This window comes from Emys orbicularis, chromosome 8, assembly GCF_028017835.1.
Source record: "Emys orbicularis isolate rEmyOrb1 chromosome 8, rEmyOrb1.hap1, whole genome shotgun sequence".
In the NCBI taxonomy this organism is placed as follows: Eukaryota; Metazoa; Chordata; order Testudines; family Emydidae; genus Emys; species Emys orbicularis.
This window is the reverse complement of record NC_088690.1, coordinates 98,969,527-99,113,705: the sequence shown is the minus strand read 5'-3', so window position 1 is coordinate 99,113,705 and position 144,179 is coordinate 98,969,527. Positions and strand designations below refer to the sequence as shown.

The 144,179-nt window shown below is 43.7% G+C and overlaps 2 protein-coding genes across 3 annotated transcripts; both read left to right on the top strand.

The window, feature by feature from the left end:
• The first annotated feature begins 28,097 nt into the window (after window positions 1–28,097).
• SLC22A4 (solute carrier family 22 member 4) lies at window positions 28,098–86,381 on the top strand. Of its 2 annotated transcripts, XM_065409541.1 has the most exons (11): window positions 28,098–28,490; window positions 30,109–30,174; window positions 44,637–44,740; window positions 53,281–53,435; window positions 65,338–65,509; window positions 72,328–72,454; window positions 75,160–75,260; window positions 76,244–76,458; window positions 77,106–77,288; window positions 83,029–83,164; window positions 86,300–86,381. In XM_065409541.1, exons 1-11 carry the CDS (start codon window positions 28,098–28,100, stop codon window positions 86,379–86,381), a joined length of 1,734 nt encoding a protein of 577 aa, XP_065265613.1. The 2 variants fall into 2 exon arrangements, with proteins under 2 accessions (XP_065265613.1, XP_065265615.1); XM_065409543.1 differs by lacking the exon at window positions 30,109–30,174.
• Window positions 86,382–101,850: 15,469 nt separating this feature from the next.
• Window positions 101,851–139,979, top strand: LOC135882583 (organic cation/carnitine transporter 2-like). The gene is made up of 10 exons (XM_065409534.1): window positions 101,851–102,243; window positions 119,709–119,812; window positions 123,654–123,808; window positions 124,842–125,013; window positions 128,781–128,907; window positions 133,463–133,563; window positions 136,141–136,355; window positions 137,784–137,966; window positions 138,710–138,845; window positions 139,812–139,979. Exons 1-10 carry the CDS (start codon window positions 101,851–101,853, stop codon window positions 139,897–139,899), a joined length of 1,674 nt encoding a protein of 557 aa, XP_065265606.1. The 3' UTR covers window positions 139,900–139,979.
• The last annotated feature ends 4,200 nt before the right edge of the window (window positions 139,980–144,179 follow it).

Sequence of the window (144,179 nt, the reverse complement as noted above, 5' to 3'; positions counted from 1 at the left end):
AGCAATATGATAGTGTGCCTCAGTTTCCCTTTTCCATTCAGCACATTATGTGTGTAATGTCTTTTTTCCTGTGTAGTTTTAAGATTACTTACAGGCACTAACTATGTTAAAAGACCTTGTGATACTAATATTTCACAAAGTGTGCTCTTCTGTATCACTCTTAACATGTTCAAGGGTTTTTCCAAAAGATTAGGCACATTGTACATTTGGTATTAGCAACACATTAGTGACAAGAGTTCACATTAACATTAAACATTAACATTAGATTAATTGTAGGTGTACAATTATAATCATTTTTGTCATGCCATGCCTTTCGCTCAATACCATTTGGGTTTTGGCATTTTAGGCTTAATCTGTGCCTTTTATTAGCATGATAAACTTTTTCCCTTTCTCCCTGTTCCAGAGCGTCAAAATCTGAGCACTTTTGCATAACAGAATCCATTGTCTGGCGGGGTGTGACCTTTTTGCTAACAGCTACAGGCAAGTCTTTCTCCCCCCATCAGTCAGGTAATTTGCATCAACACAGACACTAGCTTGTTTACTAGTTTTCAGATGGTTAATTGTTACCAATTCCAAGGCTGGACTCTGTCTTAAAGGGTATGTCTACACTACAGGATTAATCCGAATTTATATAATTCGAATTTAGGAAACCGATTTTATAAATTCGAATGTATTCGGCCACACTAGGCACCATTAATTCGGTGGTGTGCGTCCAAGCTACTGTAGTAGCATCGATTTCCAGAGCGTTGCATTGTGGGTAGCCAATAACATCTAATTGCCAATAACATCGATTTGCGGCCACACTAACCTTAATTCGGATTAACAATACCGATTTTGACGCTACTCCTCTCGTCGAGGAGGAGTACAGAAATCGAATTAAAGGGCTCTTTAATTCGAATTAAATGGCTTCGTTGTGTGGACGGGTCAAGCGTTAATTCGAATTAAAGCAGCTAAATCCGAATTAAAGTCGTAGTGTAGACCAGGCCAAAGAGATACCATTCATTTTCACTAGCATGTTAGACTCAAGGTTCTTCTGTCCTTCGATTACCAACCTCTGCTTCCACATGGAATGAGACATTAAGTCCACTAAGAGACTACAAGACATATCCAAAGTGTCTAGAGATGAGAGTTTACCTGCCCTCCCCTGTATTCTCGAGAGATTAACTGCACAACTGTCCTCCTGCTCTGCAGATTCAGCTGCCCAGTCTTCCCTCTGAACCTGAGATACAGACTGTTTACTCAAAGAATCAACATGGAGACAGTCCTGTCCCAACAACATTGTCTCCCCAACAAGCTGGTCAAGCTTATAGGGCTGTTTAAACTCCCTAACAATTTTTATTCCATCTGAAATCTTCTCAAACCTATCCACAATGGATTTTTTCAAAGCAAATTCAGTGGATTCATTTTCATTTGAAAGACTTTGTCCACTAGGCACCAACATACTTTCCTCAGAAGAGAGACTGTTTGCTATCAACAATGGCCTATTAAGAGTCAATGGAAACAATTCCTTCTCACAGACTTTCAAGACTTCACCAAGAAATTCCTTTCCTTCTACACTATCCTGCACTGCAACAGATTCTTTCTGAGCTTTATTTATGCCCAGAACCAACTTTGGCACAACAGACAAATCACCAAACTTCTTCTGAGTTTCGCTTACATCCAGAATCACCTCTGGCCTATCAGGAGGGTTTTCACACAACCCCCTTTCAGATAAACTGCTAGACTTCATAGTCAAAAGATTAGAAGCTTTCTCTTCCTTGTTACAAGTTTCCACACTGTCAGTGGGTAACAGTCAAATTACCTTTGTGCTTTTCTTGTGCCCTGGCTATGATATCACCCTGATCGGACAAGGTTGTCATATCTTAACCCAGCAACCCACTAGCAACAGGCAAAATAACAGCACCAGAATTGTCTGGTCTCTGGAGTCTAGGTATGACACTAACTGGATGCAAGCTAGTCACAATGTCATTCTACCTAACAGTCAAAAACTTAGGAACATTCCCTTCCTGGGCTTTAGTTAAATCCAGATCCAACTCTGGGACAACTGATACATTTTTAACCATCATAGGCTGACAGGCTCTTCTGTCTGCTTTACAGACACAAAAGAGCTGGAGAAACATTCCCCTTTAACAGACAAACAGCTTGGGATATCCTTTCCTTTGTCCCAGCACACATGGCTATTCACAGACAATTGCCTGGAGATTGGGGTAGCTCTCCCCATGGACAAGTCATTACCCCTAACAGACACAGGAACATTTCCTTCACTGTCACAATTCTCCACACTGGTAGGGATACTCATGTTCCACTAACCTTGCCAACAATCCATCACTTGCCAAGACTGTACCCTTTCCTACCTCAGTTAGGGCTGATCGCCAACTTTAATCTGCTCTAGTAAAAAAAAGTTCTGACCCATGAGTTCTCTCTGTACTTTATCTAATTCCATATTCAATTCTGAGATACTAGATAGACATTCAGAAACTTCATTCACAGACAAACAGCTATTTTCCACCTTCCCTGGATTAGATACACCCTCTCCCTGGTCATAGCAAAATTGGTTAAACACAGACAACTGTTTAGAGTCAAACAACATACCAACATTGTTTATAAACTGGACTTTTAGAATAATACAGTTTCTGCTGTTCTTCCATTGCTTTTTCGATCTGGAGCTTAAGTCTGACAACCCTCTCCTCAGCAGCCAGCCGTTCCATGTGCCTTGCATGGGCTTCTTTCTCTCTTTCAGCAGCAGCTTTCTTTATTTTAGCCATTTTCTGTTCATGTTCAAAACACAGGCTCTCTCTGCAGTTTCATTGCTTCTGCTGATGCCTTCTGGGTCATGGTCACTAATCTTTAACCTTTCAAACTCTCAATATCAAATTTTAATAGCGTGGGGTTCTGATCCAAAGCTTAATTGACCCGGTTCTGTGGATCCTAGCCAGACTGCGCCACTGTAACCATGCCTTTAATAACTTCACATACAAAAATGATACATCCCATATGGAGTCAACAGGGAGAGGAAGGTTACATTGGGAACTGAGACTGCAGGCAGCAAAGACCTGGTGTGGAGAAGTTACTGTGTCTAAAAGGAGGCTGGCTGTAGATCATTAGGCTTCTAACCTGCTGGGGAGATGTCTCCCAACACTTGGTGGCAGGTTAAGGGAGGGTTTAAGGATGAATGTAGGCAGGGCCTCATTTGATTGACAGAAAGGAGGTGGGTGATACTAGTTGGGTGAATGAGACCCAACACAAAAATTCCTAAAGTCAGTATAAACCTACTTTAAAAGACACACAGTCCAGCCTTCGCTGACCGAAGGAAAGAGAAAAAACTAAATCCTTGTGTTCACTTTATAGTTCTGGGAGGTGCTCAGAGACTATGGGGATGGTCTCTGTATTAGGAGAAGGCAGCAGGTTCACGCGGGTTGTAGTCCCTCATTAAAAAGCACAATGGCTGAATGCACCTTTTCTACATCAGGAGACAAAGAGAGGAACCTCTTGCCATGCCCTTTGGGAACAGCATCCTGAGCCAAAACTCGGAAACACCCTCACAGAAGTAAAAAAATAAGACTCCCAGCAAGAGCCAAAAAGCAATTAAACCCAATTATTTCTATTTGTTCACAAGAAAGGCAAGAGGAAGAAAATAATTGGCTCCAACTGAATGTTAATCTCAGTATTATTTGGCCTTTCGTTTATGAGACGCGCCTTAAAATTTGAAGAGCGGCGCTTCAGGCATTCCTTGGGAGTTGGAGCAATTACCTCATTTTACAATTACAAGGCTCAGTCTTTCCACAATTGTAAAGGAAATATCCAAGTTGAATTCCTCTTGAAAAGCCATGTTTGGTTGCTGTGGATAAGTATTAATATCCCCATTTTACAGATGTGGAAACTGAGGCACGGAGGTTTAGGACTAGAGTTTAAATGGAATGAAGAAATGACATCTGTGGACTTACATATGCAGGAGGAGGAAAATAAGGGCTGTGTTGAGAAATCAAGGGGTAACCCAAGAAAGACAAGTATGTTGGGTTATATAGCCTTTGTCTTCCTAAAATATCTAGGATGAAATACTGGCTCCACTGAAGTCAATGGCAAAACTCGCATTGACTTCAATAGGCCAGGATCACCCCTTATCTTTAATCAAGCAAGAATCACCCAGTATTCCTGATCCAACGTGTCCAACATGGACGTATCCCATAGACCATGGGTGTCCAGCCTTTGGAACACCCAGGATTGCATTCAAACCCAGCCAGGGGCTCGGTTTTGTGGAGAGGGCACTGGAGTGGAAGCCAGAAGGTTGGGTTCTACTCCTGGGTGCACCCACCGACTCACCCGTGACCTTGAGCAGGTCATTTAACCTCTCTGTGCTGCAGTTTCCCCATCAATAAAATGGTGCTAGTACTAACTACCTGCCTTGGCATAGCACCATGAGTTCTGTGGAGGAAAAGTGTTTTAGAACGACTAGGTATTGTAAAAATTTACATAAAAACAAGTGCACGTACACCAACTCCTAGTGCTCTTTGTCTTTCTTGCACTTGTGTTTATCAGGAATGAAAACCTACCATTGATCAGCTTTCACCTCATACCCTGTAGTTACAGGGAGAAGGATATCATGGGGTGCATTTTAGGGCTCTGTGTGTCACATTTGCAGCAGGACAATGGCCTGCCAAATAAATCAGATCACCACCATGTGGCTATTGAGCTTGTCTCCCAAGAGGTATAAGTAGCCATTTTCTAATGCTATGTTGTACAGTGACATTAATATTGTTTTCTAATGGCTTGTGATGTCTCCAGAGCTGCTTGATGGAATTACTGGCTTACACTACAGCACTGATTGTACAGCATTCTGTACGTTACCAAAGTGCACGTTATTCGAAGTAGTGTTGGTGTCTCTAATTTCTGAGAGTTGTTGACTATTCTATTGTATAGCTTATCTGATTAGGGTGATAAAGATGCTTTAACACCACTGAGATCGGTGGACAGAACTCCAAAATAATGGTTCCATTTAAATAAGCCTGTGTGGACGCTTTACGAGCTCCCTTATTCCAAACCTTTTCTGTAAGTTATAAGCAGGGACCATGTCTTTATTTGCTTTGCGAGGTGCCTAGCACATTTCTGAATGCTTGAAAATTAATAATGTCCCCCAAATTGCTTGCCTACCTGCTCCTGGTTACTGGGCATCATTGCTAAGGGGAAAATGGCAACTTGAAGTGTTGGCTCCAACTGCCTTATTGCAATAACAGGGAACGCACCTCACTCAACACTACCACTATCTGAGCAGTCCTGGCCGCTATCTTTCCTGTAAATGAAGACAGAATTTTGTTACCGAATAGATAGCACATGGGACAATCCTGGATACTGATCCATATCAGTAAATGCAGACATGCTGCATCAGACAGTAGAGTAGCTGATGGCTTTCCGCCTCATTCATTTCAGACTTGCTATTGAAGAGTTGCCAAAGACAAACGCATCCAAGATGCAATCAGGCCAGTGGGAGTGGTCCTAATTGCTATGCTCACAGGCTTCCAGCTCCATCAGGGCTGATATAGGAAAGATGGAACTTTTAGAATGAAGAGAGTTAATGGTTTTTGGCAGAGTATGATCATATAATACTTTGAAATGCTGGGGCAAACAATCCAGCAATTGAGACCATATTCCCACTGCAAGCATTATCCAGGGTTGCCAACCTGTTTAAAACAATAGATTTTGCTTTGCTCTGTGATATTTCAAACCCAGGGGCTAGACAAGCTCCCATACAAAGATTGCTTTTGGAATAATGTGGAATAGAAACTATCTGAATATTATACATTCCCTTTATTTCTAATTCTCCAGATGGCTATTGTGAACATGGTAAAGGATAATCCTGCCAAGGTTTAAAATCTCTCTGATCAAAATGCACATAAATTAGATGCACGACTAAAAGCTGCCATGGACTCTAAACATGTAACTTGAATAAAAGATTGAGTGGACAGAAATGTTACTGGAGTGTCAAAATGGGGTAAAGAGATGCAATTTAATGTGGTCCCAGTCCCAGTAATCTGAATGGGATGCATAGAAATTATGTGGCTAAATTCCATGCATCACACTGAAAATTAATAGTATAATGCTCAACAGGATTGAACCAATACACTAATTTAGCTCCTGATCCTGAGGAGATTTTGAGGTGCTGAGTTGTTGCATTGAAATGAAGGGGACTATGCATATGAATGAAGTCACATATGTGCATAACTGCTTGCAGGATCAGGGCCTTATTCAACACTTTACATTAACCTTGATTCATGCTAAATTTGGTCCACGGGAGCTAGAGTCTCTCTAAAAATATTTAAAATACATGCTGCTATAGGTTGTTTAGGCTTCTGCTCTGTACTGCATTTAAACAGCTGCCTTCCAAAGTCTTTCCTTTCTTTAATCAGTGTTGTGTCTGAGTCCCAGTTATAAAATTCAGTTAAAAGTACAATCATCCCCCAAAACAAAGAGTGTAAACACTTACTTTATCCTCCATCTTCAGCAAATCAGCCTCAAACCATGCTTTAGAACCGGGAGACCAATTTCTAAGGGAATCTGACCTGCATGAACAGTCATAGAAACTAAGATTTAAAAAAGTAGATTTTTGCATTGTGACCTAAAAGTATCAAGGCTGATGCTGTGCTGGTGGCTGGGAGTGAGTTCCAGTCCCTGTCACTGGACTCCTGAAAGCTCAGCCTGGGGATATAGACAACTGGACTATCCCTGAAAAATTCTAGCTAAAGAAGGAACAAATACTGTGAATGTGATTCTGAGTTGGCTGTGAGCATGCTCCTGTAATACATCCTTGAGCATGTCACCAAGGAAGTATACATGGGAATGGCACAAATGTGTAGGGACAAAATCAGGAAAGCCAAGGCAAGGAATGAGTTAGAACTGATTAGTGACGATATCATAGACAACAAAAGGGGAAGGGATACAGATAAGGATAAGTAAAGAACACATCAGAGATCTTCTGACTAATTTGAATGAATTCAAGTCAGCAGGGCCTGATGCTATTCATCCCATGGTGCTGAAGGAATTAGCTGAAGAAATCTCAGAGCCACTGGCAATAATAGTTTCAAACTCATGGTGACAGGCAGAGCTGTCCCTAGGGTACAGCAAATCGAGGAGACCGCCCCGGGCCCTGCACTTTGGGGGGCCCTGCGGTAGCCACCCAGAATCGCCGTACCCAAGGGACGTTTCTGTGTGCGTGTCATGCGGGGGGTGGTAGGCCAGCCCGGGAGGGGTGGGGTTAGGGTTCGGGGAGCCAGGCTGGCCCAAGGGGTTAGTGGAGGGCCTGGCGCTGGCAGCGGGGGTTGGGCCCACACTCACCGGCAGGAAGCGGCAGCAGCGACCCGAACCTGCCCTGTCAGCTCCTGGCATCGCTCGGGGGAGGGGGCGGAAGTTGGAAAGAGGTGGGGCAGGGGCAGAGCCTGGGGCAGAGAGGAGGGTTGTCCCAGGCCCCACACCCCACTAGGGACAGTCCTGTGACAGGGATGGTCCTGGAAGACTGGAGAAGGGCTAACGTAGTTCCCATGTTTAAAAAGATGAAAAAAGGAGTTGCTGGGGAACTATAGCCTAGTCAGCCTGACCATGATACCTGGGAAGCTACTCGAGCAATGTATAAAACATTCAGTTTGCAAATACCTGGAGAATGAAAGGGTGACCACTAGCAGCCAGCATGGATTGACTAAGAACAAATCATGCCGGCACAGACTATCCAACAAATTCTTGGACTGCATTGCAGACAACTTTTTATTTCAGAAGGTTGAAAAAGCTACTGAGGGGAAGCTGTTCTAGACTTGATTTTAACAAATAGGGAGGAACTCGTTGAGAATTTGAAAGTAGAAGGCAGCTTGGGTGAAAGTGATCATGAAATCATAGAGTTTGCAATTCTAAGGAAGGGTAGAAGGAAGAACAGCAAAATAGAGACAATGGATTTCAGGAAGGCGGATTTTGGTAAGCTCAGAGAGCTGATAGTTAAGGTCCCATGGGAATCAAGACTGAGGGGAAAAACAACTGAGGAGAGTTGGCAGTTTTTCAAAGGGACACTATTAAGGGCCCAAAAGCAAGCTATTCCGCTGGTTAGGAAAGATAGAAAATGTGGCAAAAGACCACCTTGGCTTAACACGAGATCTTGCATGATCTAAAAAATAAAGAGTCATATAAAAAATGGAAGCTAGGACAGATTACAAAGGATGAATATAGGCAAACAACACAGGAATGCAGGGGCAAGATTAGAAAGGCAAAGGCACAAAATGAGCTCAAACTAGCTACAGGAATAAAGGGAAACAAGAAGACTTTTTATCAATACATTAGAAGCAAGAGGAAGACCAAAGACAGGGTAGGCCCTCTGCTCAGTGAAGAGGGAGAAACAGTAACAGGAAACTTGGAAATGGCAGAGATGCTCAATGACTTCTTTGTTTCGGTCTTCACCGAGAAGTCTGAAGGAATGCCTAACATAGTGAATGCTAATGGGAAGGGGGTAGGTTTAGCAGATAAAATAAAAAAAGAACAAGTTAAAAATCACTTAGAAAAGTTAGATGCCTGCAAGTCACCAGGGCCTGATGAAATGCATCCTAGAATACTCAAGGAGCTAATAGAGGAGGTATCTGACCCTCTAGCTATTATCTTTGGAAAATCATGGGAGACGGGAGAGATTCCAGAAGATTGGAAAAGGGCAAATATAGTGCCCATCTATAAAAAGGGAAATAAAAACAACCCAGGAAACTACAGACCAGTTAGTTTAACTTCTGTGCCAGGGAAGATAATGGAGCAAGTAATTAAGGAAATCATCTGCAAACACTTGGAAGGTGGTAAGGTGATAGGGAATAGCCAGCATGGATTTGTAAAGAACAAATCGTGTCAAACCAATCTGATTGCTTTCTTTGATAGGATAACGAGTCTTGTGGATAAGGGAGAAGCTGTGGATGTGGTATACCTAGACTTTAGTAAGGCATTTGATACGGTCTCGCATGGTATTCTTATCGATAAACTAGGCAAATACAATTTAGATGGGGCTACTATAAAGTAGGTGCATAACTGGCTGGATAACCGTACTCAGAGGGTTGTTATTAATGGTTCCCAATCCTGCTGGAAAGGCATAACAAGTGTGGTTCCGCAGGGGTCTGTTTTGGGACCGGCTCTGTTCAATATCTTCATTAACGACTTAGATATTGGCATAGAAAGTACGCTTATTAAGTTTGCAGATGATACCAAACTGGGAGGGATTGCAACTGCTTTGGAGGACAGGGTCATAATTCAAAATGATCTGGACAAATTGGAGAAATGGTCTGAGTTAAACAGGATGAAGTTTAACAAAGACAAATGCAAAGTGCTCCACTTAGGAAGGAAAGATCAGTTTCACACATACAGAATGGGAAGAGACTGTCTAGGAAGGAGTACGGCAGAAAGGGATCTAGGGGTAATAGTGGACCACAAGCTAAATATGAGTCAACAGTGTGATGCTGTTGCAAAAAAAGCAAACATGATTCTGGGATGTATGAACAGGTGTGTTGTGAGCAAGACACGAGAAGTCATTCTTCCGCTCTACTCTGCGCTGGTTAGGCCTCAGCTGGAGTATTGTGTCCAGTTCTGGGCACCGCATTTCAAGAAAGATGTGGAGAAATTGGAGAGGGTCCAGAGAAGAGCAACAAGAATGATTAAAGGTCTTGAGAACATGACCTATGAAGGAAGGCTGAAAGAATTGGGTTTGTTTAGTTTGGAAAAGAGAAGACTGAGAGGGGACATGATAGCAGTTTTCAGGTATCTAAAAGGGTGTCATAAGGAGGAGGGAGAAAACTTGTTCACCTTAGCCTCTAAGGATAGAACAAGAAGCAATGGGCTTAAACTGCAGCAAGGGAGGTCTAGGTTGGACATTAGGAAAAAGTTCCTAACTGTCAGGGTGGTTAAACACTGGAATAAATTGCCTAGGGAGGTTGTGGAATCTCCATCTCTGGAGATATTTAAGAGTAGGTTAGACAAATGTCTATCAGGGATGGTCTAGACCAGGGGTCTCAAACTCAGATGACCCCGAGGGCCGCAGGAGGACTAGTGCATTGGCCCCAGGGCCGCATCACTGAAACCCACCCCCCCCGCTGCCTCTGGCCCCGCCCCCACTCCACCCCTTCCAATTAGGCCCCGCCCCTGCCCCACCTCTTCCCACCCCTTCCCTGCCCCATTCCAATCCCTTCCCTGAAGTCCCCATCCCAACGCTGCCCCCAGGGGGCTCAGGGCAGGGAGTTGAGGTGTGGGATGTGGCAGGTGGCTCAGGGCAGGGGGTGCAGGAGGGGTGCGGGATGCGGCAGGGGGCTCAGGGCAGGGAGTTGGGGGTGCAGAAGGGGTGCGGGATGTGGCAGGGGGCTCAGGGCAGGGAGTTGGGGGTGCAGGCGGCATGTGGGATGTGGCGGGGGCTCAGGGCAGGGAGTTGGGGGTGCAGGCGGGGTGCGGGATGTGGCAGGGGGCTCAGGGCAGGGAGTTGAGGTGTGGGATGTGGCAGGGGGCTCAGGGCAGGGAGTTGGGGGTGCAGGAGGGGAGTGGGATGTGGCAGGGGACTCAGGGCAGGGAGTTGAGGTGTGGGATGTGGCAGGGGGCTCAGGACAGGGAGTTGGGGGTGCAGGAGGGGTGCAGGATGCGGCAGGGGGCTCAGGGCAGGGAGTTGGGGGTGCAGAAGGGGTGCGGGATGTGGCAGGGGGCTCAGGGCAGGGAGTTGGGGGTGCAGGAGGGGTTCAGGGTGTGAGCTCCAGCCTGGTGCCGCTTACCTAGAGCGGCTCCGGGGTGGCAGCGGCGCTCACTGGGGCCAGGGCAGGCTCCCTGCCTGCCTTGGCCCCGGCTCCATGCTGCTCCATTCCAGGAAGCAGCTGGAACCATGTCCCTGCAGCCCAAGGGGGAGGGGCTCAGGCTTCCCTGCTTGTGCGGCTCTTGCCGCTCTTCTAGGTACCTCCCACGAAGCTCCCTTGGCCGCGGTTCCCTGTTTCCGGCCAATGGGAGCTGTGGGGGGCGGTGCCTGGAAGGAGGCAATGCCAGAGCCCTCTGCCTCCTTCCCCCTCCCCCCGGCCCGAAGGGGCATGCTGCCGGCTGCTTCAGAGAGCAGCGCGGTGTTTGCAGCATCAGGAGGCAATCCCACGGGTAGGCAGAGGGGCGGGGGGGTGCGGGGAGCGGCGGGGGGGGGGGGCGCAGGGAGCTTGGCGGGCCACACACACGAGACAGTATTTGGTCCTGCCATGCGGGCAGGGGACTGGAATCGATGATCTCTCGAGGTCCCTTCCAGTCCTAGAATCTATGAATCTATGCCAATGTCAAACCAGCTCGATTTCCTTCTTTGACAAGGTAACAGGTTTGGTGGATAAGGGGAATGCAGTGGACATAATATACCTGCCCTTTAGCAAGGCTTTTGACACAGTCTCACATGACATTCTCATAAGTAATGTGGGTGCAATGCAGGCTTGGTAGAACTACCATTAAGTGGATACCTATTTGATTAAACAACTATGAACAAAGGGTACTATGAATGGAATGATGTCACATTGGAAGGAGGTCTCAAGTGGGGTTCCACAGGGATTTGTTGTGGGTCCAGTGTTCATTAACATCTTTATTAATCACCTGAATGTAGGACTAGAGAGCATACCAGTAACATTGCAGATGACACAAAGCTGGCGGGGGCGGGTGGCATTTGCAAACACTTTGGAGGATAGAGCTACAATTCAAAAGGATCTTGATAAATGGAGAACTGGGCTATAGGAAACAAAATGAAACTCACCAAGATGAATGTAAGGTGCTACAATTAGGGAAGAAAAACCAAATGCACAAATACCGAATGAGGGATAATTGGCTTGGTATCAGCACTGCTGAGGAGAATATGGGAGTTGTGGTGGAACACAACCTCAACATGAGTCAGCAATGCGATGATGTTGCAAAAAAAAGTAAATGCAATTTTGGGTTACATTAACAGAGGCATAGCATGCAAATCATGGGAGGTGATAGTACAGCTCTAATCAGTGCTGGTTAGGCCTCAGCTGGAGCTCTGTGACCAGTTTTGGTCACCACTGTATAGAAAGGATGTAGAGAAATTGGAAAGGATCCAGAGGTGATCAAAGGGATGGAAGGCAAGCCATATGAGCAAAGGCTGAAGGAACTGGGTATGTTTAGTTTGGAAAAGAGGAAATCAAGGGGGGACCTGATAGCAGTCTTCAAATACTTGAAAGGCTGCCATAAAAAAGATGGAGACAAATTGTTCTCTCTTGCCACAGAGAACAGGACAAGAGGCAATGGGTTCCAACTCCAGCATAGGCGATTAGATTCAATTTTAGGAAAAACCTCCTACCTGTAAGAACAGGAGGACAATGGAACAGACTGCCTTGGGAAGCTGTGGAAGCTCCTTCACTGGAGGTTTTCAAAAGGAGGCTGGAGAGCCATCTGTCTTGGATGGTTTAAACACAACAAACCCTGCATCTTGGCAGTGGATTAGACTAGATGACCCTTGCGGTCTCTTTTAACCCTATGGTTCTATGATCCTCCCAATTTTCATGCAGCTGTGACACATTTTAATGTCTGACTATTAAATATCCAGGCAAGAAAGAAAAACAACTGCTTCTCCAAATACCATATTATCTGCTGGACTTAGTCAGTGGAGTTTCAGAGATTTGGTCCCTGAACTTCTTTTTTGTCTTATGGATCAAATTATAACCAAGGGTTTCTTCCAGGGCAAGCTAATGCATTGTTAGTCTTTGGTCAAACTTCAGTCAAAGCACAGCGCATCCTTCTCTGCATAAGCATCACGTGGGGAGTCATGCAGGGTCAAGTGCCTCCCCAGATTTCTGTTTGGCCTGCTGGGGGTGGGGGTTAGGGAGAGGGGCTCTGTCCTTCTCCTGCTGCACCCTGGCTGCCGGGCCAGGCAGGGAGCAGAGGGGGCAGGTCCAGCCACTTCTCACGGCGGCCTCTTCTCCGCTTCCCCCAGCACATTTCTGGCTCACCTAGCCCCAGTCCCTGGCAGCTGGGCCCAGGCAGGGAGCAGGCCACCGCTGCCACTTCTTCAGCCGGGCTCTCTCTCAGGCAGAGCAGTGACCTGGAGTGGACAGCTGCAGCCAGCGTGAGAAGTGGCTCCCTCCCGCTCTCTGCCTGGGCCCGCCTGCCAGGGACAGGGGCTGAACATGCCAGGGGAGGAGGTGCAGTGAGAGAAGGATACAGCCACCATGCCCTCCCCACAGGTAACTCTGGTGGGGCGGGGAGGGCGCGGTGGCCCCGGGCTAGGTGCAGCGTGGAGGGGGTAGGGGGGTGTTGCTGGGCAGAGAAAACACATGGGGTGGTCACATGTTCTCCCCTTTCGATTGCCTCTCCCCCTCCTCCCCCCCCCCCCCCCGCAGTATTGGGTGGTACGGGTGTTTATGCTCCTCCGTAGTATAATTCATGAACCCAAAGGGATTAGTATTCTAATATCTGGTTGCTACTTGCAGTCTTTCCAGATGAGTGGAGTAGGGAAACCAAGATGACTTGCATAGTTCACAAAGACTGGATGTGTGTCGTCTATTGCTTCCAGAGATCAAACCTCCCCCTTCCAGCAAATAGCAAATTGTGTGTTTGCTCAACCACTTATCCATGGTTGATGGTGTGGAGTCCAGCCAAAGGGTTATTATGCATTTCCTAGCAAAGTCTGCTGATTTGCTTCTTGGGGAAATTTACCAGTATTCGTACATGAATACCCCAAGGGAAGGGATGGGGTGGATCAGTCAGAATTATTTAACAGAATGTTCTCTATTACTTTCGCTCCAATAGCATCTGCTCTGCTTTTACCTTTCATCTTTTCCCTCCCAAGTAGGAGGGGAAAGTAACTGATGGGCTGAATGAAAAGCTGGAAACACCTGGGGTGGTGAGTGGGTGGGGATACAGGAGATGTGGTGCAAGGGGGGAGGTTGCCTTAAGTTTTATGTGTCTCTTTCAATCCACATCTACCCATGCAGGTGTGTTTGTGAGAATAAATGAGTGCATCTGTCTGCAAGGCACTGTACCTCCTCTGACAGCAGATGTTATAGAAGTACCAAGTATTACTACTGATTTGTGCATACAATGGAGTTGCTTGTAATATGGGTGCTCAGGGTCAGGAGGGAAGATGTAAAGGGTCTCTTCCTTCAGATACACCCGCCTAGGGTCAGGCAAAATCCCAGTTCTGGGATCCTGCATTGTTCAGGGACTCTTTCCCTGTCTATTTTCCTGGAGCACAAATTGCCCTGAAGGTGAGGGGGAAGAGGCAACACACTCCTAAGGGATGGTAGACTGTCCCCTGTGCACGGAGGCACATTTCCTCCCTGACTTCCTCTGGGCTGTGAGCCTCTACATCTCCCCCTGCTCTGGGCTGTGGCTAAACGCCATATTCTAGCCCATAGTATCATCCAATAATATATCACTTTTCCCCAGGTCCATAGATTTCCCCTCACCTGGGCTTTGAGAACCTGTGATTTTTAAAGGATCTGCTACAATTTGGGCCCTTTCTAGAACTATCTGTGGCTTTGGGCCATTTACTTTTTTTCAAAATCAGACTGTTAGGACTTGGAGCTTGCCCCAACTTCATCAGCCAAGAGGAAGGGAAGGAAAAAAGAGTCAGGGCAAAGCTCCAGGAGCAAATCAGAGTGCTAGTTTTCTGGACAAATATGATTGGTTGTTGGAGTTACAGACTGACCCAAACACTCAATCAGTGCCTATTATTTTGAGATTGGATTTCTTCACCCTCTGTTATCTGGGTTCTTGGCAACAACTAAGTGGTGACATGCAGTTAAATGTGTGACCTTCATGCCTGCCAAGTAACTACTCTGTAGAAAACTAACTCATGTAAGAGGATCTGAAATCTACTCATTGGAAATGTGGAATCATTCTGGGTCCAAATGTGGATACTTAATACCCAATTCTTGCCATTACAGAGACATGTCTGGGTCACGGAACACATAATGTACATTTCACCTTCCTTCCACAGTTCTACTTTCCTGCAAACTAACCATACTTATTTATAAGCTTTGTAAACTCTTCCACAGCCTACCAAATGTGCTAGTTAAATGAATAAAACAAAAATATGCTCAGAAGAAAGGAATATACACACATCACATGTTTTCATCAGATTGTTCAAGATGGTTGGAAGGAGGAATCAGAACTGGATGATGTTTCCCAGACAGCTGTTCATACATTCGTTGTTGCAATATATGAGCTAAAACAGAATTCTTAATCTTTCCCCCCCTTCCTGATCACTGTAGATAACGCCATCCTGCCTACGAGCTGGGTATCATCTTTGACTCAGAACTCTCTCTATGTCCTTACAACTAGACTGTGTCTAAATCTTGCTGATTCTTTCTGCATGACATCTCTACGATACGGCCTTTCCTATCCAGTCACACAGCTAAACCTCTTGTCCAGGATCTCGTCATCTCGTGCCTTGATTACTCCTCCTTCTCTCTGGCCTTGACAAATGCAGTCTTGCCTCACTCGTACCCATCCTGAATGCTGCTGCAAAGACCATGTTCTTAGCCTGTTGCTTTGACCATGGTGCCTTTTCATTCCTTCACTAGCTCGTCCTCCTCCTACTGCATCACACATAAGCCATTTGTATTCACTTTCAAGGCCCTTTATGGCCTATCCCCTACTTATCATCTCACATTCGCCATTGAGATGTTGACTCCCACATCTGCTTGGTCAGTCATGCCAGCTTCCATCACCGACATGTTAAATTTTCAAACAAGCACCTTCGTGCTTTCTCCCATGCTGCCCCTCATGCTTGGGAGGAGCTCCCTGTAAACCTCTGCAAAACTACCTCATTGTCCACCTTCAAATCCCTTCTCACAACTTCCCTTTCCCATGATTCCTACAAAACACTTGACAATGGTTAGTCTAGTAGGGTGCTAATAAAACTGCCTATCATGCTGACCAATATTGTCTCATTTCCTTGTGCTCCCCCATCTGCTATTCCCAGGTCTCATCTTATACTAAGGCCATGTCTACACTACCCGCCGGATCGGCGGCGGGTAGTTATCGATCTATCAGGGATCGATTTATCGCATCTCATCTAGACGCGATAAATCGATCCCCGAATCGACGCCCATATTCCACCTCAGCAGGAGGAGTAAGCGGAGTCGATGGGGGAGCCACGGCGGTCGACTTGCCACCATAAGGACGGCCAGGTAAGTCGAACTAAGATACTTGGAACTAAGATCAATCCCCCCTACCCCCCCAGTGTAGACCAGCCCTTAGATTGTAACCTCTTTTGGGCAGGGACCATCGTTTTGTGCTGTGTTTGCACAGCGCCTAGCACAATGGGGCCCTGGTCCATGCCTGGGGCTCTGAGATGCTTCAATAACACAACTAATAAATACACTGGAGGAAAATGCTAGTGATAGGCCACCAATGAGCAAACTTGTTTTGTTAATCTAAAATGAATGGAAACGACATTTTCTTAGCGATCCTTTTTCAGCAGTCTTTGGTGAGTTTTGCCTGAGTAAAGAGAACTCAGAATGATGGAAATACTATTTATTTATCCTCTCATAAATACACATTAAAAAAAAAAACAGTATTATGACTGGTTTCAGAGGGGTAGCCATGTTAGTCTGTATCAAAAAGAACGAGGAGTACTTGTGGCACCTTAGAGACTAACAAATTTATTTGAGCATAAGCTTTCATGGGTTAAAGCCCACTTCATCAGATGCATGCAGTGGAAAATACAGTAGGAAGATATATATATATACACACAGAGAACATGAAAAAAATGGGTGTTGCCATATCAACTCTAATGAGACTAATCGATTAAGGTGGGCTATTATCAGCAGGAGAAAAAAAACTTTTGTAGTGATAATCAGGATGGCCCATTTCAAACAGTTGACAAGAAGGTGGAGTAACAGTAGGGGCGAAATTAGCATGGGGAAATAGTTCAGTTTGTGTAATGACTCATCCACTCCCAATCTTTATTCAGGCCTAATTTAATGGTGTCCATTTTGCAAATTAATTTCAGTTCTGCAGTTTCTCGTTGGAGTCTGTTTTTGAAGTTTTTTTGTTGAATAATTACAACTTTGAGGTCTGTAATCGAGTGACCAGGGAGGTTGAAGTGTTCTCCGACTGGTTTTTGAATGTTTTAATTCTTGACGTCTGATTTGTGTCCATTTATTCTTTTGCGTAGAGACTGTCCGGTTTGGCCAATGTAATGACTGAGTGTCATTAGGGCTCTTCTAAGGAGATAAGCATTGCTCAGATCTCGGGGATAGCTGGCGGTTTTGAAACAGTTTCAATCTGTGGACTATCTAAATGATTTATTCTTGGCAAAATTAGAAGGCAAGGCAACTGATTAACGAATAGGAAGTCACAACACAAAAAACCCCTCTTTCTCTTTGGAGGCCAGGGCTGCCAGAGGCTCCTATGGTTCAAGCATTGTTGACTTTTTCACCAAATGAATTGAGAACTGCAGAGGGGAAGCATTTCAACTTGACAGAGGAATGGTGTATTTTGCAGGCAAGAGGACTCTTGAAAACACATTTCCACAAAGAAGTCCTGTTTGTTCATGGTAAATTCTTTCCTTCTCTACTGTGTAGCAGGGCTCAAGCCCATGAGTGTTAATAATTTTGTGGATGTTTGCTCAGGTCTTTCTTTGTTTGCACCCTGCATAGCATTCCTTATCTCTTGTGTCTGAGATTATTACTATTAGTCTTGAGGCTCTGCTGGGCTGTCCCTGCCTTCCTCTGACAGGGACCCAGGAATAGTGATTTGTGTAAATAAAATATGGCTATGAACTAATAGAGGAGATGGAGCAGGCAAACCCAGTTAGTGGTGGCTGCTGGAGTAGGGAGACCATGCCAGAGGCTGATAGAGTGAAAGCCCTAAGGCAATGGCTGTGTTCTCCATCAAGCTTCTTCTAAATTACTTATTAAAATGAGTTTCCTGAGTATTCAGGTCAGTAGGTCAGCATTGCAAAAGGCTGAATTGCCCAAGTGGGGTGTGATGGTCCTCTTGGATAGCTTGGACATTATTGTCCTCCATCTTGCATCATGTGTAGTCATTTACATCAGCTCACAGTAATTGAGCTGTGTGTTAGGAACTCTGGGAGGGCTGGAGTCCTCTTCCTACAAGCTGAAGAGCAGAAGTAGTAGCGCTACTGCATGGCTGTTGCTGCAGACTTAGGGCTACAATGATCCCAATAAATGTTGGTGGAGAACAGTGAGTGCATCAACATAGTGATGGCTCCACCTTACCCTTTCCTCCACCATCCTGCCCTATTCTAATTTGCCTTGCACTCTGCACCCCACACCCCAACTCCCTGGCCCAGCCCTGAGTCCCTCCCGTACCCCAAACCCCTCATCCACAGCCTCACCCCAGATCCTGCACCCCCCAGCTGGAGCCCTCACCCCATTCCACACCCTGACCCCCTCATTTCTGGATCCATCCCAGAGCCTCCACCCCCAGCCCAGAGCCTGTATCCCCTCCCACACCCCAACCCCCGCCTCAGCCCGGAGCTCCCTCCCACACTCCGAACCCCTCGGCCCCACCCCTATGCCCAGCACCCCCCTACCTAGAGACTTTCCCCATGCACCCTCCATAACAACTGCATGGTGCCCTGCATACCACCCCCCCCCCACCCAGTACCCCCCTGCCAACAGATCCCCCCACTGCCCAATGCCCCCCACAGCCCCACCACCACAACTGCACATAGACCTCCCTCACCGCCCCACTGACCAGCACCCCCCCATCCCTGTGCCCAGTGCCCCAAAACACACAAACTTCTCCCACCCCCACTCCCTCACTGCCCAGTGCTTGCCCATACAATCCCCAGAGACCCACTTCCCCACCCCCTGCCCCCCTGCCGCACTCACTGGCCCCGCTGGGAGGTGACTGTCCACTGGGCTAAGCTGGCAGCATGGCTGGGGACAGTCCTGGGGCGGGTATTGCTCTGGCCCCTTGGGAACAGTGCCATCAGCCCGGCAGGAGTGGGAGTGGGGCCTGCCCAAGCCAGGCTCCCTCAGGACCCATTTGCCTGGTGGGGCCCGGCCAAGCTTCCTGTGTTGCCCCTCTCCCCCCACTGGCTGAGACCAGCCCAGCCTCTGCACCAGTCCCAGGGGGCTCGGCCCTGGGGAGGAAGGCGGGGCCCCACAGGTAGTGGGCAGCAGAGACTGCTCGGAGCTATGCTGGGGAGTGGGACAGACCCCTGGGATGCAACCCCCCAAGAGTCCACCCGGCTTGGCTGTATCCCTCCAGCAGCAGTGCCCAGCCTGCATGTTGGAGGCTGGCTGTTGGGCAGCGAGCCCCCTGCAGGTGAGCTGGGAGCACTCACAAGGCCTGGGCGCTGGACTGCCCTGGGTGAGGGGTTGGACCTGGCTATGTGGATGGGTTAGATGGGTCCGTAATGGGCCCCTTCCCAGTGTGGGCCTGGCACCATGGTGCCATTGTAAACCCAATACTGCCCTTTAAAACTTAACAGGTAAACCACAAGGAAAGAACTGAAATAACCGGGTAGGACAAAAATAACTGATGTGAGAATGATCTAATGTCATTAATATGTATGTATATGTCATCAATACGTACAAACATACCAGCCTATGGAGTAAGTGTACCCTGACATTTTGTGGGTGAGGACACCAAGTTTGGACATAAAAGAAGGGCCTGAGTGCTCAAGCTCTATAAGAGGGGTGACCCACCATTCCAAGGAAGCTTCTAAGTTCCAGTTTTCCGAAGCTTCTGAGTTCCAAAGCTACTACGTTTCTAAGCTTTAGGGTTTCTAAGTTTCGAGCTTCAAGTTTCAGGCTTCTTTGTTTATGAGTCTATTAGTCTGTTAGTTCTTAACCTCCCACTCAAGAATTGAAGAACCTGGACCTGACCTCTTTTGGCATTCCAGAAGCGCGGCTGGTCCTTTGTCTCTTATCATCGCGTCATCAAGGACGGGTGTGAGTATATTAATCAAAGCTTTATAGTATATAATATCACATGTATCTAGTCTAGAACAATATTACTGCACTTGTATCTCTAATTATTTTACCATTTGATTATAATTCAATTTATCTCAATAAAAGTCTTTAAGGCTATATTTGTCTTAGTGTGAGCATCCTGTCATACCCCCGAGGGTCCTTTGCAAACTTTTTGTAGTCTGATTCTGGGACAAGAACCTTATTATCTTCTGATTAGATGAATTGGCAAGCCTATAACCCATACTATCCAAATTAATAATATTAGCTTCCTAAAATCAGGCAACAACAGAGGCCTGCGATGGGCCCTACTCTGGGCCTGAAGGGGTTGTTGACTAATATATGCTGACTAACATATAAATATATATCATATTAATAATAGGTATTAGCCTCACAATATGTATATTACTATGCATTAAGAACCAATAACATTAAGCACAAATATTGTAACAGTGATATAGCCTCAACTGGCCTATACCATAATCCTATTCACTTATGCTAAGTATCCCATAACACCTTGCATTTGCTGAAGTGAACATTTGGCATAAGCAGATAGGAAACTTGTCAAAATCAAGATATATTTGTTCTCTGTCTTAGTACAAGCCAGGGAAGTATCTTCACGGGTCAGTACCTGGAATGCTGGTATCCAAAACAAAGATAACCAAGGAACAGAACAACAAATTAGGGAACTGGAACAAACTGATGGACTGGATTTTAGTGCCATGTAATGAGATGTGTAATTTGTAAACTCATATAAATACCAACTGAAATGTGTAACTTGGGGAGCACACCTTCTGTGTAAAGTGCATGTAATATGGCTGCGCAGGACTGCTCTTTGGAGACTGGTATTGTATAGAACTTTTTTTCCTGTACCATAATAATAAACCTGACTGACGTTGGTAATTTGGTCTCTTGAGTATATTTCATAATGGACCAAAGTGTGGTCAAGCAGTTGGCTATACAATTTATCAGCTGTGTTTGTAAGAGCCTGTGGGCTCAATCAGCCTCACCCTGCTACACTTCCAGTGTCAGACCTGGAGGGAGGAGTTAAAAGGGCTGAGCAGTGGCTTAGTTAGGGCCTGATCAGGAAAGAGAGCAGCTCTCTGGCTCAGGGAGTTGCATAGGACTTCTGGCAGACAGAGCTTCTCAGAAGGAAGGTACATCTGCAACGGGGAGCCCAAGGCAGTTGGGAAAGAAAGCATCAGGCAGTGAGTCAGCCCAGGATTCTGTGCTCTGGTGGGTTTTTTAAGGTTTGTATAGCAGTGGTTCTTAACCAGGGGTATACGGATCCCAGGGTACAGGTCTTCCAGGAGGTACATCAACTCATCTAGTACTTGCCTAGTTTTACAACAGGCTACGTAAAAAGCACTAGCGAAGTCAGTATAAACTAAAATTTCATACAGACAATGACTTGTTTATACTGCTCTATATACTATACACTGAAATGTAAGTAGAACATTTATATTCCAATCGATTTATTTTGTAATATATGGTAAAAATGAGAAAGTACGCAATATTTCAGTAATAGTGTGCTGTGACACTTTTGTGTTTCTAGGTCTGATTTTGTAAGCAAGTAGTTTTTAAGTGAGGCAAAACTGGGGGTACGCAAGACAAATCTGTACCTGAAAGGGGTACAGTAGTCTGGAAAGGTTAGAGTCACTGTTGTATGTGGCTAAGGAAGGTTAGTACTACACATTCTAATGGCAAAGTGCTCCTCTCTGATCTGGATATCCAATCTCCTGACTCCCGTTTCACATCCATGCACAGAATGTGCACGGGCAAGAAGAGCTGAACTCTGCTGTGTGCATCTGAGGGTACGTCTATACTTACCTCCGGGTCCGGCGGTAAGCAATCGATCTTCTGGGATCGATTTATCGCGTCTTGTCTAGACGCGATAAATCGATCCCGGATCGATCCCGGAAGTGCTCGCCGTCGACGCCGGTACTCCTGCTCCGCGAGAGGAGTACGCGGAGTCGACAGGGGAGCCTGCCTGCCGCGTCTGGACCCGCGGTAAGTTCGAACTAAGGTACTTCGACTTAACGTAGCTGAAGTTGCGTATCTTAGTTCGAAGTGGGGGGTTAGTGTGGACCAGGCATGAGAGTAGAATTTGGCCCTAAGGATTTTTGTAAATAACTGAGGTTACTTTACTTCTCTCAGACCACTGTCAACTCCAGCTGTTCAGAAAGTGCTGAGAATATATGGTAAAAACAAACACATGGGTGGGAAAAAGGGCACAGGGACTTGGTGCACTCGTATTTAACTGATATACACCCATTTGTGGTCAATCCCACATCTGCCAAGTGTCCTGAGATCTGTGTTGGAGGAAACTGTGCTATCTCTGAGTCTGTCCTTCAGAGGTGTCACTAACAGATTGTACCATTGCAGCTCCACCTTCTTCTGCTTTCTTCCCATTTCGCCAACACTTTCTTGCACTCAGCCAGCTCTGTAGCTGTTTGAGCTCTTCCTTCCAAGTCTTTTTTATTTTTTTTACTGTTTTCAGCTTGTAACCTTTCATCTTCAGGTCTCAGATGCATCTAGAATGTTTTGTCAGTTTATGTGGTGGCTCCTATACAGCATCTCACCTGCTAGTGCAAATGAATCAGTGGGGTATCTGAGGCTTTGAAGGCACCAGGCTGCAAACAGCTACACTATTTTGGAGGAAAATGCAGACAAGTAGGCAGTAAAATGAAGGAAGAAAACCCAAGTGAAGAAGAGGTGTCCAAAGGGGACCTTGTTTTCCTTGAGTGCTCCTTTAGCACCTCAATTATCCAATGGCCCCACTGACTGTTTGGCAGACTTCCTGCTTCTGATGTACTTAAAATTTTTTTGCTATTAGTTTTGCGTCCTCAGCTAGTTGCTCTTCAAATTCTTTTTTGGCCTACCTTATTATATTTTTACACATGACTTGCCAGAGGTTATGCTCCTTTCCCTCACCCCCGCTAACTAGGATTTAACTTCCAATTTTTAAAGGATGCCTTTTTGCTTCTGTGACATATGGCTAGAAAGGGTTAAACATCCTGCAAAATAAATTACCCTCAAAAGACATGTGGGGAGATAATGTTTGTTTTTTTGTGTATTTACACATGTCTGAGTAGGGTCCACAATGTTATCAACAGTCCCTGTCTATGCTGTATTCTGATCATTCAGTGGTCAAAAGAAGATCCTAGCATTTAAATGAATTGTAAACATGGGAAATCTCGGTATTCATCTCTCTTTGAAATGTACTGTACTGTGAATGGTGGAGGAACAAGTGTGACATTCTATACCGGGGTCGGCAACGTTCGGCACGCGGCTTGCCAGGGTAAGCACCCTAGCGGGCTGGGCCAGTTTATTTACCTGCTGATGCGGCAGGTTCGGCTGATCGCGGCCCCCACTGGCCGCGGTTCGCTGTCCCGGGCCAATGGGGGCGGCGGGAAGCCGCGGCCAGCACATCCCTCGGCCCGCGCCACTTCCCGACGCCCCCATTGGACCGGGACGGCGAACCGCGGCGAGTGGGGGCCGCGATCGGCCGAACCTGCCGCGTCAGCAGGTAAATAAACTGGCCCGGCCCGCTAGGGTGCTTACCCTGGCGAGCCACGTGCCGAACGTTGCCAACCCCTGTTCTATACCTTGGGGCAGTGTACTGTAACCCCCATATTCCTCATTTTCATATAATCGTGATCTTACATATAAAGCATGCCTTGTAAGGTATCAGGAGAAAGGTTATGATCTGCTGAAAGTCATTTCTCTATCCATATATGTGTATCATTAATGCATATGAAGTTATGAGAATTGTGTTGTATGTAGGGTGACTAGATGTCCTGATTTTATAGGGACAGTCCTGATTTTTGGATCTTTTTCTTATATAGGCTCCTATTAACCCCCACCCCCGTCCCGATTTTTCACACTTGCTGTCTGGTCACCCTAGTTGTATGGTTGTCACTAAAACATACTGTAAGTTGGGGAGTCAGCCAGATATTAGCTCCCCAAAAGCAACAGCAAGGAAAGTAACCAACGCCTGGCCAGGGTGTCAAACAACCAATCAACAGCCATTGTCCAGCAAGGGAGCTACAGTGCAATGACTCACCTGCATGAGGCCATACCAGGGGAATTGCTCAACCTTGCCTGGAGACACTCAGCAATGCCCCCCAGACATGCCTGGACTTGTGCTCCCCAAGCACATGGACTGAGGGTATAAAACAGACAGAGTGGACACATACTGGGCCCTTCTCCTGCCCCCACCTTTGCTGCAAGCAACTAAGACACTGAAGCCTGGTCTACACTGGGGGTGGTGGTGGGGGAGATCGATCTAATATGTGTATAACGTAGCTGAAGTTGACGTACTTAAACCTACTTACCGCGGTGTCTTCACTGCAGTGAGTCGACTGCTGCCGCTCTCCCGTCGACTCCGCCTGCACCTCTCGTGGCGGTGGAGTACATGAGTCGACGGGAGAGTGCTCGGGGATCGATTTATCGCGTCTAGACTAGACACAATAAATCGACCCCCACTGGATCGATCGCTGACCGCCAATCCGGCGGGTAGTGTAGACATACCCTAAGAAGAAGAGAAGACTCCAACAGAGGAGATTGGCCCAGGTTTAAGGAACAAACCTGTATATTAAGGTCTGCAGTATCCAGGGGGGTGAGAAAAACTGCTTAATCTAGATGTTAATTAGTCTCTAATGTTAGTCTCTAATAGGAGACTGCGTGCTTATATTTTATTTTATTTTGGTAACCACTCTGACTTTTTGCCTATCACTTAAAAATCTACCTTTTATAGTCAATACATTTGTTTAATTGTTTATCTTTACCAGTGAGTTTGTATGAAGTGTGGGACAAATCTGCTCAGGTTGGCAAAGGCTGGTGTATGTCCACTTTCCATGTTGAAGTAGTGAACCAATTAATAAATTTGCACTGCCCATCTTGAGCAGTGCGAGACGGTATATTCCTGGGGTACAGTGCTGGGAACTGGGGGGATTTGGCTGGTGCCTCTCTCTGTGTGTGATTGATGAGTGGCTCTGGGAGCGTTCATGCAATCTAGCTGGGTGTGGGGCTCCACATGCAGTTGTGCTGAGTGATCACAGCTCCTGGAGGGATTGCTGCTGGTCACTAGCAAGGCATGTGAGAGACAGCCCAGGCTGGGGAGAGTTCAGGGGGCACAGTCTCTGGTTGCATCCCGGTCCCAGGCTGCACCCAGGGGGATCCCATCACAAGCAAATTGCCTTATATTAATTCTATAGCTAAGTACAGGTGATGGACCTCCTTCAAAGTCATCCTAATTACCTTTTGAAGTCCAACTTGTCAAAAGACATGAAATTGTATAAAAGATCCTTGGGTTCTGATTCTGTCATCTCAGATCTGCTTAGGCTTCATCAGGGGAAGTTTGAGTCGCAAGACTGAGGGCCCAGTTATGCTGGTCCACCCTGAATATGAGATTTGGACATTGGACTATAACCTATGAACTATTTCTGAAAGAACTCTTTACAACTACAAAGCTCACCATCTCTGCTATGAATCTGAACCTCAATGAATCAAACTCATGTCTGTATATATATTGATCTTTTAACCATACTCTCTCTCGTTTGTTTTTTAATAAAGTTTAGTTTAGTTAATAAGAATTGGCTGAAGCGTGTATTTGTAAGATCTGAAACGTTCATTAACCTGGGAGGTAATGTGTCTGATCCTTTGGGATTGGTAGAACCTTTTCTTTTGTATAACAGAAATTTTCATATTTGACGTGGGTAGCTGGATAGAGGCCTAAGGCTGGATCACTTTAAGGGAACTGTGTTGTTTGGACTTCTGAGTAACAGTAAGGTAATAAAAAAGCTGTTGGCTTGGTAAATCTAAGTATTGGAATATCCACCAGCTTTTTGGGGATTGTCTGCCACAGTCTTTGCAGTTCACCCTAATTGAGTGACCACAGCTGGCTCCCCACTAGGATCCCGGTCACAGCTTCTAACTTTTTTAAAAGTCTCTTTTACTCTGTTTAGCCCTGGTGGCATTTTTCCTCTTAATGTTTTTTTGATTTGATGTATACATTAGTTTGAGCCTCTATTATGGTGTTTTAAATACTCTCCATGCATTTTGCAGGTATTTCACCTTTGTGACTGTTCTTTTTAATTAGCTTCCTCATTTTAGTGCCGTTCCCTTTTGAAGTTAAATGCTATTGTGGTGGGTTTCTTTGGCATTTTTCCCTCAGAAGAATGTTAAATCTAATTACAATATGGTCGCTTGTACTGTGCAGTTTATCTGTCTTCAGCTCTTGGACCAGAGCCTGTGTTCCACTTAGGACTAAATCAGGAATTGCCTCCCCTTATGGGTTTCAGGACAGGCTGCTCCAAGAAGCAGTCATTAATGATGTTTAGAAATTTTATTTCTGCATCCCTTCCTGAGGTGACATGTATCCAGTCAATATGAGGATAGTTGAAATCCCCTATTATTAAAGAATTTTCTGCCTTTGTTTCCTCTGAACCCCAATGGAGCAAGCTCAAGGAACTCAGCCAGAGGTCAGAGTTCCCATTCTATGGACAGAGAGGCTAACCACCCCAACCTGGATGATGAGATTCTGCCCTTCAGAGAGTATATTACCCCATCTATCCCATAGAGGTGCTGCAGAGGGGCTAGGTCCTTGACAAGGGCAGAAAGGATCTCCTTCTGGTTAAGGCAAAGGAGCAGGAGATGCAACTGGGCTGAGTTTGTGGCATCTGTAAAGTAGGGATGAGGATAAGGGGATGTAGAGGTGGTTGCAAAGCTAAATTAAAGGGATGTTTGCAGAGAGAGCTGAGATCAGAGGCCCAGGGCTATGTAAGTGAAAAGCTCTATAAATAAAAACAGCCTCTGACCTTATAAAAATTCAGCACAGATTTTTTTAATCTATTTAAGGGGAAATGAAATCTAAGCTCCCTCTCAAAGCTCTCACAGAACTCCAGTACTGTTTGCACTGTCTGTGGCTATTGCTACTGCCTGCCAGACCAGCACTTCCAGCTTCACTTTCTCTTCCTGGCCTTATGGGAGGCAGAAAGAGTCTCCTATACACCTTTGATATCTTGCTGTGACAATCTGAACGATTTGAGTTTTCATAAACAATTCCAAGGGAGCTTTTAAAGATGTCACTGGATGACACATGGCAAATCCCCCTACAATGGAGAGGCTTTAGAAACAGCCTTAAAGTGAATCCAAATGGAGGGACCCTGCCTTGTTCTCCAGGAGGCAGCCTTGTGAAACCAGGACAATTTGTGCAGGGGCATCAGCATCGTCTGCAGCTGCAGGAGGGGGTTCAGCCTACTTCTGGCCGAGCTGTAAGGATGCTCCCACTAAAGTCCTGCCTCCCAAAGTACCTCAGAGGAGCAGTTTTGTTGCCTTTGCAATGCAGCAGCTGGAAGACAGCATCAACCCCATGTCCTGGGGGAAGTGGAAGTACAGATACCATGGGATCCCCTTACTACCCACGGCCCACCCCTTCCCCTACCCTAGTGGTGTCTCCACTTCGCTGCAGCTCCCCCTCAGCCTGCCCTAGAGGACTCCCTTCACTCCCACCCCCTGCAGCTCCCACCCTGCCTGCCCTAGAGGCAGTGTTTAATTTCTAATGAAAAAAGTGTGGCAGCTCAAGCAACTTTTTTACTGTCCCCATAACCGATGCAGCAAGCCCAGAGGTGCTGGGGCTTAGCCCGGGCACAAATTAAGCGCTGCCTAAAGGGCTCCCCCGCTGCCTGCCTTAGAGGGGTCCCCACCTAGGGTGACCAGTCAGCAAGTGTGAAAAATCGGGACGGGGATGGGGGGTAATAGGAGCTTATATAAGAAAAAGACCCAACAATCAGGACTGTCCCTATAAAATCAGGACATCTGGTCACCCTACCCCCCCACCCCGGCTGCCTCTCCGGCATCTCCAGCGCCCCTTGCTTGGCTTCCCCCCTGTCCCTGCCCCGGGGCCGGGCAGGACGACGCCCACGTGGAGGGGCCCAGCCTTGCTGCGCGGGGGTCGGGAGAGGCAGCGGGAGGGCGATGGCTCCGGGCAGAGGGTTATCTAAGCCGAGGCGGTGCCCAAGCCGCGGCCGTACGGGAGAGGAGGAGCCAGCCGGGGAGACCCCACCTCCGCAGAGGTGACAGGCGAGGCCGGGTGCGGAGGGCGCCGCGCCTCATGTCCAGACGGTGCCGTGCGTGCAGTGAGCGGAGCTGCCGGGGGACGCTCTGCCCGCGCCCGCTGCCGGCATGCGGGATTACGACGAGCTGATCTCCTTCCTGGGCGAGTGGGGCCCCTTCCAGCGCCTCATCTTCTTCCTGCTCAGCGCCAGCATCGTCCCCAATGGCTTCAACGGCATGTCCGCCGTCTTCCTGGCCGGCACCCCCGAGCACCGCTGCCGGGTGCCCCCCAGCGCCAACCTGAGCCGCGAGTGGCTCAACGCCAGCATCCCCCGCGAGGTGCAGGGCGGCCGGGAGGGGCCCAGCAGGTGCCGCCGCTACCGCCTGGAGTCGCTGGCCAATTTCTCCGCGCTGGGGCTGCAGCCCGGCAGGGATGTGGATCTGAGTCAGCTGGAGCTGGAGAAGTGTCTGGACGGCTGGGAGTACAGCCGGGAGCTCTACCTCGACACCATCGTCACCGAGGTGCGCCCGGCCGGGGGGCAGAGGGGGGCTGGCCAGGCGGGGATGTGGGTGCTGGAGCAGGGGACGTGCGCGGGCGGCCCTGTGCCCACCCATGTTGTGTAACGCGCTTTCCTAAGGCAGCTGATGTGCCGCTCTGCATCCGCTCTCCTGCCCCGCAGCCCCGCCTGCCTTTCCGGCCGGGTCTCTCCCAGGCTGGCTTGGCCGGTGTGCGATCTCATCCCTGCGCCTTAGCTCTGCCGCCGGCGGTAAAAGGGGTTTCAGCATCCATGGGGTTGCGCCTCGCAGCGCCATTGTTTTCAGCGGTGAGTTTAAAATCTGGTGCAAGCGATCTCCTGCCCTTCCACGCGGCCTTGGACACGTGCAGACTGTGGGAGTGGGAGGGAGAACAACACACGCGCTCACACACACACACACACACACACGGCAGCACTACAAAGCACCAGCAGTCACGCCAGGGAAGTTGCTAGGGGGCGGCACAGAGATCCGCAGCGTGCAAACTGCTGCCAACTTCCTTCCTTCCCCATCCCCAGGCCGGCACTGTGCTGATTTGTGGTCTGTAGTCAATGATCATTGTTGATTGACATTTTAATGCCTTTTATTTCAATTAAAATGCACGCCCTAGAGTTTTGGTCTACAACAGAAGGAGCGTGAGCCGTGTTGTGTAGCATCCTAGCGTTGCAATAGTTAAAGGTGTCAAGTATCAGAGGGGTAGCCCTGTTAGTCTGGATCTGTAAAAAGTGACAAGGAGTCCTGTGGCACCTTATAGACTAATAGACGTATTGGAGCGTAAGCTTTCGTGGGTGAATACCCACTTCGTCAGACGTCTGTTAGTCTATAAGGTGCCACAGGACTCCTTGTCGATAGTTAAAGGTGTCATTCAAGGGGTGTTTTTATTTAAAAAAAAAAGTTTTCTTCTTCCTCCCCAGGATTTTATAACTTGGTCCCAAAATATTAGTTTGGAGCTAAAATTGGGTTTTATGAGATTACAGTCTAGAGTAAAGCCAGACAGTCTTCAGTTACCCAAACACAGACTGTTTTGAAGATCCCATCAGGACTTGGTTTGGAATAAAACATAATATAATAATCTCGACGCCACAAGCAATTGTTTCTTGGAACAGGCGATTCTGGAGGCTTCTTTTGATTATTCAGTCCTATTATTAGTCCAGAGTGAAATGCTGTGAAAGCATTTTAATTGTCCTCTTTCCCTTCCTCCAGCCACTTTACTCTGGAAGCCTAGCAAGTGTTTTAATTTCTTGATATTATTGGTTGTGTTGTTATTCAGATCACCCCTTTCGCTGCCTTAAACTTCAGAAGATAAAACAGAAATCTAGGGTGAAATCCTGTTCCCGCTGAAGTCAATGATACTTTTGCTAATGGCTTCAGTAGGGCCAGGATTTCATTTCATTGTTTACTGAACACTATGACTCATAAACAAGTCTTATGACATTGGTTCTTGAGAAACCTTATGAAACCCACAGACCAAATGGATGTTTTTCCTATGGATTGTCATAAATAGTTTTTTCGTGGAAAACAAAAAGCAGCTAGGAATGGAATATTCAGAGCTTCTAGTGTAGATGAAAGAAGCTTATGTTGGCTCTCATGTTTTAACCCACTTTAGCAGACTATACTTTGGAGCTACCATGATATGAGGATGACACAGAGTGGGCTATGGAGAGTCATGCTAGTAGGTGTTGTAGGTTCTTAAAGAAACCCTGTCAACTTGAAAATCACACTTGCCTCAAAAATTTGTACCCATTATGTTTATGAATAAGACCCAGTCTTTGATTTCTATATGGCTTTACATCGGGGCGGGCAAAGTTTTTGGCCTGAGGGCCACGTCGGGTTTCCGAAATTGAAATTGTATGGAGGGCCGGTTAGGGGAAGTTGTCCCTCCCCAAACAGCCAGGTGTGGCCCTGCCCCCATCCGTCCCCCCCGCTTCTCGCCCCCTGACCGCCCCCGGATCCCCCGCCCCTGACTGTCCCCCACTGCCCCATCCAACCCCTCCTCTCATTCCTGATTTCCCCCCCCGGGACCCCTGCCCCATCCAACCACCCCTTCTCCCTGACCGCCCCAGAACCCCTGCCCCTGACTGCCCCCCTCCACCCCATCCAACCCCCCCTCTCCTTCCTGACTGCCCCCATGGCATCCCTGAATGGGTATTCAACCCCCCTGTTCCCTGCCCTCTCACCGCCCCGATCCCTATCCACACTCCTGACCACCACCCCGAAATCTCCTGCCCTCTATCCAACCCCCCCTGCTCCCTGCCCCCTTACTGCGCTGCCTGGAGCACCAGTGGCTGGCGGCGCTACAGCCGTGCCGCCCGGCTGGAGCCAGCCATGCCACTGTGCAGCACAGAGCACCGGATCAGGCTGCATCTCTGCAGCTGCGCTGCCCGGCAAGAACTCACAGCCCCGCCGCCCAGAGCATTGCGCCCGCGGCGCAGTGAGCTGAGGCTGCGGGGCAGGGGGAACAGCAGGGGAGGGGCCGGGGGCTAGCCTCCCGGGCCAGGAGCTCAGGGGCCGGGCAGGAGGGTCCCGCGGGCTGTAGTTTGCCCACCTCTGCTTTACGTGGACACAGAGGATTGCCCATGCACAGTCAGTTGCAGGGTAGAAAATTATTTATTTTCCCCCAATCTGATTACTTGCGCATCTGATAGCACTTTAGCTGGTGTAAATCTGGCTGTGTATAGTCAATGTTGCTGTTTTCCCTCTATATCACATCAGCTTCTGCCTTGCTGTAAAGACTATGAATATCAGCGGGGTAGCAGAAAATCTTTTTTTTTTAAAGGATTTTACAAAACAAAAACAAAAAACCACAACACCCAAAACCAAGATATACTACTGAAAGAGAACTTTATTAGAAATTGTTTTTTGTGGGGGGAGAATATGATGTCCCTTTAAAGTTGTAGCATCTGGTGTTGCTAAGTTGGCTAGGTGTTGCTAGGCTCTGTGTTGCCTTAGTTTACTTGTCATCTGCCCCTGGCTTCATCCACATATCCATGTTGACATGCTCTCTTGAGGTTCAAAAGGTTTGGCACTGATATAGGAAGGCTTTAAAGAAACTTCTTTATTTGGCATTGGTTTACAGCAATTGCCCGGAAGCCTTTGGCTTTCCTGACCTGATTTGATGGCCAGTTCTGAGTCTAGCTGACTCGAAGTCAAAATCTTTATTCGGGCACTATATAATGTTACAGTTCATTTCAAAATATTTCTGTTATGGGAAACAGACAGCAGAGTATTTTTAAATTGGATCTGCCCCTCCCTTTTGCCTCTTTAAAATGTAAAAAGAGGAACTGAAATTATTTTTTGAAGACTTTTTCTGATTATCTTTTGTGTTTAGAAAGTACAAGAATTTGAAGTTTGGTCCTCATTGCCTTTGCTGGAGGAGGTTTTGGGGGTCTCTGCTGTGATTGTGAGCTCACATGTCTTAGGTGAGAAGGCTCTGTGCCAAATATGTGGCAAAAACTCTTTCTCCATAATGTCTATTAGACTAAATAGGTGTTAACAGATACACTACAGCTAATGGCTTACTGGTTTTACAATAGCACCCAGAAGACCAAAACAGATTGGGCTCCTACTTGGATTGGCACTGTACCAATGCATAAGTGAACAAGCTGACTAAAACCCCTTCCTCTGTTAAACGCTCAGCTTTCGTTCTCTTGGTTGTTGTGATGTTGTAATTTCACTAGTCATCTGGGCTGAGATCATCAGGTATTTAAGCACCTAGCTAGCTCCTATTGAAATCAACCTTTTGAGCTCGGCCCTAATTGCAATAATCCTTCAGGCTAGATGAGACCTGCATTTCCAGTGTGTGGGTTGTTTTTTAAAGCAAAACGTTTTTATTTTGGGGGGGAAGGGGAAAAAAAGGACACAAGTCTAATTCTTTTCCTTTGCAGGTCAGCTATGAAAGGGCACTTTCCATCTTGGTAGACCTTCAGACTGACTTAAGTCAATCATTAATTCCCATTCTCAAGTATACAGTATGTGTAGTTATCTTTAAACGTTGTTTATGTAAAAGCTTAGTGCCTGAATGAGCCAAGCAGACTTTGGTTGTTCTGGTGTGAGCACTGCCAACTTCTGGAAGGAGAGCCACTTGGTCAGTCCCCCATCCTGCATCATGGGTTAGTCAGTACCGCATAAATCTATCATCTGTCACTTTGTAATGAAAACCTTTTCTTTTTGTGGTCACTGGCTTAACACTTCCTGCAAGTATCATGTAGTATGGTTTACCAGGAAAATCACTTGAAGTGCTGGCAATGCTGAAGCTGTCTTCCTCTTATTTAGGGCAGGAGAAGGAGCACTGTAATGAGAGCCAGTCTCCTTGCAGTGCCAGGCAGCTATCCACTTCCCTCAACTTGTTAGTTTTCAACACGCATGTCAGCATTGGGTTAGGAAGAACACTGTGAAATATGATGACAGGAAATCTGGCATCAAAGCGTTCTCAGTTCTGTCAGTGTCATTACAAAAAAGGTTATTTGTTTATCATCTAGTGGGAGTGCTGCTAGTGTCACATAGGCATTTATTTAGGTTTTCCAGGTGTCATGAGACAATGGTAAAGGACAGTCACTCTCTCTAACACTGATCAAGGAACTTTATTAAATGGTAAGGAAACAGATTTCTCCCTAAAGCTACTTTGCGTGTCTCTCAGGTTTTCTCAGCCTCTTTCTTATTAGCTTCCTGTTACCAAGTTAAAGAAACAGTATGCATATCTTCATACCTGCCAGTGGTGGTGGTAATGTTGGAGTCTTGCTACTCCAAAATGTGATTGATTTCAGCATCAGCAACGGTCCTTTCTGCTAATTGGAGGGATGGAGAGTATTACACTTGCTAATTTGAGCCAATATGCTTTTTCTGTTCAGACTAGTATTAGACGGGGAAAAAACCTCCACCCTTAGAATTTACACTGCAAGATTTGCCCAGTTGATCCTACACTTAGACTTGCTTTGACAAATCAGAGTAGAGTGGGTGCAAGAAAGGTTTTACAAGTTTTCTTTACAAGTTTTTTTGACAGTTCAATTTATTTGTGAAAGCCTATTTGTTCCTTTGGCTGCCTTTTAATATTGAAAAGCTTCAGACTTGGTTTACCGTGATCCAGTTTCTCAACTAATGGCAGTTCCAAATCTGCTATTGGAAGTGGAGAACTACAATGCTAGAGTTTGTCTACACTGGCAATTTACAACGCTGCAACTTTCTGGCTCAGGGGTGTGAAAAAACACCCCGCTGAGCGCAGCAAGTTTCAGTGCTGTAAAGCGCCAGTGTAGACAGTACACCAGCTCTGGGAGCTACGCCCCTTGTGGAGGTGGTTTTTTTAGAGCACTGGGAGAGCTCTCTTCTGCGCTGCGCCGCGACCACACAAGGCACGTTAAAGCGCTGCCAGTGTAGACTAGCCCTTAGTCTAGCAGGAGAGAAGTTTCAGTACTATCCCTACGCTAAGAAGTTGCCAGATGACAGTACCATAGGGTCTAATGCAGCATAGTGATTCAGATGATATAGTCCAGGGGTCGGCAACGTTTGGCACGCGGCTCGCCAGGGTAAGCACCCTAGCGGGCTGGGCCAGTTTATTTACTTGCTGACGCGACAGGTTCGGCCGACTGCGGCCCCCACTTGCTGCGGTTCGCCGTCCCGGGCCAATGGGGGCGGCGGGAAGCGGCACGGGCGAGGGATGTGCTGGCCGTGGCTTCCCGCCGCCCCCATTGGCCCGGGACGGCGAACCGCGGCCAGTGGGGTCCGCGATCGGCCGAACCTGCCGCGTCAGCAGGTAAATAAACTGGCCTGGCTCACTAGGGTGCTTACCCTGGCGAGCTGCGTGCCAAACGTTGCCGACCCCTGATATAGTCGTATAGCAATTTAGGGGAGAGGGAGGAGGGGGTGCTACAGGGATATAGAAACACAAAAGCAATTCTGTGTGAGATATGGTAAGTATGCTTCTGAGCTGTATATATTGTACAGTGAAAAATCAATTCCATGAATGTAATAAGAAACACAACATTAATTCAGATAAATAGAGCTGCTGTTAGGCAATGAAATCTAAGCTCCTGTACGTTAATAATAAACACCAGTTCAGTGAGGTTCAGTTAACTGAAGTCACTTTGTAATTTAATTATATAATATGGATGCTATTAAATTGTTTGGCGTTCAGTTATACATTTTTTTCATGTTAAAAAAAAAAAAAAGGCTCACTAAACCCTGGATATCAGACTAGCCATAACTGAAATTTTAAACTAAAATCTTAATTAATTTTCTTTCCCTGCTAAATCCTCCTTGAAAAGAGAACATCCCACAGATTTCCTGAATCTGCCCAGATCTTTGAGTGACAGCAGATTTCACATGAGATTGTCTGCTTATCATTCACCTTCTTATGTTGCATGTCTGGCAGGGGAAGAATGCTGAGGATCTGTTCTGCTTATGTACATGGTCAGTGTTCAGCCACTGGCTAATCCAGTATTTGGGATATTCTTATGCATATGATCTTGTTTCTAGGCATTGTGCTTCATATGACTAATCCTAATTGATTGATTGATTCCTTGGCTTTTCCTTCTGGCTACTCAGAGCAAGTCTACAGTACAAAATTAAGTCTATTTAAGTTACGTCAACATACAGCCACTGCAGTAATTGAATCGGTTTTACAGGCGTGCACATCCTCACCTGGAGCACTTGCACCGATTTAACTGCCAGTGTAGGGCATTGTGGGATTGATTCTGAAAGGCAGCAACAGTCAATGTAAGCAATGCAGTGTTTATACTGACACTGTGTCGACCTAATTACATCAACTTAAGTGCTATGCTGCACCATTTGTGGAGGTGGAGTTATTAAGTCAGTGTAGTGGCCGAGTTACATAGGTGGGAGCTACATTTTAGTGTAGTGCTTTACAACATAACTCTGTAGTGTAGACCAGGCCTCAATCTCCTCCCTGTTTTCTGTACTTTACACAGACTATTCTCCTACCTAGCACTCCATAAAACTGTGCAGTAGAATCTTTATGTGTAGGGGCACTACCTAGTTATGGATGAATAAGTTAACTTCAGCTCAGATTCCTACCTTCCCTTGCACCAGTGCAATGGAGAAGGCCTATATATTGGCTGCTTGGGAGAGTAGAAAGGAGAATACTGTTGCCCCTTTGGCTGCGGTTAGCCAATATTTGGGATCTTGCAGGATAGTTTCTGTTAGGAGAATTGCACGATATGGGTCAGGTATATTCTTTGTCGCAATCCTGTTTATTTACAAAGAAGATACAGAGTCTTGTTTTCCTGAACACAGTAGTAATAAACAGCAAGCAATTTCCTTACTCAAAAATCTCCAACACTGCCTTCCCAGTGTGTTCTGTGCCCAAGGAGCTCTGTCTCCTTCCCCCCTCTTAGGGTCATTCTCACAACTGTTTCTCTTCCTGTCTGCTGGCTTTTGGTGTTCTCTCTCTCTCTCTCTCACGCCCCCCACCCCTACCTTGCAGGGAATTCCCCAGCCCACTGGCTTAGCTTCTGATCTGGCCTTGCCATGCAGCCTGGGCCATTGCCTTGCGTAGTGGCTTCTTTGTTGTTTTCAGCTATCTCACTACATAAAGGGGATTAATTGCTCCTTCCCTTGAACCTGAAAAAAGGGTGCTTAGCAAACCAGCTTGCAGGCCTCTGTTCTGTAGATCACAGATCCACTTGATGACTGCTATTTACACCTTCCAGCAAAACAACCCCCCTCCCCAGCTCTGCCCATCCTGCCAATGAATTTTAAAATGGTGAAACTCCAAATGAATTGTCCCAGACAGAAATACAGTAATTTAACAAATTAATATTTACACAAAGCTTAATTGTTTACATTGTGTCTTTCTGTCAGGATATATCCTATCACCAACCCAAATCAGTTTTTCTCCCATCCAAATCTACATGGAGTTTTCTTCTTCCTGTCTGAGCTCTTTTAGCCAGATGCGAAGGGCCACTTTCAGTGGGCTTGTGAGGAGTGTCCAACAGCAACTTTGGTATGGTGTTGCAGTGTGGCTGCTCATACCTGGGTTAGGCTAACCCAGGTGCTCAGACTTGGGTGCCAATCATCCAAGTTAACTCTACAGTGAAGACATTCCCATAGTCTTTGGAGATCAATGCCACCACTTTGAATTGATTCTGGGAACAAATAGGAAGTCAGTATATGTTTTGGAGAGCTGTTATAATAGGTGTATCCTAGCTAACATTACTGAACAGGTAGCGTTAGGCTTGTCAATGCTAGGGTTTTTGGGGCAAGAATTCCCCATTATTGCTAATGCTGATGCAGCTAAAAACGTTAGTGCCCCTTACTGTAAAACACTTTAGTTCTCGGACTGTGCTGAGGAGAGCACTGCTTCTTTGAAATTAGTTATCAACTTGCTTTTTAATATTGACTTCACTATGATGTGCATAATTCCCAGCTGTGCATCATTGAAATGAGAACTTTTGCTCAGCATAAAATAATTACACCAATCTAATGTGCAGCAGTGGCCAGAGTTGAAAATCCTCCGAATAAAAAGCTGAATACAAACCACTACAGTTCTAATGTACCTGCAGAGACTACCCGCTCAGCTGACTTTTCTCAGTGATGCTTTTGAAATAGATTTCATGAGATCTACCCAATGCTGGCAGCTGGCAGTATGGCTAAGAGTACAATATCTAATGCTGTCAGCTTTGTGGTTTAGATGGGATAATCTCACTAGTATATTTAGTACATTTGGTGCAATACATGTGAAATTTATGAACTACAGACTTTATACAGTCATGAGAACCAGTGACTATTTTTGAGTTTCCCTGGAGCTGCTTGCTATTGATCTCCATTCTTATTCTTGGATATGAGATTCGCATTCCTGAGATTTATAGGCTCAGCCTTTTAAACAAGGTTTCAAACATCATTTATTTGTTATGAACTAGGTGGATTTCAAGTCACTTTTAGTGTAGTTTCCTGCTAAGTATTATGGTCTCTGTACTATGTGATGCTAGGTAGAGCCCTGTAGCACAATGGAACGCTGAAGAAAATTAATCAGTAATTTCGGATAGAGTACCAGAATAAAGTGTTGTGTGTGGGAAAGCCGGTTGGATAATCTCTTAAAAGGGCACTGTCACTTTCAGCAATGAAACTGATCTCTGCTATTATTTTGGAGAAGTAATTGGTTTGCAAATCTGTGAATCCTAAGTTGTCACCTATTACCAGCAGCAGACAAAATTCACTATTCTGCATGCCCTTGCTAGCTTGTAGTAATCAAGTTGAGGTATTTGGCTATCGTGGATGTAGTCTCTTGCCTAAATAGTTTTTGCTGCTGAAAGTAAAAACACCTTCCTTCCAAGTTTACCAAGACTTTGCCCCTGGATGTGTTTGGTCAGGAATTCTGCAGAATGACTTGTTTGTTGGTTAATGAATAATTTATTCAGTTAAGATATTTCAGAAGGTGTGTTTATAGTTAATCTACAAAAGGGCTAAACTATAATTTAATTACTGCAATCCATTTTGTGTGGCTGATAGTAAATTGACTTTATTTGCAATAATCAAGTCGTCTTCATGTTTAAAAGTTGCAGGATTGGGCCCAATAGAGGAGTAAAAGGATCTGGTTTATCCATGGAAACCTTGGATGATGCTGGGGAGAAAAGGAAAAATAATTGGCTAGTTTAAAAACTTTAAAATCAAGAGTTTGGTTTAGAAAATGTAGTACAAACCTCACATTTTTGTTGCCTCTCCTTTTTTCCATGATTGGTGACGAGACTCCGTAAGATGCGCCAGTTGGACAGATACTAATATCTCAAAACAACTACTGTCACATTTTAGTAAATGAAGTTCTGTTGACAGTTAATAATAGTATAATTATTATACTCCATAGAGAAAAGTAGGATTAACACTTACAACCCTCTCCTAGATTCTAGAATGTAGGCGTTCAATAGACAAGAAAAGTACTATAGATTAATATACTGGGTGCCAATAAGAGAGAGAATTTAAATCTCCATTGAATGACAGTAGATAGCTAATTGTATGAGTGTGAAAAGAGTCAGGTTTCACACACTTAAAAATAGAATCCTTCCACTCACTGACAGTTCAATCCCCTTTGCCATCTCTGCTTAAACTGACAATGTGAGTCAGAAATGGTGATAGTCTTCATGTTGAGGATACCTGTCCATTAAGAATTGTACTGAATTCAATTGACAAAGACCATTAAGCAGCCAGCCAATCAGAATAAATTTTGGTTATATCAGCTGGACCAAATCTGATCTATTGCTCTAGATGTGAAATATCGCATTGCCTATTTCTTGAGCCATCCAATATGACTTGCATAAGGACTTAGCTATGTGTCTCCCATAACATTAACAGGAATACTTTGGCTAACTCAACATGTTTGGGTTGACTCTACTACAGTGGTACGCAAACTTTTCCACTTGCCTCCCCCTCTACCATTCCTGGAATTTGTTGTGCCCCTCCTCCAGTTGTGCCCCATTGCCACCCTTACTTCTCCGCTGCTGCTGGCGGCAGCGTTGCCTTCAGAGCTGGGCAGCCGGAGAGCGGCGGCTGCTGGACGGGCATTCATATTGTTTGTGGCATGGGAGGACTATATATTTTTTTTTAATCCTGCTCCCATCCCACGCTGAAAAACCCACTCCCATCCATTGTGTGTTAAACTTTTATACCGCTACTGCAATTATGACAGTGGGTTCTGTGGAACCTGTGGGATCCTGCAAGACCCTCTGCCGTAATAGTAGGCGCAGGATAAAAATTCAGAGTGGGTATTATGGGATAAAAATAGAGTGAGTATTGCGGGGTATTCTGTATGAAAATAAATGTTGTGGATTTTTTCCCCCTCTAAATCATTTGAAAATTAGGCTAACGGTCTGAACAATCCACCATTGAGATTTCAGCTGAAGCTATCCTCTAACTACAGTACATCTGAATAGATTTTATTTACTTTTTCAAACATTGCCTCTGCATTATATTTCATGCTCTACCTGCTGCATTATCGAAGAACAAGTTCCTGTAAAGGGATGGATTTAAACGTGATTTATATTATGTTGTACAAGATAATATTGCTTTGATCTGATGCTTAATCAGCCTAGATTTATGGCGAAATGATCTAATCTGAAATCAATATTTGTGAACTCTGGACTCACAAGCAGTTCTGGTAAACACATCTGATCAAGTTTGTTTATTTCAACATATGCTGTGACAAAAACATACTCAATTGTCACTTGGCTGGGATGAGATTCATTATGAATGTTCTAAAAAAAAACCTTGCGCTATCGGGTTGATATAGGCTTAAACTGAAGATCAATAGAAATGTTTCCACGGTGGCTCAGTTTAAAAGTCCAATCAAAACAAATTCCAGAATAAATAGTGAACATTAAACTAGCTCTGTAGCTTATTAAATCAGAAGGCATTTTAAAGTGTTTTTAATGTGTGAAATGAGTTGACTTTTTTTTTAACTTGACAGCATTTTTTAGATACAGAAATGCAACAAGCCTTGCAGTAGAGCAATGCAGGTACAATGAAAACTTTCACAAATGTGGGACCATGCTGCCCGCAAGCCTGTGACCTGCCTCCCCACCCTGTTTTAAACCAGGAACCTCATCTCAAATGTAAATGACTCTTTTCTTGTTGAGCTCTTGTGGTGAGAGTCTGTATGCCAAAGAACTGGTGTAGGGCCCAGAAAACTCTCTGTTCCTGCCACTTCTTTCAGGTGTGTGTGTGTGTGTGTGTGTGTGTGTGTGTGTGTGTGTGTGTGTGTGTGTGTGTGTGTGTGTGTGTGTGTGTGTGTGTGTGTGTGTGTGTGTGTGTGTGTGTGGTGGTGGAGGGGGATTGCGCTCTTTCAGAGCTTCTGTTCCTCCTCCCCTCTCCCCCCCATATGTGTATATCCAGGGCACCGTGATAGCATTGTTTTTGCAGTAGCTATACTGGCCACTGCTCCTGGATCTCCATTCAGAAGAGCAAGATAAGGTTGCATTTCTCAGCATTTATTGTACTAACTTGCACTGCTCTACAGCCAAAATGCTTCTGAAATAAATGTAGTCAAACTTTACTAATTCTGGGTCACTGAGAACGAAAATGATGCTTAAAATTGTTGATTGGCTCTAGTTTTCAAGATATGCTATTGGGTCAGTATATACGACCCTTGACTTGGGAATGGCGGAGGATAAGTGAGTTATAAAGGGAAGGGATCTCAATTTAAACCAGAAATGACTAAAATACATCTTTGACTGGATCTATGAATAAATCTATGACTGGGTTTGGACAGTACTTGCTTTTTAGGCAAAACAATGAATGATGCAATCTGAAGCTGGTATTGCGTCATACATGATATGAATTGCATCCTGTTATTCCTAGAAGTCATGGATGATGCAATCATAACGAAGCTTACATCACTCTGCTGAACAAATTGCCCTATATCAGCTCTAGAAATCATACAGTGTCGTGCTCTCTTATTTTTCAGTGTTTGATTTTGCAAAGGGACACATTTCTGTTTAGCCAAAGTGAGCAGAGATGCCTCGTACTTGTGTGAAAAGTGCAGATAACTTCTGCTATGTTTGTGGTGAAGTGACTTTTGCATCACAAAAGCGCAGTATAACCACTATGGTTAAGAAAGCCTATCACCTTTATTTTGGCTGCAACATTGGAGATCAGGACAAGAGGTGGGTCCCACACATATGCTGCAACACTTGTGCAAGAAATCTTCGCCAGTGGTTGAACAGGAAAAGGAAATCTATGCCTTTTGCAGTGCCAATGATTTGGAGAGAGCCAACAGATCATACCAGCAATTGTTACTTCTGCATGGTGCCTCCAGTTGGGAAAGGTGTGTCAAAGAAGAAAAAGTGGACTGTGCATTATCCAAACATTCCATCAGCTATATGCCCAGTACCCCACGGAGAAGGACTGCCGGTTCCTGATGCACCAGAATCATTCTCACTTGAGTCAGACGAGGAAGAGGAAGAGGATGAAACTTCTGGTCCTGAACCATCAATGTCACAGGACCCACATTTTCTCCCATCCTCCTCCTCTGAACCACACCTCATAACACAAGGTGAACCGAATGACCTTGTCAGGGATTTGGAACTACCCAAGAGTAAGGCAGAGCTGTTGGGCTCCAGACTACAGCAGTGGAATCTCCTGGCAGGTGATGTTAGGGTTTCCATGTTCCGTGTCCGTCAAAAGGATCTTGTCCCATTCTTCTTCATGGAAGGTGATCTTGTAGCCTGCAACAGCATCGATGGTGTGATGGCAGCCCTCAACATTGTTCACGATCCAGATGAGTGGAGACTGTTCATTGATTCATCGAAGACGCGTCTTAAAGCTGTTTTACTGCATAATGGCAATGTTTTGCCATCAATTCCAGTTGGTCATGCAGTCCATATGAAGGAAACCTATGACAACATGAAACAACTTTTGAGGTGCATAAACTATGACCAACATCAGTGGCAGCTTTGTGGCGATTTGAAGGTTGTTGCTCTCTTGCTTGGTCTGCAGACTGGATACACAAAGTACTGCTGTTTTCTCTGCGAATGGGATAGTCGTGCAAGAGATTCCCACTACATCAAGAAAGATTGACCACTCCGACAGTCATTGGAGCCTGGGAGGAAAAGTGTTCAGCATCCACCACTTGTTGATTCAAGGAAGATTTTGTTACCACCCTTACACATCAAGCTGGGTCTGATGAAGAACTTTGTCAAGGCCATTGACAAAACACAAGCAGCTTTCAAGTACCTCCGTGGAAAATTTCCAAGGTTAAGTGAAGCTAAGATAAAGGAAGGTGTCTTTGTTGGTCCTCAGATTCGTGAACTTCTTTGAGATGATGCATTTGACCATGCACTGCGTGGCAAGGAAAGGACGGCATGGAAAGCCTTCCAGTTAGTGGCAATACATTTTCTCGGAAACAACAAGGCAGACAACTACAGGTTGTTGGTGGAAAACCTCCTCAAGGCATACAAAAGCCTTAGTTGCTACATGTCACTAAAGATACATTTTTTGCACTCTCATCTAGATTTTTTTCCACCGAACTGCGGAGCAATGAGCGACGAGCACGGCGAGCCATTTCACCAGGACATTGCAACAATGGAGAAACGCTATCAGGGCAAATGGAGCCCATCAATGCTTGCAGACTATTGCTGGACAGTGACAAGAGATGCTCCATTTAATGAATACAAGAGACAAGCCAAGAAGCGCCGAGTAGACACTGAATAGGACTAAACTATGTACAGAATAGTTTTTTGCCTTTTGTTTCATAATAAATTTTATTTATATAACCCTTTTGCTGATTTTTAAAGTGTTACATAAACAGGACAGGTGAAATATTATCATGTAAAGCAACCATACACACATGAAAAGACCTAGGTTTACAATTTATGATTAAAACTCTACTATCTACACAATATACATAGACATAAAATGTAAAAACTTAAATATCTTAGAAACAGTAGCCAATCCGTTGTTTTAATTGTCATATTTGAATTCAGCACATCAAAATACATAATAAATAGCACATTTTATCTCTGAAGCAGACGACTTCTCAAAAATTGTAGACCAGTGTTTCCACCCAGCTTTGTGGGGAAGGAAGCTATGATGCCTCTGATATCAACTGTGCCAGCCACCCCACCCTCTTTGGCACATGTAGAGCCCAACCCCCTAGAAAGCCCTGGTGGAGGAACTTCTGCAGGGTTCTGTGAAGGAGATAATGCTGTGGAGCTCTTGCTCTCTACCTCCCCTTCCACATCCGTTACACCACGCCCTGTTTGTGGAATCAGTGGGGGACTATCGGGCCCTGGAAAATAACCTGATGTCTGAAACTAGAAATATTTACAGTTCTTGTTGTAGTAGTGCGTGGCTCTCTCAATGCCGTCGCTGCAATCATCACTTGAACAAACCTGTAACAAAGCTCCATAGCTAATGTTCTGACTAAATGCTTTCCCCCCAGTGAAAATTAAGCTGCTGTAAATCCCATTAATTTAGAAAAAAAGTCAGAAAGGTTTTGTGAAGGGGAGGGGGGGGGAAGAGGGAGAGACTAGTAGTAAATATTTTATATTATGATAGCGTCTAAGGGCCTCAGTCCAGGTCTGGGCCGCATTGTGCTGGGCGCCATGCAGACATAGCAAAGACAGTCCCTGCCCAAGTTGGCTTCAAATCTAAAACCCCTGACTGATGAAGAGGTAGGTTATGGGGATCCAATGATACAAACATATAGTCGGGAAACATTTGAGTGCTTGTCAGCCTCTTTGAATCTTTCCTGTCTTCCTCACAGCTCTCTGGCCTGCTCTGACCCTGTAAATGTGTCTCAATCTCCATTGTTTCTGTGTGGTCACAATAGCCAAAAATGACTAGGGGTCTTTGGGTGCCCAACTTAGGCTCCCCCTCTGGTTGTCTTGATTTGCATTGGTGGGTGATCAGCCCTTTCTGAAAATTAGGCCCCTTTAAGGTATCTCATGTTGGGTGTCCAAAAGTATCCCCCACCTCCCAGGGGTGTCTGCGTCAACCATTGTGCTGCACCCAGCTGTCATCAAACTCCGACTTGTCTGCTCTGTGGTCACATGTCTCAGAGTGCATTGTAGGTCTGATAGAACCGGGGGGGGGGGGGGGGGAGAGAGGGAAGAGGAGAGGATTAAATTGGGGCCAAATAGGGAGGCAGCTAGAGGCCTTACAGAAACCATATTGAAGGGATAGCAAGGTTCCTTATCCTGACTTCTATGAAGTCAGTTGTAATTTTGCCCGTCCCTAGAAGAGAGGAGGTGATTCCATTTTTTTCTTTTTTGCTGTCTGTAAACTATGCTTCTGGGTAGCGAGCCGTCGCTGTCTAATTAATATACTATGCCTAGAAGTGCCCTATCCAGGCCAGGCAGAAAAACAAGTGTGGGCGAATTAGACCAAAGAATTTGAAATCACTGCATTTTCAAAATGAACTTGTTACTAAACAGCTAATTTAAATAATCTTTTGATCTGAATGATTGTGAAATGTAAGGAGCCATCACTGTCTAATACAGTATGCCTAGAAGTGCCCGATATTCAGACCCAGGCAGAAAAACAAGTGCGGGAGAATACACCAAAGAATGTTGAAATCCAATCACTTTCAAAATGAACTTGTTACTAATCAGCTAATTTAAGTCATCTTTTGATCTGAATGATTGTGAAATGATATTAAGTAATAAGGAATGTTACATGTTGCTCTTTCTTTTGCAGTGGAATCTGGTATGTGATGATGACTGGAAAACCCCCCTGACTACCTCCTTGTTTTTTGTGGGGGTGCTTATTGGATCCTTTATATCAGGACAGCTCTCAGACAGGTAAAGTACATGCAGAAGGTTAGCCTTGTTGCTTCTAGAATTGTACAGCTTGACCTTACCCATTAAAAAGAGAAGCGTAAGCTTTCCTTTCTGAGCATGTTTCAAGACTGATCTGTGCTCAACCAAAATGAGGGTGCTAAGTCATATACAGTGAGATTTTAAAAGGGGCCTAAGGGAGTTAGGTGCCCAATTCCCATGACTTTCATTGGGAACTGGGCACCTACTCCATTAGCTTCTTTGAAATTCCCAGCTCTGTTCTTCTATTTGTTCAGTAGGCACCTTTAGAATTAAAATCAATGATGCACTTCAAACTAGGAACTAATCTCTGCAAAGTGCACATGTATTTGCCTTGTACTCAGATGTGGTATTTGACCATTCGACAAAGGGTCAGTTGATGTTTCTTTATCCATGCTCTTCAAGTAGTTTCATCAAGAATAAAACATCTAACATCATAATGGAAGACCCAGTCTAGGAGCAGTGAGATGGCTTGAACTCAATTCACCATTTTTGTCAGTGTACTGAAGAGGGTTTGATGGAGACAAACTGAGCAGATCCAAAATGAAGGATGGAGCCAACCCTAAATTACTGTAAATCATAACATGATTCATCAGGAGCAGATATATTTTTCATAGATCCATTCTTCAGATTAAAGACTAGAAGGGACCATTAGATAATCTGGCCTGACCTCCTGTATATCACAGGCCATTGAAAACCACCCATTTAATCCTGTATTAAACCTAAAAGCTTGTTTGGTTAATGTCTTTCTTCCAGAAAGGCATCCAGTCTTGATTTGAAGACATCAAGAAGATATGGAGAATCCACCACTTTCTTTGTTAGTTTGCTCCAGTGGTTAATCAGCCTCACTGTTAAAAAAATATGTGCCTAATTTCTAATTTGAATTGGTCTGGCTTCAGCTTCCAGCTGTCAGTTCTTGTTATGCCTTTTTCTGCTAAAGAGCCCTTTAGGACCTTTCTCACCATGAAGGTACGTAGACACTATAATCACGTCACTCCTCTCAACTCTCCTCCCAAAGAGCTGCCATGGTGCCTTTGAGGATGAGCTCTCCCTACCTAGAAAATGCCGCATGCAAGCTGGCATAAATCTAGCCTCTGACAGACAAACTCCTATCATATGTCTTCTTGTTGCAAAGGCGTGCTTAATTGAAAGTATGGGTGTGAAAGGTGGGTGTCTAGTACCTACTAACGAGATTGTTCTGGACACATGGGGCTTGTTAGCTGTGGTTGGCAGTCCACCTAGGAGAAGGGACTCCAATTTCAAACGAAGAACTTCTCGCCTGGACAGCTGGTTTGTAAAATTTGTGCCAATCACACATGCTCTATGGCAGGGGTTCTCAAACTGGGGGTCAGGACTCCTCAGGGGGTCGCAAGATTATTACATGGGGGGGGTCGCGAGCTGTCAGCATCCACCCCAAACCCTGCTTTGCCTCCAGCATTTATAATGGTGTTAAATATATTAAGAAGTGTATTTAATTTTTAAGGGGGGTCGCACTCAGAGGCTTGCTGTGTGAAAGGGGTCACCAGTACAAAAGTTTGAGAACCACTGCTCTATGGGTCTTTGTCCTCGGGGAGTATATCAGTACAATGCTAGGGCATCCCCTGGAAGCAACATGTGACCGCTTCTCCTGAAGGCTGTGGAAAATGGGAAAAGGCTACCACATTCTGGGTGCATGTGGCTAAAGAAGTGAGCCCAAGACCTGTGTTTGGCTTTCTTGAATGTGGGAGCAATGACTGGGAAATCAAGAGAAGTAGCCAAGATGCTGAAGAAAAGGGGAATGCACATTATCTGCATACAAGAGTAAAAATGGAAGGGGTTGAAATCCACTGATATTGGGGTGGGTTACAAGATAATGTATTATGACTCTGTAGCAAGGGGGAATGGAATAGGTATGATTATAGCAGTAATATTAAAGGATAGGGTATTGGACATCCAAAGTAAGAGTGACTGGCTGATGAAAGAATAGCACTGAGCAGAGAACAAATATTGAATTTTATATGCAGATATGCGCCACAGGTTGGTTGCATGATGGAGGAGGAGGAGTTCCAGATAGTGCTGGGCCAAGTGATAAGTGAAGTACCACAAGTTGAGAACACATGGGAGAATACAGTGAGGGCCACAGTGATTGTCACGGAGAATGAGGTTTTGGAACTAGAAATGAAGCTGGTGAAGATACCTTAGTGTTAGCCAGAGCCCACAGCTGGTTGTTGCCAGTACTTACTTTATAAAGAGGAAACATCACTTAATGACATACAAGTTCTTTGCCAACAGGTCCCAGATAGATTACTTCCTGAGAAGAGGAAGAGACTAGAAAGTGATTCCAGGAGAGCAGATTGCAGAGCAACATACATTACGTGTAGTTGATTTCTGTGGGGGCAGGCTAGTGGGGGACAAAAGATGAATTACAGAACAAAGGATCAAGTGGTGGAAGCTCACAGATAGAGAAGTTAGTCTGAGATTTAAGGATGAGGTTCCGTAGAGATTGGACAACAACCAAACCAACACAACGACACCAATGAGGTTTGGGGAGAAAAATATCCAAACATATTAACACAAACTGCCTCTGGCCAAATGAAAGGATGGAAATTTTATGGCAAGGAGATGTGGTGATCTAGCGATGTGCCAGAGGTAGTAAAGGAGGAGGACCGGTTTAAGCAATGGCAGAAAGTAAGAACTGTGGAAAGTTGAGGAATATAAACTGATGAACTAATGGTGAAAAGAGAAGTTGTGGAAGCTAAGGGTCAGTCATTTAAAGCCTTATGAACAGAACTACTAATGAAGGAAAGGGAAAAGGGAATATATAGTTTAGGCAAAGAAGCACAGAGGACTTGGGAGCTGTGAAGTGTGTAAAAGATGGAAGACTGCGAAATTATTAGGAGGTGTCAGCAGTTTTATGAGAAACTATTCAGTGAAGAGAATGCAGAGAAATCATTGAGCAACAACCTCTTAAGACAACATTAAAGATGACGAAACATGGCCAGGCAGTGGGACCAGACAGTGTAACAATTGAGGCATTTGAAGCATTAAGCCAGGAGGGGGTAGTGATGATGAGAAATTTTTTCAGCTCGTCCATAGTGGGAAAAATGTCTGAACAAGTGAATTAAGAGTACATTGGTCCCTATCTTCAAGGGTAAAGGTGATGTGCAAGAATGTAGTAAGTAACGACCCATCAAGTTAATGAGTCACACAATTAAATGGCTGGAAAGAATTATTGAGAAAAGTCTTTAGGAGGAGCTGGAGTATCAAGTAAGTGACAGCCAGTGCCAGGAAGGTCAACAATGGATAAAGTGTTTGCAACCCGAATGTTGCAGAAGAACAGGGAAAAACACAAGGAATTGCACTTTTGTGTTTTGTGGATTTGGAGAAGGCTAATGACAGCTCCTAGAGAATTGATATGGGGGTGACTGTGATCAATCAATCTGCTGAAGACATACGTTTTGGTCTGTCATGGACACATATGAGTATAGCGTGACCGTAGTGAGAAGCAGCTGCAGTGAGTCATTCACTGTGAAGGGAGGTCTATATCAAGGATCAGCCTTAAGCCCGTTCCTATTTGTGACTGTAATGGACACCTTGACGCAGGAGATTGGGCGACAGGGTCCATGGAGCATGTTTTTTGCCAGTGAAATTATGTTGTGCTGTGAAGATAAATATGAACTGGAAAGCGACCTAGAACTAATGGAGGGCTGCATTAGAAGAAAATGGCTTACAAGTCAGCCAACAAAAAACAGAATACATGTGATGCTTTGTCAAGAGGGACAATGAGAAGCCAGTAAAACTAGATGATGTGGTTAGATGTTTGGCTGCGTGTGTGTGTTCTCCCAGCTCTGTGCAGACAGCTGGCAAAGCAGACCTCAAGCGAACTGCCCAATGACCACAAGATCCGTTAAGGTAAGAAGGCGTCAGGCCATGTTTATTGTCGATAAAGCACGGTAATAGCACCTGGCAGACTCTACGAGGATACTAAGACGTATATACCCGTGACAATGGGGACGCAGCTCAGTGAATGGTGGGACTTTCCATTCCCCCCTTGGCTGGACAAAGATACTCCCTCTGAGATACATCTTTATACCCTGATACAAACAAGTTCCGTACAGCCTCTGACATAGTTAGTTACTGCCCCCTGATGTGGCTAGTTATTACCCATCACCTTGTACATGTTGGTTCGATTAAAACATTTCTATTACGTACTGTCATCCTGACCTTATCTTTTAGGAGGGGTCAGCATGTTCCTGTTATCCTTGGGGAATGTTTTTGTACCATCTTTGATATCAGGATGTTCTGGTACCACTTGATATTGGGATGTGTTTGCGTGAGTACTCTGTGACTAGCACTTCTTAGGAATGTGTATTTCTACAATATCAGCCCTGTTCTTGCCAGATTCTGTGAGCAGGTCCTGCCTCATACCAGGCCTCTGATACAAGGGCTTATGTTTCAGGCTCTCTTCCTACTACAGATGGTATAGAGTTTAAAGTCTGTGCGGCAATTTAAATACCCCCATTCAGTGTTGAGCATTGGTGGGAATGTTAGGGGCTGCATGAAAAGCAGTTGGTGTAAATGGAAGGAAGTGATGGGAATTCTCTGAGATAAGAATATGCCAAAGAAACTAAAAAGCAAAGTGTATACGGTCATGATTGGGCTAGCCATGACGTATGGCCGGTGAGGAAGAGGGAACTACTACTTCATACTGCTCAGGTGGGTCGCTGTGTAGGATGAGAGCTGATAGGTTATGCAATGAAATGGTATGAGCCATGATTCAGGTAGTCCCCATCACAGAAAAGCTGAGGGAGTATTGACTGAGATGGCTGGGTCATGTGAGACAATGAGATATGGGATATGTTGGCCAGAGAGTACAAGAACTAGTAGTCACGGGGCAAATTACCCAAGAAAGATCTAAAAAGGGTGGTTCGAAACACTGAAGGAAGACATGAAAAACGTTGGTGTCAGCTTGGAAGATGCTTGCCAATAATGCTTGGGGAAGAAGAACAGGAGACACTGGCCCTGCTTGATGGAACAAAGTGAAAGTGAAGAAGAAGAAACAGATTGAGCTCTAAGTCTCTCACTGCATGGCATTTTCTCCAGCCCTCGAATAATTCTTGTGGCTCTTTTCTGTACCCTCACCAATTTTGCAACATTTTTCAAAATGTGGACCCCAGAATTGGACGCAGTTGTCTCAGTTCAGGGTTAGCTGCACCTCTGACTCCTCCTCCTGTGGTCTCTCTGGACTTTATGCCTCGAGTCTTCCATCTCTTTGGGGTGGAATCCTGCGATTCACCCACTCTTAGACCAGGATACTAGGCTACTGCCTGTGTACCATTTGTGATTGCTCAGCAGGCCTGACTGGGTTCAAGCTCTGTGAGTCTTCTCTTCAGAAGCTGTGACCAGTGGGTCAAAACAGCCTTTTCAAAATAAAGTATTGCGTAATCCAGACAGTAGGAACAAAGCATGACAAGTGCAAAGGTGGGTAACACAATAGTCTATATGCATAAATGACATACCTAAAGCCTACCTAGGCCTACCTTATCCAGACACCCCCAACTTTGGGAGCGAGGGGACAGTCTACATCCCTGGAGTCTGTCTCCCTCTCCCCTGTTCCTCAGAGTTTGCCCTGTTATCCACCCCAAAGTTCTTTATCTTTCCCTGTGCCTTGAACCTGGTTAAATTGGCTTATGCAGCCCACCAGGGGGGTCAGGGATAGACTTCAAAGCAGCACTGTCCTTTAATTATCAGCAAATGCGGGGCCGGGGGGGGGGGCGCATTTGGAAGTGTTTGTCCCCCATCCAGGCTACATGTAGCTTAAGCCATGCCTAACTTCACCCCTTATAATCATATAGCAAACAACACAATAAAAGTCAACCAGAAGAACATAAAATATTATGGACATCTTCCACATTCTTCATAGCACTATTCCAGTATTGGTGTCACCAGTGTCATACACAGTGGTAAAATCATCTCCTTACTCCTACTCACTATGCCCCTGTTTATGTATCCAAGCACCGTATTAGCCCTTTTTGCCACAGCATTGCATTGGGAGCTCATGTTGAGTTGCTTGTCCACTATGACCCCTTTTATGGAGCATCCTCAAGGATTTTATGTATCTGCTCAACTCTTGTACAAGGAATCACCTTCTTGGAATGACTAATGTGGGTTTGTAAAACTTGATGGAAGTTTTAATCCTAAAACCTCAAGTACTAAATTGCATTTAATCCCAAAGTAATCCGCTGACTCTTGCCCGAAGAGCAGAACTCGGTTAATTTAATATTTTAAAAAGGAGACATGATAATCACTAAAGCTTTCTGGCACCATTTTTGGAGTGGGAAACCTCTTTAAAAAAAAAAATCTTCAGCATGTAAATTTGCTTTCAGATACATTCAGTTCTGCCTTGCTGCTGTCAGGGTCCTGATAGGACTTTTTAGCAAAATTTTTGACAATAAAGAGTTGTATGTTCTGAGTTTCACCTGTGCTGTTGCAGAAACCACTCTCCACGTGAGAGAATATTGTAGCCACCCTTTATAATAAAAGCCCCTTAAACTCCACATACAAATCAATGTGTCCTTATGGATGAGGCAGGTATTCTGTGGAAAAATAGTACAGTCTTTAATTACATGAGTCTATATCATCATCCATATGCACATCAGGGCCGAATTAAGGTTGGAGAGGCAATCTTAATTCTGTCCTTTCCTGACTTTTGAGTGCTTGGCTTTGCAACCTTAACACAGCATGTGGAGGGGTTATGTGTCTTTAAATCCAGAGGTTAGCTTGCAGTTATATTTCCATAAGAAAAAGGAAAAGAAACGTAATATAGACAAGAAGTGGAGAAGAAGGAGGATGAAAGATGGAGAGAGGATTATATAGTTAAATCATTGCTAGATTTCTACTACCTCGGTTTTATTGTCCCAGCAGAGTAAGCTGCTATGAGACTCGCTCTCCTGCATGTTGATTCTGCATCCGCTGAAGTCACGGGCAAAGCTCCCATTGACTTTAATGCAATGCAAGATTAGGCCTCTGATTAATTGTATATTTATCACACTTATTGGCACTCTGACTACCTTAGATAGATAAATGTCTTGCGTAACTGCAGCTGTTGTATTGCTGTTTCCAAATTGTGCACTCTTCTATACTTTTGGGAGCTGAACTATTTCTGCCAGTATGTGAAAATCAGAAGTGTTCTTCAAGAAGGACAATATATTAAGCCTTCTTTATACTACCTATTATTAAAGTTGTCCAACACATCCCATTTTAAGAAACCCTTTTTTCTGTTGCCTATAGTGTGACCAAACATATTGAGGGTTTGGGTTGAAATTTTCTGTGCCAGGTGTCTGCCTCAGGCTGACTTTTCTTTATTAAAAAAACAAAACAAACAAAAACTTCAGACAGAATAGTTCAGTTGTTTCCAAGAATGAGATTAGATCAAGGAGCTGGGAGGTGAAAGTGGGAGTGGCATGGAGACTAGGGTCAAGGAGCTGGGGTGGGAGGAGATTGGAACTTGGACAGTGAGCCTGGAGGGGGAGTGTGGGACTAGGCTGAGAAGTCTAAGGAGTGGAGAGTGGGTCTGGGTAGACAATAGGATGGCCAAGTGTCCGGTTTTTGACCTGAAAGTCTGGTCGAAAAGGGGACCTGATGGTGTCCGGTTGGATCTACTGACTGGACACCCAAAGTTCAGTTACTGTGGGTGGGGGAGGCGCCGAGTCATCACCTGTGCCAGCCGCTACTCAGCTGGGGCCACCTCTTATCTGCATTGGGTGGCTGCAACTCCCCGTGCTGGCTCCGCAGACGAGTCCCTCCCAACCCACGCAGGAGATTGGGAGCGGGGGGGACAGAGGGGGAAAGAGGAGTGAACAGGGGTGGGGCCTTGGGAAGAGGTGGGGAAGGGGAGGTTCTGGCACTCCTGCTGGAGTGTTTGTTTTTTAAATATTACAAAGTTGGCAGCCCTCTCGTCGACAGGGAGAGTGGAATTGGGGCAAGGAGCCAAGGGTGGGGTAGAGGCAGATTGGCACAGGGACAGGTTGGAAATGATGTAATGTTTGTGAAGCACTCAGATACGATAGGGAGGAAATTAATAAATTTGTCTTCATACAGTAGTTGCCTTTGAACAAGGCCTAGAGCTGCATACTGAACAGTGAGGAGAAAATAAAATATTGAATAGCTTCTCATTAAGTGAGCAGTATCCGTTCTGTGTGCTGAATGAGGAATGGGATCTGGAAAAAATAGTATGTGATGATGTAATTAAAGGCTATCATAATGTATATGTATAGAATTGTATCTATGTCACAGAGATACTAACAACTCTTTAGGATGTCTGCTCTTCTGAATTATTTTTGTTAATGTCTTGAGTTCCAAAGAACCTCCATTTTTAATGCTCCTAAAAATGATGGACTAATAGAGCACTGCCAGTGTTGATAAGCTATGTGGCTTTGAGTGGGATGTATGTGCTAGGTCTGTATTGCCTAGCCATGCACCTTGAAATTATTTTTATTCTGTATTTTTTTTTTAATATAACTTTCCTCTCTTTGTTTTTGCAAAAGGTTTGGCAGGAAGAGTATTCTCTTTGCAACCATGGCAGTGCAGACTGGCTTCAGTTTTGTGCAGATCTTCTCTACCAGCTGGGAGATGTTCACAGTGCTGTTTCTTATAGTTGGCATGGGACAGATCTCGAACTACGTGGTGGCCTTCATTCTGGGTATGAACATGTCTGTTACATTAAATGCTTGCTGAGTGTGCTGGTGAATGACTTAGGTTTTAATTCCAAGCAGATCATTTGATAAGAGACTGTCACATTCTCCACTATGCATAATCCTCAATCTACTCTACTAGGATATTTTCTTGAAAAAATTAAGGAATCTCTGTAAACAAGCATGAACTATATGCTGAATGTACATTTTACTGTCTTAGACGAAAAGAGTATTTTAGAAGACTTTCAAATAATAATGAAAAACGTTTCTTTATGTCAAACCGTAAGCTGCAGTGCCCAGTATGTTTATAAATTGAGGTGGAAAAGAAGAAATTCCCATTCCCCCTTTTTTTTTTAAAGTACCTGCATTAGGACCCAATTCAGCAACTCACTTAGATGTATGCCTAAGTCCCATTGATTTCAGTGAGACTTCAGCATATGCTTAAAGTGAAACATATGATTAACTGCTTAGCTAAGTCAGGGCCTTAACAAACTTCCATATTCGGAGAGCTACTCAAATGGTGAATTCAGAGAAGTAGCCAATAATTCAGGCGCAATAATGTTCTGCAGATAAAGGAATTTAAAAGTTTATTATACTTAAGTACCTTTCACTAGTTTTGTCAACTTCTCTCGATCTAGTTTGCGTGGAGTGCTGTGAACACAGTAGTTCATGTTTTGCTCATGGAAAAACGTACTCTGGCACAATCAGGTCTGAAACCCTCGCCCTGAATTTTCCTCTCTCTCTAGGGAAAGAAACAGAGCTATGGAAATAGTTCAAGGCCTGTTATCCAAAGGAACAGCTCTCAGAAAAGCCGCGTCAACTCCCTCCCCACTCCACCCACCCACTTGCAGCAAACTTCTTTACTGCCTGTATTTCAGTCCCATGCCAAAGTTGTACCTGGTGTAAATCCATTGGCTTCAGTGAAATTGCACCTTCTTATGCCAGTGCTGGATTCCATTGATCATATTGCTTTAATAACTACAGGGTTGCAAATTAAAATGACCCTTCCATATGGCAAAACAAGGTAAAGTCTGACTAAGTGACCTTTCGCCAAAGGTTAAGTTACTGAAAGGACTGTAGATTTGCATGTATTCTTGACAGTGAGATCACATTAAATGTGTATAGTTCACTCACTGTGCCACCACTGGTTTTGGTTTTAAGCAGATGTTGATCAGACAGTTAAAACATTTTAATAAATTTTCATTTTTAATCTCATTTGGTTTACAAACTTATTTTTCCTAAAACCAGAAGCATTGTAACCATATTATAGGTCTGTAACATGCCAGATTTTTCTTTTTCAATTAAAAATAGTTTACACCCAGGTTGTAATCCCCTGCAAACTGGATGGAAGCTGGAAAGGAAAATGCTGATACATCATGACCACGAATATTTCAAAAGAATGGACTTTTTTCACAGTGCATTTACTACAAAGTATGATTTCCAAATGAGATGATTTTCATAATATTCATTCCAATGGTAGTCAATTAATTAATTTCATCATCCATTTATCATTGTTTTATTTAGTGTTATGGTCAACTCATATGCTATTGCATATATAATCAGTGCATGTTAAATAGAAGTATAAGAGTTAATAAAAGGCCACGCTATAAATAATCCTTAAACACCCAAGAAAGCATGAATTTTTCTTTCAGCATATAGCTAATATGTCTTTGATAACAGGGTTACATCTGAATAATTACTTTAGTTATACTGTGGCTTTAAATACATACCACCTCATAGGAAAATAGCATCTGTAACGGGCAGTCCCTCAATAGGATACTAAGGTTGGGAGTATCTTGTAAAATGCTGATAACACAGGAAAAAAGTACCCATTTCTATTCACCTGAGTCTGTGCTACTAGAACACCTGCCATCCCTCCAAGCGAATCTTAGTGGAGAGATTAAGGGTGGATTTATTTTGTAGAACTGCTTCCGGATGTGAAGGCTCACACTCAAGGGTTCAATCCACTAGAGAACAGTGTGATAGATACTTCAGACTTGCATGGCGTCCTCTCTAAGGGCTTGTTCCATAGCCGGCCAAAGTCAGTGGGCCCGAATTTAACTGACTGTGGAAAGTTATCTCCTAGGGACACTTTATTGAATATTCTCAAGCAAGCTCACTTGACTTAACCGAAAACTTAGTGGTTAAGGGACACGTGGACGTAAAATATCTTGGTACTGTGCTATCAACATTTTCATAATCAAGAGGGGAGGAGACAAATGAACTGTGTCCCATAGCAGAGCCTTCCCCTCGCCATGTGGCTAGCTAGCAAGTGATTTGTTCCAGAGGCCAGTTACTTTTTTTTTTTTTTTTACAAAATCTCATTCACCTCTGTTGGGCACTTTCTCTCAACAACACAATGTGGCCTTAGACAAACCTATTTTGTGTCTCAAGTATCCATTTCTAAGGCATCTGTGTAGCACTGCTAGTAAAAGACGACCTTAAGTTGTGAGATTGACCTCCTAGTAGAGGTGCAGTATGATGCTTCCTGAAGGTACCCGGGGTTGTGAGGCAGCTCGCTGCCACCTGCCCTTAGCATGAGGAAGCCTTGTCTGTGCCTGCCATGGGTCAGCTCCCCAACTCCAGCGGCCATGGGCAACATAAGCACTCTCCTCTGGCCTGGCAGGCCCCATGTTACTCTGCAGGTTAGCAATAGGCCCTCCGAGTATCTCCCTGGCATATCCAGCCCCTGGTCCACTCGGTATTGAGAGATTTGCTGCATCCAAAGAAATAGTGCAACCCAGTTTAGCAGTTCCCCCTCAGATCGCTGCTCTTTTTTACATACACCTCTTAGATATGTTTATAGTGAAATCAAGTACAAGTTTGTTTAACAAAGATTAGAGATTCAAAAAGTAGGAAATAGAAGTATTGGAAAGAAATGGTTACATATAAAAGAAAATTGTAACACACATTCTAGAGCCTAGACTCAATTAACAAAATACTCTCAAGTCTGGTAGAATATTGCTCACCCAAAATCCTTGCAGTGCTTTACAGCCAGGCTTGGCTGTGACCCTCCTTTCAGCTTGCCTCCCAGGTGAAGGATTTATGTTTCTTGCCCCAAGATATACTCGTCCCATCCTTTTGCCTTTATTTATAAACAGGACACCCACTGCTGTGTGTTTCATCTTATAGATTTCCTTTCTTGTAGATTTTGCAATCTCTCATTTTACAACTGGCGAAGTATGCCTCATGCTGTATGCCTATTTGCATACAATACACCATACCCGTATAGTTAAAAATAGGTGTCTCTTACCTCCTGCCTGAAAGGAACATTCCAAGGTATGTCACCTTTTGGTGACCTGTCTTAAATCAAAGACCTTAAGAACATAATTTTCAGTATGGATACATGCCTCCTTAAATACTATCCGTACATATATTTCACAATGATTATGTCAGCTATAGCTCTCGGCAGAGACCTTACGTGCCACTCTTCAGAGAACTGTTATGTGTATGTCCGACTCGGGGATCCCTATAAAACCCATGCCTGCCCCTTCTGCCCTCTGACGATTTGCACCAAGAGGTCCCTGGGTCACACAGGGAAAAATAAGTTGTGGAGAAGATCTAATTTCCTCTGCCTCATCTCCCTTCTTGGATCTACCTTCAACTCCTCCTCAGAAGAAGAATTCTTCAATACTTGCTAATAAGTATAAGTGGATTGTCCAGCTTTTCCTGAATCCAATGAGGAAATAAATCAGCTGAAAGAGAAAAAAAATTACAGGCTCTCATTCTTATAATTTGACTTTAACGGTATGTTTTTTTGGGAGGAATGCTGTTGAGTGAAGGTTTCTGCCTCTCTCAAGGAAAGTTTGCCTGATGGGAGGCTTGAATGGGTTTTCCATTGTTTGGAAAAGAACAAAGTACAATATTTGAGAAATCCAAACTGAAGGCCAAATTTTGGTCCAATTGTTGCTGTTAGCAGAATTTCCATTCTTAAATGAGATCAGGATTTGGTTCTACACGCTTAACTTAGTACACAGTTTGATCAAATAAATTAACCTAACGATTTGACAAAAACTTAGGCGAGGTTTTAGTGTTGTGCATTAACAAAGCAAATAGGTCAATCAGATGAGTTATTGTACTTCTAGCAGAGTATCAGGATAAGTTAAGTATTTAGGATGAATGGGCAGTTAAATCATGGATTTTTGAAAGCACTGGGCAGTGTTTTTACGCCACATTGTATTAGGCTACATTGTTAGAGCATGTAACTGGCAATCATTTGGATTCCCTCTGCTTTATCACATGTAGGTTAGAGCAATGTGCTGTACTGGTATGTAAGAATGTGCTGTCTCATTAATGATAAGAGAAAGGGAAAAATTTAAGAGAAATACACACCAGCTAGAAAGGAGGAAGATGTAACAAGCAAGAGTCAGCTGTCATATAACTATTCTAGGGCTGCAAGCCATCTAGCAGAAAAATATGGTGAGGAAAATGTTATAAAAGGGTGATCATAGAATATCAGGGTTGGAAGGGACCAGGAGGTCATCTAGTCCAACCCAGTGCTCAAAGCAGGACCAATCCCCAGGCAGATTTTTGCCCCAGATCCCTAAATGGCCCCCTCAGTGATTGAAATCACAACCCTTTAGCAGGCCAATGCTCAAACCACAGAGCTATCCCTCCCCCTACCCAATGATCCAACAGTGAAAAGTTTTAGTCATGACCAGGCAGTTGTAACCAGGGTGCTTTTAGGAACCCTTATTTTGGGGGAATGTACCTGGTTGAAAAACAAACTGGGCCTTCTTGGTCAAAGCCTGGTGTTTGAAATAGGGATGTCTTTTAAAAAAACGTTTCTATGTTAAACTGAGGTGCCATTTTGACACTAGCATCTTGATAATTTCAGTTAAAACCACATACTAACAGCTAATCCTATTCTTTTCCACCCCTGTGAAACACTAACGGGGAAACATTACTTTTAAATGTTCCAAAACACAATGTAAAATCAGTACTATGCAAGGGGGCATGGCAGTGTCTCAGCATGGCTAATGGGTGTCACAACCATCAGCAGCATGGTGCTGATAAGTAAGTCAGGCCATCAGCAGAGATACAGTTTATCCCCATCCAAGCCCTGGTTGTTATCAGTCTCTTTCAGATGAGGTTGTTTGAAGTTGGAGGGGCTGTGCCAGGCCTTTGATCTAAGTTCATGGATCATTACTGAGCTGTACAGCACTGACAGGTTTCTGAGCTAGTAAAGTTGCTATTAAAAAGATTGTCTTTTGCTCAGTGGGCTAAGTCAATGCCACTTGCTGAACTGAAAATCCTTTTAGAAAAATGTGTTGGGTCTCTTTTTAACCTACAACACTGTGGATTAATTTGGAGACATGGTGATTAACGGGAGCTGTATTTGTTCTCTAGTGATAACTATTCCTACATAAATCCCATCTACTAGGCTTTGTGAGTTTGGTGCTTATTAGATAACCTTAAATGGTTATTAACTATATAACCTCTCAGCATGTAAACTGGGTAATTGGCTTCCAAACTCACAATGTACCTGTTTGTGTTCTCCTCAGTATTTCATGAAGGTTAACCAGTACAAGACAGCAACCTAGTTCTGGGAAGATAATTAGAATGTTATGTCTGGTCTTACTGTTTAATCCATCCTGTTTCTAAACTCTCTCTGTGCATGTGCATTTGTGTTTGAAGTTAGCATCTGTTGTTAGGAGACAGGGTTGTGTCTCCTAAAATAGTTTTAGATCAATGTTCTTTTAGCTGTACATAGTTTTTTGCTGCTTAAAAATTATCTATTTTACTGTCTCTACTGAATCCTGGTTGGATTCACTTCCACCACGACAGATGATGATCAGTGTGTGAGAAGTGATTTAAGTGACTTGGGTGATGGAAGTGTACTAGGTGTCCATGTGAGCCATGGGAATGTTGCTACGTTTCTTATAGCATGTTGAAGGTTTCTTTTAATACTGTAAAGGTGACCTGCCTCTGTTGCAAGGCAGATTCACTAGCTTCAAGAAGCAACTATATTAAATGACTGTGATGTTGAGTTGGAGCCTCATTAAATATTATGCATTTTCCAGCTCCTTAAGAAATCACTAGTTTCTCAAGAAAATCTGATTATGAAAAATTAATATGGACTTCTGTATTAGGATTTGTTTACAGGCTTGCTGCCTCTGAAGCTTTCATCCCAGGATGATTGGCAGGGGTGAGGGAGGGGCTGCCTCAGATAGGACTATAGAGCAAAAGGTTTCCTCTTGTTTTGTGTTCATTAGAGACCTTGCTAGAAGTTGAGCTCCTAGAGAGGAAGAGTGACCCACAGATGTGTAAGGCAGCCATTTGAAGCTCAGTACTCTACAACCTAGCCACAGTGACTAAATAGTCATATTGTTTTGTAAAGTGTGCACCTTTCCAAGAATCTCTCCTTTCATTTGCCATCTAAAATCAAATTGTATGACTAGAAATCAACCATTAAATATTAACTTTCCTGCTCATAACTTAGACACTATCCAAGAACGGCCTGAAAAAACAGCTGGTTCATCCAATGTGTTCCTTTGCATTTCGCAGGACTACTCTTTGCATTAGTGCAGTGGTTCCCAAACTTGTTCCGCCGCTTGTGCAGGGAAAGCCCCTGGTGGGCCCGGCCGGTTTGTTTACCTGCCGCGTCCGCAGGTTTGGACGATCGCGGCTCCCAGTGGCCGCGGTTTGCTGCTCCAGGCCAATGGGAGCTGCTGGAAGCGGCGCGGGCCGAGGGGCTTTCCCTGCACAGGCGGCGGAACAAGTTTGGGAACCACTGCATTAGTGGGAATAATTTCTTTTTGAACTTTGTTTCATTTCTGCAGTTCTGTCCTTCAGCCGTCTACCTGGAAAGTCTTTTCTACAAGAACTTTTTCTTTCCTTCCTTAGCTTCAGGCATCTATTACTTTCCATGGTTACCAGATTTTTTGTGGTCAAGTTATGTGACTATAAAAATACACTACATTTGTACAGTATCAGAAGGGTAGCCGTGTTAGTCTGGGTCTGTAAAAGCAGCAAAGAGTCCTGTGGCACCTTATAGACTAACAGACGTATAGGAGCATGAGCTTTCGTGGGTGAATACTCACTTCGTCGGATGCATGTGAGGGGTTAATATTTAATGGTTGATTTCTAGTCATACAATTTCTAGTCATCCGACGAAGTGGGTATTCATCCACGAAAGCTCATGCTCCTATACGTCTGTTAGTCTATAAGGTGCTTTTGCTGCTTTTACATTTGTACAGGCACTTTGGTAATGTCCTGAAATTGCTCTCTTTTGGCGGGAAAGGAATATAAATGTACTCGAGAGACTTAATCTTATGTTAGATCTTATTTTTGAATTGTCGCAAATCCTAAAGTTCTAGGCATTTTTAACAAAATGTTTAAACCCCATAATTCATTGTTTTTTGTTTTTAAATACTGAACTTCTCATAAAGACACAAAAAAAACAACAACAACCACCAGGGGAGAATATTATAACTTTGCTCTTTTTAAAAAACAAAAACATGAAAGGTGGGGGTGGAGGAGATCCTTTTTGAAATTGCTTAATGGGGAATTATTCATGAGCCGCTTGCTCAGGTTAGTCAGTCTCATAAATAAATGCAGCTCATAAATAGACCTTGTGCATTTCTACCACAATAGCTTTTAGGCAATATTACAATGCACTTTTATGAACTATATAACTCATATGTACCCCCCTAAACTCCCTTACACCTTTGTATCTGTCTGCTTGATGTCGTTAATTGAGTCCACATCATATTCAGTGAGTAAAGGAGTCTAATGCCCCTAATGGATAGGAAATTTCTGTAGTCCGGTAACTGAGGACCATGTGAGAGATGGGATAGAATTGTTATGCACAGACTTTCTTAAGAGAAGGCTAGGCATTTTATTGGAAAAAGAACAGGTAACTGAAGGCTTACACTGTTCCTCTCTCTAAAGGACTAAGTATCACATTGGCACAACGTGTGTGCTGAATGAGCCAGCTGTCAAAAATTTGCTTTGATTTAGGGATGCATGGTTATTTGAACTGTAACTCTATTACAAGATATTATCCTTATTATTGATGTCCTTCAATTTATGATCATGTTATTGTCTTCATATTGCAGTCCTTCTCTTTCAAAGCGAAATTATAGATTGATCCAACCTCAGTACAAACTTGCAGTCCTTTACCTGGGAGAATCTATGTCAGTTTGTCCATTAATTTAAATCCACAGACCTGCTTCTCTTCAGGATCTTTCAAAGCTGGATTATATGATAACTCTTAAATTGGAAGATCATTAAACAGGGAAACAGATTCACTCCTAGTAGGACGCTCAGTGAAGGTTCCCGAAAGCTGGTTTTTGTTATAAGTGATCTATTTTAAGCTCTAAAGCAGACACAATCTATCCTAGACAAGGCATTGTGAAAAATGAATAAAAACAACAAAATTCTGCCCAGATTCCTGGCTAAAGTTAATTTTATTTTTTGCTACTTATTATATTAATTGTATAGGCCCTTAACAGTACTGCTAATCACTGAACTAGTCTGAACTGCGAGAGTATTTCTCCACTCTTTTCCTTATGCAATATCTCAGTTGTATTTTATCTTGGATAACCACTTCCATCATCTTGTGGAGTGCCTCAAAATGATGATAGTATGACATTCCAGCACTGCATCTTCATGACTCACCAGTGTTATTGATGCAATGTGTCAGCACAGCCCTGGTGCAATGATGGGGTGTTGCAACACATCCCCCTTTCCGACCCTATAAAAAATTTGCCTTTGGAGCTGCTGGGAAGAGGTGGGGTTTTCTTCTTCTGCCATTTCCTTCTTTCCATTGCATTTTCCAGCACTTTACAAGGACAGAGAGAGGCACGCTCTATTTGAGTTTATTTGCTCAGTTCTCACCGAGTTGCTCCATGTGGCCAGACATAAATGCTTTTACTCTACATTGAAAGTCACTGCTGAAGTTGCTAGAGGGATGTCACACGATCACAGATTAGCGGGAAAGCAATCTGCATATTGGCAATAGGAGATGATGTGTCCACATGACAATCTGTTTATTGAAACGTGGTCCATGGTATAAGAAAGTTGAGACTCTCCAGTCTTGAGAAAGGATGCAAAGAATATGAATAAGTGGGAAATGATTAATAATAAAGTGTCCCAGGAATTGGAACTAAATCTAGTGTTGTTTTAACATTATTAAAGAAACAATGTCAGGTTAAGTATCAGGGGGTAGCTGTGTTAGTCTGTATCCACAAAAACAACAAGGAGGCCGGTGGCACCTTAAAGACTAACAGATTTATTTGGGTAAATCTGTTAATGTCAGGTTAAAAACTTCCAGGGTATTTTACTAATAGCACATTAGGTATTAAAACTGAAAATGTTGTAAACATTTTTAATTTTTCATCATTTTATGCTGTCTATTCTTTCTGAACATCAGTGGGCATGGGGGATGAAAACACTGGGTAGTTTGTTTAAATTTCAGGTTCTTATGCACTAACATAATATTTTTGTCTGGGCTGCAAAAGCATCCAGGGAATATTTAAATCTAAAAAATGCTGTTTTCTGAGTTGTTTGTTTTAATTTCATGGAAACAACTTCTTGCAAACCATAAATTACCTTAGGCCTGGTCCACACTAACCCCCCACTTCGAACTAAGATACGCAACGTACCTTAGTTCGAACTTACCGCGGGTCCAGACACGGCAGGCAGGCTCCCCCGTCGACTCCGCGTACTCCTCTCGTGGAGCAGGAGTACCGGCGTCGACGGCGAGCACTTCCAGGATCGATCCCAGAAGATCGATTGCTTACCGCCGGACCCCGGAGGTAAGTATAGACGTACCCTTAGTCTGGGCCAGTCCAGTGGCTCTGAGGAGGTGGCTTTGCTTTGTGTAGCTGGACCATTGCAGCCTTTAAACTAGCCAAAGTGACAAGCTGGGGATTCCCCTGTAGAATCCCTGGGTGCCATGCAGCCAGTGTAGGGGATGTGCTGGGGTTGGAGTGAGTGTGGCTGAAACGCGCTGTGCTCAGGCGATCCTCAGATGCTACAAATCCTCCTGAGGCTGTTCAGGCTATTGTAATTTAGATCAGCCCTGAGGCTGCTCTGATTTGTGCTGAGGGTGCCCTGGAGATAAGGGAGAGAGAATAAAGGTGGCATAAAGTCATCTTCATTCCCCTTTTGGGTCCTACGCCAAATGTAGCTCAGCCAGACTTGAGAGCTAGGATCTGTGTGTGTCCCCTTATAACTGCTTAGAGGGGCTGGACAGTGAGGTAACTAAATTTACTAGCATAATATTTAGGTAAGTCAAAATCAGTGAGGATTGTAAGCAACTCCAGAGGATCCAACAATATGTAGTAACCGGGCAACACCATGGAAGACTGATTTCAGTGCAAGCAAGTGCAAAGTGTTCAGCCCAGTATGTGGTAACCTAAGCCATATGTACCTGCGCTCGGGTTCCAGATTAGTTATAGCTTCTGTAGGGAACACTGAGACACCTCAAACTGAACAGGTTAAAGGATCTTTCTCCATCATGATATCAACAAAGCGAATCTACCATTGTGGTGTTTCAGAGAAAAATACTGATACCATGCCATTATATGTAGGTGGTGTATCCTCCTCAAGAACAGTGCATTCAATCTAATTAGTGTAATTTTAAGGACCTAGAAAAACTCAAAGTTTGAGAAGGGTCATGGAAATGATTGGAGGCTTATAGGGACTTCCAAACAAGGCAAGATTGAAAGACTAGGAATACTTATTTTGGAGAAGTATGGTAGGAAATATAGGCAAAGACTTTCAGAGATGAGTGTCTGAAGTTAGGGTCCCAAGCACTTATTTAGACACCCAAAGAAGTGGCATTCAGCAAATTCCATTGAAGTTAATGTGAACTATTAGGTGTTTGGCATTTTAAAAACCGGGCCAGTGAAGGCCTCAAATGTCCCTGTTTATCCTTTCTGGGGACACGAGGGCACTCAAAATTTATTGTAATAGAAGACTGCTTTATGCAGTTGGTGAACCTGTGGAACGTGCCACTGCAGGGAAGAACTGAAGCAAAGGGTTTAGCAAGATTTTCAAAAATCTGTTGTATGTTCGTGTGAATAACAGCATCTGCGGTTTTGTGTCTGAAATGTAAATTCTTGGAGTGAGCGAGAGATTCACTGCCCTCGTCTTCAGGTGCTATTGTAGAGGACTAGGGGCAGCGGCTCTATGCCTTCCTCTGAAGCATCTGCCATTGACCACTGTTGGAAACAGGGCACTGGACATGTGGCCCCATCAACTAATATGACAGTTTTTTAATCCTGATCTATTTGGAGTGAGCCATGTTTCAGTATAAACTTCCTTTATGTTCTGTTCCCAAATTACTTAAAAACTGCTGGGAGAGATGAACAAGAAGGCTTGATTAAAAGGACACTGTCAGCTGTTTTTTTCTCTCTTAACTCCCCAGTCTTTGCAACGGCAGAAACGTAAGTCTCCTCCTACTTTTGCCCTGTCCGTTGAGCAAGTATTGATGCTAGCAATGCAGAAATTCAGAGGGGTGCTGAAACAAAGCTCTAAAAAAGGGGCCCATTTATTTTGTTGTCTTTGCGACATCATAGAAGTTATGAGGAAGATGTCTAGTGTTGAAAATAGCTGTGTATTACTTGAAATCTGCTTTTGCAGAACCAGCAGGGGGCACTGAAAGAGGTGGTTCCCACACAGATGGTGGCTGGCCTTGCAATTACTCATTAATGGCTTGGCAACTTTGAAATCTCTTATACGATTAAAATCTGGAAGACTGTCCCACCAGATTATCTTCATGTTAAGGTTGGTCTTATTTTGGGCCAGAACTCCTTGACAGTGTCCCTTTAAGTATTACAAGGGAAATGACTCCATTTTAAAGATTGTTTTAGCTGATTTTTGTAAATGCGATAAAATATTTAGACGTGGTTTTTACAAAAAGAGTTAAAATGCTAATACAAACTCCCTTGTTTTGAACAGGCACAGAAATTCTTGGCAAATCAGTTCGTATTATATTCTCTACATTAGGAGTTTGCATATTTTTTGCAATTGGCTACATGTTGCTGCCACTATTTGCTTACTTCATCAGAGACTGGCGGATGCTGCTTCTGGCTCTTACTGTACCTGGGGTGCTCTGCGTTCCACTGTGGTGGTGAGTTTAATTGTCTTGCAAGGTGTTCGGCTTCAGAAAGTCCCATCTGTAGCTGGTAACCTCCAGTTTAAATTGTGAAACAACCAGTTGGATTATAATTGCTGTGGATTTTTTTCCCCTTCACGTTTTGGTATTGTGCGTGCCAAGTGAAGGGATTTGCCTTGAAGACGAAACATTTTCAGACAGTTTTAAGATAACTTATCTGTGTGCTGAACCCTGCTGACACTGCTAGAGTCCATCTTATGCTGGCTTTCCAGTGCTGTTTGGAAATTCTTTCCAGACTATCGGACTCTTAACCTCAAACTCTCTTTATAACCTTTTTGTTATCTCCTTTATTATTGCTGGATGAGTTGTACTATACAAACTTTCCCTTCCAACTTTTCTTCCTTCCCTTTTTTTAGAAGCCTATTTTCTATGTGGATGCAACTGTTGGAATGCAACAAAAATCTTCCTTATTGAAATGCTACCCAGAAACTGTGTGCTTTGCTACACACAATATTTGTGTCTGAGAGGGCTGGATAAGGGTAAGAGACTGGAGCAGGGAGGATGTTTAAAACTTGTCTATGACATTGTGACTGTGATGAACATCTCGTACTCCTGCTCGGCCTTCTGGCTCAGATCATATGTCGTTTAGCTTAATACATCTTCCTTTGGGGGGATTCTACCCTGCCCTTAAAAGAGGAGAAACTCTATGGTCTAATAAATCTCCTTGATCTTTAATTACTCTGATCTTTTTCATAACTCACTTTTAGTCTCACCACTTCTGGGCACAGTGTTGAGTCATTAAAAACAAAGAAAGTGTGGTGGAGTAGGGAAGCCAGCAACTAACTGTTTGGCCCAGCAGGCTCGCTGGAATCCAGGGTTCTAGCTTCGCGCCAGATCCTGCAACTTGTACCATATGCCTGGACGCTGCCGTCAGTAGGCCTCTGTAGAGTGCACCTCTGTTAAGCAGCTTGCAAGATTGGGGCCTAAACACAAGTAATTTACTTTAATATGATCATTTTAGTGACTTATGTCATGTCTTGGGTGCAGTGCCTCTCGTACATCAGATTCCCCACTAGAGGGAGATGCTAGTGGCATATGGGGGTGAGTTGAGGAAAAAAAGTCTCAGCCCTAACATTTTGGTGCTCAGTTTTCTTCTCTCCTCCCCCGCTTCCCCCTCCCCCTCCGGGTAAAGTTTGGTCACAGTTTGGGGGGTTTCACAGAGCAAGGTATTTGTTCCTCTAATGTGGCCTTGGAAAAGAAGTCAAAATCCAAAAAATTAATGATGGATTAACCCAATAGACCATAACAGATCCTCTGTCAGCAGTTCTGAAAGCTAAGCTTATTTGCTGTCTGGATGGTATCTGCGCCAAATGCCATATAACTCTTCCAAGAGTGGCTGTGCGGATTGATTGGCTGTAACAGTTCACAGCTCCTTTGTCATCATAGTTATGTTACTTTTGGAATGTGAGGTCAGCCATACAGCAGGAAACCACCCTGATAAACCAGGCATCTCATGTGCATCTTTGCTAATCCATGCAGCATTAACAAATTCAGAGCAATCCAAGGTTAGTTTATCCTAAAAACAACATATCAGAATCCCTTTATCTGTCTGTGATGCCTTTTCTTTGCAAAGATCTACTTCACTACTGAAGTAAAACCATAGCATGCCGCTGCTAGGATGAAATATGGTTTTGTGTATTTTAAAATTATTTGGGGAAACCAGTCCTGTACAGTAAATAACTTTCCAACCATAACTCCCATTAAAAACAAACAAAATGTTTACGTGCCTAGGTTAAGGGATGAGGTTGAATTTTAGTCTAAAGGAAATGGAAAAATGTGCCGTTATAAAGATGTGTCGCTACCGCCTTCTCCTAACCCCCCATGCCAGCTGAGTGAAGGGAGTTCTGACGGGCTTACCCAGGTCCTTGCATATGTGGGTTACAGTGCCACGGTCACCAAAACAAAATTCTGTGCCACGATCAGGTGCATGATAATTTACCATGCGTTGTGGAAGCTGCACTGAAGAGAGCACACTAAACAACAAAGTGTATACAAACACAGCCCCAGGGACAGCTCGCTGGGTCAGTATTGGTCAGTAGCTTGTCCAGGGAGGGATTTACATGAGCACCATGACCTCTTGCGGGTTCATTTGGCTGGTTGAGCAGAACTCGATGGCTTCTTTGGCTCCACCCTGTTTTTTTTTCTCAGCCAATTGGATGCCTCATCCTGTAAGGGGCTATGCCAGCCTATCTGGCCTTTAGAGACTGGGGATGCCATCTTGAAGCTGACCTGACTTCTTGGGACTTGGAGATCTATGGCTCTGAGTGCCTTATACCTTTCAAAATATTTGTACAAATTTAAAGTGGGGGAGAATCTTACAATCCTTTGGAAAAGGTTTCCACTTAGATCAATGGGAACCATCATATGCATTTCTCAGCTGTTGCCACTGTGGGTCCTTCCCTCTTTCCTCCCCACTTTTCTTCTCCCTGCTCCTTTCTCCTTTCCCTTGCTGCTAACACCATGCACCAGCCTCTTTCCCATTAAACCCTGGCTGGCTGAGCACACAGCCAAGTTGGAGCTGGCATGTGTCGGATTTCTGGATCTCCCAGCAAGGGAGTGAGCATCTGTGAAGACCTAAAACAGCCTCTGTAGCAGGGCCTGCTTTAAAGGTAAGTTTTCTTTTCTTGGTTGTGGCAGTCAGGTGAGCTGTTTGTCCAGTAACGTGACTGACGGGCTAGGAATCTGACTGGCTGCCCCAGGTTTGCATGTGTGGAGCTCTGTATTGAGCAGGGGTGGATGTAGCCTTTCGAGCACTATACTAAACTCTTCTTAGGGTTGGTTTTGGGTTGTAGCCAAGGGGTGCAGCAACCACCTGCTGCAGCACCCTCTGCCTCAGCACCGCAACCCTAGTCCTGGCATGGCATGGAGGCCACAGGGGTGGAGCTAAAGAGAAAACCTGCCCTCCTGTCCCGCAGGGCTGGGCCCGGCTCCCTGCTCTGGGCGTTGCGACGTGACGCATAGCATCACAGCACCAGTCAGGTTTGGCGCCCTCGGTTTCGTTATATTTGTGGTGCAGTTGAATCCATGGACTCGCGCTAAAGCCTCTCCTGGTATTGGATCACAGGGGGTGAGGAGCATCTGGTCCCTATGTGACAGGCAGCTCCATCACAAATACCTACTTAACAGGGCTTTGATGGAAATGCAGACAAGCCACTAGCTGTCTCTAGGTCTAGCACGCTTACCCAGACCCTTACTTTTTTTACTTTTCCCTGTTTTTCCAGTTGGGAGGATGTCCGCAATAGGCTTTGACAGTGACAGTTTACCAGACATAAAGAGATTCTCCTTGCTTTTTGTTTCTCTTTGCATGCAGTTGTCATGCTGGATTTTGAAAACATCACCCTAATGGATTTCATGTGGCTAACCTTAACCCTGACCATTCCAGGCTCTGCTCCTTGGTTTTTTGTTTCGTTTTTTGGTCTCTCCTGTGCACTCATCTCCCCTGCCCCCCCAATTCCTTTTTAAACTGACCCCAATTTAAACAAACTTTGCCTCACTCACCCATGGATGGTTATGCACTCCCAGTGTGAAAAGAAAACAATACAGAGACAAGACGGGAAAGCCTGATGTTTTTGATTGGCCCTGTAGGCAGATTAGAGGAGGGATGCTATGCTTGCCCTTTCTCTGCATCTGTGGAGTGAGTGCACTCATTTCCTGATAGAGGTGAGAAATGTGAGGTGTCTCCCTCTCCCTCCAAAACGTACATGTTCTCTTCAAAAAGTTACATGAAATTGTTCCTTCTTTTCACGCTGGTCTTAACCAGGAAGCTCCTCTCTTGTTGTTCTGAAGCAGCCTCATTTATGATACATAAAGACCTCAAAAAGAACAATGTCTTTATCACACTGTTAAGTAAAGCAAATAGACTTGTATCCTACACCGTGCGAAATACCATTCAGCTCCATCTTTCTGCTCTTTGAATTTGGCTGAAAACATGAAATAAAACCCTTTTAAAAACGTTTTTCAGTGCCTGCTTGCTATCACCAGACTAGAGAGTTGGTCAGAAATTTGATTCCTCTCCAGAGTGACATTTTAAATAATGCTTCTATTTAATTTGAAATGCTTTAGAATCCTTGGCTTCAATACGGCGTTGCTTGCTTTTCCTCTGCGACACGCAGCTTCATTTTGTTAGTGGGAGTAATGGAGGAAAAGTAGGTATTTGAACATAGAAGTCCAATTGGAAAAGCTGACTGTCGCTAGAGCATAAATCCTATGAGAGCTATGGTGGCTCACTGAGCTGTTTCACTGGCCTCTTGCTGCTGGAGACCTAGTTTCAAAGCCCTGCCTTGGGGTACCAGTGAAGTTGTGTTTGGCGGCTGTTCTTCCTAGTTTTTGTTTGTCTGCATTGCAAAACATCCATATGGATTGCCCTGACTCTCATCCTCCACTTCAGGGTCTGGGACTGGAGAGGCAAAGAGATGGTAGGTGGGGATTGAGGTGCATTGGCAGAGGTATGTAAGGGAAGTTTGCACAGTGCCTGCCAGTGGCTCTTATGAACCAATGTATTTACTTAATAACTTTTATACAGTGAAATAAGAACTATCCTGTCAAAAGCTTAGTAAGATAAATACTCCAAAGGGGTTCCGAGTATCCCTTGCTTCTGCAATCTGCATTCATATTCATTAACTGACCTGTAAAGAAATGCAGTGGGGGAGACAGTAGTAGAAAAATGTTAATCAACCCTTTGAGAAGAGGTCTAGCAGCTGCCGTTGCAGATCATGAGGGTATCTTGGCAGTCTCTGACCTATTGTTCCAGAGAGAGGGAAAATTACCATTGACTAAGGAGAGCAAGACAGCAGCAGTTAGGATTGAAGGATTTAGAGTTTTTAAAACAGGGAAGGAGAGGCTTTGTGTTTGTTATTAATGGACATAATCATGTTTGGATTTTACCTGTCGGATACAATCAGGTCCACAAGGTGGCACTGCTACCATTCTCTTAGCCTGATCAGTTTTGTGATATGAAGATGAAGAAGGTTGGGTATAAACTCTCTATGGCAAGTAGCCTTTAAATAGATCTGCACTTTCCTTTAAATATCTCCACCACAACTCTACACTGTTTGTGTGCTGTATACAACTTTTGTAAGGATAACTTGTTTATATGATTGATTTTTATGCTACCTAACTTAATGTTTTTGCTATTTACCAAGAAACTTCTGACTCTCTGATGGAATTTAATTATCCCCTTTTCAGAGTAGCAGCCGTGTTAGTCTGTATCTGCAAAAAGAACAGGAGTACTTGTGGCACCTTAGAGACAAATTTATTTGAGCATAAGCTATTGTGGGCTACATCCCACTTCTTCGGATGCATAGAATGGAACATCTATTGAGGAGATATATATACACACACATACAGAGAGCATGAACAGGTGGGAGTTGTCTTACCAACTCTGAGAGGCCAATTAAGTAAGAGAGAAAAAAAAACACTTTTGAAGTGATAATCAAGATAGCCCAGTACAGACAGGTTAATAAGAAGTGTGAGAATATTTACATGGGGAGATAGATTCAATGTTTGTAATGTTTGTATCCCCTTAACGTACATGAATACAACTAATTTCAGAAACCAATTATAGGAAGAGGGCCCTCTCCTGCAAGTACTTGACCATGCGAGTAGTTACCCATGTGCTTGAGCAGTACCATTGAGCTCAGTTGTACAGTAACGCCTCACTTAAAGTCGTCCCGGTTAACGCTGTTTTGTTGTTACGTTGCTGATCAATTAGGGAACATGCTTGTTTAAAGTTGTGCAATGCTGCCTTCTAACGTCGTTTGGCAGCCGCGTGCTTTGTCTACTGCTTGCAGGAAGAGCAGCCCGTTGGAGCTAGCTGGTGGGGGCTTGGAACCAGGGTGGACCGGCAGCCCCTATCAGCTCCCCTCTGACTGCTCCCCTAAATTCCCTGTGCGGCAGCTGCCTGCAGTTCAGCTGTGTCCCGCCCCCCACTGCCATGTGCTGCTCCTGCCCTCTGCCTTGGAGCTGCTCCCCGAGACTCCTGCTTGCTGTGTGGAGGGCGGGAAGGAAGAGGGGGGCTAATGTCAGGGTGTCCCCCTCCCTCCTGCACCCCACTTACCCCATCTTCCATAGAGCAGGACTCAGGACGGAGGGAGCTTGCAGCAGCTGCCCATTCAGCAAGCTGATCTAATTAACAAGGCAGTGTACTTAAGGGAAATGCGCATATCTCCCTCCATTCCTGCTGCCTTGTGTAGAGAGAGAGTTAACCCTTGAGGGCTCAGCCAATTGCTAGATCATCATTTAGCAGTAAGGGAAATATCCCACCCTCTGACTCCTCCACCTCAACCAAGCTTCACAATCATCATCACTGTGTACCAGTATTAAATTGTTTGTTTAAAACTTATACTGTGTGTGTAAAATATATATATTTTCACCAGACAAAAGACTATATATATATATATATATATATATATATATATATATATATATATATATATATATAGTCTTTTGTCTGGTGAAAATTTTTTTCTTGGAACCTAACCCCCTCATTTACATTAATTCTTATGAGGAAATTGGATTCGCTTAACATCGTTTCGCTTAAAGTCGCATTTTTCAGGAACATAACTACAATGTTAAGTGAGGAGTTACTGTACTACTCATTATGGGTAAAGTGACCCACATGTTTATCTGTTGGGAGGCTTGGACCCTACCACAGGAAGTGATCTATTACTGAGATGGCAAAATCCATCCCCAGAGTGTGTTTTATAAAGATGATTAAGTCAGCAGTTGTGATCATTGTGGAAATGTTGATTCAGTCCTTCTGAAATTTGTTGCAGGGTCATTCCTGAATCTCCCCGGTGGCTGATCTCTCAGGGAAGATTTAAAGAGGCAGAAATCATCATCCGAAAGGCTGCAAAAACAAATGGCATTGTAGCCCCAGCTATGCTGTTTGACTCCACAGAGGTACGTTTTCATATGTCCTGCCTCAACTGGGTGGGGTGGGGGGAGAGAGGGACTATATGACCTCTTGAGGTCTCTTTCAGTTCTCGGATTCTAATCTGCTACTTGGCAGCCTTTGCTATTTTCCTGTTCAGGCAATTCATTTCCATATTATTCTGATGAGCCAGAACACCAAACAGTTCAAAGCACAGCTCTGTCACAAGTTGTTTAGTAAATTGTCCAGGTTCAATACTTGCTGTGACATGAGGCAATTGGTGGTGCCTCATTTGCGTCAGTAAATCAAAAACATTCAGCTGGAGTTGCTGTTTATTTTTGCAGTAAGATCTCTACTCTTCAGCAATGATTTTCTCTGGCTTTCAGTCAGGACTGGCTTGTCTCATAGGTGTAACGAAATGTCTATCATTAGGGCACCACTGCCTCACTCAGAAAAATGAGAAATTAAAATACATTTATCTTCATCTCGGTTGGATGCACTATTGACAGCTGATCATTTAATTTAAACGTAGCTCTTCCAGATGGAAGGATCTGTGTGGAGCAGCTGTTCTGGTATCCAGTTTTTATAATGCATATGTGCACCTGCTAGTAGGAGGCACCAAAGGAGAAGGCAGGGCTTCACTGAAGAGCCTGTCAGTCCCAGCACAGCACTAAAGGGCACCCTCAAAAGCGCCCTTAATAAATAAACATGTATAGTGTGTAGGCAGTTCCATTGCCCCACTGCTAAGTAGTCCTTTTTCGCTGGCTTAGTACACTGTTGGCTCTGTGTGTGTGCATGGGGGGTTATTATTTATTTTCTGGGTTTTTAATAATGATCTGGTGGTAAAAGGGCTCCATTTTAATTAAGAACATTTAGTCCTTTCATAGGAATGATACCTCTTGGCTAATCTTCTTAGTTACAAAGAAAAAAGCCTAGCACAGAAAGCTTATTAGCATTTAAAGGTTGACTGCAACACAAGTACACACATAATACAGTGACTGAGCATTTGTGATCTTGTCTCCCTCTAGCGGCTAGCTCCGTGAGCATAATAGCCGGCTAGTTACTCTGCTTAATTAGATGGTAGGGGCTCATACTCTCTGGTGATTACGATCCTCGGTTTCAGTCCCATGTGTCCGTGTTCAATACATGTGCACATGTCTTTTACATGAGACTTTACGTATTGTTGTCATATAAATAGCCACTTTTTAAGCTCCATATAATACATGGCACAGTACAAAACCACGTGTTGTTATGACTTTTCTACAAGAAAAATGTGTTCTTTGATGAACTTGCTGCTTGGCAGCATAAACTACTTAAATATTGTTTAGTTTTTGGTTATGCCACTTAAAATCTGTTCTCGAAAAGCAAGTGTGTTTTGGGGGTGGGAATTTTATCCTATGACAGCTGTGAGAAAGAAAAGCACTTCCTTTCTGTCTCAGCCGTAGATCAGCTGTATGTTTAATACTTTAAAAGACTTTTTCAGGCTCCAGTAGAAAAGTCTGCTTTTCATCACTGCCTCATGCCTTTCAGATTAAGTGGCAATACAGCCACTCTTTCCCCCCCACACCAACCGTACAAGTCTGATCCTGATGTCAGCCTTTACATTTGCCAGTGGATGATGCCTGCACAATGTATGTTCTGTTAAAATAACCTTAGAGCTTGTGAGCAATGCCAGACGGACATTCCTAGAAAGTGAAAACTTCTAGCTAGCCAAACAGGAACAGCCAAGGAAGCAGCATTTCAGCTTCCCCCAGGCAGGCCAGGAATGTGACACAGCCTTGTCGCCTGGGACTAAGAGATTAGCTCTGTTTTATGCCCCTTCAGTCCTGGGCTGGCCCCTCACCTGAGACTAACTTGGTATACATTGTGGCAGTGGCCTTTGTAGTAATGGCCCCAGCCTACTAAGCCCTGGACCGAGATCACCAGCTCCTTTCTTCATCCTAGGCTGCTAAATGGTAATAGTTTTTGGCCACTGCTGGCCCAGGGAGGGTGTAATTCTTAGGTGGGAACCCTACGTCCAGACTTTGAATCAGTTGGACCCAGCAAAGAAGACTCTGCACATGCCAGATTGGCTGGAGATTGTCTGTTTCCAGTACCAAATGGTCTCTCAGCCTCTGCTAACATGGGGAGCAGTGGTGGCAAATATAATCACAGTAAGTAATTGAGTTCAGGACTGAGCTCCAGTTTCCCGTGTGTTGTTGCAACCAACCATGCTAAATAGGCAGCAGAGCCTGAGGATTCTTTGTTTTACACTGATCTGTGTATTCTAAATAAAGACAGATCTCAATAGGCAGTGTGCGGGAAACTGCCCTTGTCAGTGAGGCCAGTGCTGGGAGTGCCTTTGTATGGCATGAAGGAGGAGAAGTTAGTGCAAGTTTTTCCCTGTTCGATTTTCTAGTCTTTGACTTGTTAACTGATTTCTAGATCAAATTGGTATTGGTGTGTCAGTGCTGCCCTATGTCACAAGTAACTTAAAGTTACTTTTGAAGTACCGCTGAGGTAGAGAATAATCAAGATTCCTATGAAACCCCTTTGCTGATGCAGAATTGGTTGTGTGGCAGTCGATTTGTGTATTTTCTGCCCTTTCACTTTACTTGGAAGAGTTAATGTGGGGGTATCTTTTCATAACCTCCATCCTCCCAAATTTGTGTGTTAAGATTTTTTCCCCACGGATTAGATTGATCTCTTCCTTGGGTATAGGGATATTTTGGGTTTGTTTTCCTTTTCCCCTCAGATGCAGGATATGAAGCTTCAGCAGCAGCAGAAGGCATACATTTTGGACTTGTTCAGAACCCGAAACATTGCAGTTATCACTGTTATGTCATTGTTGTTGTGGTAAGTGAATGTGTGATCCTAAAGGACATGGACAACAAACCATCTGTTTGTGATGCCTGTTGTAGTTTTTTATAATAACCAGTCTCATAAACTGGGATCTATTTCAAATGTGGGAATCTGCAGAGGGTGTCTAAATACCTGCATTAAGGTGCTTGCATCCGTGTTTAGGCAGGTAGAGATTTGTGCTCCTGTGAGCATGCAAATTTATGATGACCGTATTGATGATGAGCATTTATATAGCACATTGTGTACTCAACATGCTGCTGTAAAAAAACAACAACAACCCACAATCTTATCCACACCACATCCGTGTGAAGTACATATTACTGTCTTGGGGGTATAGCAAAAGAGGTCATGTGGTTTGCTCAAGGCTACATAGCAGTTCAGTAGCAGAACAAGAATTAGAACCGAATACATGACTCTCAATCTGTGATCCAGGCCTTTGGACTCCACTGCCTCCCATCTAGAGGAATGGCTAATTCCTTCCAGATGTCAAATTGAGGTGTCCCAAGATTTGAAATATGATCTTCCAGCTCTGTTATGCAGAACCATAGCATTCAGATGCTGTAATGGAGCTTTTTACGAGTACCCCAAGAATTTTAATAGAATTTGCTCTAGGGAGAGGTTCACTAAAAATGGGATTGTAGATGGCACACTGTAATGAACTGAAACGTTTCGGGACTTCCTACTTCACTATATTGTTAATGGATCTGTCACAGTGAAACACCATTATGAATAACTTCCAGTGAGCCTTTCATTTACCGTATTGTATATGGGAGGGAGAGTTAAGTTAGGGTTCTGTGGAGAGGATTGTGTTCATACATTTTTAGTACAAAAAGAAGCGGCAGGGACTTAGAAACTGTGCTGTAGCTATTGAAAATTCTGAAAACCATCCCATCACTGCTGATGTTTGGTACAGTGCTGTTTCTGAAACAGAATCTTGGGTAATACTGTAGAGACTTTACTTGTTACGCATCTTTCAGGATGTTAACATCAATTGGTTATTTTGGACTGTCACTCAACACTCCCAACTTGCATGGAAATGCCTACGTCAATTGCTTCCTCTCAGCCATTATTGAAGTTCCGGCTTATGTGATTGCCTGGCTGCTCCTCCGAACCTTACCTCGGCGGTATTCCATATCTGGCACCTTGTTCTTAGGAGGAGGGGTTATTCTCTTCATTCAGCTGGTGCCTACAGGTATGAGCTTCAACTCATGACATAAAAATAAAATATATCCTACAGTGCCATCTAACTGCTCCAGTAAAGGGTTTGAAACCAGAAAGTTCCTGGGGAAATTTGCACCAAACCTCAATCATTTGTGGCTTGATTTGATTTTGGGTTTGTTTGTTTTTTCTTCGTACATACTGAGCACCTGCAGCTCTCATTGAGTTTACTGGGCGCTGTGTTGCTCAGCACATCTGAATATCAAACTATTGATCTGTTTATGCTTCAGATGAAATTGGATAAATTACAGAACACAGCTGCATCTGAACTGGAGTCACTGCTTACAAAAATCAGAAGTTCTCCAAATTTCACCGTAGACTTCAGTAGAACCTAAATGCACTGCTGATTAGATATGAATTATGTGGTTTGCTGAATCAGAGCTGTAATGCATTTCAAGTGCACTCTCAGATTGGGAATGAACCAAAGTCCTGGTAGTACAAAATAAGCTGCCTGCTCAAGTTATGAATTGGATAATCTAGGTCTGGGGGGTGGTTATGATAAGAGAAGACTACAATTATAGAGGGGGGGAAAACGGAAGTCTTTGGGAGGTAAAAGCAATGGCGGTAACAAGTGTGGGAACTTGATGCAGCTTTATTGATCTTATTTAATTTTATTTTCAGACTTTCACATCCTGTCTGTCTTCCTGGTGATGCTGGGGAAGTTTGGGATCACATCTGCATTCTCAATGCTTTATGTCTACACTTCTGAGCTCTACCCAACAATAGTAAGAAACATGGCAGTTGGAGCTACTTCCATGTCTTCCAGGGTGGGCAGCATCATCGCTCCTTACTTTGTTTACCTTGGTGAGATGTCTTCTGTCATTTGGCTTGAATTTAAACACATGAGAGCAAACTGCACAGAAAAATTATCCCAAAGAATGGGTGCAAGCTAGGAAGTCCTGGTGCTCCCGAGATTTTTAAACCAACTTTTTAGATATTGTAATTTCAGTCCCTTTCCTCCATTTTGGGCCATTTTGTTTTACACCAAGGGAAATAAATGGCGTTACTCCAGTTTTATACAGGTGCAACAGTGGTGTATCAGGCCCTTTTATTCTCTTTGATTGAGGCAGGTGCTTTCCAAACAGAAGAGGCCTTACCCCCTGCTCACAATCCAAAGACAAAGGGGGAAAGCAAATGGGTGAAACGTACAAGTAGAGTGGCTGAGATGATACTTTGCCACATCTTGATAGTGCACACTTGAAAACTAATCTCACTCACTCCTGAAACTTGCCATTTTCAGTCAGCTAATTTCCCAAGGGCATGATGGCCCAAATGGGCCTTCGGGAGAGACTTAAATATAGAAAGCAGAGTGGTGGCCTAATAGATTAGCACACGTAGAACATTCATTGCATAGCGGTCAGCGTAGAAGAGAGCACAGAGACTCGTGAGATGCTGAAAAACAGGCAGATGCAGGTCAAATATTCTCTTGGAATCTATACTTTTTTGAAAATGGTACTTAGAAAATATGCAGTATAAAGTGTACATAGTGGTGTGTACATATAATATATCGAATTACACACAAAACACTATGTTAAAAGAAATTTTAAGGTTGCAAAGTCAAACACTCAAAAGTAAAAGGAAATTCAGCCCCTTTGTGCGTATGCGTTACGGCCGTCGTTAATTAGATGTTCACATCTATTTTATGGATTGGAGTATTTTATAGATGGAGAGCTGAGGCACCGAGAGATTAAAGTCAAAAGTATCCACTCATTTTGGGTGCTCAGTTTGCGATGGGTAGGTCCTGATTTTTTTTCAGAGTATTTAACCTATGTAGAGCCACATGATGCTATAAGCACAGCTTTGATTGACTTCTATTGCCGCTGTGAGTGCTCAGCACTCCTATATATCAGACCCCAGGGTCTTAAGTGAAGTGATGAGGGACCACCTCTGAGAAGTTTGGTCTAAGTGATTTAACTAGCCTTAAATAGAGAAACTGAGTCAGAGGCAAGGATAGAATCCACTTCTTCAGAGCAGCATTCAGTTGCCTTAGATACGAGACGACATGCTGTCTCTTCCTACAGTCTGCTGCCACATTCACTACACCCCTTCCAAGTTCTGCAACAAATGAAGCAGGGGTCCTAACAGATAAGCCTCCTTCACTACAGAACCCTCATTCATCTCTAGAACAGGCCCATCCTGAATGAGATGGGTCCTGCAGAAAAAATGGTATGTGATCAAGTAATGACTGTATCCTAATGCTTATGTACAAAAGGGTTGAGTTGCACAGACTTTAATTCTGGCACTTTTGAGTGCTTGATTTTGCAACCCTGGTGTTTTTAATGTAACTTTCTGTGTGCGACTTCTTCGGTTTTTAAAAAAGCACATTGAAATAATAGAAATTCCATCAAGTGGCATCATACTGACACCCCCGGGTTCATCAGCAGGTAGGAACTTTTAGATCTAACAGAGTAACTGATAGCTATAGTAGCTTGTGATTCACTATGTGGACCAGCAGTAGTAGGGGATGAGACACACACAGTGGATTGCCAGTGGATTTCACAGGTAGCAGAGAAATGGTGAGACTCAGGAATCTTGGTTTCCATTCCAGGTTCTGGACAGAAATGAAATAGATATGGACCCTTGTGCACATTTTCCCCCAAGCTTGACCCCCCTCCTGCTCTATCTCTTCCAACCTGTCCCAGTTGGTCTCTTCACTACTCCTAGCTTCATGTCCCAGTCCCATTCTTTATCCCCACCCAGTCGCTGTCCCTACTCCTCAGGCGTCTCACATCATCCCAGTTTCCTTGCCCACCCAGTCATAGTCTCCCCGTCCAGGCCAGCCTCTCACCCCCGCCCCTCCCAGCCAGTTGTAGTCTCCTTGCTCAGTCAGTCCCAGTTCCCCTGTGAGGCTTCTCGGGGCATGCAGGGCTGTGAGTCACCTTGTTGCCAGCTTTCTCCAGTGCCTGTGCCAGTCAGGTGTTCGCTCCCTAACACAACCAGCCTGTCAGGCACACGAGCGCTCTCCTCTGGGCTACACCTGCAGATTGACAGTAGATGCACCGCAGCCCTCAAGTTCCTTCGAAGGGTCCCCTTGTGGAGTCCAGCCCCTAATCACTGGATATCCACAGAAATTCCAGATCATCTGAAACTGTGTCCCAGTTTTCACCTAGCCCACGGCTCCTGTATCGCACACAGCACTTGTTCAATGGTAGTAAAACAAAAGATAATTTATTTGAATCTCCATTTTTTTTTCTTAAACAGAAACAAGTGGAGTGATGGAAACAAATGGTTACATACGAAACAAAATCAGAAAACGTGAAGTAGGGCCTACCCTTATTCATAGTTACCTGTCCTAGCTAATAAAGTAGATTCTCACTCCAAAGTTCAGTCTTTTGCAGTGCTGGCTAGCCCCAAGGAGCTAGGACCCAGTCTTTCACAAAGCACCTCCACTCATCCAGGTACCCCCTCAGTGGACGGATGTAGAATGTCTTTCTCCACCCTGTGATATACTGAATCAGTCTTTATTCACAGACAGGGCGCCCCCCTCACTCGCCTGTCCTTCCTTGTCGCTTCCAAGTGGTTTTGATGTTTAATTTTTCTGGGTTGGTGCAAAGGTAAACAACTGAGCAAAACATTATGTAATCAGCTAGCCAGAGAGAGGTGAGAGCTCCCTCCCGCTTGAATGGGCCAGCACCATTCCCTGGTGACTCACTTTCACTTCAAGACCATAAGGGTATAATTTTAAGTATAGTTAAGGAATAATGTTACTATTACCCATATACGCATCGCACAATGATTATGAGTATTGATAAGTTACAAGCTTTCAGTAGAGACCTCACATGCTACCCTTTATGGATAACTATCATGAAACCAGTGTGTTAGGTGTAGTGAGTTTGTCACGTCTGAGACAAGAGTTGCTGGTAAGGAACAGTGACCCCTTTGCCAGTTGGTTGTGTGACATCCCCCTTCCAATCTGTCTCTCCCCTCCCACCCCACTGACTCCCAGTCTCCCTCCCTGGACTCCTCATCCAATCTCTGCCTCCCCCCACCTTCCCAGCTCCTTGTTCCAGTCCCACTCTTCCCCCCAGCTCTCATCCAGTCTGTGTCCCCCTCCCCTGTTTTCCTCACTGGCTCCCAGTATTACCCCCTCCTACCCCCGCAGTTCTCACTCCAAGTCTCCTTGCCCAACCAGTGCCAGTTTCCCTTCTCCAGTTCCAGTCTCCTTGCCCAGACAGACCCAATCTCAGCAGATGCCTTGTCCGAGTCTACTCCTTTCCCTTCTCCTCTATCCTGCTTTTGTCCCCTGTGCATTCAGATCAGACAGCTTCCTCCGCCACACTGTCTTGAGTGCCAGCAGGGGAGTTCTTGAGAGCTCCCTGCTCTCAGTTCCAATACCTGGCCCCACCCTAACTGGGAGCAGCCATTACAGGACAAATCCTTTTCAGCAACTGTAGCCCTGGGTTGGAATGTGTCCAGCTGCTCTGTGGGGATGGACCACATGCAATCTGTCACAGGTGGGAACTGAGAGAGACTCAAGCATACTCAGGGAGGACAGAATCTTCAGAGGTTTAGCTGCTTCTTCTAGCAAGACTCCACTGAGCATATGTAACCTGCAGCTCTTTTCCAGAGGCTTATAACTAGGCCAAATTTGGGTGGTTATTTGCTGGGATGGCAAAAGGCATGTTCTGGACATGAGGATGGCACCGCCATCTTCCCCCGGAGAGGGTAAAGGTTCCAACAAAACAATTGCAGTAACCTTTTTAACATGGGCAAAACAACTTATGTTTGTTTCCCTAATCTTCTCTGAAATAGCTGAATCATTTTTGCTGAAACTTTAAAATAATAATAATGAATAATTCAGCCTGAGCAGACACCTGGTATGGAAAACTTCAGCCTGAAAGGTTCCGTTTTGGCAAAGCTATAAACAACGAAAAACAGGATCTTGCAATGGGAATTGTCAGAGGACCAAGCTGCTCCTATAATAAATTTCCTGTTACTCTACGTTCTCACATGATTAGATATTTGTATAAACATTATGGGCAAGAACTTTAGCTGGTATTAAGTGAGTATAGCTCTACTGATGTTAGTGAAGCTATATGTCCATTATATGCCCAGCTGCTCAGCTCATATATAAGGACTGATTCTCCTCTCCTGTCTCTCAAGTGGCTTTTAAACCAATGTAACTCCATTTACTTCAAGGGAATTAATCCTGATTTATGATGATAGAGAAAGTGAGAGGAGAATTTCACACATACTGTCTCACCCATGTGTTTGAACATGGCAAAATGTTCAAATCATTTAACACCATGTGAGTCTCTCATCTAATGTTTTAGCAACTATTACAGTCACAAAACTACCAGCTTGTGGCCAGGATTTCTGTTTATTCTTTGTAATAAAAAAAAAGTTCCCTCTGTTTCAATCTCTTTGTGTTTGTTCAGCACATAAGGCAATGTGGCCCTGATCCTGCTTGGGATCCTTGAATGTTAATGCAATGCAAATAATCATTAATAATAATGCAGAGGTTATTCATATAGTAAGGAAAAATGTGCTTTTTCTCATATTTTGGATTCATATGTCCCATGGGCCTGCCTTCAGGACCATGGCACACTGCTAGAGGAAGTCACACATATTTAAAATAGGAAAAGATACGTTTTAGGAGAAGGCTGTGAGCTGTTGATATTTGCTTCAGCTAAATTAGGACCATATAGTTTAGCCAGTTATTGAATGAAGATGGAGATCAAAGCACAAACTTTGGCTTCCTCTGATATACCAGAGATCTTTGGTGGTTAATCCTAGCTTTGTTCTCTACATTATAAAGTCTACAGGTATAATTTCAATCAGAAATAATATTGTCATGTCTAGAGTACATGTATTCTATACAAGATACTCTCTGGTTCCGTGGTTTGCACCTTTTATGAAAGATCCCTAATGTTCTGTGCTATTGTGGTTTGCAGATTTTGCATCCTGACCATACACTTGTGCACAAATGTAAGGCTTCTGGCAATAGTAGTTACTTTCCAATCCCAAACCTGATTTTGACTAGACCAAGGTCACTGTCTGTCACAGGAGGCCTGATGCTTTCCCCACTTCTAATCAAGTTTTTTAAATGTGCTGTTAGCGGAGGAAGTTTAATTTTTATTTAATGAAGTTTTATTGTAAGGCTAAGATTTGAGTCCAAATATAAACAGACTATTGAAGGCTCACTTCCTCCAGCAGTGGTACTAGCACAATTGTGTTTATCTTGTCAAGACATTTGTTATCCTACATTGAAGAAGCAGCATGTAGGAGTTGTTAAATGGTACACAATTAGTGCCAGAGTAGTAACTGGCAACACAGATGAGATACTGCTGGTGATATTATGTGATCATCCCATATTGTAGTTTGGCATATTTTTAATTGAAAAACCCTTTGGATAGGATTGGCAGGTACATAAGTAACTCCAGTTTGGGATTCACTTGTGCTGATTTCTAGGTGGAAATATTGGCTAGCAAATTATGCGAAGTGAATTATACAATATAGTGGTGTCCTGAATATTTATTCCATCTATGAGCTTGTTGTGATGGTTCGTGTATAACTCATGTTGTCATGTCCTGTGTTCTGCCAGGTGCCTATGACAGATTCCTGCCTTACATTCTCATGGGAAGCCTGACTGTGCTGATAGGGATCCTTACCCTGTTTCTCCCAGAAAGCTATGGAAATCCTCTCCCTGAGACCTTTGATCAGATGCTAAGAGTAAAAGGGTAAGTGGATTTCATTCACTCCATAGATCTGAAACGTACAGCCACAACCAGTTCAATATCATCTCCTCATTACACTAAACAAATGAGTATTTTACAGGTCTGTTCCAATAGACCAGGGGTTCTCAAACTTCATTGTACTGCAACCCCCTTCTGACAACAAAACTTACTACATGACCCCAGGAGGGAGGACCGAAGCCTCACTGCCCAAGGCCGAGGGGTGTGGAAGCTGAATCCCAAGGGCTTCAGCCCCAGGCAGGGGGCCTGTAACCTGAGCTCTCAGGCTTCAGCTTTGGCCCCGGGGCGGTGGGGCTCGGGCTTTGGCCTCGGGCCCCAGCAAGTCTAAGTCAGCCCCGGTGACCCCATTAAAATGGGGTTGCGACCCACTTTGGGGTCCCGACCCACAGTTTGAGAATCGCTGCAATAGACCAAACCTTTCAGAAGTGGCCTCTGATTTTTAGTGCCTGGCTTGATACACACTGGGACTGATCTTTCAGAATTGCTGAGCACCCGTGACTCCCAACTGAAGTCCAGGTGGGTGCTCAGACTTTTTGGAAACAAGACCAACAGTGTTTTGAGATAAGCACTCAGAAATCAGAGTCCTCTCTTGAAATGTTATGCTGAATGGCTCCAGTACTCACATTGGAGGTCTTCACTGTTGTTAGTGGGCTTAGTACACAGAGTGTTTAACAGACCAGAATTTCTCTTGTATGTTGGGGGCAGCACGGCCCAGTGGATTGAACTCAAAGCCAGGAATGCCTGAGCTGTGGTGTTAGTATTTATTATAGAAGCAGAACCAGTGTGTCAGGCGCTATACAACAGCGGTTCTCAACCAGGGGTCCGGGGCGCACTGGGGGGCTGCGAGCAGGTTTTAGGGAGTCTGCCAAAATAAACCAGAGAGTAGGGCCGGTGTTAGACTCACTGGGGCCTGGGGCTGAAGCTGAAGCTCGAACAACTTAGCTTTGCGGGCCTGCCGTGGCGTGGGGCCCCGGGCAATTGCCCTGCTTGCTACCCCCTAATGCCAGCCCTGGCTTTTAATCTACTGGAAATGCAGAAAGAGTTGTTGTGGAACAGGCGGGCTGTGGAGTTTATATAGCATGTTCTGGGGGGCCTCCTGATGTACAAGACACAGGGGTAAACGTGGTCCCGCGCTGGGGTACTTTCATCTTAAATAGATGAACAACCCAGAATGTCCCAGGAGGACAGTTTTGTCTTAGATCGTTTTTTTAAGATAGGTGGATACCAGCTTTTTTTTTTAATTGAAGAAGTCTGTTTTGAGGCAGGATTTGGAATAAGAGGTTGGGAGTGGGATACATTGGATCAGGAGGGAGCCTCAGGCATGTTCCAACTGCTACCACTGAATTGCTTTGCATCATCTAGGGCAAGTCACCACACCTCTCTGGGTGCCTTGCCCTGCATCTTTAAAATAGGGATAATATTTTCATCCCTCACAAGGATGTTGTATTAATTAGACCATGTGTATATTAGAGAGACAAGGTGGGTGAGGTAGCACACAATCATGTGTAGAGAACATTGCAAAGTTTCTGTATTTTCCCTTCTATATAGTATATAGAAAGGCTATTCATTTAATAGGATTGTTCTTGTTTCATTTAAATAGCGCTTTGTTCTTTGAATAGAAGGGGATTGGACTCTACTATGAAAACAGGATTTCAGCGTTTATAGTTCTTTTCTTTTGGTGGATAAAGAGCTGCAGGTATAATCTGAGACAGATTACCCCCCATTCCCGCCCCCTGAAGCTCCTTCCTGTAGCTGTAAAGAACACGCAATGCTCTCTTGCTACACTGGATGCTGCTGTTTGGGTCACCCTGTACAAACATGTCCACTGAAATCTTATGCATGCACGCACATGCATAGAGATGCCATGTGCCAAATCTCCAGTTGGTTCTAACGTTTGTCATAACTGTTTTACAGGGATGGTTTGTGATTAAAATAAATTAGTTACAGAATGCTATTCTATAACTGTTTTCCCATCAGACCATTAAGTACTACCCTAACCTACTGCCCATGTGATTGTAATGCATCTGCAGAGCAGCCCATGTACTGGGCAGTCTGTTCTCAGAACTCCTAGCATTCCAATGAGACACTGATACTTAATATAGTGCTCTGCAGCGGCAGGTGCCAATGGGGATGTGGAGAAGGGGCTGTGTGGTGAGGCAACCTACCTATCCCTGAAGAGAGATGTAGTATTGTACTTTGTGTATTGTGGCTTGTGCTTTAGGTGACTGTACCTGTGCATATTGCAGTTGTAACACTGTAAGAGGCAAATCCTGTCTTCCTTCCCCAATGGGTGAAGAGAGCCCTGGATGCATGTAATTCTGCTGTGTGGGGTGAAGGAGGGGAAAATTGATGAGCCTAGACAGATATAAACCTCTTGTGCTCCACTGAGGGTTTTCCAATATGCTGCAGCTGAGGGGACATCTGAGGTGAGCCCAACTATGCTTATGTGCCGGCCATTTTCTTTCTACCTTCTTCCATCACCAGGGAAAGAGTGGGCACTTGCTTTTGGGGATTGTGGTAGCCACAGTGCAACTCCCCTACCACACAGCCAGGTTATTCTGGCTTAGCACTGTGGGCAGATTTGCGCTTAAGAGCAATAACTATTTGGAGAAGGCTGGAACTGCCTATAAAAGGCTATCCATGATGTACATAAGGGTCTGTAATTCTCAGGGTCAGAGGCGCTCCTGAGGAAATGCCTGTGCTCCTTGTCACTGTTAGGGGTTTCCTAGGTGTTTGATCAATGGTTTGTAAGTTCTTAAATTGATAAAACCTTAACTGCAAATACTGGGCACAGCTGAAAATTTGCCACGAGCCTTATGCACACACTTCCTAAACACATGCTCTTTGAGTGGGTGGATGAAATGATCTCCATTGGACCAGCGAGTATTGACACGCAGTCTCGCAAACATTGTTCATTTTATCATCTCTTCAAGAAGAGGGTCCCTTCTAGAGCATCACATCACAATGTAATGGGCTTTTCTGCAGTTTTATATTGGAAGATGTTTTCAGTGATGCAGCTCGGTTATTTTAGCGGTTTTGCGCTAAATGTCTGGGAGCGGAATGTCTCATGTCTGGTTCCTATAAAGTGTTCTGTAGCCCTCAAATCTTATTCATTTTCAGATTCAGAAACAGACAACGCACCAACCATGTAAGGAGTTCAAAGGCGATTGAAGACTCCAAGACTCAGATAACAACGCTATGATAAGGCTCTGCATCTCCTGATGGGCTGGAAAAAGAACAAGTATTGCTCAATGCATTTCCTACCAGAAAAAAACCTGGGGTCAAAACTACTGGTGCCGCATAGTTATGAACCTACAGTCTACAGAACTATTGTACTAAATATAGTGCTGTGAAGATGCCATCTACTTCCATAGGATTCCCCATAATTTATCCTCAGTGACCTGATTTTCAGAGGTTTTGATCAGCTGTAGCTTCTGTTTAAGTAGGAAGCTATGGGTGCTCAGCACCCTTTGAAAATCAGGTTATAAGAGAGCATTAGGAGCAGTCACAGCACTGACTCAATGGAATCTTGCACTCAGAAGCTGCTTAAACGTGAATTGAAATACCAAAGTCAAAAATTAGTTCAAGATTCTAACACCGGTATTTTCAAATGAGAACTATTTCAAAGTCTTAATGCTTAAGTGAACATTAAAAAAAAAGTTAGAACAATATTAGATGAAGAGTCAAATGACAGCGCTGCTTACAGTGCAATACACTTTATACTTATGCTGTTAGTTCCTGCACTACAGGCTTTTGAACAAATACTGTGCTAGAAGAAAACAGTGTTATAATGCTTTCTTAGCAAAAAAGATATTTTAGTTGCATATCTACTTTCTGGCCAAATGAAATCTGTCTAGCCTGCCGGATTGATGATGGCTAATCATTATTCAGAAGGTGACATTCCCCTACTGTGCAGAGGACCAGCAAAAGGAGTATGTACCATTTAAGCCTCAGTCCGAAAGCTTAAGGGGGATTTGAGTGCTGTGTTTGTCTTGTGCTGGCCCTCGGCACAGGAGTGAATTTCACCTTAGTAAGCTTAAACAAAGAGAGAAACTTCATAACCTCTCACCTACTTAAATTGTGTAACTGGCATGCACTACCATCTGGGCTTCATGAATCTTTTTTTGCTTTCATGTTGAAGCCAGTTGTGGCTGAGACACAAGTAATGGTAGAACGACATTATGAAACTGAATCTATCAGACAAAGGTATTCAAACGGAAATTAAATTGAAGTGCAACAGACTATTTGTTTCAGGCTTAAAGACTCTGGCTTTGAAAATCAAACCTTTCTTTTGCATAAATGGTTTTGCCATATTGATAATGTAGCGCAAGGCAGCCATTGTCCTGGGCCAAGGTTCTGTTCCGTTGCTGCTATCTCATCTCTTTTCAAACAGAGTTTTCTTCATAAGGCATTTGCAATATTTAAAGATTTGATATAGCTGATTTTTTTTTTTTTTTGTAATATAGAGGAAATTCCCTTTGGTCTAACATGTAGAATAACTGTTTAGATTACTTCAGTTACCATTCTCATCAAACCCTTGATATTAGCATGGAATAGAGCTGTTTACATGGGATGCGGGGATTGGGCTTGGTATATCGTGGCCATATTTTTATGAAGATACTTTCTATAAAAAAGGCGATACTTATTCTCTTTTATGTGATCAGAGACTTGGATATTTCTGAAACCAATTGAAATATTTTTATACTCTTGTAACTTTTTAGGATCACAGAAAACTTAATTTTGCATGTTTTTAATTAAAATAAAAAACAAGTTTGTCTATGTTTTTGACAGCTTGTTTTTATCAGTCCATTTCCCAGGCCTGTAGCACTGATACATCTCATATAGTTTAAGTATTAGCAGCTTTATTTTTAATGAGAATGTTTTTGACATTAGGGGACTGTACTCAGAAGATTGTGAAACTGTTATAACAAGGACTTTAAATTGTGTCTAAACCTAGCAAAAAAGGAGTTACTTCACCTGATGGAGCATTTGCAAGGAGGCTTTCTGTCTTCTGATAAATCTTGCCCAGGTTTGAACAGTGATGCCTGAAGAAATCCATAGAGTGTGACTCTATGGAGGGATCAAGAGGGGCAAAAAGTCCAGTTTCTGGCACTATTATTATTTTATTTATTTTTTCTTAAATTGTAAAGCCTTCCTAAGAGAATTGCATAGGCTTAAAATGCTGCTGGACAAGTTTTAACATACACTTGGTTTCGCCTAGCACTGCAGTCTTCATGATAAGTTGTCTGCCTGTCAAATACAGCTTTGATTATAACATTTTTCAAATGAGTTATAAGTTGGGGCTCGATATGGGAGCTGTATATTTATGAGCAGTCAGGCTACCACTTGTAAAGCAGTGCTTTGGGGTTGGGGAAGGAGAGGATTATTCCCATTGATTTTGCTGGGAGTTGTATTATTCCTCGTGTGCCCTGATAATCACATATACCCTGCTGTGTCTGTATAATCTATCCTCAGCAAGATCTGAAGCTGGCTTATTGGAGCTGCTGAAGTATAGACGAAAATATGGCAGTTGCCATTAGCTTGTTTTTCTTTATTATAATAAAAATGTGCACTGACCTATTATATAACCTATTTTCTCTGTGGACTATAACTGAAAAGAGTGAAGTCTCCTATGTGTTTAAAACTTTGTGAAAGGAAGTCTCTTTCTTTAAGACATTGACTAAATTATGTTTTAGTAACTGGCTATCAAGGTTATGAATCTGTTTGAATAGGCTCATAAGGTGTGTGTGTGGTGGGGAAATGCAAGTGAAATCTAATCTGCAAGCGGATGGGAAAAGTTTGCTAAAGCTAGAAGTTCATTTCACGTTCTTCTTGCACCAAGTTGGGCTTGGTGAATGTACTGTAACAATAGAGCCCCAAGAGAGAGCCACTGCTACAGCCGTAGGAGGATTGTTCTTGGTCTTAAAAGCCTGTGGTATTTGCAGACTTCTTTAAAAGTTTGCAGAACTCTAGTGACTGATGTCTGAGCCTAGAACTCCTCATTGCAAATTGTTAAATGCTCTCCAAGTCTTAAAAGGACGCTGTCTAGACCAGGGGTTCTCAACCTTTTTCTTTCTGAGGCCTCCCCAACATGCTATAAAAACTCCACAGCCCGCTTGTTCTACAACATCTCTTTCTGCATTTCCAGTAGATTAAAAGCCAGGGCTGGTATTAGGGGGTAGCAAGCAGGGCAATTGCCTGGGGCCTCACGCCAGAGGGACCCGCAAAGCTAAGTTGTTCGGGCTTCGGCTTCAGCCCCAGGTCCCAGTGAGCCTAACACCGGCCCTACTCTCTGGTTTATTTTGGTAGACCCCCTAAAACCTGCTCGCAGTCCCGCAGTGGGCCCTGGACCCCTGGTTGAGAAGCATTGGTCTATCTAGACAAAGCCCTTTTTGGAAGGGTGACTGGAGAGTGGCTTTACTTTGTCTTATTCTTCAGACTGCAGTGAGGAGCGGCTTCCTTTTTGCTACTGATGGATGCTTAATCGGAATGTTATTAGAGTTTAAGCAGATATGTTTAACTCACTTGGGGCCCAACATTTAAACTTTGTAAGACAGTTTTACCCAAAACTGTCTTACAAAGACAGTACCTGAGACCAATAGATACACTGTATGAAAACAGTTTAGTTTTTTAAACATATGCCCTCTTCAGTGTTTGCAATTCAAACATTAAAACACAGAACCTGAAAATGAAACGGACTAAAGAAAAATGTTGCGGTCTGCTCTGACATCCATTATCCAAAGTGAGATGAATGTAGGAAGTAAACAAACAACATAAATAGCGGAAAGTAAAATTAGATTTGTTTTTAAATCGGAAGAGTTTTAAAATCCAGAATGGTAAATAAATATAAGGAAATATATTTAAAATATAACTTAAGCGGACAGTAACCCTATATATGTGTGACATTCCTTGGAAATGGGGGATGTACCCCAGCTTATTATTAGACAGGTCGAGAAGTCATTTAACATTTAGTTAGCATGGAATAAGTGTTGGGGGGAGGGGAGGGGAGGGGAGAGAATGGGAAGTGGGATCACTACGGTAAGCTCTTCCAGAATGGAGAACTATCAAGGTAGGGCAGTCTTTTGGCCTAATAACACTGATCGTGTTCTTTTAAGGTAACTGACTCTTAAGGCCCCAATCCTGCAAGCTAATTGGTGTAGGTGCACTCCTGCGCTAACACAACACCCCTTTGAAGTCAATGGGGCTCTGCTTGGGTGCAAAGCCTCTGCCTACATGGATCCATTTGTAGGGTCAGGTACATCCTTCCATGAAATTTTAAAATACACATTCTGAAACACTAAGTTCCCATGTCTATTTAATTTCCTTTATGGTAATTAAGTGTAAATAGATGTTCCCCAAGCTGAGAATGTTCTAAAGGGAAAGTTTAATATTCAATGTAATTGTTTGGTACTGATCGGTTTTCATTTTCTTTTTGGGGACGGGGAAGGAGGGGGTCTTCTAATTATTAGTTGCCTATGGTGCTTGATGAGACACACGTAAGTTGTTTCTAATGTTTGTGGGACTATAGTTTGTTTATATGTGGCGTTTTTTGGGTCTCCTAATGCTTTGTATCTGTCATAAAGTCTGGAAAATAAAATCTTATTGGCAACAAGCATCAGTGAATGTGGTTTTTACTATGAATGAACTTCTGCTAGGGCCAAATACAAGCATCTGGTTACTCCAGATTTTTTTAAAAAACTGAACAAATATTCCGAAGTCATTATTAAAGAATCACTATTGCCTGCAAGCCTTTTCCAGGTTCTCTGAGCAGAAGGCACTCACTGAAACTGTGAACCTGATTAGGGAATATGGGCAGAAGAGCCAGGGCCCGGGGGCCTCGAAATGAAATGAAAACAAAAAATGAAACAATAAAGAAAATAGGGAGAGTAGATGGCTCTAGTGTGAAATTCAAATTATTATGTAGGCTTCAGAATTGTGACCTTATTCTGAGGGCAGGTTTGTTTTGGTTTTTTTTGCTGGCATACGTGATATATATTCACTTTCCATGGAAACAGATCTTGAGGGAAAGCACCTCCAAAAAGGACTATCAATCTTTATCATTTTCCTGTGCCAACAAGACCTGGTGCCTTCAAGGAGATGCTGACAAACTGCAGATTTAACCCCGTCCAGGCTGTTGAGTTGTTCCCTTATGCATTTCTACACTATTTACTATCCCACGTAGCTTTTTCTGAGGATAATTCACCCTCTCTGTGCCCAAATTGATTAATCGATGCCATGAAGATTAACCCTTCATGGCGGAGGAGAAAAGGGCAGCACAATTCAGATTCCATATCAGAAGGAGGCTCCCTCCTCACGCTACTGAAAAGTCCTCATGCCCCAGCTGCTTATGTTTTCATACCTTACTGATCTAACTGCCTGTACACAAGTGTTAAATTGCACCCCCACCCCCATGGATATGGAAGCTTGGCACTTGGTACTTGATGGAATATTTAAATCTTGATAGCTAAATTGTCTAGCTGGAAGGCAATTTGTGCTCTGATAGATGAATGATTTTAATGGAAAACAGCCAAAACAAAGTGGTTTACTACACAATATTAATTTTTACATTCTATCAAATATAAGCAATTCACTGCTCAATTATTTGACTTCGTGGGGTATTTCCCATTGAAGGAAGCATAGATTAGTGCTTGAAACAAAAGACTGGGAACTAGGCAATTTGGTTTTAGTCCTATATGTGACATGGCTTGCTGCGTGACTTTGAGCACATTAGCTAATCTCTCTGCCTCATTTCCCCATCTAAAGTGTGACTACATACTTCACTATTGAATAGGCTTTGTGGCTTAATTTATTTTGAATAATGTTTTTAAACTGCATAGATGTCCTAGGATAGAAGTGCAAAGTCTTACTATTATTGCTCCCAAAGAGGAAGGCTTTTCAATTTTTAGTGGATAGGAGTTTTCTATAGTTAGGTTTTATAATGGTACTGACCAAAGTTCAGAACTCTTATTGCAACAAGCTTAATCATTGTGACGTAAATACTGTTGTGAAAAAAGTTGCTGTTGCTTTGAGTGTGCGTCAGTGTGGATCCCACTGTCATCGCACATATGCCTCATGCACATGACCAGAAATCTTGGAGTAGCAGTGCCCATCAGGACCATGCACACACTCTGGCCTCCTGGGGCTTCTGTACAAGGGCATAAAGGGCGGTGTGGCTGCGACTCTCCCTCAGTTCCCTCTTATCTGCCCTTGGCAGTGAGATGGACCCTGACGAGTGTCCGACCGCTAGCTCTTAGCTTCAGCTAAACCTTACCACAAACCTTCTGAATTCTTCAGAACTCCTTGGCTACCTTTATCTTTGACCACTATACTGGGGGATGAAGGGGTGTGTGGTCTAGCCATCTTGACCAAATGAGGATGGCTAGACCCAGCCTCTTCTCTCTCTACACATCCTGGAAAGACCTCCTGTACAGGGCTCCTTAGCATGGTAAGCTCAAGCTTCAAGCTCTGCCCATCCTGTGATTGACTAATACTCTTATAAGAGAGACACAGAAGATGCCTTTCTACCTAGGGGAATTGCACATACCTAGCAGATGCTCAGTGTGTCTGTCAATTTCTGTTAGGACATGTAAGTCACAAGACACAAGGCTCAAACACCACTTTTTGGCACAATCTATGAATGTCTCATCAGACCCTAAGGAGACAAGCTCTCAAATCCTGCTAGTGGAAAGCCAGTGTTATCCAGAAGACAGACAACACCCAAGACTGGTTCAGAAATGATGGTGCCAAGAAAGGAACTAGTACTGACATCAACGCCAGCACTGTGCCTGACACCTACATCATCTGAGATCATAAGTGTCTGCTTTAAAACACAGTCTGGCATCAACAGCACAGAGGCTCCAGGCAGAGCTCAGTATCTTCTCATGAACAGACAACGCCTCTGGAGATAACTCCACCATTTGTGTCAGACTTGATCTTCTCACATCCCACAGTATTGAAAGTCTTTAAAAGACTTCTTCATACTTACCCTCTGTTTGGAGACCCAGCTCCCTTTTGGGACCTCACTGTCATTCACTTGAAGCTCATGTAGCCTCCCTCAGAACCACTGCCTGAATGTTCTGTGTACCACCTTACCATTAAAATGGTCTTTCTGGGGGTCACCACCTCAGCTCGGAGACACAGTCAACTCCAAGTTCTCGTGGCTGCAGCACCTTATACAATCTTTCATAGAGACAGGTGGTGCTGAGACCACTCCCCAAGTTCACCCTTAAGGTGGTCTCAGACTTTCACCTAAATCAATTGACTGTAAAGGTAATCTTCTTCTCAAAGCTGCTCTCTGAGAAGAAACTGCACACCCTGGATGAATCTAAAGCGTTACTGTATTACCTTACTGGGCCCAAGTCCTTTTGGCTTTCTAGCTGCCTCTTTGTGTCTGTATCTGGCCTGTCCAAACACCAAGCCGTCTTGCCACAGAGAATTTCCGAATGGATCACACACTGCATTTGTACTTGCCATCAGCTGCCAGGTGAGCCTTTCTCTTTGAACATCAAGGCACACACACCAGAGCACAGGCTGCATCTATCGCCTGCTTCAGAAATGCTCCAGTCTTGGACATCTGCAATGAGGAGTAACCCAGTGACTTTCCTGAAACATTATGCACTTGACATGGGTGCCAGGGCAGATACCAAGTTTGGGACAGCAGTACTCCAATCACTATTTGATACAGCTAGAATGCCTCACTCCCACCATCCGAGGAGGTTACTGCTCGCCTGTCACCAACAGCGGGATCCACACTGACACATACTCGAAGAAAGAGCGGTTACTTAATGTGGAATAACTGTGGTTCTTCACAGTGTACTTTGGCATGGATCCACAACCTACTTTCCATTCCTGCTTTTCAGCTACCTGAGTCCTCAGCTATGACAGGGTTTGAACTGCAAGGGAACTGCATCAGGGTTGCAGCTGCTGTGCCTTTTATACCCTCGCACATGAGGTGGCACATGCGGGGCCCCAACAGATGCTGCCACTCAAAAATGTCCCATCTCACAGGCATGAGGCATTTGCACTCTAACATTGGGATCCACACTGACTATAACATATCAAAGAACCACCGTTACTGTAGAGTAAGTAACTGTTCTGGTCTGGACCTTTTAGTCTGGAATTTTAAAAAATATGGTTCAGTTTAGTAGTAGAACGCCATACCCATAATTATACTTTATTAATGTCTGGCACTCTGTCCCAGAAAACAGTATGGGAATCAGACCTCAATCCTACAGAAGCAAAAGTAAAATTCTAATTGAATAGACTTTTAAACTAAGACCACTGAAAGAGTTAAGCAAATTTGCAGCATCAACCTGACATTAAAGTCCAAACCAGAACCCAATATACCAGGGAAGCCATGGCAGACTTGCTTTTTGATGCTATTTGCAATGGGAGTGTGAAATTAATGAACCTCAAAGTATGGAGTAGGGGTTATATCACTAAAAACTAGTATTTCCTGTTTGAAAGCCTGATGAAATTGTCAGCAGTTGGCAGGAAATGGGCTGAGGAGCAGAGGGACAACTCGAGCAATTTTTTAAACAACTTCCTTGCATGATGTGAGCTTTGTACTATTTCTTCAAAAGTCTGTGAAGCTGACTTATTTGAGTTCCTGGGACTCACTGCTTCTTGTTCTAAAATTTGCAGTCTATAAGGCTCTTTAAAAACAGAAAAGGACTGTTTATTTTTAAGGTAACCTGCACATTGAGAGATGTACAGTAACGTTTAAGTTACATGCTGGATGTCATCAAACAGGTGAAGTCATTTTGCACCTGCCCTCATTTTAAAATGTTGTCTTCCATTCCAAGTCCTCAATGTGCAGTTTTTGTGTGGTTGCTGTTTGGTGTAATACACTCATATGGACTCTACCAGGACCCAATTTCCCAAGCCTTTACATGTAAGCATTTGCAGGATCAGGCTCCTGGTGGTGTCTTACTACCCTTGGAGATCACTGGAACATACAGGCTGTCTGTGAATGATTTAGGTACATTCATATGTTCTCCACACTTTGAGTTTTCTACGACTATTCCACAGACTTTACAAATGAGAAAAGTGAAGCACAGTACATTGGGAAAATGTATGCAAAGTTACCTGAAAATTTCATTTGTGTGATAAGATCTGCTACAATAGGTGATTTCAGCCTGCTTGCATCTTGGGGGCAGAATAAGACCTGTCAGCTATGGGCAGCAGGGAAATGCGCCACCCCTGAAGTTCCCTTCAGTAGAGATTACTGCCACAGCTGGGCTAATTCTATCTGGCTTTCCTAAATGAGACTCGATTTGTTTTTCTGCAAGTATAGTTAACACAACGTTTCTCCAACAGCGTGCGCATGGGTGTAGTTTCCCCTAATGACATAAACCTGAAGCTTTGGATGTCAATTTTCATCACTGTCCTGACTTGGAATGATTCCTCCATTTTTAAGGTGGGCCGGATTTATGGAATCTACCACTTAGTCGTTTTTCAGGTAAAGTCTCATAAATTTTCCATTCTTCATTGTGCTAAGACTTACAGATCAGTTACAATGTGATTTTTACAGCTACCTGTCTCCAGTGTGGGAAGCAAGATCATCTTTTTAAATATAAACAGATGTAATACAATGAGATGCAGGAGAGGAAATAACTGGATAAGTTGCAGGAGGGGGAAATAACTGGATAAGTTTCATATGAACTTTGGTCTACTCAGTGCCTCAGTTTCCCCATCTGTAAAACTGGGATAATGATACTGACCTTCTTTATAAAGTGCTTTGAGATCTAAGTGCTATTATTTTTTAAGTACATTGTTGCATGAGACAAGTGTTTCCAAGAGGCTCCAATACAGATTGGATTTTTGTTTCTGTAACTGCACTTGTTTTCCTTTTTGGCTGTTTTCATCTTCTGTTAACATTCCTCTGAGATGAGATCTTCTGCCTGATACTCTGGGACTGACTTCCCTGGCACGACATGTCTATTCATTGTGTCTACTCTGAAACCAAGATAATCCAGAAGCTGTGTCAGTCTATTTGTTTCTGCTTTCTCTTTGTACAGAACTTCCCAGGAAGAGATGAAGGGGAATTTCCTTCTTCCTTACAGCTAATATTAATACTCCTATGATCCTAGAAGCATTTGTCTGATAAAATAGTAATGACTGAAGTTGAGAAAATGGGAAAGTAAAGATAAGCCTCCTTTAAGACCTTTTTCAGATGTTTCAGATAGAGCTATATTCTGTTTTATCCCTGATTCTCTGAGACTAAGAATAGGGGAGGGTACAGCCCTTTCTGGGGAATGGGTTGTTTCCCTGCTATCTGAAGTAGATGGCTGGTTTCCTCGATATATCAGCATTTCTGTGGGTTGATGAGTACTGGGAATGGGACAAAACAGTGCCTGTGATTCTTGCACAGCTCCATTAAATACATCCTGGGAATAATGTCCAGTAAATTCATTTTGACCCCAGCTGTGGGTAATTGTTTGGTCTCAGAATGAAAGAGCCTGGCACCAGTCTGGGGGTCCAACCCCACATAGGGCTGAGTGACAGTCCTGCAAATTGCTGCAAGGCTGCTGAGGGCAGCTCCTGACCTTGCCTCAGCACCAGCTAGCACTCGCGAAGTGATATTCTCTCCTGATCTACTTCAGGGACTGCTTCAACTTGCCATCTGATGGTATTCCTTTCTGTGGAGTTGGGCGGGGCCAGGCAGGGTTAAATCTCTACTTCTCTGATTAGCCTCCACTTTCGGAAATGTTCCCCACTGGAGTACTAAGAGCCAGGAACTGAGTTGCCTGGGGCACCTATTCTCAGGGACCACAACTCCATCTACCTGCATGAAACAGATTTGTGTACCACTATCTTTTTCAGAGAGAGAAGCCCTTTAAACAGAGGGATTTTAAGTTGAGAGGGACCATGCCTGCAAAATAATCCACCCATGAAAGCACTGCTTGTGCAAAGTCTACAGGGGCTTTTAAGGTCTCAGACATCATCTCTTTCCTCATTATGCTAAGGGCCACAACTCCACTACAATGAGTACTTCAGCCTGGGGAAATTCCAACCTTTTATTCAAAATGTCAGACTAAAATTCAGCTCAATGATTTGTCTAATTCCCAGCCGTGTCCCGGGGCTGCACTTCTCTTTTGAGGAGATTCTCCCCTCAGCTCCACTTCCTGCTCTGAGGCACTTGCAGCAGATGTTGCAGGCTTCAGGGAGAGAGCCAGACTGAGAGAGCCAAAGACAAAAGGAAAGGCCTGTGTCTCCTGCTTCCCCCCCTTGTTGAATAATGTCTCATTGGGGGGCTGGGGGCAGAATGCATTTTACCCTTCAGAGGGCAAGACTGCAGGAAAAGAGCCTGGCAGGAGTGGAAAGATTTAGCTCCACGAGCAAGGTTCAGACACTATCTCAGAAACCTATTGTGGGTGGGAGTGCCCTGCCCTTCGAAAGAAAAGGGGGCAGGCAGGATTGGAAAAGCTGACACAAGGAATTAAAAGGCCCAGGCCTGCTTCAAACCCTGCAGATTCCAAGAGCGGTGCTGCCATGCCTCCCCCTGTAGAACCCTCCCTCTCCCCTTCCCTCCCCAGGTCAGGGTTTGGATGAACCAACAGAGCCAGCAGAGAAGCTCAGCAAAACTTAGAAAGATTGTGCCTAGATCCTGTGCTGGGTGTGCAGCTCAGCCACCTCCTCCGTCTCCACCCCCTATTCAGGTTGTAGTTGGAGGGTTTTGGAGAGTGTGCTACAGGGTTGCTGGACTCAGCCCCCTGCTTCCACCTCAGTAACAGCTAGGGTGACCAGACAGCAAGTGTGAAAAATCGGGACGGGGGTGGGGGGTAATAGGAGCTTATATAAGAAAAAGACCCAAAAATCGGGACTGTCCCTATAAAATCGGGACATCTGGTCACCCTAGTAACAGGCTCACAGAGATTCACTACTAATATCTTAGGCTTCACCTTCCAGGGGAAATGCAAACCTATTTTGGTCATAGAGGCCCTACGCCGTAGAGATGACAAGCCTTGTCCTCTTTTTTTGACAGCAGGGAGAGTCCTCATCCCCTGCAATATTTTTGGAGCAATCCCTGAGCCAAATTTCACTCCTCCTCTTAAAGCAGAATCATAGGGATAAGTTCCCAAATGGGAAATAAAATTAAAAATAAGCAAATAAAATCTGCATCTGGAACAGGTGCTCACCTTCACAGAGAGCAGCATTGTGGCTAAACTCAGGAAAGACCAAGCCACAGACCTGTGCTGATTTATTTTTTTTCTTGAGCCCTGAGTAGAATAGAATCCCTGTGCTTGAAACCGTAGGTGGTGTTTTCTTCCATGTTTTAAGTAATTATTTTAAAAGATTTACAGGCACCTTTTTCTAAATACAGTACTACCATAAAAAGGTCATGCCCAGGGTCTGATTTATACTCATAAGCAAAGCAACTCAGCTAAGAGTATGAGCCTATTCTTAGCCCACTCTGTTGAGCATTACATATTGTATGAGATTTAGAATGCTGAGGCCAAATTCTGCCCTAACCAACAAAGTGGGGGACAAGCCGATCTAATAAGGGTAGATTCCACAAGGAAAGCCGAGGCTACCACATGGTGCAGTATGCTCTGTCGCTCCTTTTAAAAAAGTAGGAATGTCCCGGAACTTGGGCTGTTTAGTGCTACTGAACGCAGCCAGCTGTGGAGCGATGGCTGTACAAACTGCTGGCTGGAAAAACCACACCCTATGGGGCCAATGTGTTTGGGGAAGTTCAGCAGCCTGTCTCTTTTCTTAGCATTTTCTGGAGCCCTAGGGAGAAATTCTGACTCTCTTGGTGCTTTTGGGGGACAGTGGCTGAATGAAAAATACCGTTTTACCTTTAACACACCAGCACAGCAGAGGGGCAGGGGTAGGCCAGGCCTATACTCAAAAGTTAAGTCAACCCAGCTACATCGCTCAGGGCTGTGAAAAAAACACACACACACACACACAACTGAGCAACATAGTTATGCCAACCTATCCCCCGGTGTAGACATCAGTAGGTTGTCTTCTATCAAGAGTTCTTCTATCAACATAGCTACCGTCTTTCAGTGAGGTGGATTAACTATGCCATTGGGAGAACCCCTCCTGTGGCTGTATTGATTCTTCACTGAAGCGCTACAGCCTCGGCTTTCCTTGTGGAATCTACCCTTATTAGATCTGCTTGCATAGACCCCCTCTGAATCATATCTAGTGAGGTGATAAGTCTGCCTCTTAGTTCTCCTTTCCTTTGACTTTGTGACCTTGTATGTAAATTTTAACTCTATGTAAATACAGATTCTTAAAGTTTAGTTGTTTTATTACCTGGTAAAAGTTAAACTTTCATCAAAGAGATGTATTAATGCTGTCTGAGATAAAATATTGTTATGCTGAGAAGTAGTGACTGCTTACATCACAAACCTCTTTGAGTGTAACACACTCATCAATTAACATAACTGCCAGGATAAATTAATCACAAGCCTCCCACCTAAAACAGAAGGTGGGTTGTGAACCAACCTGCCCAGAAATTTTTGGACTAAGAAGGTAGAGGGGTTTTGCTGAGTATTGTTTTGGATATGTGCATGCATGAGCAGAGACAGCCTAGCCACAAGGAGCAGCTGAAAGCCGGGTCTGACCCTGGAAGAAACCTAGGGAGAGATTTCTTGGGTCAGAGGTTCAGGCTGAAAAGCGTGGTCTTGGGTCTCTGAGCAAAAAAACCTGTTTCCTGCTATTTGATACTTTCTGCATTCAGAGTCACAAAGGTTTTTTTACATTCTTTGTAAATAAACAAAACTTTATCAAAGCAATATCTAACCATCACTGATTTCTACTCCCAAATGGAACATTGCCAGGGCCCCAAACTTTGATTAGCCACTTGGGCAACAATGTTTCACTGCTAAGTGAGGCTGCTTTACCTTTGACTCAGATACTGTAAATGAGAAATGTGAATACGATTGCAAATAGTTGTGCAACACTTCAAGGTTTATTTGGTTTTGCTCCATGGCAGCTTCTCTCAGTTGCCTTGAATGGCTTTTCAAGGAACTACATCGTTGGAAACTAGGCCTGCAGCAGCACAGGAAAGGTCTTGTGCAACGCTCTATAAACATCTCTATACGCAACACAGCCCAACCAAGTTACTAATGCCCTGTTGAATTACATGTGTGGTCCATGGAATGTGCCATTCATTTCAGGGGAGGGCAGATGCACTAAATCACCCATATGGCACCCAGGGTACTGCTCCTGCATCTATCTTCCACCTCATCTGCCCCTGAACCCCTGGGGGCTGCCCACTCTTCCTACCCCAGGCTACTGATCCATTGAGTCCTATGCCCCGATCCTGTCTGACCCTGGGGTTCTACCACCCCATCCCATAGGCCCCCTTCTAGCATCCTACCCCACCCCATCTGCCTTGTGGTCTGCTCCTTGCCCCATATTCCTAGCCTCCCCACCCATCTGTCCCTAGTCCCCCCCACTCCATTTGTCCCCCACTGTGTCCTGAACCGCACCCCATCTTTCCCATGTACTCATCTCCCTCTGAGTCCTGGCCTGCACTCCATCTGTGTCCAGGTTTCAGTCCCCGGCCAATGTTGTCCCGCCTTGTTCCACCCATGTATTACATGCCCCCCTCTCCCTCCAGCCTCATATCAGGGACCCCCCTTCTGGCCTGGTGCTGCTCCCCCTGTATCCTAGGGTGCCCTTCAGATTGACACCCAGATGGGTTCGCTCGGAGGGGAGGGCAGATGGAGTCTCCTTTCAGAGAGGACTAGATCAAAGCCCATTAATGAACTGCTAATGTGGGTTAGCATGGTGCACGTAGACAGTGTATGGCAGGCTGGGCCGTGGCAGATGTATCGTGAATGTTGTAGGCACTTTATGGTAAATTCATCTCCTGTTAAAGCTATGCCTATGGCACTTCTGGGGGGGTGGGGGGTGGGATAGTACATTGTCTTGAGCTGTCTCTGCTCTCCTCATCTTTCCTCCATTATTCTCCCATTGTTACACTTTGTCTTAAACTAGACTGTAAACACTTCAGGGGAGAAGTGGCCCTAGACTGGCTGAACCTGCACAGTGGACCTAGATTGGGACCTTACTTTGCACGGGGGGCAAATGGCCACACAAGGAGGAAGGAGACTCAGGCCCAGGCCTTCCAACTGGGGGCAGGTAGGGGAAAGATAACAGATCTTTTACAAACCAGGGGCTGTAGCTTGTCTCCTACCCAGGGCCAAGCTCTGTGGCTGCAGGGCCCGGCTGCTCCCCTTCGGCACTGCGAAGACGGGCAGTGTCACCGCCCCCGGCTGTGCCTGAAGCCCCTGCCTGGCTCCCACCAGCTTTCGCGCCCATTTGCGGAGCCGGGGCTCTGGAAGCCGGACGTCTCCACGGCGCGGCGTGTTCGGGGCTGCCGCAGGGAGAGAGCCCAGGAGCTGAGCTGGGCTCAGCAGCGCCCCCCGGATGGGCAGCGCCAGACCTCGGGGGGCGGGACGCCCTAAGCCAGCGCCTGCCTTGCCCAGCCCGGGCAGCAGGGAGAGGGCGGGGGCTACGCCACCTGTCCCGCGTGGGCCCTGGTGGGCAAGCCCCACCCCCTTCCCCCGCCGGGCCCGGCCCCGGGAGCGCTCCGGCGGCCGCTCCCTCTCCGCGCCAGAAGGGGCCGCGCGTAGCCGCCGCCGCCTCCGCTCCTCAGCGCCGGGCCCAAGCGCTGCGCGGCCGCTGCTCGCCGGCTGCGCCCCGCCATGCAGGACTACGAGGGGGTCACCGCCTTCCTGGGCGAGTGGGGCCCCTTCCAGCGCCTCATCTTCTTCCTGCTCAGCGCCAGCATCGTCCCCAATGGCTTCACCGGGCTCTCCATCGTCTTCCTGGCCGGCGCCCCCGAGCACCGCTGCCGGGTGCCCCCCAGCGCCAACCTGAGCCGCGAGTGGCTCAACGCCAGCATCCCCCGCCAGGTGCAGGGCGGCCGGGAGGGGCCCAGCAGGTGCCGCCGCTACCGCCTGGAGTCGCTGGCCAATTTCTCCGCGCTGGGGCTGCAGCCCGGCAGGGATGTGGATCTGAGTCAGCTGGAGCAGGAGAAGTGTCTGGACGGCTGGGAGTACAGCCGGGAGCTCTACCTCGACACCATCGTCACCGAGGTGCGCCCTGGCGGGGGCCGCCGCCGTGGGGGAGCCCTGGGGGCCAGGGACGAGAGGGGTGGGGAGTGAAGGGGTCTTGGGGTGATGTGGAGAAGGATGGGGGGTGGGGCCAAGGAGTGGGATGCGGCTGGGACGGGTGTTGGGGGGCACAGGGAGTGGGGTGCTCAGGGTGGGAGGTGCTGGGGATGGGGGCCAAGAAGGGGAGTGCTAACAATGTGGGGCCAGTGTGGGAGTTAGGGGGACTGGGTAAGGGGTCTGAGTGTATCGGTAACCACTGGAGGCACAGAGGTACAGAAATAATTGTTGATAACCTGCTGATTTGGTACATAAATGATCAATAATACAGAGAGAGACTCTGCTTTACTTCCTAGTCCCCGACCCATGACAGGGGACAGAATTCTACACGTCAGTACCTCTGTCACAGGATGTTGGAGCTAGTGTTTACTGACTCCAGTGGCTACTGTTTCAGTTGAGATGTGCTGCGGATGGGAGCCCTGAAGCTTGGTGGAAGGGGAAAAGTGGGCCCATAGTTACCTAGTGTGTAACAATAGGTATGCTTGCAGGAGAGGAGGCTGCAGGGCCATGAATACACCTGTCCTCTATGTTGAAGCCCACTACCTTCACACTTTTGGGACTGCATACTGGACGCTTTACTCTAGGGACCTGTTCATCTTGAGTTGCTTACTGTAGCTACATCAACCCTACACTTTCTCCTCTTGACATGAAACAGACTTTTCTCTGACTGTTCAGGTCACTGACTATATTGCCTCTTTCTTTCGAAAGTTTTAACAGGTTAACTAATCATTGCTATGTAAATATCAGAGACAAAACTAAAATAATTACATCAGTGAGCTTTTGTTTAGAGAAACATTATACAGTAATATAGGCATCAGCTCTCTCCTTAACAGGGTGCTATCAAATTACAGAGACTGTTTACAAAACCCAGTACATATTGTTTTTGCTGATCTTATTAAATTAAGTGAAACTTCTGATTACACATTTATTGAATCAGACATGTCTATCAAACGTTAATATTAAAAAAAATTGGACATTCCCTAGTGAAGCAAACCACTTTGCACAGAGAGGGTTGTCCTGCGCTTTGCTGATGTGTCTCTTTCTTAACAGAAGATCTAGGTGTTTGCAAAGGAACCTATATTTGGTCCCTGCAGCCTGCCTGTCTTTATATTGTGTCATAAATGTACATGCTGTTTTAAAAATCATTTGGAATGCCAAAGTGTGTGTGCTGGAGGGCGTACAGTTTAATTTAGATTATTAAAATATACAGAACAAGAATTCAGATGCATGAAGAAGAGAAGGATTAGCTAGACAGGAGATTAGCGTAGGAAGCTATTGCTGAAGGAGAGACTGGGTGGGGGGGGAGTTATGTCATCTCTATTTAAGCTGCTGGAAGTGTGTCTATGAGGCAGAAACAGTGATAGTCTGAAAGTTTCTGTCTTCTTTCCCACACATCATATGTAAATTTGTCTGTCAAGCTCTTGTGATATTTTTCCCCAGCTGAAAGCTTCTACAAGAAACGGAAACCTTTTAAAAATAAATAGCAGAATAACATGCACCATTGTGCTTCTCTGCAGCAGTGCCTAGGAGATTGCTGTAACAAAGAAAGTGTAAGCCTCTTTTGATGTAACCTGCATACTTCAGTGGCTTAGAATTTTGCTGTCCCAGTACTAAATTTGGCAAATCAGATTTTTTTTTTTAAATGGAAGGCCCCTGATAATTTTTCACACCACTGTACCATCCAGTGTAGACAGGGCAAAACTTTAATTGGTTGTTGACAACTGTTATTGAGCTTAGGTAGTGACTGAGGCTTGAACGATTTTCACAGCTGATTTTAGTGAAGTTTTGCCATCTCCACACCAGCTTTCACCTTTCAGCACTGATGCATCACCTAAATTGCTTTTTAAGATCTGCTTTAGACACTTAACTGTTCTGAACTTCTTTCAAGAGAACTGTATCTGGACACCACCGAAAAGCACTATTGCAAAGGCCTAAACTATTATTACAGAGAAGATTAAAAATGGAGCTTTTTTAAAATTATTCCAGTTCACATGACATTGTGTTGTTTTTGTTTTGAATGCTTCAAAGCTCAATGGCTTGGTGGTTTAGACATGGTTTCATCCTATAATTTGTCTCCTCGCTGACAAAACTGTGTACTGAGTTTCAGCCCATTGCAAATTAAACTGGCTGAACTTTAAACTTCAGAAAGATGGAGAGTCTGGTAACAAACTGTAAGAATAGAGGAAGCTGATACAGTGCGTGACACTAGAATTTCAAGAAAACACACTGTCTGTACAGTTTGGCTGATATTTTGTTTGCCTGATCCCTGTGCTTGCAGGAGTTAACTGTACTTGGCAGTCCCAGACTTCATGCATCATGACTTCTTTTACGAATGTTTATGCTTCTGGGTCAGTTTTGCAAGAGCTGTGGCCTTTCACCTACTTAGAGGTTTTCAATGTTAAACTTGTTTAACTCTCTAATCTGTTGACTCATTCCTGCCCTTTTATGATTCATTAATCTCATGTTTAGCTGCATATCTCTCTCTGACTTGTCAAGATGGCCATGAGGACCTTTGTCCCAGATCTGGTTTTAACTGAAATCTAGAAAAAAAAAATGTTGCCTGAAGCATCTTCTGTCTCATGTCGCATGGCCACAGTAAAGGCCCTCACTTATGTGACAGTCTTTAAGGAGCAGAAGCAGCTTAAAATGCCTTTCCCTTCTTCCTTATCTAAAAGCAAACCCCTCTTTCTCATGTCAATCTTCCCAGTGTAAATTTAACAGAAGGTTGCAGTTAGAGATGCAGGTATATTTGATCATTTTATACATACTGTAACTGCTTTTTGTATTTGTGACTCATTTTAAACACTATAAGTGGAGAGGTGAATAAAACTTCTTGCCCTCAAGAAAACCACCATTTATGCAATTCCTATTTCTTTTCTATGTAAGTCAGTGGCAGAATGAAATGGTAATAAAAAGTGATATATGGCACTTAAAACACTTAGGGCAGGTCCACACTGGGGCGGGGGATCGATCTAGGAAACGCAACTTCAGCTACGAGAATAGCATAGCTGAAGTCGACGTTTCCTAGATCAAACTAAGTTTTACTTACTGCGGGTCCATGCGGCGCAGGCAGGCTCCCCCGTCGACAGCGCTTCCTCCTCTCGGTGAGCAGGAGTTCCGCAGTCGACGGGGGAGCGCTTCTGGGATCGATCTATCGCGTCCAGATGAGACGCGATAAATCGATCCCAGAAGATCGATCTCTACCCGCCGAATTGGGCGGGTAGTGTGGACCTACCCTTAGAGGTGTGATAATTAAATGAAGGGCTAAATTCCTCTTCCAGTTATAACTGTTACACCTGCTCAATGCCACTGAAGATAGCAGGGTTTAAGTGGGAGCAGAATTTGACACTGAAATTATCGAGTGAAATAGAATGAGACAAAGGGACTGTAGAGGAGGAACAAAGAGGAAGCAGCCTTCTCTTGGATAATGGAATGGTCTTATATATTTTGGCCAATTTTAAATGTGCTCAACTTCTAGTCTGCTATTCTGAAAACCTCTGTTCAGCCACTTTCTAAGTGTTATGATGGTAGGAGTAATTGCCGCATGCCACGTGGTATATGACATAAAATCATTATACTTGTGTGTTCATCCTTACATTTTGCAATTTTTTTTTTTTTTTTTAGAATATCTCGTTACAAAATTTACACTAGTGGGAATTTGAAATCAAGTGGTTAAGGGCAAGTTTTACATTTTTGTTCGTTTAACAAAATGCATTATTTGACTTTAAAAAAAGAAACTTAATTGTAAGCCTACCTCTCTCTCATCGTCTTGTCGTTATTGGAATTACAGTAGTGCCTCAAGGCCTTAGTCAGTATTGGTACCCTATTGTGCTGGGCACTGTACAAACCTATCGTAAGAGACAGTCCCTGCCCCCCAAAATTCACAATGTAGGGCCCTGATCATGTAATTAGCTCTATGCAGGCAGACCCCTGCACCTTTGTAGAGCTCATATGAAGCGAATTAACAGAGGGGGTATGGGAAAGTGGAGACAATGGTACCAACAGTTGGAATTGCCCTCGGAAGCATAGACTAGTAATGTGCATAATTTCCAGGTATTCAAGTTTACTTTTTTTAAAGAGTAAACAGGAGAGATTAATGAAACTGCACTGGCCTTGTTTATATAACAATGGAACCAGTGGCTGAAGTTCAAATCAAAGCTTTCTCTACCAAGTTAAACATTTACTGACCTCTTCATGCATATTCTAGTGGTGGCTTAGCATAGCAAAAGTCATGTCAGGATTCTCATTAGATTTCCTCCTCTTCACATGTTACCAGCTTTCTTAATACATCTGCTCTTTGTGTGTAATTAAGCTAAACAGAATTAAGGGTAGAATGAGGGTGTCCACATGGGTTTAATGCCGTTTAACTAACCCACCTTTCGCTAATTTGGATTAATTTTCCTGAGTGTCCCTGTGTAGACAAGACTTTAGTTAAACTTTCTTTCATAGCTAGGCTACTTCTGCAGGGCAATCAGAAGTGAAAAGCAATCCGCACTTGTTTCAGAAAAATGAGTGGATATGATACTGTCTATACACAGAGAACAGATGTATTGATTGGGAAAGCTACTAACATATGAAGATGAGGAAGTCTAATGAAAGTCCTGATTTCAGAATCTTTGTTACGGGTCATGTCAGAGCAAGAAAAATATTTATCTTGGCTTTCAAATCACAGGCTGAACATGCCCACAATTTGAAAAGACATCCTGTTTACTTATATATTAGAAACTGATTTGATCTTAAAGTCCTGAAGAGGTCCACAATATCATTGTTAAATAAGCACTTTTTAAAAAGAGAATTGCACTTGAAGGAGCTCTTTGATTCTACAATATCAGATCGTAAAAATGTAGGGCTAGAAGGGATCGCAAGAGGTCATCTAGCCCAGCCTCCTGCCCTGAGGCAGGACCAAGTAAACTTCCACCATCTGTGCCAGGTGTTTGTCCAACCTCTTTGTTGTTTTAAGAACGGGTTAGACTTCCAGTGATGGGGATTCCACAACCTCCCTTAGAAGCCTATTCCAGTGCTTAACTGTCCTTATAATTAGGAAGATTTCTGAATATTTAACCTAAATCTTCCTTGCTGGTCTTGCTCTACATTCAGTCAACACGATGAATGCATGATCACTGTGTTCTTTATAACAGCCCTTAACATATCTGAAAGCTTATCAGTTCGCCCCATAGTCTTCTTTTCTCAAGACTAAACATGCCCAGTTTTTTTTAAACTGTTTCTCATAGGTCAGGTTTTCTAAACCTTATCATTTTTGTTGCTGTCCTCTGGACTGTCTCCAATTTGTCCACATTTTTCTTAAGTGCGGCATCCAGAACTGGATCCAGTTCTTCAGCTGAGGCCTCACCAATGCCAATTAGAGCAGGATAGTTGCTTCCTTTGTTTTACACATGACACTTCTGTTAATTCACCCCAGAATATTAGCCTTTTTCACAACTTTATCACATTGTTGACTCATTCAATTTGTGATCTATTCTAATCTCCAGATCCTTTTCAGCAGTATTACTGCCTAGCCAGTTATTCCCCATTTTTGTTGTTCATTTAATTTTTTCCTTCTTAAATGAAATTCTTTGCACTTGTTTTTATTGCATTTCATCTTGTTGATTTCATACCAGTTCTCCAATTTGTCAAGATTATTTTGAATACTCATGCTGTCCTCCAAAGTGCAACTTTGTGTTATCTGCCAATTTTATAAGCATAATTTCCACTCCATTAGCCAAGTCATTAATGAAAAGATTGACTAGTACTGAAACCATGGCTGACCCTCTGTGGGACCTCACTAGATGCATCTGCTCATTTTGACAGCCAGCCAGCCATTGATAACTATTCGTTGGGTATGGTCTTTCAACCACTTATGCATCTAATTTGTAGCAATTTAACTTGTACTTAATTTCCCTAGTTTGCTTATGAGAAAGTCATGTGGGATTGCATCAGAAACCTTACTAAAATCAAGATGCGTCGCATCTACTGCTTTTCCCCTATCCGCTAGGCTAGTAACCCTGTCAAAGAAGGAAATTAGGTGGGTTTGTTCTTGACAAATACATGCTGGCTATTCTTCATAATCCTATTGTCCTCTAGATGCTTACAGATCGAATGTTTAATAATTTGTTCTGGTATTTTTCCAGGTATTGAGGTTAGGGTGTCTACTATATAATTCTCTGGATCGTTTGTTCCCCTTTTTAAAGATAGGTACTATGTTTGTCCTTCTCCAGTCCTCTGGGACCTCACCTGTCATCCATGATTTCTCAAAGATAATTACTAATGGTTCCAAGATTGCTTTAGCTAGTTCATTAAGTAACCTAGGATGAATTTCATTAGGCCCTGCCGACTTGACTGCATCTAATTTTAGATAAATATTCTTTAACCTCCTCTTTCCCTGTCCCTGTTTGTGTTCCTTCCCCCTTATTGTTAATATTACTTGTGTTAAGTATCTGGTTAGAATTTACCCTCTTAGTGAAGACTGAAGCCAAATAGGCATTAAACACCACAGCCTTCTTGATGTCATCTGTTCTTAGCTTTCCTTCCCAGCTAAGTAGTGGACCTACACTTTCCTTCATCTTTCTCTTGCTCCAAATGTATTTCTAAAACCACCTATTACCTTTTATGTCCCTTGCTAGGTGTAACTCATTTTGTGCCTTAGCCTTTCTGATTTTGTTTCTACATGCATGTGCTATTCTTTTGTACTCATCCATAGCAATTCGTTTCATGTTTTTGCAGGATTGCTTTTTGATTTTCAGGTCATTAAAGAGCTCCTGATGGAGCCTTTTACAATTTTTCTTCTCTTTCCTTTGCATCAGGATAGTTTGCTGTTGTACTTTTAATATTGTCTCTTTGAGAAACTGCCAGCTCTCCTGGCAAGTTCCCAGCACAGAAAAGTGCTCCTTTTTTGCCTCTCAAAGTTAATCAATAGCAATAAGACAGAAGTGCCCCAGGGATACTTACCTGAAGTAGCCCATATTTGTCTAGCACGGTAGGCTAGCATTTCAGTGTTATTGCAGTGAAAATTAAGACACCACCACCTTAGACATAATGCAGACAATGTATTTATAGAGCTAATGTTTCCATGACTCTTTAAAACTAATTTTAGCATTTAAAAAAAAAGTTGCTGGCTAGTTCACTGTTAGATCATGGTCCGTGTTCCTTTCTCCACCACTCCTCCCAAATTCATCATCATCAGCATTGTTTTGGGTTTATTTTATTGTATTAGATTGATTTATAAAGTAATGAAAAAGCTTGAAATTTCCCCTAACTTTCTGTACAGATGAGACTATTGCAAAGGCTTAACACAACTTCAGGAGAAGGAATTCAAGAAATACACTGTATCCTTTTGTAGATGTGGATCTGGTTTCCATTTTTGGATAGTTTATATCAGGGGTCGGCAACCTACGGCACGTGTGCCAAACACGGCACGCGAGCCGATTCTGAGTGGCACGCTGCTGCCCACTGAGAGGAGGAGGAGGAGGGGTGGAGGGGCCGGCATGCACCACGCTGTGGGAAGAAACGGGGGAGGGGGAAGCTTGGCTGCCGCAGGATCAAGCTTTTGCCTCTTGCCCCTGCAGGGGAGAGCGGTGGGGGGGGGGTCCTGGCCCCCCGCCCCACTCAGCCCCCCCGCCCACCGCTCTCCCCTGCGGGGGCACGAGGCAGAAGCTTGGACCTGCGGCAGCCAAGCTTCCCTCCTCCCCCGCTTCTTCGCACAACGTGGTGCATTCCGGCCCCTCCTCCTCCTGCCCCCAGAGGAGCAGAGCCGAGCGGCAGCGTGCTCGCTGCTTCCTAGAGCAGGCAGAGAGAGGTAGGGACGGGCCTGAGGGAAGGGGGTAGAACAGGTCATATCCCTCCCAGCCCGCAGGGGGCTGGGAGCACCCCCACGAGCTGAGCACCCCAGCCTTCTGCCCTGCACCTCCCCACCCCAACACACACCCATCCCTCTGCCCTGCACCCCCACAGCCCCAGCCCTCTGCCCTGACCTCGAGTTGCCCCCAACACCCAGCCTTCTGCCCTGCATCTCCACACACACCCCAGCCCTCTGCCCTGAACCCCCCCAACACCCAGGCTTTTGCCCTGCACCTCCACACCCCCCAGCCCTCTGCCCTGACCTCGAGTCCCCCCCCCAACACCCAGCCTTCTGCCCTGCACGTCCACACACCCCAGCCCTCTGCCCTGACCTCGAGTCCCCCCCAACACCTAGCCCTCTGCCCTGAACCCCCCACCCAGCGGGCTGAGCAGGCTGGCGGCGTAAGATCAGCATTTTAATTTAATTTTAAATGAAGCTTCTTAAACATTTTGAAAACCTTGTTTACTTTACATACAACAATAGTTTAGTTATATAATATACACTTAGAGAGAGACCCCTTCTAAAAAAACGTTAAAATGTATTACCGGCACGCGAAACCTTAAATTAAAGTGAATAAATGAAGACTCGGCACACCACTTCTGAAAGGTTGCCCACCCCTGGTTTATATAGTGAAATAGCGCACCTTGGGCGTTGGGCACTTGATAAATGTAAATAACACAAACTTGTGATAATTCTTCACTTATGCCCATGTTACCCCATTAAGTGTAGTGGTTTGCATGGGTGTAGCTAAGGGCAGAATTTGGTTCAAAGTTCATAAGTAGTGAATGGTGAGAATGACAGATCACTTGAAGGTCCTGCCTTCATTTACAGGGTAGCAGGTGGGAGGGAAGAGCTGGGTCGACCAAAACAAAACCGTTACTATCAGCTCAATTTTTAAAAGGAGATTTTAGCTTGTAGAATACTTCCAATTTCTTGTTGTTTTTTTATCTTTTATGTTTGCCTGTGCTGGGATCAGAAAACAATAAACAGCATAGACTGCAACTGCAGGTTTCAGAAAAGTCTTCCTTATATAACAGGGGTGAAATTGAGCAAGCCTTTAGAGGAAGTATTTGATATTTGTAATGGTCTATCTATGTTTGGTGCCTGTAGTAACACTCTTAAGGAAATGAAACCTTCATTAATATTAGAGTAGTGCTTCTGTAGTGGAACAGTTCTTTGTAACCTCATAGACGTTAAGGCCAGAAGGGACCATTATGATCCTCTAGTCTGACCTCCTGGACATTGCAGGCCACAGAACTTCACCCACCCTCTCCTGTAATAGACCATAATCTCTGGCTGAGTTATTGAAGTCCTCAAATCGTGATTTAAAGACTACAGAGCATTCTGTACATTTACACTAGTTTAAACCTGCAAGTGACTCGTGCTGCAGAGGAAGGCAAAAAACTCCCAGGGTCTCTGCCAGTCTGACCTGGGAGGGAAATTACTTCCTGACCCCAAATATGGTAATCAGTTAGACCTGAGCATGTTGGCAAGACCCAGCAACCAGACACCTGAGAGAGAATTCTCTGTAATAACTCAGAGCCTTTCCTATCTAGTGTCCCATCACAGGCCATTGGAAATATTTGCTGCTAGCAGTCGCAGATCAGTTACATGCCACTGTAGGCAGTTCCATCATACCATCCTTTCCATAAACTTATCAAGCTCAGTCTTGAAGCCAGTTAGGTTTTTTGCCCCCACTACTCCCCTTGGAAGGCTGTTCCAGATTAATCTGAGAAACATGCTTACTTTGTGGGGAGTAATAAATTACAAACCACTGGCTTGGCAGTTACTTCTGTAACTTTCCAGGCATATACAATAATGGTGAAGCTTACTTTATGCATAATGGTACTATATAGTAAGATGTTCTCAACCTCCATGGAAAAAACTCCCCTATAATAGAATTGCAATTTACATGTTGTAATGCATGAAAAATTTGTAGTGAAATCAGATTGGAAGTTTGTTGTAAGAAGGTTCTCCTATCACTGTAGGTTGATTGATTGGATTTTTTTTAATGGGATGCTATCATATTATCTTGTGAGGTATGGAACGGCTGCCGTAAGAGGAGAGATTAATAAGACTGGGACTTTTCAGCTTGGAAAATAGATGACTAAGGGGAGATACGATTGAGGTCTATAAAATCATGACTGGTGTGGAGAAAGTAAATAAGGAAGTGTTATTTACTCCTTCTTATAACACAAGAACTAGGGGTCACCAAATGAAATTAATAGGTAGCAGGTTTAAAACAAACAAAAGGAAGTATTTCTTCACACAACGCACAGTCAACCTGTGGAACTCTTTGCCAGAGGATGTTGTGAAGGCCAAGGGTTCAAAAAAGAATTAGATAAATTCATGGAGGATAGGTCCATGAATGGCTATTAGCCAGGATGGGCAGGGATGGTGTCCCTTGCTTCTGTTTGCCAGAAGCTGGGAATGAGTGACAGGGAAAGGTTCACTTGATGATTCCCTGTTCTGTTCATTCCCTCTGGGGCACCTGGCATTTGCCATTGTCAGAAGACAGGATACTGGGCTAGATGGACCTTTGTTCTGACCCAGTATGTCCGTTCTTATGTTTGTATGTTATGGTCTTATGAGGGCTGACAGAATCACAGCACAAGCTGAGCAGGGTCAAGCCAGGTCACTGTCTGGTTGGGAGTCTTAAGATTTGTCTACATGGTGCATTAGTCTGCACTAAAGGGGTTTAAATTGTAGTGTGCACCAGCGTGTTGCACACTAACAGGCTTGCATGGATCCTACTGGCGCATACTAAAAGTTTCCTGGTGCACACTAATGAAGTCTTGTTTTGTGACTACATTAACAGTATAATTTACATCCCACTGGTGCAGACTAATGCACCATGTAGACAAGCCCTTAGACACTGCAGGATTTGGTCGTGTTAATTTACAAAGTGCCATTCTTCCATCTGAGTTAGGTAGGACTTTACGGGTGTAGTGGATGCATCTAAAATGTGATTTTGACCAGTTGAGGCTACTGAAGGTCTCACAGCACTTTTCATAAGAGTTATTGTGTTAACTGAAAATTTGGCCAGGACACTGAGGTTAAGGTAATTATAGTACATTCTGTCTACCTAAACTCCCACTGCAGTTCTGATTTGGTATGATAGTCTTCTTCACTTCTTGTCTTGAATGTTACTGTATAGCTCGGCTGTGCTTGTTTAAATAATTGTAGTGTTTCATCAGAGAGTTGTTTTCATTCCATTTGTGATTGAAGCGGTATTTGAAAAGAGTTTTCAAAGTTCATTCCTTTTAAATAAAAGGTACTATTTAAAATTTCAGATCATTATTTGATTACAGGGCATATGATGAAAGAATAAAGGAAATGCCAGTTTAACAGGTTGAATTCTCTTAATACTGCTGTGACTGTAATCCTATTTAAGTGTAAAATTCAATTTTTTAAATACTTTCCATTGTTGAATTAAAGGTAGAAATTCATAATGACTAAATTAATTAAAAATGCGTTAAGTTTTGGAACTGAGTTCCCTATAATGCTAGGAATTTGGGTTTACTTTGGTTCCAAATGCCCAATATTAAACAAAACAGGTTGTACAGAATTTTAGAAATATTCTCCAGAGAAAAGCATTAATTACTACTACAAAGTTAGGGCTTTGTATAGAGGACAAATAAAACATCTGATAGTGTGAGGGATATTAAGTTCTTCCCACACCCATTTTATTATCTGGCATATAAACAGCAACGGTGGGTTCTGGACTAACAAATGAAGAGACTGGAAGTCAGATTACTGTCCCACAGACTTCTGTGACCTTTGTCAAGTCACATAACTTGCTTGTGCCTCTTCACCTATCATTAATGAAGTTTGACACTCACTTGCCAAGTGTGTTTGGAACAGATCAAATGTGTAAATTACTATTGTTTCACTTACTCTTTTGTTATGACCTTTGCTTTCCCAATACATTCTGTGTGACCCACCTGACTGATATCTTGAAGCTATTTCTGACTCTGCAGTCAATAGGGCTGACAATCAACTTCAAATAACACAACGTTAAGAGTGCCTGGGAGCTGAAGGCTTGTAAAATGGTAAGGTTTAAACCTTACCATACGAAATATGTTTGCCAACAGCTTTAAAACACGATACAGCAAGAGTACTCTGTGCCAGTCGTTTTGAATGGTAGGATTCATCATGTTCCTAAATATTGGTATCTAACATGTTAGAAAGCAGCATTTCTAGCACTTGTTTCACTCACTGCAGCCTCTTAAAATCCTCAGGAGATTTGATTACGCTGTTGCTAGCATTTGCATGGAAACGACTGCTGGATTTGAAGACAAAGACCAGGCCGCTTTAAAGAGTTATACAAAGTGAGGGGCGGGAGGGGGGGGGGGAAGAGAAGGAAGGGAGGCTTCTTTTATGAACTTGTTTTGCTTTTGATGTAACTGGGCCCATTCTCCTCTGCTACATGGAGTGGCTCTGAGCTGAGAAAAAAAAATAGGCAGCTGCTGCACAGTATATGCTTGGAACCATCGAGAAGGCCTTTTGGGAGCCTGGGATGACTCTGTCATCCCAAGCTGTCATGTCAAGGGGAGAGAGTAGAACCTCTAAAATAGACTTTTGAATGTTATGGGGACAGAGGAACTGAACAGCAAGAGAAGGTGGGAGCATGGAAACAAGAATGCCTGTAACCTCTTCACTCCAGTTCTGACACTTGCTATGCCTGATACATCATTGTAGGCAAATTCCATGAACTCTAGTAACCTCATTGAGAGGATATTGGGGAATGAAAATTACTCCTTTCTCTGGTCTCAGATATTCTATATTCAGTCCTGGACCAGTGCCAAACAGCACTTCTAGTGGAAAGTGACAACCCAAGTGACCTTCAAGTATAGTGGTGCAGGCCTTGAATTAGTTACACCTCAGAGCTTTAGTCCTTCAAGATTTCTGGACTGGCTACACCCAGCAGGAAACATGATTCCTAAAGACTGGCAATACTTCATTATTGTGAAAGCGGTGGCTTTGTAGACCACAGTTTATGAACCATTTCCATATGTCACTAGAAAACTGAAGACTCCAGCATTCATTTATTGTGCTCATTCATGACCAAACAAGTCATGAGATATTGGACCTTAAGATTTCAACATTCTGATTGCTATCTGGCCCACGCTTTTATTGTCCTACTTAAAATGACTTTTTGTTTTTAAACCACTGATATTCCACAAACAGAGCCTTGGAAAGCTCTGATTTCATGTTGCTCACATTGGTTTCTGCTTCTAGCAATTCTCAGCATTACAGCTCTTAAACCGCTCTATTAGAGTGGAAGAAAAGCCAAGATGGTAATTGGAGTGGCATTTTAAGATTGGATATCTCTCCATCTGCTAGTGTAAGTAACCAGTTGGCAGAGCAGTATGAAACTTTCAGTACCCATGAGTGTTTCCAAGAAGTGGCCCTGGGCCAGTGACCAGAAGAAAATTTTAGCCCCTGGACACACACACTGATTGGACAGCATGTTATGTGTACACAATGGAAGATCCATAAAAGCAGGTAGCTAAACATTACTTCATATAGCTAAATCACAAGTACAATATGACAAGTTGAGAATAATCACTGGACTGCTTTTGCCAGTTACTCTATAAATGTCACGGCACAATCTTTGGCCAATTGGATCTTTGCCCCATGTTAGAAGTAATGTATTTAAATAGATGCCCATTTCCATTGGCTGCTGTAGGGGGTGGGATGGGTGAAGGGGAGGGTCTTTACTAATCTAGGATTCAGGATTAGCATTTACTATGCAGTGGGTGGTGCTTTATTGGTATATTTAATAATAGTCAATTATTGTAGGTGATTTGATGGATTCAGTTTGTTTGGCAATGGCCACTTGCTGCATATTTTCAAGGTGTTAAATGTGCGTTGCTAAGATTTCCTAGTCAGTTTAGGCTCTCTAGTTTTGTTCAGTGACAGGAACATAATATTTTTTTTTTTTTATTGTTTGCAGTGTATGTGTGATAGACTCTGAACTAAGGAAGAATTCAGAGATTAGCAGTGTGCTGTTTCCTTGGCAAGATAGAATGGCCATTTTTTCCCCTGTGACTTCTGCGTTGTATTATGTATTATTCTTGCATCCGAAGAAGTGGGTATTCACCCAGGAAAGCTCATGCTCCTATACGTCTGTTAGTCTATAAGGTGCCACAGGACTCCTTGCTGCTTTTACAGATCCACACTAACACGGCTACCCCTTTGATACCAGAATAAACCAGTTAGTCTAACATTAATCCAAGGCATAATCATGGGTCAGCTGATATGGGAGGCAAACAGAAAAGAACTGAAGAATTGTTCTTTCAATAGTTGCAGAATTGAAAAAGTTCAGCAAAAAGCTACAAGAACAATCCATGGTCTGGTAACTTGCCGTATGGTAAGAGATAAGCTGAATCTATTTAGCTTATCAAAAGGAAGGTTAAGTGGTGACTTGATCACACTCTGTGGGTACATCCACACAGGGATAAAAAATCTGCAGCTGGCCCAGGTCAGCTGACTCGGGCTTGCAGGGCTCGGATTCTGGGCTGAAGAATTGCTATGTAGATGTTCGGGCTTAAGTGGGAACTTGAGCTCTGGGGTCCTATATGGGTGTAGGGTCCCAGAGCTCAAGTGCCAGACCAAGCCTGAATGTCTACACAGCAGTTTTTAGCCCCACAAACCAGAGTAGGCTGATCTGGGCCAGCCTGGCCATGCCGCAGGTCTTTTATCTCTGTGTAGACATACCCTATAGGTACCTATGTAGGGAGAGGATTTCTTTTACTAAAGGGCTCTGTAATATGGTGGACAAAGACATGAAATAATCTCATGCTGGGAAGCTTTCCAAATTTAGACTAGAAATAAGTTATAGATGAGGTAATTATTGGAACAGCTCACTTGGGGATATTGTGAATTTTCTGTCACTCAGAGTTTTAAAATCAAATTGGATATTGTTTAAAAACATGCTTTGGCTCAACCAGAAGTTTATAGATTTGCAGATTTTTAAGGCTGGAAGGGACCATTGTGATCATCTAGTCTGACCTGGATTGCTGGTACCAGAGGCTCAGTGGTGTGGGGATCTTGAGGAGCCACAAGGTGCCGGAAGGAAGATACTGGACCCCTGAGATTTAGACACACCCCAGAAACAACTTCATTTATGGTCTGAGCCTTTTTCCCTTTTCCCCTCTTTGCCTTCAGACTATTTACATGTCAGGAGGCAGCGCTTCGTCAGCCCTTAAGGCTCTAGCTTAATAGCAGGTGCAGATGGATCGAGGCTGGATTTTCCCCGGGGGTTCTGGGCCCACTGGCAATCCAGTGCTGGGAAGGAGGGAAGCTATCTCCATTTTGAGCTAGGACTCTAGAGTGGAGCAAATGCTGAGGCCCTAAATTCCTACTATTCCCTGGTTCCTGCTGACCATCCCTATTCCCTGCAAGGAGCCAGTAGTGGGAGAGTAGGCTGCACAGAGAGTAGAGGCAGGGATGAGCTAGCCTGAAGCTCATAGCAGCTCTGTACAGGGTTGTGGGACCAACAGATGAAAAGAGTTGGCCAGGCAGTGTAAGGCTGTTGGCTGGATGGGTGTTGGGTGAGTTTCTGCTGATCTACACTGAGGACAGTTCTTACTTCTTTCTGGAAAGGGAGTGGGGCAGGAAGGAGGGCTTGTGTGGGATGAGAGGAGGTTATGGAGACTGAGGTATTGAAGAGGACAGTATTCTCAGTACCTTAGTACAGAGCAGCGAGGAACAACTGCAGTTCTCTAAAGGCCTGGATGCTGTCAGCTGGTTTCCTTGAGGAGGAACCTTAGGCCTCCCCCTCTCTGACTTGAGGCTGGTACTCTGCTCTGGGCCCCTGGTTTTCTCCCTTCTGTTGTGCAGGCCTGCTAGTCTTTGGACTCTGCAAAGGGCAGTTATCAATAAGAAGGGGAACTGCTGGCAGCTCAGGCAGGGCCGGCTCTAACTTTTTTGCCCAACATTGGCCACCCCTTATAAGGTGCCACCCAAGCACGTGCTTGGTCGGCTGGTGCCTGGAGCCGGCCCTGAGCTCAGGAGACTGCTTCCCTCTCTGCGATTCAAAGCTCTCCCTTGGATTACTTTGTTCTCTGACTCTCTTTGTTGGGCAGCAGGGTCAGGGTCCACTCTTTAAAGTAAACAATCCATAGCATTTGAATCAGTGGAACTCTATGGATGAGTGAGACAAGCAGGATTTGGCCCTGCCACATAGGCAGAGCTAGAATTAGAACTCCTGAATTTCTGGCTTCCAGTCACATGCTCAGCCTACTATTAGGTGCACTGCTCCTGCTTCTCTTCCCCAAAGTTCATTGGTCCTCTGTTAAATCCCTTTAACAAGCAAACCTCAGCAGGGGGTGAATGCCACAACTATTCCTGTGCAGGTGATATAGCAGCTAGCTATGGGTGACTTGGCTTCCTTGCTGGCTTTGTTTTGTTTGGCTCTAGTAAACAATTTTTTAAAAAAAATTCCAGATAATATGAATAAAATTAAGCCTCTTTCATTACTTACTGCTAATATATCGCCTTAAGATTTAAAGTGCTTTATGAAGGTTTTATTATTTTAGTAACATCTGTTCTGCCTCCCCTCAGCTACGTGAACAGTTGTGAACTATTGCATGCCTTTGTTGATTTGATATCTTCCCCCCCCACCTTTCCTTTTCCCTACAATATTTGTCAGTAATGAGACTCAAACACTTGACCTTCTTACTGTATGTTTGTGTTTGCATTTCTTGGAAGGGAAGTTTATGACCAAACCATTCCCAAGCAGAATTTCTAGAGCCCTGCATTTTTTGTTTCCCCCCTTTTTGCATATATCCTTTAAGCCTAGCTGGGGGGGTTACAATAAGAACAGTATCTGGAAATTCTGCTCCTGAATAACTGCATAATCTGCACTCTTGGGTTGCATAGCGGAGCAAAACCATAGCGTAGGAGCATATCACAAACCCAGCTTGCATAACTAGGCACAATGGATAGCTTGTTCTCTGCTCAGTGGAGGCCTGTCTCTACTTTATATTGTTTTGAGGAAGATGGTGTTAAGGTAAGAGAAGTTTCCCTTGCAGTTCCCTGCATTTTGTCCCAAGACAGAAATCCAAAGATCTAATGGAAAACTTTTTAAATTATTCTTTTATTTTCTTTACTTTAATAGGATGTTTCCATTGTCTTTAGCGGGACTTAGATAAGGCCCATAAAGAAACACTGTCACACTAGTTGATTTATCTTTGTTTCAAAGAAGAAAAATCCCTTTGGGGGTGGGGGAACTACACATGATGTGAATAATCTATTGTTACTGAGGCCCCAAGTTTTCCAAGATGACAAGGAATTCACCCCTGCTGCAGAATTAGGCTCTGAATTCCAATTCTGCCATTTAAATGATCTTTCATGAAGTTATATCTTGGGGCCTAAACAGGTTTACAGGTTTTTTTGTTTGTTTGGTGGGGGCTTTTTTCCTTTCAGAGTGTACGTTTGAATCATTTACCATAAAGGTATTTGGATTAACCTTGGTTAATTTAGAAGAAAAAATCAAAGTGTTATTGATAAACTTGTAATGTTAAGGCTCGCTCTTTTTCTCTTGCAGTGGAATCTGGTATGTGATGATGACTGGAAAGCTCCCTTAACTGCCTCCTTGTTTTTTGTGGGTGTACTGGTTGGATCCTTTATATCAGGACAGCTCTCAGACAAGTAAAGTATATACACCAAAACTTCTAGCTCTCTATCTGATTTTCTAAAAACACACTTCAAAAATGAAATGAGCCAGTGGTGAATGCCTGACCTGTTCAAACTGTAGCAAAGTTGATATACTCTTGGGTTGGGCCTACACTGATGAGAAATGGTCACCAAAAACACTATGGTTGTAGCGCTGATACTAACAACGAGAGCACTAACGTGTATTGACTGCTGGCATTTTTACCCCAGACAACCTAATCTCATTGTAGACAGAGCCTTAGCCTAGCATAAAGTCAGCTACCCTAATCAAAGCAAAATATTATTTGGAGGCTTATTTTTGTCTGTATTTCAAGTCTATCTTTTTGCAGCCACAAATGAAAACAGGCACAAACAATTGTTGGGTAGGTTACATAGCACTCAGACCTCTCACTGCCTGATGTGTTGTGGGAAAATTACAAGCTGCTACTGAAAAAAATCAGGCTCATGTTGTACCATTTGATTTAATGTGGACTATCTCTTGTTATGGGTACTTAGGAAAACATGTTTGCAGTTTTTCTGGCTCAGTTCAATAACTCCCTTTGTACAAGCTTTTATAGATTCTGTTGTACCCTATATGTCAAATTCAAGGTCTAAGTCCAGTGGTTTGTGTTTGTGGAAGCTAGAAAACACAAATACTGTTCAACAATCTCTAATAAAGTGGCTTATTGACCCAGCTACTAGAACCATGGGCTGTCTTGCTGATCAGCACCAGGGTGAAAACAAAATGGAAGCATTCTTGTATTTCAAAAATCTGGGTTTTTTCAGTGTCTTGCATTTCAAACTGAGGTCTAATGTGCAATACATTATGTGGCATCTACCTGGTTTCCAGTGAAATCATGTGACACCCTTCTACTTTTCTGATTTAATAGTAGTACTCATACATGTTTAACATCTGGTCTTTTGGGGCCAAATCCTGAATTTCTTCCTCAGATAAAGCACCTGCAAAGATTTAATAGTTTACTTGAGTAAGGTATTTAGAATCCATCCCTCTCCTCTTACAACAGGGAGGGACTTCTGTTGCAGGACTGTTTAGGAGTGTTCCATCATGCACTATTAGGGTATGTATATGCTACGATAAAACCCCGCTGCACCAAGTCTCAGAGCCTGGGTCAGCTGACGCGGCTCATGGGGCTTGGAGTGCAGGGTTAAAAATAGCAGTGTAGGCCTTTGGACTTGGGCTGGAGTCCAGGCTCTGAGACCCTCCCCCCTTGTGGTGTCTTAGGGTATGTCTACACTGCAGTTAGACACCCACGGCTGGCCCGGACCACCTGACTCGGGTTAAGGGGTTGTTTAACTGCAGTATAGATGTTCTGGCTCGGGCTGGAGACCAGGCTCTGGAACCTTCCCACATCATAGGGTCCAAGATCCCAGGCTCCAGCCTGGGCCACAACATCTACACCACAGTTAAACAGCCGTTTATCCCGAGTCCCCTGAGCCTTAGTCAGCTGGCATGGGCCAGATGGGTTTTTAACTGCAGTGTAGACATGCCCTCAGAGTCCAGGCTCCAGCGCAAGCCTGAACATCTACACTGCAATTTTATAGCCCTGCAGCTTGAGTCCTGTGAGCCTGAGTCAGCTGATCTGGGCCATCCACAGCCCTGCTGTGTTCTCTTTTATTGCAGTGTAGACATACCTTTAGGTTATGACAATCCTGAAGCTAGATTCAGCTGTCTTGCTACCTTAATGATTCCTGAGGAAACATTGCTAAGGAGTCCAGAAACAACCATTGGGATAGGTACAGACTGTCTCTTCCAAATGCTAATGTGATCCTTGTACCGAAGCAGGCATGATGGACAGCCACACGCTGTCCCAGGAGAGACTGGTTTGGCATAGTTTTGCTCCCAGAGGATTTTTCCCTTATGATATGTTTTACACTCTAGCGCCATCTAGCAGTGTGCCTCAGAAACAGGATTGCACACATGATGGAATCTGCCTTCCTTCTACAGAGCAGGCAGGCAGTAATCTGAGAGGCAAGAATAAATGGTGAAATAGCAGTTCAGAATGGATTGGTGAGGAAAGGCTTTTTTCTGGTTCATCTGTGCATCCTTATCCCTCCAATCTATCGAAGTCTTATACTGCAGTTACATTGTGGTATCTGGGCACCATTGTTGTCACTCTTGATCAAGTTTAATTTTGAAGTAGGGTTACATGAAATCTGTGATGCAGGGAACCCTGCATCAAAGTGGGAAGCTAAGGCAACTGCTGATATTTAGATAACTAGGCCAGAATGTGCATGTTGTTAAGGTCAAAGTTTGCCAAGAGGCTGGGGCTAAAACTCCCATTCCTGTAATAAGTACCAAAGGGCATGTAGTGCCGGATTCTGACACCATTACATTGACTGGTACTCTGCTCCATGAATAGTCCCATTGGAAATCAATTAGGTTACTGTAGCAGCACGGCGACTCACCCCTGCAGCGCCTCCCGCTGGTCATCCGGGAATTAGCTCTTTCCAGCACACAGCACCCTCTGCTAGCCAGTGTCTCGCTGTCTGCTGGCCCCGTGTCCCTCCCGGACCCTGGTGCCCTTTTATCTGGGGTGCTGCCCCCCTGGCAATACCCCCACACTCTGCCTCTGGGTCTCCCCTCTCTGTGGAACCCCCAACCCTCTAATCCCCACCTTGCCTCAGTCTGGGCTACTGCCAGTCATCATCAAGCCCCCGCTCCCTGGGGCGGACTGCAGTGTAAAAGCCACTCATCATAGGCACGGGGGGGGTTGGACCAGCTGCCTTCCTCTACCACCCAGTACCTCTATGAACCTAGGACCAGGCCCTGCAGCCTGGGGAGTTGCCAGCCTGGAGCTCCTTCACTCCCAGTACCCTTTCTGCAGGCAGCTAGGCCCTGCTCCCTCCAAGACTGGAGAGAGCCTTTCTGAGCTCCTGGCTCCCAGACTTTTTATACGGGCCAGCTTTGGCCTGATTGGGGCGTGACCACAGCTGTGGCTGTTTCCCCAATCAGCCGAGGCTTGCTGCTTTCCTAGCAGCAGCCCTCTCCCAGGGCTGATTTCAAGCCCTTCAGGGCAGGAGCGGGTGACCACCCCGCTACAGTTACTCACAGAGCAAGGTATTGCTCAGTGTAACTGAGTATGGTTTGCAGAATTGGGGCCCTTAATGACTATAGATTGGCACGGGGCCAGAGTTTTTCTCCTTAGAAGACTCCACTTCTCTGCCTTATGTTTATTGTCCCACTCTGGGGCATGGAAGAAAGCACTCCTTTTGAGTCACTGACACCTCATCTTTTGCATTCTAGCGATAATTCACTTTCTAGGTGTTTGCACTTGTCCACACCCATTCCATCATCCCTGAAGAGAGAACCTCCCACCACATCCTCAGAGAAATCTCTTAAGGTACATCTACACCACAGCTGGTAGCATGCTTCCCAGTGTGGAAAGAAAGACACGTGTTAGATCTGCTCAAGCTAGCATGCTAAAAATGGTGGTGTGGCCATGGCAGCACAGGCAGCAACTTGGGCTAGTGGCCTGAGTACAATCACATCTGTTGCCGGGGTTCTCGCCCAAGACGACGCAACCACACTGTTATTTTTAGCAGTGAGCAGAGCTAGCATGTGCCTGTCTACCCGTTCTGAGAAGCATGCTCCTAGCTGCAGTGTAGACATACCCCGATTGCAGCGCTTAAGATATTCTTCCACTTTTGGAATGGAATTTTTAGCTTGTCTGAAATATTTGTTTACTTGTCCCACTTTCTGAGACATTTCTCTTCATTATAGAAACCCCCTATGTGCAAGACTAATTCACTGATCTTGCTGTTATTTTCGTGACTGTTTCTTCTGTAACCCTCTCGTTTTTGTCTTTGTCCACCAAAGGTTTGGCAGGAAGAAAGTTTTGTTTGCGACCATGGGGGTGCAAACCGGCTTCAGCTTCCTGCAGGTCTTCTCTACCAGCTGGGAGATGTTTTCAGTGCTCTTTGTCATCGTCGGCATGGGACAGATCTCTAACTATGTGGCAGCCTTTGTACTTGGTATGGGAGTTTGTTATGCATAGCACATTTTCAGTGTTATTGTTCTCCCTGCTCTCCTCATTTACTAATGGCTTGTTTTTTATTTTTTTCCCAAGCAACACTGTTAATAAGAATATAACCTTACCAAGCATGGCTAACTCCTAATCCATTTGAAAATTTTCCTTTTAGTAAAATAGTAACACATTAAAATAAAATGCTTTGTTTACCAAATACTTAAATGAGCAAAGGGAGTAAATCAGAACAAGTCTTTATCTGAAGCAAGTGCTCTCCAGTGAGAGGATGCAGTTAGACGCACGCTCATAATCATATGTTGGTAGACGTGTAGAATGAGTTGTGCCCAGTTGCTCTGGTGAACTGCAGTTTGGATCCAAACACATGCAAATTGTACATATGATACTGTAATTTGTAATTGTGATCAAACATGTAAGTGCAACTTAAGACTTCTGAAAACAATCTGTGATGAAAGTTAAGCTGTCGCATGGATTCTGTCATTACATCCATTCTATGATATCTAAGCAAAGGTGTCTGATTGGAGGACAAGTAAGACTACCTATGAATCTGTTTAAGAGAGCGCTCTGAATGCTTTTGTTTTAAAAAGTGACTTCAGTGTCTAGAGCACTGAATTCTTTGTGGCCATAACAAAGCCCAGAACAGCTCTGAAAACAGTGTCATGCAGCAGGCAAAAAACATGGTTTGTTGGTGTAGGTTTTACCAGACTAGTGCCTTTTGTTGTGAGTTTTTTGGAGTCCAGAAGGCTTTTACTCATTGAGTTAGAACAATTTTAGGGTCTAATCATATAGTTTTTATTCATAAAAGTACTCCCTTTTGGTGCAGAATCAGGCCGTAAGATAGATCTGGCAGCATCTTTTTAAAACAGGAAAAAAACGCAACTAATATAGCGCTAACAATTGTAGCATGTGTGAGGAACAGTTTTGCTAAAAGTAGCGTCAATTCTTGTATAGTGGTAAAATATTTGGCTGCTGTTATTTCTGATAAGTTAAAATGCTAATCCACACACTCTTGTTTTGAACAGGCACAGAAATTCTTGGCAAAACAGTTCGTATTATATTCTGCACATTAGGTGTTTGCATATTTTATGCAATTGGCTACATGTTGCTGCCACTGTTTGCTTACTTCATCAGAGACTGGCGGATGCTGCTTCTGGCTCTTACTTTACCTGGGCTGCTTTGCATTCCACTGTGGTGGTGAGTGTAACTACATTAAAAGATGTTTGGCTTCAGAAAGGCTCACCTACAGCTGATAGGGTTCAGACTTGAGGTTAACATAACAGAAATGTGGAATCTGATGCAATAACCCCTTTAGCAAGAGGTTATGACTGAAACAGTATGCGTGTATCTGGTGTCTCCTTTGGGGGTGTTTAATAGAATCATAGACAGTAGAAATCTTTAGGTTTCATTTCTTCTGCCAGATTTTGCCATTGTAGTACAGAATCTTAAATTTTCTTTTAAAAAAAAAACTTTAAAAAATGTATAAAACTACTTTTAAATTTAGGGCTGTCTGGCTGTGAAATTAAGGTCAGATTCTTGTCTCAATAGCTCTGGATTCACACTGATGTAACTATGCTGGCTTCATACCAATAGTTGAAATTGGAAGCTGGTCGATAAGTGTTATAGAAACACCCAAGTCCTACCTACACTTAAAGCTTCCACCAGTGGCACTGCATCAGTGGAGAATTACTGCTCTGAAGTTGGTTAACATGGACCTGTGGCTTTCAACCTGTGGTCCCCGGATCCCTGGTGGTCTGCAGACTATGTCTAAGGGATCCGTGAAAGGTGACTATGAAAATAAAGTTTCAGGCCCCCAAAAAGGCATTCCGTTTTTCTTATCAATCAAAAGTATGTGAATACTTCCACCTACAGGTCAAAACCCAGAAATGTTATCATTACCATAGAAACCCACAGTTTAGCGCCCTTTCTCATGTTGTGTCAAATGCCGTGCCGAGCAGGTGCAACATCAATAGTTGAATTCCGTTCAGTCAGTTTTCAGTCTAAGACTTCTAAGATAGGGATCCGCGGACCACAGGTTGAATTTCCAAAGGGGGCCGCTCCTGCATTTGAGATTTTTTAGGGGTCTGCAAATGAAAAAAGGTTGAAAATAACTGACATAGAACCTACATCTAAAGCTCTATCAGTAAAGAATTAACCTTCGTGCCAACACCTCTGGCCTATTACCAAAGCCTTCCTTAAGAACTTTCCGTAATATTACTTAATGAAGGATGGCTTAGTTGTTGGCATTATCATTAAGCTAGAGGAAATTTGTTGCACTTTTATTTTCTCACAGATAAATTTTTGTTCTCTTTGCACTTGGCTAGTCCTGTATTTATCTTAGCTTTTTCTATAGTATCCATCACTGTATTCTGATGTCTTCTGGTGCATTCTGATGCCTTCTCCTACATATGGTCTTATCTAGTGATGCCCAGGGCTTTTCTGCTACATCTTTTTCAATGAGCTCATCTAAATATCTAAGAGGTTATGTGCCCAAAAATAACTGCTGGCACATTTTATAGAATTTGGCTATCTTCTGCACCCACAAATCAGGCAGTTAAATGCAAAAGAGGTATAAAATGTATCTGCAGGTACAAGGTATGTAGGTGCAAAATCCAAGGCCAAAATGAGGCTGTTTTACAAAAAGCCTTTATATGTATATTGAATCTCAGGGCCTTTGCCCACATATTTGGAGAAAGTTCTAAGCTGGTTTCTAGTGCTGTTTGGAATTGCTTTCAGGATTCTGACACTTACCTTCCTGTCTGTATGGACTGGTGTGTGCTTTTCCCCTTGTGACTCCAGGTTTAACTTGTTTGTCTTTGCATTTTGTTGTTTGGGATATTTTACAGATACTTTGTTTATGTTTATTCATGAATGGAGTAAACTAAAGTAAATATCTGCTTATCGGTTTTAAATCTCTGTACAGTATCATCAGTCAACCAGTTATGGAAAAGGACATACAGTCTAGACACAATTTTTGTGGGGCCAAGACAAAATAAAAATGCTATCTGTGTGCAGTCTGTGCAGCTGCAGTTTACTGGACACTGTCGGATCAAATTTTACCCAACATTTATGTTTTATTTTTAAAAAAATTACTAGAAATGCTTCCATCAAATTGAACAAACAGTTCAATACAAACAAGCTTTACAGAATAAATTGTCATTCTCCTCTGCAGCGTTTGCAACCTGAACAATGCAGCACTGTGCTAGTTTGTGAGAACCAAATATCGAAGTTGACCATGCTGAGTGAAATGCCATTTGTAGCAGGAACAAAATTAGAACTTTAAAATGTTCACTTTTAATAAACGTAGTTAATTTGTACCATAGAAGGGAAATATTTTTCTCAGGATTGTTCTGTCATCATTGCTGCTGTCAGACAAACAAGGAATAAACAACAAGCCATGTTAGTTTAAGGTCCATTAGAAACAATCAGTCAGATCCTGGCCCCTAGCTTCATCCCCTTTGCACTAGGTGGGGCTGATCAGGGGAGGAGAGTAGAAAGGTGGTGTAGAGCTACTTCCTACTCAAAACCTCCGCCAGAGTCCTGTGGCTTGCTTTTTGAAAGGCAGGCTCTTGCCTAGAATTTTGGACAGAAGGGAATGATTAGCTCCTATTCCCATTGAAGTCCATGGACTTCATTGAGAGTAGGATTAGGCTAAGAAAGGCAGAATTAGAGACCACTGGTAGCTGGGAGATGAGTTGGGATTGAGGTCTGTGGAACTTTATTCAGAAAAAGCAGCATTTGGGCATCTATATGATTTCAGAATTTTCCTCCACTGAATACTGTTTTTATGGAACACGATAATCCTAAATAGTCCACAAGGTGGAGCTCCTTCTCTTCCTAGATTAGAGGTGGGCAAATTACGGCCTGCGGGCCACATCCAGCCCGCGGGACCATCCTGCCCAGCCCTTGAGCTCCCAGCCAGGGGGGCTGGCCCCCGGCCCCTCCCCCGCAGCCACGCCGCCGCACGGGCAGCGCTCTGGGCGGCGGGGTTGCGCACTCCTGCCAAGCAGAGCTGCAGCGTGTCTGGGTCCAGCCGGGCGGCGCGGCTGCCAGATATGCTGTTCTGAGCGGCATGATAAGGGGGTTGGGGCTGGGGGGTTGGATAAGGGGCGGAGGGTTCCGGGGGGCAGTCAGGGGACAGGGAGCAGGGGGCGGTTGGATGGGGCGGAGGTTCTGGGGGGTGGTCAGGGGATGGCGGTTGGATAAGCGTGGGAGTCCCGGGGGCCTTCAAGGGGCGGTGGATAGGGGTCGGGGCAGTCGGGACAGGGAGCAGGGGGGTTGGATAGGGGGTGGGGTCCCGGGGGTGGTTAGTGGCGGGGGTCCCCGGAGGGGGCGGTTAGGGGACAAGGAGCGGGGGGGGGTTGGATGGGTCAGGGATTCTGAGGGGGGCAGTCAGGGGGCGGGAAGTGGGAGGGGTCAGATAGGGGGTGGGGGCCAGGCTGTATGGGGAGGCACAGCCTTCCCTACCCAGCCCTCCCAATGTGGCCGTTGGGCCAAAAAGTTTGCCCACCCCTGTCCTAGATAGTAGGAAATACAATATATAATTGAGTCCACTTTCTCTTGTGAAGGCAGCTTGTATATAGCTGTCTCATCCCACAGTGATATCTACAATTATTAACTTATATGGATCACTATCCAAATGTTACCCATCTACAGCACAACGTTGTGCACACAGTTTCACACTGCCTTAGTTTCTTTTGATAAAACATTTTCTTCCTGTACTTTGCAAGTTTGATTTGTAGCTTAACTTTTTAGTCCCTTTTAAGTCCATGAACAAATTTCAATCTCTTTTTCACAGTATATGCTTATCTGCTTTGCATAGATGTGTGTTTTGTTTTTGTTTTTAATCACTGCAAGGTACAGCACATTTTAAACTATTTATGCCTATGGCGATATGTATGTGTGTCTTTGCAGCAGTGGTCAGTGATGAAATGCAGATGTTGTTGTTCTGAAACTTGTTGCAGGGTCGTTCCAGAATCTCCCCGGTGGCTGATCTCTCAAGGAAGAGTACAAGAGGCAGAAATCATCATCCGAAAGGCTGCAAAAACAAATGGTATTACAGCCCCAGATGTAATATTTGACCCTATGGAGGTAAACTTTCATGTGTATTAAAACTGTCTGCCTGATCCTCTGGTTATTATTGAAGAAAATCCATTTCCAGATTTGTTATTGGATTAAGGTAGTTCCTGTAACGTCCTAGGCACTTTCCAAACAGATAACAGATGTTCACCCCATATCCTTCCTCTTCGTAAATCTTCTGAACCTCCGTGACTTCCATTCCATGAGCACTCCAGCCAGAAAGAAAACACATCTCGGTGTTCTGCATTGTACCCATTTGTGCCTTTTTTATTGTAGTCTCTTTAGGCAGGCACTTTAATTTGTTTCATAGTTTACTTGTTGCTCTGTGGCTTGTACACACCCCTGCACTGTTGTGCAGTAAATCTTCTCCCCCGCTTGAGAATGGACTCTACTTCTTTATATGAAACAGCTGATACATGCCTGTGAATTCTCACTTCTCAGGGTGCTGGAGCCTGGCCACATGGTTGGGAGATTCCAAGATATCATACAAGATGGACTTTGCTTTCAGATTTCCCCCAGCCATTGATTTTTGGATATAAAGATCATTGTCCCAGAGAGAGATGTAAAGCCCCCCAATGGTGAAACAGAATAAGAGAGCACATAGCGAAACAGGCAAAAACCTGGCCTTAAACTAAAGGGATGAATGAAAACCCATGGACCCCCACTTGCTATTTAGGACCATTCCTAGAGAAGGAGAGCCCCACTCAAATGATTTGAGGACTTCCCCTCAAAACTAGAGTCTAGCTATTTATTTTACTGTTCTCTAGTATAATAGAGCCCATACCACATAAGAGCTGTATCTTCCCTGAATAGGACCAAACCCAATCAGGTTACAGAACTGTGCAACAGCCTGATTGGAGCCTTAAATCTCATGAGATTTCCAGCGCTCCCTGCCTTTGGCCAGGGCAGAGAGAGAGTGGGGACAGTCTTCTTCTGAGTCTTCAAATCCTATCTCTGGCACCAAAGAGCCTCTGAAACATTCTGTTAACTTAAACCACACAAAACAAAACATTCGCAGTCTTCTCTGCGTTAACCTTTGTTGCTGCACCACAAACGTAGCCTGGCAAAAATACTGCCAATGTCTTTTTTTTTATATATATATTTAAATGGAGATATCCTATCTCCTAGAACTGGAAGGGACGGTCATCGAGTCCAGCCCCCTGCCTTCACTAGCAGGACCAAGTACTGTTTTTGCCCCAGATCCCTAAGTGGCCCCCCTCAAGGATTGAACTCACAACCCTGGGTTTAGTAGGCCAATGCTCAAACCACAGAGCTATCCCTCCTGCCAGTCACTAGGGGCTGGGTGTTGAATGTTAAAGGGAGAGACTGTAACTCCTCAGATCGTAAGCAGGAATTCATTGCAGGGATTGGGTCTACTTCTGTGCTTGGATAGTGTCCAACACAGTCCTGATCCCGGTCAGGACCTCTGGGTACTACTGTAATATAAATATATCCAAGCTCAGCATTTCTCTCAAAACCCTTTAGGGTGGAGTCATTATTATGCACCACTTTCCTCTTCCCTCAGCCCCACCAATATTTCCCCCCCTCCTGGAAGTTTTCTTTCTGTCTGAGCTGGGCTGAAACAATGTAGGATTTGAGGTGGGAAAAGTGTGTTAATATCCAAACTTGTCTCATTTTTGGAGGTCACACTGACATCATTTGGGTCCCCCAATGATCCTGGAGGATGAGGGACTCCTGGACTCTGTTCAATTAAGGGGCAGTGGGGTTTCAGATTATAGAGTTACATTCAAAGCATCATTTCTGTCTCATACCAAATGATCGGCCCTCTCAGCCACTCCCACACCTTCCTTCTGGGACCTGCCCCATCGAGGATTTCATTGTCTGTGTATCCAGCTACTAATGGGCAGAGCCTCTTCTCACGGATAGCAACTGTTAGACTTACACTACGTTCCTCTTTTTTTAGTTTCCTGTTTGTTGATTTCTTGGCAGCTAATGGTGACACAACAGTATAGTTCTTAATAAAGATCATACGATTTACAAGAAAGGGTGGAGAGTTGCACTGCTGCAAGCAGTTGACATGTGACATATTTGTCTTTAGGGGGCAGCTTGTTTTCAGGAAAACAAAACTCTAGCTCTTAATACCACTAAAAATGTCAGGCTTTTTAATGGACGATGATTTATAAAAACAACAAAAGGACCCTGCAAGGTGCTGAGGCTCCAGAGCTTGGGCTGCAGCCCGAGCCCGAATGTCTACACCACAATTAAACAGCCCCTTAGCCTAAGCCCCATGAGCCTGAGTCAGCTGTGACGGGCCAGCTGCAGGTGTCTGTTTGCTGTGTAGACGTACCCTCAGAAATAGTTTACATTCACCCACAGTAGCTACTTATTGAAAAGCTGCACTCACATTAGCTCAGATGCAATTTACAGCACATTGGTGAGGGTCTTTTGGTGTTGAGGAGTGAAGTTTAGGGCTGTTATTCACATTAGTAATTCTTATTCATGCAAGTAGTTCCTTTGATTTCAGTGGGACATTGTGTGTATAAGGATGCCTCACACTGAAGGCAGTTCTCCCACCATTTTTCATGTAGAAAATACTTTACTCCACTATTATTCCCGTTGAAGTCAATGGAACTTCTTTCATAGTAAGGTAATATTCTGCGAGTAAGGGTAGCAGATTCAGGCTCAGTAAGATTGCAGGATTAGGCACTATGTAACTTTTGACAGTTTATTAGGATCACAATCTCCAATGCAGTTGGCCTATAGGGACTTGATTTGGTATGAACTATTTTATACATTCTTACATTGAGAACTAGGGAATGCTGTGTTTATAGCTACTGTTACAACAGCCTCAAAGATAACACATTCCTTCCATTCGCTGCATGTGCAAACCTCACATTTATTTACATGCATCTCTATGCTTTGGCTGCAATTTAATCTCAGAATGACCTAGCTGAAAAGGATGTGGACAAACCAGAGATTTCCTCAATCTCCAGGAACCAGCTTGTTGTAAAAACAAGAAATGTAGAACTGAGGCTGATCAGGAAGTTGGGTGTATCATAATATAGGGTTGGTCAGATGATAAAACCAGCGGTTGGATTGTCCAGCATACCTCTTGATTGTTGATTTGTATGGATTAAAGTAGTGAACGTTGTACCCCTAAAGTAACCTAATGCTCTAGGAGAAAATGCTTCTAAACAAAAACTTCTGAAACTTACAGTATCAGAGTGTACTGTAACATCATCTGCCTAGTGCCTATTGAAGTGCCAAATATTGTTTAGTATTATTACTAACATTCTTAGGGGGTTCAAAGAACCAACATAAATCCTGTCTTTAGAATTTGCCATTTTGAATTTAACTTGAGAGGAGAAAGAAACCTTCCACACAATTGTTTTTGATTGCCTTCACTCAGTGTTAATCTCCACATATAGCAGTGTATGGAATGACACTAACGTGCAAAAAGCTCTTCTTATTGCAGTTGTAGAAATGGAAGTTTTCACCTAAACATAAATTGCCAAGGGTGGATAAAAATCATGATTAAAAATGAAATCAGATTATTGTTTCCGTGTTGATAGTTCTTTACTTCTCATTTTATAGTCTTGAATTGCTAAAGTGGATGCTTGTACTTATTTCCTTAATTGGTTTCCTAAAAAAAAAAGATAAGTCCAGCATCATTGTTACTGTGAGAACCACACAAACTCAGATATGAAATTAAGTAAATACCTTGTGCTATATTTCCAACCAACACCGTCTTCTGATATATCAAACGTCCGCAAGTCAAGGATGCTGAAATGCTTCAATCAGGCTATTAAGGGTTTGCAGTTTGAAGTCAGTGGGACTTATGCTCCTAAGTCACTTACATGCTTTGGAAAATCCCTCCCTAAAATACTTAAATATAGGTTTAGGAGTCTAAAATTAGTCAGAAAAAATTAGTTCACAAATAACTTTTCATCCTTAACACTGAAGCAATTTTGTTTTGAAGTGACAAAATTTGTATGCCAATAAAAGAAGTTTTGAGTAAAAATAGAATTTTACCCTCTGATACTGCAAACACTTATGCAGATGCGTAACTGTAGTCACATGAGAAGTTCCATTGAAATCAAGGGACCAGTCACGTAACTAAAGTTACATACCTGCTGAAGTGTTTGCAGGATCACAGCCCTAACTTTCAATATTTTATCTCTTGCTGATAGCAGTTTTGTTAAGAGCCCCTACCGGTAATGACATTTTAAGAAAGCATTTTATAAATTAATTATAAATTTTAATTTAAAGTTGTAATAGCTCAAATTTTCAAATTAGTTTTACAAAGCCTGAACCAGATTTAAATCAGTGATTTTTTAAAAAAAAAAAATCCTGTGATTTAAATCAAGGGATTTAAATAATGTAAAAGACTACTACTTCTCTTGGTAGTTTGTTCCAACGGTTAATTATCCTCACTGTTAAAAATTTGTGTCTTATTTATAATCACCCTGATTTAAATTTCTCTCCCCGTAAGGTGTCCTAAAGCCTCTCGAGATGTTTACTGCAGTCCATATTGCTCATTCAGAATAAACATTTTGCAATACAGAATTGGCTCTAATGACAATGTGTCCATGTATTTTTCCCCTAGCTGCAGGAAATGACTTCCCAGAAGCAGCAGACGCACACCATTTTGGACCTAGTGAGGACAAAAAATATTCGATTTGTCACTATTATGTCAGTGATTATTTGGTAAGCAATAGTATGCGCCTAGAACGCACGAGTACAAAGGCCGCTGAATGATAAGCACCTGCTGTTAGAAACTGCTGTAAAAACAAAAAACCTAAGGAAAAAGGAGGCACAGACAAAGTTATTAGCATAAAGTTCAAAGGCCAGTAAACTTCTGGCTAATGCTACAAGATTCAGATTAAACAGGTTGGTTTTTCATTTAAGGATTACAATAAGTGACTTTTTTCAGTAACTAATAAAAAAAGACTTGTGAGAAGAGTGAATATTGACCAATGTTGAATATTGACCTGTGTAGTTCTCACTGCTCTTGAACTTCTTGCAGGGATGTCTGCTGCCATTGTAAAAAGTGCATGGCCCACTCTGCCCTCCAACTTCATTTCCAGTAGCCACCACAGAGTATCTCTTAATGTCTTGGAAAAGCTGGCTAGTATCTCCTGCCCTACAAATAGTGGGCTCTGTATGTTTGGGGTATTAGTACTGGGAGTAGTATAGTATAGGGTGGCTGCAAATAAAGGGGTGCATAACCCATCACACATCTCAAACTATATGCGACGACTCTATTGCCTCTGAACAAGTGAGAGCCCCCTAATCAAATCCCTTTGCCAGGCTCTAGTAGGTGGGGCGGAAGTCTGAGGCCTGATCATCACATAGTGTGTAAATCCCCCTACAAGAATGTTCTTTGAGAATCCATATCGGAGTATCAAGCTTTTCCAACATGACAGCCTGATGTAAACTGCATTAGCAGGGGATGGTGGGTCTAGATTTGATGATGCTTTGAGCTCAGTAATACTTTTTGAAAGCACAGATTTGAATATACGGCAGAACAGCTGGGAATTCAGTCACAGGGTTCAAAGGGATACATTTTTATAAGAACCATTCTTCTATCTCATTAAATTCTGCCAAACAATTATTGTTTGTAAATTATAGCTTAGGTTGCCAGGTCACACCAGGAAATCTTCAAGGCTGTAGTGACTTAAATATTTACTTAGTCATGAGGCTTTTCCTGGTACCTTCCAGATGACACGTTTACATCTCCACAAGTGCACTGATAGCTTCTTATTTTGTTTTAAGCAATTGAACCATGAGCATTTTTTTGCTGTGCAAGAACCCAGCAAGAAACTAATTGTCTTTTGGATTGCAAACTCTTTGGTTATTTATTACGTGTGCAGTTAGCATTATAGGGCTTGACCTCCTTGAGGCTCTAGGCCAGGGATCGGCAACCTTTGGCACGTGGCCTATCAGGGAAATCCGCTGGTGGGCTGGGACGGTTTGTTTACCTCCAACATCCGCAGGTTCAGCTGATCTCAGCTCCCACTGGCTGCAGTTCGCCATTCCAGGCCAATGGGGTCTGCGGGAAGCGATGTGGGCTGAGGGATATGCTGGCCACTGCTTCCCGCAACCCCCATTGGCCTGGAACGGCAAACCACGGCCAGTGGGAGCTGTGATCGGCCGAACCTGCGGATGCTGCAGGTAAACAAACTGTCCCGGCCTGCCAGCGGATTTCCCTGACGGGCCATGTGCCAAAGGTTGCCGATCCCTGCTCTAGGCCTTGATAAATAATAATGATAAAGGTGAGAGCTCTGTGCCTACATGATTTATTCAGAGATTTCCCAGTACAATACCTGTGACCTCCTCATTTCTTTAATGGTTGTCTCTTGTTGGTGAAATGTAACCTTCCCTGCGCAATGTCTCTCAAGATATCCTAGTTCTCTAGTTCTTTACAGGCACTCTTGTTGCAGAGCAACAGTGAAATCCCAGTTTTCTTTTTCTGAGTACAGTCCTCTCAGCACAGAGCTCCCTCTCCCCTTCCTTGTCTCTAGCTAATCATATCTAATGTAGGCCTCATTTTAATTTTGGAAACAGATTGAGTTCACTAGTCTAGATTCCTAACTTTCATACTAAGACTACAATTATTTATTATTAGTAGTATGATTATTGTAATCACTCTAATATGGGTGCACCACTGCCCTTTCATTCAGAAATCTTCAGCTGTATGTTAGAAACCCTCTATGCCAGCAACAATCAGAAGTTCTTCAGACAATGTAGCAGGGACCCAGACTAAAAGTGACAAATGCATGAATTGTTTTTGCTAGGTCTATATTGGAGAGAAATTGACATGGGCATCTAGTCAATCAAAGGTAGCAGAAGCCGTGTGTGGCCACTGTTGTTACAGGAGCTATAGTGAGGATCCAGTAGATTGTGCTTACATGGACTCATGCATCAGCAGGGCTAACAAATGTCTCTGGAATCATCTAGTCAGATTGGATTCCTTTTTAAGCTCAACAGGAGGTTTTAAAAAAAAGCTGGTTTAAATTCAGGAAAAAAATGGAAAGATAAATTCAGTCTCTAGAAGGCCTTGTCTGAGTCTGTTACACCACTGTGTACAGCAATAAATCTACCTGATACTAGCTTCAAAGCTGAGAGAGTCTGGTAGGCACTGACATTCCTTACATAGGCAAATCAATGTTAATATTTTGCACAGTAATTATGTGAGAGGCACTTGGCAGTCTGTGGCCATAGGAGGCTGAGGGAGAGCAGAACAAGTCTGTCTGATTCTTTCCTATTTTCTGTGTCTTTCAGGATGATAATCTCTGTAGGCTATTTTGGCCTCTCACTTGACACTCCTAACTTGCATGGTGATGCCTACGTAAACTGCTTCCTCTCAGCGGTTATCGAAGTTCCAGCCTATATTATAGCCTGGGTGCTTCTCCGAAATCTCCCGCGACGATATTCGCTGGCTGCTGCATTATTCTTGGGAGGCTGCGTCCTTCTCTTCATTCAGCTGGTCCCTCCACGTATGAACTTTTTAGCTGATATCAATCAGATTTTTGTAATGGGTAAATTCCAGTGCCTAGCACTGGGCAACTATGTGAAGTACTGTGGAGGAGAAGAATCTTTCTCCAAAGCTGTAGACCAAATGCAGATTCTCCTTACCCATCCTTGCCCTTTCCCTCCACGTCTGTTTGCTGCTGCACAGGGAGATCATGTGACACAAGGGGTATGTCTACACTAGAGCTGCAGGTGTAATTTCCAGCTCGGGTAGACTTACCTGTGCTAGCTCTGATCGAGCTAGCATGCTAAAAATAGAAGTGCAGCTCTGGTAGCACAAGCAATGGGGCAGGCTAGTGGGATGGTATGATCATGTTTGAAACCCTAGGTACATACTCAGGGTAACTAGCCCCTTCTCCCACCCGTGCTGCCATGGTTGCATTTCTATTTTTAGTACACTAGCTCAATCAGAGCTAGCACAGGTATGTCTTCCTGGGGTGGAAATTACACCTCCAGCTCTAATGTAGACATACCCAGTGTCAGATACATTCCTAAGCCTTTTCTTTCTCTAAAGTAAAGATAGTTTGTTCTCTTTATGGTCTGTTAAGATTCAGACTCTAGTCTGGTTTTGCCCTAATTTACACCCCTGGAGTCCCAATAAATTCATGGTGTGGGACAAGGTGTAGACCAAATGGAGTAGTCAATTGGGTGGCACCAGAAGCTGGCATAATTCTGCAGAACTTATCTCCAGAAGAACCAATTGTCAATAATGTTTTTCCTACTTCGGTCTCATTAAGAACTTGAATTTCAGGAGAGCTATTAGGTAGCCTTTGTTATAAATAATACTAAAAGTAAACGAGTGTCAATACTTTTTTTAAAAAGTGAATGTTTGCCAATTAAAACATATTTGAAGGAAGGTATCTCATACTTAGAACCCCACCATTAAGTAGCCTTCTGCTAAGTACAGTAGAGATCGTTACCATACTGATCTGTTGATGGCTTTGACCATGTGTTTAGGGCTTGGTGTATAAGCATGTTATTGCAAATCAAAGAATAAATAAATGAAAGGGAGAACTGTCTTGCTTATTCTCCAAGAGTGAAAGGTGAGTTATATTATTTGCTACTCCTGGTCTTTAAATCACCTGTACATTGGTATGTGTTTTATTACAAAGCTCATCCCACTAGCTAGGGTTGAACCAGGATCTTAGAAATACATTGCCAGTGTGTTTCTCCTTAAGCTGGCTCTCTGTCCTCAAACTTTATAGGTGGCAGGACTGGATGACCTTAGGAGAAAGATGGTTTTATTTTATTAAGAGTCTTTATGTTAAAATGAATCAACCAAGAAACCCCAACACTGGAATTAAGTTGACGAGAAGCGAAAAATAAAAATGGCGTTAATAGATGCAGTGACTTGTTACAGTTTGACTGATGTTCTGATTGAATCTCCCTTTCAGACCTTCACATCCTGTCCATTATCTTGGTGATGCTGGGTAAATTTGGGATCACATCTTCCTTTTCAATGGTTTACGTTTACACTGCTGAGCTGTACCCAACAGTCGTGAGGAATATGGGAGTTGGAGCCAGTTCCATGGCCTCCAGATTGGGCAGCATCCTCTCACCTTATTTTGTTTACCTTGGTAAGATACCAGCTATTGTATCTCCTGCCAAATTGGCTACTATTGAAAACAGAATCGAACAGCTGCAAGTCTAGGCTGATTTCTGTAACAGTGAATTAGTGCTTCAGTTAAACCACAGTATGTCTTTAAAGTCACGCTCTCATCTTGCCTTGTAAAGTCCAGGGTATTGCCCTATATTTGTCACAGATTAGTCAACAAATATGCTATAACAGAATCTCAGCTGCTTCTACTCTTCTCAGTGAGTAACCTCAACTCACAGAAGGCATTTAGAAATTCTAACATTGCTCAATACTTTGTGATTTGGAAACACAGAACTCGAAGAAATTGTGCCCATATAATAGGATCTGTATTTGGCCATTAGTTTCCTAAAGAACATTTGGCCTCAAAAAATCACTGAACAATGATATCTGCGTATTAGAGTATCTCTTCATTAGGCTTCTGAGGCGACATCCTATCAGGATGAATGGGGCAGTTCACTCTTCTCTCTCAGCTTTTTTTTTCAGGCTGTCTGGAGACTCAGGGAAATGCCACTAAGAACGGATTTTTACCATGTGAAAGTTATCTATGCAACCATGTGGACTATAGACTTAACTTTTTTTAACAAACATTTATATCTTGCAGCACAATGGTACTGCAATTTAGACCTCTGTATGTTTGCATTATACACAGGACCCAAATATTAACCACTGGTTCATCATGGTGGTGATGTAAACCTGAGGTCAGCATGTCCTATGTTCTTTTAGGTGCCTATGACAGATTCCTGCCTTACATCCTCATGGGAAGCCTGACTGTGCTGACGGGAATCCTTACTCTGTTTCTCCCAGAAAGTTATGGCATGCCTCTCCCAGACACCATAGAGCAGATGCTGCGGGTTAAAGGGTAAGTGTTACCTTCTAATCTTCTCTCTTAAGAAAATTATACCATCTCTGAGAAAAATGTCCACATAAAATACAGTTCCCTCTTAGCTTTTTGAGTCCCGGGGGTGGTAAACTAAAAAAAAATTAAGATCTCAAATCAGCAATAGAATTGACCAAATGGAACTCCACTGAGTTACAGCAGAGATGACTATCGGCAATATGCTGTGCATATCATACATCGTGCTGCTTGAAAGTTGTTCACAAATTGGAGGGAGCTCTTCGAAGAGGAACAAAAAAGTTTAAGGAGTTGTAAGGATTAAAGTACGAGAAACAACTGAACAAGCAAATTAAATGGAGCATGGGTAGGCATGTATAGCTTGTCTCTGATGGGTTTACACAGGTGTCATTAAAGGAAGAATTTAGCCCTACTAATGGAATTTAATTGTGATTCTGTTGACGATTCATGAGCCTGAATAGAATCCAAGTCATTCTTTCAGAGTTGGGTGGCTCTGTGTACATGAGTACACAGAGCCCACAGGAAATAAACGTGAAAAATGAGCTATTTTATGTAGTCTTTTTAAGAGTATAACCACATTTAAGATATTTAACATAAACATCCTTGACATGTAGCAAACATGGTAAAAATGTTGAAATGTTGTTTCATAATATGAAAGTTCATCATCTAAATAATTTCTCCTGATACGAGTATAGGTAAAAAGTCCCTTGGGTATCAATCAGAAGTGTTCAGCACTTTCAAATCACAATGGAATCACAAGGTCATTGAGAGTTTTCAGCGCTTCATTTTCTGATTTAGGAAGATGCTTAAGCATGTGAGTCATCCCACTGAAGTCAGTGGGATTTTAAAGTAAGGCACATGCTTAGGTACTTTGCTGAATCAGGGCCCATATGGACAAACTTACATTTAGGATTTTGGAGGGTACTATTTTAATTAGAACTTGCACTATTTGTTATTTTTCCTTGTTTACAGACTCAAGTACAGACATACATCTAATAGCACAAGGGTTTCAAAGGACGAAGAAGAAAGCCCAGTGATTCTTAAAAGCACGGCTTTTTGATGACACTACACTGTATACTTCATGATGGACTGAAAAGTAAACTGACTTTTCTTTTAATTTTCCTTCCAGAAAGGGCTAGTAGCAACACTTTGTGTCCTGTAATTATAAACTTATTTATTAAATGAAACACTGTTTTCAGTACGTTCTTTTTATATGAACGTAGATATTGTATATCCCTTCCTGAGATCTCCATCCACAGTCGTTTAATGTGTCAAAACCACAGAACTATGTTGGATAAACCCAGTTTATAATTTTAAGAATTACTATGACACTCTTGCTGTAGACCTCAATATCTAAAAGGTGCTTGTCACTGAGTGCTGATGGAGTGACTTCAGTCCTTAACGAGCTTAAGATAACTCATGTTAACAAGAGTTAAAAATTGCCAGCTCTTTCCAAATTGTAAGAAAAGGCTGCCAGTGATACTGGATTTCTCGACATGCACAAACACACATATCTGCCTGCAGGCAGGGAGCTTGTTATAAAGTAACAAAGGTGGTGAAAATACCTGGCTTGGCAATTTTACATCAGAACATAAATCATACACAGGTGGCTTTGCACAAGGTTAATTCCTGAACAACTTCAGGGATGAAAAAAGAAAAACTTTGACAAATGAATTTGAAAACTTGACTTTATTTTAGCTGGAAATGGATTGAGAAGATTTTCTTGCACAAATCATTTGCAAAATGTAAGTTTTGCTAGCAAAGTAATTCTGATTGTTTCAAATATCTTTTTAATATGACCACAGGGTGAAGTTGTTTACATCTGGTATTGGGGTGTGTCCTATTCCAGGTGCTTATTTATTTTTAAAACTAGAAATAGGTTTCATCTGTATTTCTTTTATCCTTTAGGATACAGTATGTAAGCTAATCCTTCTAAGTCTTTTGTACAGTTTGATTCGGGGCATTATGTCTATTTTCAAAACTTTCTATTTCCTGTTTTGTTCTTTTTTTTGTCAGTTTCCTCAACATGGAGGGCTAAATTCCACTCTCAGGTGTACCCTGTGCACTCACATAAAATTGAATGTGAGGGGGTTACATGGGTATAATTAAGATCAATATTTAGCCTCAAGTCCTGGCTATAAGCTCGACTAAGAGCCAAGAATGTCATTTCACATGTTCTGTTTTCTCACAAATATCATGAAATCAGTGAAAAAAATTTTAAAGAGCAAAACCAAGAAATCGTGTTGAAAATCTGCCAAGAGCCAATTCCTTTGATTGCAGAAGCTGCCTTCGTAGCATTTGTGTTTCTTTCAGGAAAACTTGTTTCTTTCTCATTTGGACAATGCTGAAAGCACATTTCTTCACACTGGGACAGGTTTAAGAAATGAATTTCATGAAGCATTCTGTGGTACTTTAATTTTTTTGGAACGGTTTAATAAATAGAGTCTTACCTTTCAGTAATCAAAGCTGTTAGAGGCTTTTCTTTCTGGAAAAGCAGCTATTTACAAACATTTAACATTTTACTACTGTGTTAAATTTAGCAGCAGCTAATTATCCTGATAGCCAGGGTGCCTTATTCTCTCCCTGAAGACCATGCTGTAGCGACAGGTTTGGTACAGTGCCTCCTGCCTTATAGAAGTATGTTGTAGACCCTTCCTCTCTTTCTTGTCCTTACTATGTGCATGCACATTGCATGTGCTGTATGTGTGTGAGTTGACCCTGATCTGATTCTGTAGTTCTGCCTGCCCACAGCTAAAGTTGTGAGATTTTATGTACCTTAGCCCTATCTATTAAATCTCTATCAGATGTGCCATTGGTATGTCTTTGATCATCTGATGGAAGTAACTAGAAGTTGGCAAGTGTTACTGTGTTTTGGGGTATAGAACTGACATTATCCTATGTAAAAGGGAGCTGCAAGGAACATGCAAGGCCCCTATTAACTTTTAAAGGGAGATTTGTTGTTTCTCGCTCTGCCCTCCTACATTTCCTTGTCCTGTTAGGGCCATTATGAGATCTGGAGTGAGATTTGCAAAATTGACACAGGTCAACACCATACTCTACACTGGTCTCAAATCATACACCACTGCCTTATAAAATCCACTTGGCAGGGACTTGTCACTCTGTCAAGACAAGAGCGTCTCCTTTGCGTCTGCTTTGGGTAACTCTGGTTACAGTGTTTTGGCTATATTTGCATTTTCCCCTCCTAAGAATTGCACTTTGCAACATTCCTACCAGAAGGGCACAAACAGCCTCTTAGAGAGCATCTGTCTACACTTTGCACTGGGGGTGTAATGCCCAACTCTAGGAGACACGCCTGCGTTAGCTGGCAGTGAGCTAGCCTGCTAAAAACAGAATGTAGCTGCAGCAGTGCGTGTGGCAAGAGGGGCTAATAGCACCAAACACCTGGAATTACACCTCGAGGTCAAAGTGCAGACATACTGACTTTCTGTGTCCTATGCATGAGATCATTGGAATCTGTTCTAAAATATAACTTGAAGTCTTACAGCATGTGGGCTTTTAACTGATGCCTAATCTAAAACTGGAATTAACTCCTGGCCAAGGTCTGAAATGCCCTTAACACCTCATTTAGCTGTTACTTTCCTCCACTGATTTATTCCATTATGTCACTGGACAATGAGATTTTCTTTTTTAAATGTTCCAGTGTTTACTGAGCAATCTTGAGGACAATGGTTGAGCCAGCTGAATGGGGAATTTCTCAGTTGTGATGCAAGGCAGATATTCCATGGCAATAATGAACAATTCTGATATCACAGCATGTATTTTAGTGCACATTAGTCTTCTAAAAATGGAAAATATAACACAAAATATCCTCCATGCTGCTGCAGAGTGTATGGATATTAATGCCGTATATACTCGTTCATAAGCCAAATATTTTTGGTAAAAAAAGTGATGCATCAAAGAGCAGGGGTCGGCTTATAAATGGGTCTACACCAAAATTTGATGATTTTAAACTCTATGGAATCATTGAATTGAATATCTAATACATTGTCATTTTGTTTACTTGGAGTGTCTGCAGGCATGGAGCCCCTCAGCTCCTTGTAGCCGTGGTTCGCCGTTCCCAGCCAATGGGAGCTGTGGGAAGTGGCGCGCGACTTCCCGCAGCTCCCATTGGCTGGGAACATTGAACCGCGGCTATAGGGAGCTGAGGGGCTCCATGCCTGCAGACGCTCCAGGTAAACAAAATGTCCCGACCCACCAACGGCTTACCCTGACAGGCCGGGAGCCAAAGTTTGCCAACCCCTGAAATATAGGGTCGGCTTATGAAAGGGTCATACCGTTTTTGCTATTTTTACCTAACCATCTTGGGGGGTCGGCTTATAAACGAATGGGCTAATGAACAAGTATATACGGTATATTAATCTGATTCCCATTTGACAGTTTACCCCATGCACTGTTTTCACAATTGGTTTTGTTAATGGGTGGCACTACCCACCTGGGTTATTTTTCGGTATGACTCAGTGGATTCTCTGATCTTGAAAAGAATGCACTAATTTTAGTAAAATAAAAACCAGCTCAGAATCTAACTGAAATATTCCTCCTATGTTCTTTTGGAGATGTATGTTAATAAGATCAATGTGCAGGTGAAGAGAGTCACAGATAAAATCTAGACTAGAGGAACACTGAAAATGATTACCTGAACCAACAGTGACATCAGTAATGGCAATAGAAGGTAAGGTCTGGAGGTGCTTAGCACAATTGTAGATACTTGTAGAACATTTTGGTGGCACCATATTGTATCTAAACTTTGGCAGAGTCATTTTGAGTGCTACATGTTCAGACCTTTGTAGCTTCAAGACATCATCTCAGTAATGGTCTTTAAAGATTCTGTTGGCCTGTCACTTATTTTTAGTGTTTTGTAGGTTGGGGTGGCATCGGGGCCTTCTGAACTGCTCTGATCTGAATATAACATTTTTACGAACTGAGGTTTTTGGAAATGCTCCAATCTTTCTAAAAAAGCCAACACGTAAATTTAATAGAAGCCTTCCTCGTTCCATGAATCACTTTCTAAACCAGAAAGACCCCTATGAAAGTAACATTAGAACAGGGTCCTTTAGTACCAGTAGAGTTCCAAGGTGAGGTCATCGAGGTGTACTGTGTAATTCCATCTGCTATTATGTAAAGGCTTTTAAAATTGTACCATTTTCATTTTTACCACTATGTTAGTTAACAGCAGATATACTATACAGAACATAAATATGTGGCTATAAAGACTTTAACTGTGCTTCAGTTAATAACTGAGGGCCCTGTTCTGTCATCCTTACCTTAGTCTGTGGGTAGTCCTATTGTTTTTCAAGGATTAAAGTACTACTCATTGGAAGG

Excerpts from the sequence above, each read along its gene's own strand:
- LOC135882583 (XM_065409534.1), top strand. The coding sequence starts at position 101,851 with ATGCAGGACTACGAGGGGGTCACCGCCTTCCTGGGCGAGTGGGGCCCC. Across the intron at positions 128,908-133,462 it reads TAATATTTGACCCTATGGAG|CTGCAGGAAATGACTTCCCA; the intron begins GTAAACTTTCAT and ends TTTTTCCCCTAG. Across the intron at positions 138,846-139,811 it reads CAGATGCTGCGGGTTAAAGG|ACTCAAGTACAGACATACAT; the intron begins GTAAGTGTTACC and ends CCTTGTTTACAG.
- SLC22A4 (XM_065409541.1), top strand. The coding sequence starts at position 28,098 with ATGCGGGATTACGACGAGCTGATCTCCTTCCTGGGCGAGTGGGGCCCC. Across the intron at positions 30,175-44,636 it reads GGCTATGGAGAGTCATGCTA|TGGAATCTGGTATGTGATGA; the intron begins GTAGGTGTTGTA and ends TTTCTTTTGCAG. Across the intron at positions 77,289-83,028 it reads TCCTTACTTTGTTTACCTTG|GTGCCTATGACAGATTCCTG; the intron begins GTGAGATGTCTT and ends GTGTTCTGCCAG.